The following is a 112,516-nucleotide window of genomic DNA, read 5'->3' as shown; positions in this document are numbered from 1 at the left end:
AAAAAAAGTCAAGAGTGGAATTTATCATCGTGAAATCCATAAAATTATATAAATTTCAATCAGTAATAAGCTACAATTCCATCTCAGCATCACTTTTTGTGCAAAAATGAAACCAGATATGTTATGATCGACTTGGACACACAGATTAACGTAAGAGGAATTAGAATTAACTCATATATGCAACACCACGATCAAAATGCAATGATATTACGAAGAAGGGGTTGGTGTCGTTTGAATGGGGAGAAGCTTCAATCCAACCACAATAACACAACACAATAGTTTGGAAAATTCTTTCACCCTAATCATTTATTAAGAGAAGAGATAAATGGAACAAATTCATCAGAATGGGTTAAAGGAGATGGGGGCACAAATCCAAACAAGGGGAAGAACATCAAAGTAATTAAGGAAAAGCTTTAAGTGGGAGTTAGTAATTTCATTTCTCAGTTCAGTAACGTGCACAAGCACAACTGTTGGTGCATTACCAAACAAAAAGGCTAGGCAAGAAAAATAAAACACATATTGCCTATTGGCCTATGATATACTTTTGATGCGGAACAGCATTCTTTAAATAATTGATCTAAAATTATTTATTAAAATACAATATTTTAAATTTTATCATATTTCATATTGTCCATACAAAACTGATAAAAAAATATTAGAACAATAATTGATATATACGCGCGAAAAAGAAAAGGTACTTGTTTAATATTTAGATAAAATTTAATATATACTTTTTTATTTTGTGTATTCGGTGAATAAATTAAAATAAATTAAATTTACAATCTTACATATTTTTAATTACTTTAAAGATCGTGCTCTAAATTTTCATGTTAAAACAGGGTATGGAATATTTATTCTAAAGTAACTAATAAGAGTAAAATTTATTAATTATACTATAATTACTAATACTCTCATATTTTAACTTATAATTTACTTGTGTTATTTTTTCATTATAACTATTCTTGTAACCTCAGTTTTATTATATTATTTAATAATAATATCTTCCGTCTTAAATTTAAAATTATATAACATAAAATTTATATTTTTAATTTAATTTTATCAGGCAATGCACAGGGATAATAATTAAATCTATTTTCTAATTATTGTACTACGTACGACAACCTTAAATGACACTTAAAAATATGATAATAAAAAATGACACTTAAAACATGGAAGTACTATAATCAATAGGTGAACATATCCCTGAGTGTAAATGAAGAGAATATTTTAAATAATTTTCAATAGTTACTTTACAAGAAATAAATCAACACCCATGCGAACATGATGTTCCGCTAGGTCATGATATCCAAGCAATTCGGCTCAACTTTAGGTTGCTTGTTCCTTCAAAACAACAACAACAACAACAACAACGCCTTATCCCACTAGGTGGGGTCAGCTACATGGATCAACTTCCGCCATAATGTTCTATCAAGTACCATACTTCTATCCAAATCATTAAGTTTGAGATCCTTTTTTATAACCTCTCTTATAGTCTTTTTGGGTCTTCCTCTGCCTCGAATTGTTTGTCTTCTCTCCATCTGGTCTACTCTCCTCACTGCAGAGTCTACCGGTTTTCTCTCTACATGCCCAAACCACCTAAGTCTATTTTCCACCATCTTCTCTACAATAGGCGCTACTCCAACCCTCTCTCTAATAGCTTCGTTTCTAATTTTATCCTGTCGAGTCTTACCACACATCCACCGCAACATTCTCATCTCCGCTGCACCTACTTTATTCTCATGTTGGCTCTTGACCGCCCAACATTTTGTTCCGTACAAAATCGCCGGTCTTACCGCAGTCCGATAAAACTTTTCCTTTAGCTTGATCGGTACCTTTGCATCACATAACACCCCCGATGCTTGTTCCTTCAAAACAAAAAAAAAAAAAAATAGGTTGCTTGTAAAGAAAAGATGAAAATGTAGCAACTAGTTTGTGTAAACGAAATGAGATCAATTAATCATTAGATAATTAGCTAAAACAGTAAAGTTGTAGCACCAGTAATGAACAGTAGATAATTAGCTACTTCTAGATTCGTATCGTAAATAGTTGAATTGAAACTGACTAAAATGCTTAATTATTATGAATATCTTCCCACGTCCCAGTCACAGCTGATAGCTCCTGTTACTTTGCCCTTCCTTTTCATGAAATCATGTAGAATTCGCTGCATCCTGAGCATAGAATTGCCCGCTAAATTAATTTGTAATCATTTTAATTTTTCTGGTTAATTAGTTGGACTAGGAAGTGATGCTCATTCAGTTGACATGCATTTACGATCACGAGACATATCATAAGCAGGTAATGCGGACTAAACAATTGAGACTAATTAAGAACTTTAATGATGCCTTTGAACACCTGTCAATGATGAATTCAATGCATACGAATTCTATTATTTGAATAAGAAATGAGTGAAAACTCTTATTTAAACTCGAAGGCGAATAGGATTCCGAATTATAGAAATTTCTGCATCAATGAAATTTGTGAAGCATCTCATTCACCACATGAATCTACAATTGCTTTACGTGTCTAAGCTGTTAGCTGTCTATTTAATTGATAGACTATCCCATGGCTTATAGATAGATATGACTGATAAACTATTGCAACGGTTTGGTGCTTGATGTGTGATTGGCAGGCATACTATGTCTAAATATCGTATCTATAGGAATTTATTTGTATTAAACTATTTATATAAATTTAAATTCTAAACAAAGGATATTTTGTTTTAAATATAAAAGGGTATAAAGTTGGTTCTAAACTAAAAAGAGAATAAATTAAAGGTAAGTAAAATCACAAATAATTGATAGGTGAGAGGAGTTAAATGCAAAAATAAATGAAATACTGGAGGTTTGATTACACCAAACTAACAATCTTAATAATTATAAAGATTTTCTTTATATAGTGTTTACTTTAATACTATCTTAACCCATTATGATATTATAACAATGATTTTTCCTGTGAAAGAGCTTAAGTAACATAACTTAATTCTTAATCTTTTAATAAGTCAAGTTAAACCACTTGAACTTAAGAACAATGATTTATCAAGGATAATAAGTGTTACTTCATCCCTAGACATAACACCTATTAAATACTACTTTAAGATCTTAGTAAAAAAAACATTTTTCAATGAAATTTTAACTATGTAACATGTTCATATGATTGATCACTAATGATATTAACAAACATCCCTCCATCCATAGATGAGGCATTCATTAGATGTTCTATTCAAAACTCAATTTTCAAGCATTTTTCAATGACGATAAAAATAATTAATTAAAACTATGATAATCAAACTATAAAACAAACAATCTAAGTTGGAAAGAAGCAATAACATATAAAAATAACATTAAATAATATAAGGATTACTTAAATGAGAGTAACTTAGTACATCAATCCCCTAACAATGGGTGAACTAGCTTCTCATTATCATGAAAAACTTCAAAATTATAAAATGGAAGGAAAAAGATGAAGGGAAATAGAAGATGGAAGCTCCTCAAATGTCATACACAACCCTTGGTCCATGCTACCTTCATCCCAATGAAAACAAGTTTTAAATAGGTTCACAAGAGTTGTATCGTTTATGCAAAATGGCTTGGGTTGAGCCCAACTTTCGTACTAAACGCACATACAAAAACAACACTTGATTAAGTGATTGTGTGTCAAGCCTGAGGTTTGTGTTTATTCCAAATAAATGACAGTGTAAACAATTAGCTCAACACATACCAAACTTCAGATTTAAATTTCCCCCAATAGTCTCTAGATGCTTGTCACGTGATCTTTCAAGTTGACTTTGACGTGCTAAGTGTGCTAAAGGGACTATTTCATCAAACTAAATTCTTCCTTGTTAATGTATCAAAACTCTATAAAACACAACTAAAACTAATGAATTCACTAAAGTTAACTTCATTAAGTTAAAAAACTAAAAAAATACTATTTTTTAACTTATTGGGATCAAACTAAGCAATAAATGAGAAGAATTAAGATAATTGTTGTAAAAATTAAGTGTAAAAATTAAACATGGACAACAATTATCATTTGACTTTTGCAAAGAATGTGATATTTATAAAGGAAAATAATTTTTTTTAACCCGTAACATGTCTTGAGATTCATTTAAAATATTGATTTCTCTTAATAAACATAAATATTTTTTCAAGAAACCTAAGATTAAACATTGACCACATATTTAAATAATAAGATTATTTGTCAACTGCGCTATATCATATTAGTTATAAAGGAAAATGATACATGACATTTCGTGTTATTTGATCCCTAAAGGAAAAAAGAGAAAGAAGTTAATATGGTATAACAATAATATAATATAATAAGAAAATAGAATAAAATAATGAATATTAATAAATTGTTTGTAATATTTTAATTTCCAAATATAATTATTTTTTTTATAAAATAAGTAGTTTTCTTTAATGAGACTAAAATATCAAGTTATAATCATTCAATCTTAATTCTTGAGGTTTGATCTAGATCACTCTTTTGGACCAAGATATACTCTCATTCTGACATTCATACCATGGGAGAGGATATAAATTCTAACCATCTATTTATAATATATATAAATTTTGAGCTACAAAATCATACATTGCCACATCAATTTGTTCCTATTTGCAACATCATCATTTTTTCTCACGTGTCAATGTCTCAGGAAGTCTACTTCCTACTATTTTTTCCTCCGCTGAAATAACTTTTCATTGTCCATTTAGACCTCTTCTCTCACTTCTCTGCTAGGGTATTTCTTTTCTTCTCTGCTCTCCTCTTCTCCGCTAGTATTCCTTTTGTGTCCTCTTGAGTGTATCTAACATATTAATATCTAAAAATGTTCTAAATTTCATTTTTCATCGGAAGTCACAATTCTCATACAAAAATCACTTTTCATAAAATTTCATTATTTTTCCACTCTCCCAAATGTTCTAAATAACATTTCGCTGCAATTCTCATTGAAAGTTCATATCTTATCACAAATCTTAGTAAGTTTCTTCTTCACCTGTAATTAGAAGATCCTTTTGTAAAAAAAAGTTTTTTTTTTACTTATTTGGGACACACTGGGAATTTTTTGCTAGTCCTTTTTTGCTATCCTAAAATGTTTTTTTTCTCTCACAATAATTGGCATGGCATGGGTTGTTATAATTTGATTAATAATATTAAATTTAAACTTCAATATGCAATTATATTTAATACTTAAAAGAAAAAATTTATCACTTATAATGATTTATCTGATTTTGAGTAGAATTATCTCATACAGAAGCTCATCTAATAGTGATAGACATTCCAAATCCTTGCCATCTAATCCTCCTTTAATTGATGAATAAAGATAAAATCATCAATTTGGTCGACTAATTGGATATAAAAAAGTTGGATGGAAGAAGCATAGAGACAACATAGCGGAATACTAGGCACTTCTCTCAAGTTATTTTATCACGTGATTCCTATGAAAACATGTATGTAGTAAAAAAGAAGATAGATTGACTTTATGAAGAAGAAAGCTTTGGTTTTTTAATGACAATTATGATGGTAGCTCGATCTATATATAGCGGACTTAGGTTTTAATAACAATTATGGTGGAGTCACTAGCTGATTTGAGAAAATTTCTTTGACAGGAACAGAGTACAAAGATCTACTTTGGCATAAAAAAATTAGGAGATTTGAACATATACATGTGGACTAATAATTTTTTAACCTAGGCGGCTACTGTGTTCCTAAAGAATCCATTGAGGTTTTAATGTAGAAGTCAGTATCAATAGTCGATATATATATATATGGCTAACTAATTTGTCTTTTTAATTTCTTTTATAGCGGACAAATCTAGTCCTCTTCATAAATTTATTTAAGGCTATATTCTGTCCATGGAACTTGCCGTTCTTAAATCACCCATCAATTAGACATCATTTGATAATATAATTTGAAAGCTTATAAAGAAGTGGGATGCCTTGAATCACGGTATATTTAAATGGATTTGGTGGAGAAAAGTGAAGACTACAAGTAATGTGGAAAAGATAACAGCAGGACTTATCATATGGCTTTCAAACTTTAGAACTTAAATGTTAGCAGTTAACCGTTCTAATTAAATTTCTTAGTTGTCACAACTTTTTGTTACAGCTTGCTTTCTTTTATAAAATAATATTCTTTTAATCTTTTATGCACTTGTTTTAGCTTTTCAAAATAATAAGAAGTTGGAAGGATTTAAAATTTGATTAAAATTAAAAGTTCTTTTTGAATAATTTCTTACAAAATCACACGTTTCTTTAAAAAAATTATTTTGTAATTATAAACAAACATAAATTAGTTTTTGTTTTTGTTTTTTTAAAATCTCTATTTTACTAGATAATTTTATATCAGAATCACTTTTTTTAATCTAGAACAAAGTAATTAAATGAAAAATTTTAATTGCTCTGAATTTGTTGCGATCCTTTGACATTCCAGGAAATTGTAAATAAATATGACCAACTGCAAAAAATCAAAATGATAAAAAAAAACTCAATAATAAAGGGCAATTTGTTTAAACTTAAAAACTTAATTTTTATATAAGTGTTTCTTTAAAAAGTATATAAGATTTGTTTCTTAAAAAAATAAAAATAATTTAAACAAATTAACACGTAAAAAAAATCATAAAATTACTTATTTTATTTAAAAAAAACTTATTTTAAAAAAAATTAAACAAATTAACTCAAAATCACGGTCATAGTTTCATTTGATCCTTCATTTTGTAAGAAATTATGAACTGGTCACAATTAGGGATAGCTGCAATTGCGATTACCCAAAAAAAAATCTGAAGTTTTGCATACTGTTTTTCAAAACCTTGAAACTAACAAACTCATCCAAACGGCCTATGTGAAATTGAAAATTTTCCAAATTGTAATCATTCCAAAAGAAAATCAGCAACTTTTCTGAGGGTACGATCGATGAAGGATATGTCATAATATGGGATGCACTAAGGGTCAAGATTCAAGAAATTATTCTCAATCCCTTCGATAATAGTCTCAAGAGTAACTAACTATAATGGCTTACATCGAGTTAATATTTCAAAGCACATAATGTACATTAGCACTCGCCTGCTTTGGAGTATCATACTGTATCAGTTGATTCAGTTTCACGGGTAAATAGTCGTAGATCTGGAAGTTTGGGGAGTATATATACCACGAGAAAATTCAACCTCACTTCTACATGAACTCAGAATGAAAGAACAATTAGTATATACTTAGATGAAGTAATCAGCAAAAAAAAAAAAAAAAAGATGAAGATTCTGGTCTTGTCCTCATTGACCAACTAACTCTAAATTTGTTTTAATTTAACCAATAATCTTAAGTTTGAGTCTTAAACATACAAATGTGTTAAATACTTGAAACAAAATTTTGCCGACATAATAGTTATGTCCCGCTCGAACAGTCTCTTGTAAAAAGTATCTGTGGTATGTATAACAAAAAAGAGAGAGAACTACACACCATAAAGGAGGATACTGTGGTTTTTTCATGAATAAGAACAGTGAAGATTCACTTTCCCCTTCATTATTCTGAAATCAGCGTAGTTTGACTCATAGGAAGAACACAGCCATATATATGCAGTGAAGTGTACTGGAGTGGTATTGATTCGGCTCGTCTTATTTAAAGGGATGTGATGAAATTCATATGCAAAGATGAGCAGAAGCAATACCACGCCAGTCCACTTCTGCAGAATCCATTTTCTGAAGATTTATATTTTTCAGTGCGAAGCAGATAATGTAACTAGTAAGCCTTCTTCCTATATATTCATAAAATAGAACTTCATGTTAGACCACCATATGTCATGTAAGGGATTCATCATTCATGGAGAAGGAAGAAAAACATAAACAAAGGGATAGTTGAATTTGGTTTCTAAAGGAAAAGCTGCAGCCTGCAAGTATATGCAATGAAGCAAACAAGAGTGATATTGATTCGGCTCGTCTCAATTGTTGATATAATGGTTGAATTAAGATGAGCCGTACCAATATCACGCCGTGTCTACTTTTGCAGAAGCCATTTGTATTTATAATATGGCCACTCAGCTATAACAAAGGTTCTATGTTGAGGAAAAGAATGGCAAGTTCTACCTCCTATAAATAGGACTAACAAAAACACTGTGGTACTCTGTCAGTATCGTATAATTATGGACGTCCAATATGGTATATGACACCTAGTGAAAGAGAGAGAGAGTAAAAAGAGAAAAAAATTATCAGTATTATAGATTATATAATGTGATTGGATAAGGAGAGAAATAGAAAAAAATGATGAATATTATTAATTAGATATTTAAAAACTATGGATGCTTATTTATCATTGTTTTATAGTATATATATATGACTTCTTTATACACTACTCTAGGACGTCCGCGACAACAAGTGAAAAAACATATAATGATTAAGCATCTAGAACACTTATCAGGATCAAGATTCACTAGGTCCACCATCAAACCCTGCATAATGGAGGACTAATTCTTTAGTTGTAGCGCGTGAAACTACTATAAAAGTCATGCCAAGGTGCAGAATTGCTAAGGTAGAAGCGATTCCCTTATTCCAACAAATAGCTATAATATAGAGCTTTTTTTTTTTTTTTAATGAGAAGACAGAAATAGCTATACTATTACTAGTAAAAGTGAACCATCCATTGATTCAACCCCCTTCGCCACAAGTTCCACTCGGATTGAGAAGGTAAAGATTAACTCGCTCGAAGTTAATTTAACTCGAATTACTTAGCCTGCACTTCAATCAGGTTAAACCTCATGGTGAGACATGTTGGCTCACGAATTAGGATTTTTTTTTTAATTCTGTACTTGTTTGGAATCTGGAATTTCAAAACTTATACTAAATTATTATATTTTTGAAAATTTTCACTTTTTTTTTATTTTTCAACAATTTTTTACTTACCATTTTTAATTTTCGATAAGCCAACAACCCAAATAAATCACCAATTCTGATGGGTCGTTGGCTATTTCTTAACTCACTGAAAACTTAATTAAATCAGATTGACTCACTTTTTAGCCTATCCAAATAAGCCAAGTTGACTTAGGTTGATTGTGAACTTGAATTCTCCTCCACACAACTCATTCCATCCTTTCTCCCTCTAACTTGTTTTTTTTTTTAAAATAAAAAAAAATCATTATCTCCTCTTCATTTCTCCGTTCTCCCTCTTTTCTTTTGATTTTTTTGGTTGTAGAAGCATCGACGCCAGAGAGGATCTATTTTGGTCAAGAGCTATATTTCAGGGTCTAAGGGTGTAAACATTAACCCATTTGGCAAAAAGAATTATTTGTTTACGCACTCCTTCAAACTAGGAAGTAAACGATGGTATAGCTTATTTCTCAATCCATTTTATAGTGATTTATTCTACAACCTATAAGTAAGAAGAGAAGGAATTTTAGAATCCTACCAATTTCAAGTTGACTTTCATAAAGTTCCAAACCTTCCGTTGCTTTGGATTCGAACCAATTAAAGCATAGCGGTCGCAAGCTAGAGACACAAGTCCCACAACTCCACAGAGTGCAAAGATTTTGATTCATATAGTTCTAGTAAAAATTAACAATGTATTTGGGCATTGCAATTTTTTTATATTTTTTTAGAAATCACTTGTATCTTTCATAGGAAAAAAACTTATAAGTCACGTGTTAAAACAATTATTTTGTAAAGATATATATGTCCTTAAATTTTGGGCTGAACTTTCTACTATCTCTATTTATGGAAAAAAATAATTTAAAAATAAAGCAAAATAATTACAACACATTTTAAATATTATATATATGAAATTTAAATGTATCCCGAAACAAACCGCGCAAAGTTAAGGAGTAACTAATTAAACTTCATATGATAGGAAAACATCAACCACAGAAACGACAAAAAGTTGAAGAAGGGATTTAGCATTTTTGGCAAAATTCCATCTCGCTACTCAATAAAGATATAATTTTAAAGATGCTATCTATTAACGAATATAATAAACATCAAAATATATTTTTGTAGTGATTTAAAACACACAAAACAAATTGGCCATTAATCAATTGTGAAGGTTTTGGTTGCTTTGATAAAACAAGGGACGGGGCATATAAACAACTCCATTTAAAATTTAACATAAGCTCTTTTAACTAGGCGAGAAGGTAATTCAGAAACCTCCTTAATTTTATCTCCTTACAGTGAACTCTAGGAAAATATATTTAATCTTATTAAATCATATATGTATCAAAGGGCCCTCTAGATTCTCGGAAATGAAAATAATATTATAGTAGTACTATTACTGTACAATTTAGCACGTGAAATTCCTTCATCAAGTAATAAGAATATTCTCATAGAATCTCATCAAAAACTTCTCCCCTTCCTTACTTTCGAGAAAGTGTTTAGTATTATACAGGCGACAGAAAAAAATTGAAGTGCTCAATTTTATAATCTTGCAGTGATGGGGTTGTGGAGCAAAGGAACCTACTGAAAATACAAGTTCCTCCAGCATTATAGATTTATACGGATATTTTTAATTGAAATCTAAAAAATAAAATAAATTATATAATTATTATTAAATAATAATAACAAAAATTATGTGTCTTATGAAAAATAAAATTTAGTAAGAGATTTATTTATTATTAACAATGGGTGCTTTATTTTATTAGATAAGAATAATTTAAAGTAGTAAAAAATTAAATTAAGAAGAAAATTATAAACATAATATGTTTTAAGTAAGCACGTCATTTTTATGTCCATTAATTTAATCGACTGTGTCAAACATCAAAGTTTAAAAATTAAATACAAATTAAAATTAACTAAGATTGTAATGATCTATCAATTCAATTTACTTTTAGAAGAAAAAGCAAATGTTTTCAGGTTCATGTGATGTAAAAACTGTACATTGAAATAAAAAGTTTATATATATATATATATATATATATATGAAAAAATATTTGTTGAAAGAAGTAAATTTTTATAATAAATCTTACCTCAATTGATTATTTATTAATTAATTATCAACTAGAGATACTGAGAGTTAAAATAAAATCCTAAGTAGCCGTAATAATTGTCTTCGATGGTGGAATTTTCCTCAACGTAAGTTAAAATAGATTCCTACGGTGAACGGAGACAAACTTTAATTATTATGCAACATATTTTTGTCCGAAACAAGCATCTTATAAGTGGCCATAGTTATGTTATGCACATGAGGTTCTTTCTCCAAGTTGCATATGTGGAGGAGACACTTGTTTTGGTTCAAAGGTATTATTGGAACGGTGAATGGTGTTTGGCATTGGTGAATGGTTTTTCAATATTCACTTTAGTCTTAATTATTTATTCAAACGCCATGTTCTCAGGATGAGGAGAGCTGAACACATGTAGGTCTCAGAATTGAAGATTCCATTCATAATTTTTAAACAACAAATGTAAAAGTGAATAATCTTATTTCTATATCATGTTATCACGTTATTTTATTTTATTTTTACAAAAACTTACTCATATTATTTCCTTCATAAATTGATGAGCAATACAATTGGATACTTCCTGAAAATCTTGAAGACCAACATGAATCTACAAGCCTTAGCCAAGTCATGAGCCACGATTCGTTTTTTTTTTTATAATGCAAATGTCACATCTAAGTGATGACATGATTTTTAATCCATTTATTCACCTAAAGATAATATAAGTGATGACAAAATACTAATGTATTTAGATGATGAATAACATAATAATTTGACACATAATTCTATGACATTAATTTTTTTATGGATAAATATTAGTTTTAAATTTGTTAATAGATGAATTCGAATCCATAATCTCTCGTCCTCTCCTTCTCATTTTAATCATTAAGTTAAATTTATAATTTTTATTGGCATGACATTACTAGTCCATATAATTTATTTTAAAAAATTTCTTAATTTGAAATTATAACATTATTTTATAAAAATTTGGTTGTAAGAGAAACATATTTAATTTTTATAAATTACTAGAAACTATTTTAAGTATGATACTTAAAATAATTATTAGAAAAGTTCACGATCTATATTGTATATGATAATTTACAATTAAATATAATAAAAAATTCATATTATCAATACAATTTAGTTAAATTAAACAAATATACATGCATATTCGTATCTGATGTCATTTAATTTTTTTTAATACAGATTATATTCGTGTTTATTCTGCCTTCTTACTATAAGTTATCTTTGTCCGTCTCTTTATTTATTTTCTATAAATGGTAAGGCTAATTTTTGCTTCTAGCTAGCCAGCCCTACTTCTGCTTTATTTACCATCAGGTTGGCACATCATTCAAAGGTTTTGATAAGCAGCATCATTTTAGTGCGTGTATATATTATTGTGAAATTTATAAATAACTAGAACACATCCCTGAAATATAAAATATTCAATTACACATTTTACCACTCAATTATAATTATTTTATAAATTTATTATTTAAGTTTGTTTTAAAATTATATCACTTAAGTTTTTAATTTTCGTATATTCAAATTTTACCATCTAATTTTTTAATTTTTGCATATTTTATTATCAACATAATGATCAAATATGTAAAAATTAAAAATATAGATAATAAATTTCACAAAATAATAAAATTTGATTAGTAAGATATACAATTAAGCTAAAATACAATTTTGATACTCCTATCAACTATATATATATATATATATGACAATTTTGATTCTATGGGTTATGTTTTGTGATAACCCCAAATCATTTCCTCCAATATTATTCATTATATTTTAAAAATTATTCTATTTTAACATTCATAATTTATTATTACCTATAATTAATAATGGATTGTTATAATTCAATCAAACTAAATTACTTAGAAAAAATAATGTTGCCCTACTTACTCTAAGTCATATATAGTATGTTATAATTTATTTTTTTAATATATAAAAAATATTATATGATTGATTTATTATCTCTTGATATTATTTTTAACTTAATTATTTAGAAACACTTATATATATTTTGTAACATGCTGAAGAGTACATAAAGCTATATATTTCTAATAAAGAGCTACAAATATTAAAAAAAGTACAAGTAAATTTTATTCCGCACAATTTAGTTTAACAAATATATTCTGCAAAATAAAATACACCCTATATAATTTTAATAAAGAATTTAACAAATATTAATTATTTAGAAACATTAATATATATTTGTTGTTGCATTGAAATAATTTTGTGTGACATTCTTTTATCAGAGTAATGTAAAATGTTATTTCTTCGTGAAACCAAATTCAAATTTAAGAATAAGTTATTGTTAAAAGTTTGGCATAAAAATATTTTTATTTTCATTTTTAAAGATATAAACTATCAATATAAATCTAAAATCAACCTTTTTAATTAATTAGTTAGCAAATAAATACTGCCCTATGTACAGTTGTCTTACGTACTCTAATATATATGTATTATAATTGATTTTTATAATATATAAAAATAGACAAAAGTAAATAATTGATCGATTACATCTAATTTTATTATTATTTCCACTTTTAAATATAAATTCTATAAAAATAAACTATCAATATAAATCTAAAATTAATCTTTTTAATTGATCAGTCAAAAGTATATAATTGATTGATTACCTCTAATATTATTATTATTTTCATTTTTAAAGATATGAATTATCAATGAGGACATGCATGTACTTTATATCAATTTTGCCTTTAGTACCAACTAAGTACTAAGTCTATCTATCTCCATATTATGTCTTTCAATTTCAAGTCAGTTGTAAATGTAAACCTAAAAAACGATAATATGGAAATTTTAAATTCTAGTTTTTTGTCTTTAGAGACTCTAATTTCAAGCAATCACATTTATCAAAATGTTTTATCATGGATGAAACGATATGTCTTAAGCCATTTATTTTTCCATGTCATTTTGTGAATTTAAAGTATTCATACATGCTAATTCCCTTTTATACAAATAGGAAATATTCAATGTACACTTTGGAGTAATCAGGTTGAAAATTTAGAAACACTCTTAAGGGAATAAATCTATTATAAGATTAGAAATCTATTTAACAATAATAAATACAAGGTCATCAATCATCAATATCAGTTATATCTTAAGACAATTACCTTAATAATATCTGATTGAAATTTAATAAAAAATATTTATTTATTTATATTAATAAAGTTTCATTTCTTATGACATTTAATATTTAATGAACAATTTATTTTTGAAACTAATTTAATTTAAAGTAGAACAAACTATAATAAAACTAAAAACAAAATTTATGTAGGTAAATGGCTTAATAATTTTTAAAAAATAATTCAAATTCAGAGGAAAGATATATATCATAATAAAAATATATTTGAAATTAAATTTTAAAATAATTTAATATGAAATTAATCAAATTATCAAGTATCGCTTCAAATAATTAATATTAATATCATTTTTTTCATTCTATTCCAACAAAAATTAGATGATGTTTTTAATAATAATTTTTACCATTTAAATATTTTTAGATGGCGTTTAAAACTTGAAAAGATAAATTAAATACAAAACAAGTTTTATTGTAATTAAACAATTTCACTCAATTTTTGTTATCTCATATCAAGCGTGTAAGTCAATGGGATTTAGCTCAGTTGATTACAGGTAATAGAAAAATCAAGTATACAAATAAACAAAAAGAATTAAATCAACTTTTTTTAAAAAATAAAATCAAAAGGGAATATGCAAGACATGATATCCTATCTAAAACAATGTATCCAATAATAACATTTTTTGGAATATATGTGTATATAAAAATATATTTAAATATTTATTAACATATTTACTAACATATATTTATTAAAATTTAAGTTAAATAATTAATAATATATCAAAAATTCAAAATAATATAAAAAGTACTGGTATAAATTATAAATTAAATATTCATGCAACGCAGGAGCCATTAAAATGATTTTTAAAAAATTCATGGTTTTAGTTTTTCTATTTCAAAATATAAACTATTTAGTCATAGTATTTTTCAAAATTTACAGTTTTAATCTTCCTATTTTAAAATAGGCACATTTAGTGTTTCAATTTTGTAAGTGATTTGAGTGGTTTCAAAATGTTGACCAGTAAAAGATTAATATGATGTAGTCCAAATTTAATTAAATGATATGAAATTATTTGTTGAATCCATGTCATCATAACACTTCCAGCTTGAAAAAAGACCAAAATGGCAAAGCAATGTGGCATAGAAGGGTAATGTGGAAATATCAAAATATATGGGGTGCATCAAGCAATTGCCGAGGGCCCAACTCGGAAAACAAAATCCATGATAATCGAGAAATGGGAATGAACCGAAACAGAAGTCATCTCTCTCAGGCTTTGTTGTTGTTGCTAGCTACGCACTCGAATGCGGTGCAGTTTTTGAGGTGTGGGGTTTTGCAGAAGATACAGTGACGGTTCACACATGGAGGAGTTGCTGCTTTACGAGACGCGTCATCACGCCTCCAATCACCCTCCTCAACACCACCAAAACCAACAACAACAGCAACAACAGGTCACACTCTCTTCTCTTTTCTCCTTTCTCTTCCGATTCGCGCTCTTATTCTCTCACCATTGTTCGATTTCAGGAAAACGAGAGTGCCAAGGGTTCCTTGCTGTCCCTGCTTTCTTCTCGAGGTACGTTTCCGTTTTCTTTTTCACTTCGTTGAATTCCGTCCGATCAACGCTTGTTTGGATCCATCTAATGTACGCTTCGCATCGCACTTCGAAGGCGTGAGCCAACTGAAGGAAAAATGGAGCGAATATAATCAACCGAAGAGACTTAGAAGATTGGTTTCGCTTTTTGTTTCCGCCACAGCCAAACACGTCGCAGTTGCCGCGGGAAATCGGATTACGTTTCTCAGTAAAGAGGATGACTATCAAAACCCATGCGCCATTTTCACCAGTGAGATTTATTTATTTAATTAATTCATTATTTACTCTCTGGAATTTTGTCTTTTATTGAAAAGTGGAAACGCAATTTGATTCTGATGAGCAATTGGTTCGTTAGGTTCTAGCTTTGGAACGTTTAGTGTAGGAGCTTGGTCTGAAAATGAGGACGTTCTTGGAGTTGCTGATGATTCTGATACACTCTATTTTATCAAATTCAGTGGCGAAGTTGTGGCCGAAATCTCGAAGAAACATTTGAAAGTCTATACTCCAATCGTTGCCCTATTTTCTGATATCGATTTGGATACACACGAGTCTTACTTGTAAGTTTTCTTTTCTCTTTCTGCGTTCTGATATTACAAGGAATGGAAAATGTGATTAGTCATTAGTGTGTCGAATTGTCGCTGATCTCGATAATATGGCCCTGCTGTAATTGTTTCAAAACATGATAATTGTTGAGAACTACTTGTCAAGGGAGATGGAGTGTGAGTTTGAAATGTTTTACTTTGAGGTGTAGGTTCTCTATTGTTACATCAGATGGCTCACTTCAACGAATTGAGATCAGTCATGGACAGAGTGGCTCTACTTTTCCCAATCACACGAGTCGTATTAGCAACAATATTTTCTGCTTTGACCGCCATAGTGAACTTAACCTTTTTGTGGCTGTTCACAAGAATTCCGGTATGCATGTTTTTGGTTATTTTCTCAATTATTTTCTACTTATACAAGTGTTGGTTCTGAATTTAAGCAGAGCATTATTCTATAATAGACAAATCTATGTATGCTCTCTTAGAATATGATTATAAATTATTGTATTATATAGAAAGTTGAGCCAACAATTATTGTTGAAAAAAATAGTAAAATCTTTCCTTAGTTGCTTTTTGAGTATGTGAAAAAGACTTATAGAAGCTTGCATAAGGAGAGTCGGTTATGTGGAGGGTAGTCCTATCATTAGAGCAAGAGGGAGAATAAGAAAAACTACAGGCAAAACTATTAAGGATTTAGAGTTAGAGGTCAATCTGTCGATGATTCACAGTAGAATGTTCTACCTAATGGGAAACGACTTGGTTGTTACTGTTGTTTAATTTTGATTAGAGATTATTTCATGTGGGTATCCATTCAAACCATGATATTTTTTATTGGTCATATTCACTGATTTCATGCTCTAGAATATGTATGGAAATCCATATTTTTTATCTGGATCATGAACATGGAGTAATTCATTACTGAACTTGTATTATGTGCTTGATTTGAATTTCAAAACATATATTTTATCTTATGCCCTTGTACTTCTTTCATTATGTTCTCTGATAGTATTTTTTCTTTTATCAAATAAATTATTCTTGGAACGTGGAGAATAAAATGTAGAATTTTTACAAGTCATTAATATACGCCAAACATTATTTGTTCAATTTCTTCACTGATTAGTTACACTTACACATATATTTTTAGGATCTTGCCATCTTTCTCTGTTGTGCAAAAATTCTAGTACAGAACTGGAGCAGTTGTTCTCTTTGCAGTTTGAGGGATTATATTTAAAGCCAAAAGGTTACAGTGGTCATCTGACATATCCAAAGGTGCTAATCTCACCAGAAGCTACATTCGTTGCTACTCTGGATTTGACAGGGTGCTTGCATATTTTTAAGCTAGACAAAGAAGGCTTTACACTCTCCCGGTTTGTCTTGGGAGAGAGAAATGATTCTCCAATGTCTGATAATTTATCAAAGGGAGGGAACAAATCTTTTGTGGGTTTTATGGATTTTACTTGGTGGTGTGACCATATCCTTGCCATTATAGATAGGGGTGGCGTGGTTATGTTGATTGACATCCTTAATGGTTCTAAAGTTCCGGAAGATGGTCCTGCATATTTTTTACCTGTTCTGGAAAGAGCACCGAAATACAAGGGCTATATTTTTCTTTTAGCGAGTCAATCATCCATAGAAAGATATAATCCGTCTGATATTGGATCGACAGAAGAGTTGCATCAGACAGAGTGGATAATTGAAGATAGACTTAATCAATTTCACCTTTCTAGATTGCTCTGGAATCTTGTTTCATTTACTGAGAAGTCTGTCCCTGAAATGTATGGTATACTGATTAGCAAGAAAAAATATCAGGCTGCTCTGGATTTTGCTGATAGTCATGGATTGGATAAAGACAAAGTTCTGAAGTCACAGTGGTTGAATTCTAGCCATGGAGTAAATGAAATAAATATTTTTTTATCAAATATTAAGGATAGAGATTTTGTACTTTCTGAATGTGTTGATAGAATTGGACCCACGGAAGATGCTGTGAAGGCTTTACTGGCTTATGGTCTACACATTACTGACCATCATAGATTCTCAGAAGTAGATGATGATATTTCTAGTCATGTATGGGATTGCCGATTAGCCAGACTTCAAATCTTGCAATTTAGAGACAGGCTGGAAACATATCTTGGAATAAACATGGGCAGGTATCCTAGAAGTTACAGTTGTCTATTTTGTTAAAATAAACTATATGTTCGTATGCTTTTGTTGCATTTAAAAGTTTTTTTATATACTTTTATTTTTCTATTTTTTTATTAAAATAGAAATATCATTAAGAAGAAAGGAAGAAATTAGAATGAGTTGAAGGATAGGGAATTGGGAATCCTCTTTAACAAGGAGCAAAACACAAGATAAAGAAAACATGAATAAAGTGAAGTTGCCCAATACATCTGCATATATGTTGGGGAGACCCTTCCAATAAATCTGTGTATTTTACATGCCAAATTGAAGCCAAGTATCTAATTTATCTCAAATCTTGTGCCAGAGACCTCCTTCCTTAAAGATGCAAGAGTTATTATCCAACCACATGTAATGAATTGTAGCATGGGTTGCATATTGCCACTAGACTTTAGCCATGATAATAAAGCATTGATCCAAGGCCCTACACAACCCAAGTAGCATTGAGCGAAAGCCAAAATTTCTGAAGAGTTCCAACGAGAAACAAAAGCAGAACAATGTAAGATGAGGAACTGATTTAAAACTAGAACCGCACTGTCCACACATAACACAGATCAGGCAAAATAGCTTATATAGAATTTAAAATTGGTTTTGATCAATCTTAGTTTCCATGCAGTACTCTAGCAATGATTTCCATAAAACCTGCACTGTAACTTCTGTAAGCCTTTGTATTTCCATGCAATACTCTAGCAATGATTTCTTCATTGTAATATGCACTTTAGACTTTTTTAAATTGGTCCATATAATCATCAGCAAGACAAGTAACCTTTATAACATAAGTTTTGGATTCCCAAATCCCAAGGTTATCCTTCCATATTGCCAATTTAGGGGAGGAATATTGAATAAATGGTCAATTAGGTTAAGTTCACTACCATCTATTTACTCAGTTTGTTTATAGTACACTGATGATGCACATGCACATGCAAAAGAAAACCCTCATTCTTTAAATTGAAATAGCTTCCTATCCTTATGTATTCTTAAATCTTAATGATAAGGTCTTTATGATAAACTTCCAGGTTGTGATTTTAGCAATTAAAACTATAACATGTTTTTGTCTATTTATTTTCTTTTGTTGACAATGTTACAAATATCCATCTCCTGGTACCATAGCACATTAGGCATACATATGTACATACATTCCAAGATATGGCCATATTAGTGATTTAGAATGATAGGATATTAATCATTGTGATTGTTCAATAATTCTGATGGTTTCCACTATACATTCCAAGATATGACCATATTCGTGATTTAGAATGATAGGATATTAATCATTTGTGATTGTTCAATAATTCTGATGGTTTCCACTGACTCAAAGTTCATTGACACAGTTTTCTGCAGGTTTTCTGTGCAGGAATATAGCAAATTCCGCATTATGCCTATTAATGAAGCTGCTGTAGCACTTGCTGAAAGTGGAAAAATTGGTGCGCTAAATTTGCTCTTCAAGCGTCATCCGTATTCTTTGTCTCCATATATGTTGGAAATTTTAACTGCCATCCCAGAAACAGTTCCCGTACAAATGTATGGGCAGCTTCTTCCTGGGAGGTCTCCTCCGTCTGGTGTTGCTGTGAGGCAAGATGATTGGGTTGAATGTGAGAAGATGGTTTACTTCATCAATGCATCAGTTGAAAAACATGACATGCTAATCCAAGTCAAAACTGAACCTCTTGTTAAGCATTTCCTTGGATTTCCTTGGCCATCAATTGATGAGCTCTCAAATTGGTATACAAATAGAGCTAAAGCTATGGATGATTTTAGTGGGCAGCTGGATAATTGCCTCAGTCTACTGGAGTTTGCTCTTCGCAAAGGCATATCTGAGTTACAGCCGTTCCATCGGGATGTCTTATACTTACATCAAATTATTTATTCCAATGACGATGATAGTGAAATGAGCTTCAACATGAGTCTTGCCATGTGGGGAGAATTTTCAAACTATGAAAAATTTAAATTTATGCTAAAGGGAGTCAAAGAGGAAAATGTAACTGAAAGATTACACAATAGAGCCATTCCTTTTATGCGTGAAAAGTTTCACAAGGTATCCTTAATTGGAGATGTCAATCTTACAAATCAAAATATAGAGGAATCATTTTTAGTCAGATGGTTGAAGGAAACTTCTTTGGAGAATAAATTGGACATATGCTTGGTGGTAATTGAAGAAGGGTGCAGAAACCTCCAAAGTAATGACTATTTCAAAACTGAGGTTGAAGCTGTTGATTGTGCTTTGCAATGCATATACTTGTCAACAGTTACCGATAGGTGGAGTATTATGGCTTCCATACTATCTAAACTTCCTCAACTACATGGTGGGTGATTTAATGTCTATACTAATTCCTTAATAACAATGAGATGTTGTAATTTTAATAATTTCTTGGTGGGTGATTTATTGCTTGCCAATGTTTCCTGAAGTTTCACTACAATAGTTGAAAGAATAAGAAGGAAATGAGTATACAGATCCCTTAAGTAGTCACCTTTTTGCAACTTGCAAGTAGTCACCTTTAAGTTGTATCCCTTTTGCATGTAGACACCTTGACTTTTAATTGATCCTCAAACTATATGTATTGTTCCAATAGGCCCTTTTGTTAACTAGGAGTTAAATGGATAACAGTGAAGTGATCCTGACCATTGATTTAGGTTAAATCTTAACCGTTTTTTTAATCATTTTCCCATATTTTTTTAAGTTGCTACCAAAAAAAAAAGAGAAACAAATCCCTGTCTTGTCTTGTCACATTAATTTTCCCAAACAAAATTAGATCCACTTGAATTCTGTTTGCTTCTTAGTTTTGAAACTGTCAGTAAAAAAAGAAACAGAGAAAGGATTTTAGAGCTCAAATTTGTTTTCTTTACTTAGATATGTCAGATGCTCCTTAGGGATCCCTACTACATGCTTTTCACCTTGGATCTTGTCTAGCAAATCAAAGAAGAAATGGAAACCCAAAACTGAAATTGGCAACCAAGTGAGTCCATTACCCATGTTCTGTGCAGAGCATTTCACCGTTACACCTGCTTACCAACAAACATTTAGCACTATTTCAGATTCTCCATAGTTTCTCTTGCTATTCTTACATAACAGCCTTGATAAAAATGTTAGTGCTCCTGATGGCATCTGGGTAAATTAAAGGTCATATTTTCTTCCTCACTCTCTTGAAAAGAAATTTCTTTTTCTGAAATCCAACCTGCCTCTTGTAGCCCTTTACATCAAGTTCCTGAATATTAAAACTGGAAAAAAGGTCATGTAATGAATGTAGCTTTGCGTTCCTAACTTTCTTCAAAGCTTGAAATGTGCATTGTGTATTTTACATAGACACATGGATTGCTAATCTTAAAAGAAAATTAGAAAAATAACCCAAACATCTTCTAATGGCTGTAACTTTCCATGCTAACCTTCCTCCAAAAATTTTGGAAATTTCACCATCCTTTGTATTATTGGGTTATTTTTTGGTCCTGTGTGTTACAAATCAGTGTCAATTTTCTTGTGTTAGATCCTGGAACACAAAATTATGCAAACTGTTTCTTGTGTAATCAGTTTCTTTCGCTATAGAGTATTGATTCCAGTCCTGAAAATGGCTTTTCTTGCTTTAGTCATTCAGTGTGGATGAGATTTCTGCTTGCAATCCTGTTATTCAATATTGTTTTTGTGCCCTTTTGTTTGATTGACATATACTTGTGTTGTTGAGTTTGGGGGTGCATATCATTTTAATCCCAAAACTTACCAATGAGACATGCTGCAAATCTATGTTGTTGAGTGAAGTGGTGTGTATTTCATTTGGTTAATTCTGTTGCTTTTAGTTCCAATTCCAATATATTTATGAGTACATTGTTGAACAGATGGTGCAATTCAAGTTGAGGATCTTGAGAGAAGACTTAGAATTGCTGAAGGTCACATTGAGGCAGGGAGGCTTTTGGCATTTTACCAGGTTGGTACTTTGTCCTCTATGAGCAACCAAACTTGTACAACAGATGTGTATGTCGCTATAGCTTGGATTGCATAATTTCTGTTTAGCATTCCCCTCCTTCACTATTTGGCAATATGATTCTACAATTCATGTTATTGTTTTGTCGCTATGTTGTGTTTACTATTTTATCTTATGGATTTATACAGGTCCCAAAGCCATTAAACTTTTTCCTAGGGGCTCAATTGGATGAAAAGGCTGTTAAACAGATTATACGTCTTATTCTTTCCAAATTTATTCGCCGTCAGCCTAGTCGGTCAGATAGTGAATGGGCCAGCATGTGGCGAGATATGCAGTACTTGAGGGAAAAGGCATTTCCTTTTCTGGACCCAGAGTATATTTTGACTGAATTTTGCAGAGGACTGCTTAAAGCTGGGAAGTTTTCTCTTGCACGAAACTACTTGAAGGGTACAAGTTCAGTTGCTTTGGCGTCTGAGAAGGCTGAAAACCTTGTCATTCAAGCAGCTAGGGAGTACTTTTTCTCAGCTTCAAGCCTTTCTTGCTCTGAAGTAAGATTGTCTGTAATATCTTTGTTACCTTTTCTCACAACAATGCACCCATCATGTAACACAAACATTAATTCAGATTTAAGAACTATTGTGCTGCATTTTCCATTTCTCTTTGGATTTGACAGTTTTTACTTACTTTACAGTAGTGACTGAAACCATATAGAGTTTAATATATATTATGCTCATGTCAACTGTCATCTAAATCACCTCAAAAGGCCATTGTTGCTTCTTGATAGTCTACTTTAAGCAGCTATGTTTATGCTAACCTATCCTCAACTACATGAATTGATTAATTAATTAATTATGTTGCTACAATTTGTTCCAGATCTGGAAGGCTAGAGAATGTCTTAATCTATATCCGAGTAGTGGAAATGTGAAGGCAGAGGCAGATATTATTGATGCACTTACAGTTAAACTTCCAAACCTTGGGGTGAATATTCTGCCCTTGCAATTCAGGCAAATAAAGGATCCTATGGAAATTATAAAAATAGCAATCACAAATCAAACTGGAGCATATTTTCATGTTGATGAACTTATTGAGGTTGCCAGACTTCTTGGCTTGAGATCTGCTGATGACATATCAGCTGTTGAGGAAGCTATTGCTAGAGAAGCAGCAGTTTCTGGTGATTTACAATTGGCATTTGATCTTTGTCTTGGTTTGGCCCGAAAAGGACATGGTAACATATGGGATTTATGTGCTGCTATTGCAAGAGGTCCCGCCCTTGATAACATGGATGTGGACTCTCGAAAGCAGCTATTAGGGTTTGCTTTAAGCCACTGTGATGAGGAATCTATTGGTGAGCTTCTCCATGCATGGAAAGATCTAGATATGCAAGGCCAGTGTGAAACATTGATGATATCAACAGGGACAAATCCTTCCAAATTTTCAGTTCAAGGCTCATCTGTAAACTCTCTTCCAAAGCAAAGTTTTCAAAATATATTAGATGAAAGTGGTTGCTTTCAGGAGTTTGATAGTATTAGTGCTGACAATGAAGATGTTCATCTTGAGAAAACTAGAGATATGCTTTCGATCGTTGCAAAAACCTTGGCTATTGGGGATCGAACTGATTGGGCATCGATCTTGACTGAAAATGGGAAAGTTCTGTCTTTTGCTGCTTTACAGCTCCCTTGGTTGCTTGAATTAAGTAGGAAAGGAGAACATCATAAGAAATTTAGTACCGGAAAGCTGTATCTAAACATCAGAACACAGGCTGTGGTAACCATTTTGTCCTGGTTGGCCAGAAATGGATTTGCTCCCAGAGACAATCTGATTGCCTCTCTAGCAAAATCAATTATGGAACCACCAGTCACTGAAGAGGAAGATATAATGGGCTGTTCCTATCTTCTGAATCTTGTGGATGCCTTTAATGGGGTAGAAATTATAGAAGAACAGCTCAAAATGAGAAAAGACTATCAAGAAATTTGTAGCATCATGAGTGTTGGGATGGCATACAGCTTGCTACACAATTCTAGAATAGGGACTGATCCTTCTCAACGGAAGGAGCTATTGAAGAGGAGGTTTAAGGAAAAACATGCATCACCCTGTTCTGGTGATTGGCCTTTCTGTTATTTGCTCTTCATTGTATTTGTATATTTGTTTAGTAGTTAGCTCTTAGTGTGCATATTTTTTTTTTACTTTCTGTATGCTGTCTCTATTTAAAATGTTAGTGGATCATGCTTGTATTGATTCTGGACTTCTTTCTTCCACCATTTCATTCGTATTTGGCATCCATAACTGACTTAGACACTGTTTTGACTATTTTTATTCAGATGATATAGATAAACTTGGCAAGGTACAGTCCTCATTTTGGAGAGAGTGGAAACTGAAGTTAGAGGAGCAAAAGCGTCTCACTGAGCATTCTAGAGCACTAGAGAAAATAATTCCTGGGGTTGAAACAGAGCGCTTTTTGTCCAGGGATTCCATCTATATTGAGAATGTTGTTATCTCTCTCATTGAGTCAGTAAAGTTAGAAAAAAAGCACATTTTGAAGGACATTTTAAAATTGGCTGACACTTATGACTTGAACTGTACAGAGGTATGAGAATTTGCAAGAATGCATTGAAACATAAACCTTAAAAAAATGTATTGCTTACAGCGAAGTTATTTGTCTTTTAGCTCCTTAGCTCATTGGTGATGTTGTGAAAGCTATATTCTTGGCTGTGCTAGTCTGTTGGTAAATTCAGTGTCAAGTAGCATTAACTTTCAGTATAAAGTAGGTGTAAACTTGTATTTTTGTCCATCAGTGGTTTCACTTGAAGGTGTGTTGAATCATAAAAGTTGCTTTCATCTCATCTTTAACTGCTTGAGCATTTAAGTGAACTAGTTCTATGAACAATAATAACATAATCCATTGATGGGACCTTATTACTTTGTTTTCATGCAGGTGTTATTGCGTTACCTAAGCGCTGTCCTTGTTTCTGATGTTTGGACCAATGATGATATTACAGCTGAAGTTGCAGGCTATAAAGGAGAAATAATTGGTAATAGTGTGAAAACCATTGAAACCATCTCAACAATTGTATACCCTGCAATTGATGGGTGCAACAAAATTCGCCTTGCTTATGTGTATGGGTTGTTATCGGAGTGCTACTTGCAGCTGGAAACTACCAAAGATTTGTCATCAATAGTGCAGGCTGATCATGTGAATGCCAATCTAAGCTTAGCTCAATATTACAAGGTCATTGAGCAAGAATGCAAAAACGTGTCCTTTATCAATAACCTGAACTTCAAAAATATTGCTGGGTTACATGGTTTGAACTTTGAGTGCATTAGTGATGAAGTTTATGCATGTATTGAGGAAAGTAGCTTGTCAGCTTTGTCAAAAATGGTACAGACTCTTGTCAATATGTATGGTGATTCATTGCCTATTGATTTCTTGTCATGGCAGGATATCTACAAGTATTACATCCTAAGTTTGCTTAGAGCTTTGGAGACTAAAGTTACTACTGATTCTGGCATTAGAACTCCTGAATACCTTCAAGGCTTTATAAATAAGCTTGAACAGAGTTATGATTTGTGCAGAGTGTATATTAGGCTTTTGAGCCAGTCTGATGCTTTGGAGATCATGAAGCAGTACTTTGCAGTAACCATGCCTCTCTATAGTTCATATGGACTCCTACCTGACAATTCAACGTGGCAAGAGTGCCTTATTGTTCTTCTGAACTTTTGGATGAGATTGGCAGATGATATGAAGGAAATTGCATTGGAGGAAAATTCAGCAGAAACAAGTAGCTTCAATCCACAATGTTTAATGAGTTGTCTGAAGGTTTTTATGAAATTGGTGATGGAAGATATCATCTCCCCTAATCAGGGCTGGGGCAGCATATATGGTTATGTCAATTGCGGCTTAAATGGTGATTCTTCTGCAGAAATTATAAATTTCTGCAAAGCTATGATTTTTTCTGGTTGTGGGTTTGGTGCTGTTGCAGAGGTTTTTTCTGTTGCATCATCAGAAACTGGTTCAGCTTCTGATCATGGCACTTGTTGTCAGGATCTCCCTCATTTCTATTTAGATATTCTAGAAGTTGTTTTGACAGAATTGATCAATGGATCCCATGAGAGCCAGAACCTGTATCATATACTGTCTTCTTTAAGCAAGCTAGAAGGTGACTTAAAAGTTATGCAATGTGTTAGACATGTAATTTGGGAAAGAATGGTCCAGTTCTCTGACAATTTGCAGTTGCCAAGTTCTGTCAGAGTTTTTGTGCTAGAGCTTATGCAATTTATCTCAGGTAAAAATATTAAGGGTTTCTCTACAGAAATACTAGCCAATGTTCAACCATGGGAAGAATGGAATGAATTGATTTATGCTAGTAGAAAGAGTGAGACTGATGTTGACAAGCAGTTGCCAGATCACAAAGACTCTTCTAGTAGAGTTACGAATACTTTGGTTGCTCTTAAATCATCTCAGCTTGTGGCGTCAATCTCTCCTAGCATAGAAATTACCCTTGATGATCTATTGAATGCAGACACGGCTGTGTCTTGCTTTATGAGGTTGTGTGGAGAAGCTACTGAAGATCTCCACCTTGATGCTCTGCTGGCTATTTTGGAAGAGTGGGATGGACTTTTCACTGCAGGGAAAGATGAAGAAACCACTGTTGAAACATCTGATGGAGGAAATGACTGGAACAATGATGATTGGGACGAGGGATGGGAAAGCCTTGAGGAAGTAGACAATCCTGAGAAAGAGAAGATAGAAGACCCTGTTTTTGTCCACCCTTTGCATCTGTGTTGGGCGGAGATTTTCAGAAAATTCATAAGCCTATCAAGGTTTACTGATGTGCTGAGACTGATTGATCAATCATCATTAAAGCCTAATGCTATGTTGCTTGATGAAAATGATGCCATTAGCTTAACCCGGATAGCACTTGGCATTGATTGCTTTCTGGCTTTAAAGATGGCATTATTGCTACCTTACAAAACATTACGATTGCAGTGCCTGGGTGCAGTTGAGGATAGCACAAGACAAGGCATCCCTCAAACAAGGAGCAAAGATTATGAGTTATTAATTCTCATTTTATCCTCTGGGATTCTGACTTCTATCATCACTGACTCTACCTATGGTACTATTTTCTCTTATATCTGCTATTTGGTTGGAAACTTATCCAATCAATGTCAACAAGCTCTGGTGTCAGGTAGAGGAACTAACAACAATGAAGATCATGAGAATCAGTTGCTTCTTTTCACAAGGATCCTTTTCCCTAATTTCATATTAGAACTTGTTAAGGCTGATCAACATATTCTAGCCGGATTTCTTGTCACAAAATTTATGCACAGTAATGAATCACTCAGTCTCGTTAACATTGCCGGGGCCAGTCTTAATAGGTATCTGGAAATGCAGCTGCACCTACTACAGGTCAAGGAGTTCCCTGTTGAGAAGACATGTAAAACATTGAAGAATACTGTTGGCAGGATGAGAGGCCAACTTAGCAGTTTGATTCAATCCATATTGCCATTGCTTTCTGCTAGTGTTAGTTGATAATCGTTTCAATTTGATTACCCCCGCTACTCCTTTTATCCATTTCAGCTGATTGTTTGTTTTAGGGTAGCATTTTGTATCAATTAGCATCCAAGGGTTTTTGGTGATTACTATTTACGTAGAGATATTTTCTATTGAATAGAGATAAATTGCTTGGCCAAAGGAAAGGCTAGTTAGAGATTTAAAAATTCGTTCATATATGTATGTGTATTCGAAGTTGTGGCTTTGAGACTTGTACTTATCTCAACAAAGAACTGGAAACTTGTGTATTGGTTAATAATTAATTAAATGTCTTCCGAGCTGACTTTGAGAACAGATTATTTTAGGAACTACCGAAAGTTCATAGGGTGGAAATGTTTCAAGTTTGAAGGAACTAGTGCTTGCCCCTTCACTTATCCCTACTACCATTTTTTCACTGATGAAGTCTCCGCGTGATGCAACATTTTCTTAAACATTAATGGCAAACTATTTTGAGATTTTTTCTTGCTTTAGCTCCAATTCATGTTTTATTTTTCAGTTTAATGCATTGTTTAACCAAAAAAAGTCCTTATTTAAATTGTACTTTTAAGTTGGTATACATACACTTAATTACTCTTCATGACGTAATAACTAATAACATCAAATTGTAAATAATTAAATTCGTTTTCTATACAGTATATACTGGATGAGGTTAATTAAGAAATTGTCAGAAATTCAAGAAACCAATGAAATTTATATAAAAGGAAAAAATATCGATGTCTAAAAAAATTTGCAAAGAGTGTGAACTAAATAAAAACAAAAAAATCTAACAATAAAGAGCGTTTTCCTTTTCTTTTTTCGGAAAAAGAGAAGAATTTATACAAAATTTAAGAGGAGAAATATAAATTAGGGTTGTGATTAGATAAAAAAAAAAAAAATATTGTCAATGCATGTATGATTTATTCTCAATTTTAAAAGTTTGATCTTTTTAACTTATTTTTATTTAACACAAGAAAATATTTATTATTTTCAAACCTATATTATGAATTTTACATAAACATATAAAGATCTGTATTAATAACAGCTTAATAAGCATGCATAAATTTTTTTACATTATCAATTAATTAAAATATTTTTAAAATAAAGTTTAAGATAATTATTGTAAAATAAAAAATGATCCTAAATAAAAAAGTACGATTAAAAAAAAGAATATTTTTAATATTAGTGTATATATTAGTATTGTTTTTCTTTAAAAATGTTGGTGCAGCGTAAAATACTTGTATAAATAATTTAAGACTAAACCATCAGTTTTGATAATTATTTTGAATGATTTAATTTGGTTTCCAAAATTTTAAAAAGTTTAATTTGATGATCAAAATTTTAAAAATAAATCAATTTAGTCTCAAAATTTTTAAAAGATTCGAGTTGGTTCTCAAATCTTTAAAAATAAATCAATTTAATCTTTGAATTATTTTAAATGATTTAAATTGGTTCTCAAGTTCTAAAAATTTGACACCAAATTATTTTATTTTTAAGAATTTGAGGATCAAATTAAACTTTTTAAAAATTTAAAAACAAAATTAATTTATTTTTAACAATTTGAAGACTAAATTAAACTTTTTAAAATCTGGAAATTTAATTGAACCATTTAAAATAATTTAAGTAAAAAATTGATAATTAAGCCATAATTAGCTGGTAGGAGTGTGATCTGATGAACGGATGATAGATAGAGCGAGTACCCAACACCAACATATACCAGCCAGCGCGCGAACATGACGTAATAATAATATTATAATGTACAATAGAATAAAGCGGTTGTTGACATAAAATGATGTGTATTATCGCTGAACAGTGTCCGAGGAAGAACCAACCGTTGAAACAAAACGTGTGACTGTTGTTGTTGTTGCACGAATTGTCCAAGTTAAGAAGATTGCCAAATCCTCAAAAATGGAGATGTTGCCTTTGGAAATCTGTATGAAGATATTCTGTCTCTTGGACTACCAGCATCTTGCTGTTGCTCAACAAGGTCAACCACGCACGCTTTCTTCTTTTTCCAATTGAATTAGCGTTGCAATTGATTTCTAAATTTCAAATCATGTTGAAACATTATTAATGTTAGATCTCAATTGACTTTCTTCAATTCGATTTATAGTACACTGATTGGCTTGGATAATCTGTTCTATTTAGTGTTTTCTATCTGTCTCGTTTGGATCTGAAATTGAAGTGATCGTGAGATGAATATGATTCTCTAATTTCGGTTGATTTGTTTGTTCAGTTTTTCCGCGAATCATGTCAATCACTGACTCTGTAATGAGTCATTTAATGTCTAAATTGAGGCATTTTTGTAATCAGAAACAGATTTGTGTAAGGCAATCCAGTGGCTAGTGTAGATCATATGGAGTTAAAAACGGGAATACGATTTTGTTTTATATAGTTCCGTTTTCGGGGGAAATAAGATAAACTTTTTCACATGTTGCTCAACCTGTATCTAGTAATCCTATCCTAGTTATCGTGTAAACTGTAAAGGTTTCAACCACTATTCATACAGCACCCCTCGTTAACATTTGGAGCTTGGCCAAATTTAGCCACATGGCACTGGTTGCTATTTCCTCTGTTTTTTCATATGCAACTTATATTTGTTGTTTTGATTAGTGATGAAAAGACAGTGCGATTTAAAGTTTCATCAGACATTTGATGTTCACCACTTCTTATCACAAATGCAATTAAGTCCAATCCAAAATTTCTAGATAATACATTTCCAATTAGTTGGTGGTAATGTATCTTGTCTTTTAGAAAGATATTAACAATGTGTCAATTTATTCCCAACAATGTGTCAATTTTTCTTTTGTCTTATCTCTACCGTTAGACATGATAATTCCTTCCAGTATAAGCATGAGTTAGGATCAGGGATTTGGTAATTGGCAACTGGGAGTGAATGCTGAATAATCCACACTGAAAAAATAGTAAAATTTGACAAGTTTTAATTCAAAATTTTTAGATTCAGAATTTTATCGCCTTGTTTTAGTAAGGTATGAATTTGAGTATCTGACGATTTGTTGCACTTGTGCAGTATGTAGAAAGTGGAAGCTCGTAGCGTCAGACAATACTCTATGGTCTAACCTTTTTAAGGAAAGATGGGGAGAAGATCATACTGCTTTTTATGCTCCTATGGGTTCAAAATCATGGAAAGATGTATATGAGGTGCAAGATCGTTGTGATCGAATTGGACTGTAAGTTGTTTAATTTAGTCTAGTGAGAATTTAAGAGCATGCACATGCTCACAGACCATTCATGTTTCAACTCGTCAATGCCATGACCATGATAGTCAGAGGAACTTTTGTTTTCTCCTTGCATAATCACCCACATGCATTGTTTATCTATTGAGATGACATGAACTGAACTGCTAATAACCTGTGTTTTGAAAAGTGGACTAGACTGGCCAGTCTAATCAGAAAATCTATGAATAGGTCTAGGTGTTTGGTCCAACTAAACCACAAAATTGACCTTGAGGAAAATCGGTCAAAGAACCAGGAAACCAGTAGAAAACTGGCAAAAAATTGGTTCATAGCAGATCAATAAAAAATACTTGATTATTACATTGTCTTGATTTTTTCTTAAAAATGAAAAAGCAACTTTAAGTATTTGCCATTTTTTTATTTGAGACGTAAACTTGTTATTGTTCATGAACATAGATATGCATATTTGAAACTTAAACCCAAGTATTATGAGATATTTGATTTGAACGAACCTTAAATATTGAGAATCTATGAAATAGTATTTTATTGTTAGTTTTTAGTGTTATAAAGTTACAATACTATGTTTCTTTTTATTATTATTATTATTATTATTATTATTATGTACTAGTTCAATCATTGTTCGACCATTAATCCTTAAACTAATAATTTGACCAGTTACTGGTCCAGTTTTAAAATTATCGCTAATAACTGCAGCAGCAGCTACAACATTGATGGTGGTTTCCTCCTACCTGGAACAAGTTTAGCTCTAACATGAACCATTATTATTCAACAAAACAAATTATTGTTTCGAATGTTTTTTTTAGAATTAGCAAATAAGTCAGCAATTCAGTTGGCACTCTACAATAAATAATTTAGTCTGTTGCAACAATGATAGTACTCTGATCTGAAGGAATTACTTTGTTTTCATCTTTGACAAAATAGGGGTATGAAGATTATTAGAGAAGGCATTGACTACTATCTTGTTCACCAAGGAGAGATACAACGACATCTGGGTTCAAGAAAAAATCATGAAAAAGAAACTGGTCACAACTCCCATACTTTGAATTCAGAAATTGACTTCAATGGAGAAGGCTCTCTAGCTGAAGAGAGATCATGTCGTGGAATTTTAGACAGAATCCTTTTTTTCATTGGGGATTTGGAAGTTGCTTCTGCAGAAGCAAAACGTAGCCGTGTGATATGATTGTCTCTAGTATTCAATCCAATAGTGAATTTCAGTGTAAAACTTCACTGTATCTAAGCATTATTTCATGTATATAATTATGTGTATCAAACAATGTATTCAGTTATTTTAATAATTTGGGAGTTGTAGCCTTTTCAGGTAAGTCATGAGAATCACACACATGACTGTTACACAAGTTTGTTTAAACCATTGTGTAAATATGCTGTATCTAATCTTATCAGATGATCCTTTTATCGTGAAGGTCTTGTGTAAGTGGTAGTGCTGTCATTTCCCTTTTCCTAAGTCCCAAGTGCTAAGGCTAGGATTGAAATTAAGTTCAATTTTATTGTATAAAAACAATATTTATAGTAATTCTCGTTGTTACCTTTGTGTATGTGGATAATCGATTTGGTAACTGGATCAACAAATTATTAAATTGACTTTTCAAAATATAAATGAAGTAAAGCAATGAAGGACAAGAGTATCTGAAGTTAGCTATTTTTTTTTTGCGAGTTCTAATGAGACATTAAGAGACCAAGAAAAGAAGAACAAGAACTATTTTACTGTCCTTCAGAATATCTTGTCCTCAAGCTTCTTTTCCTTCAAAAATTAAAATTGAAGTATTTCTCCTGAAGTCCTTTTACCTATACTCTTCATTTTTTTCCTTTCTGTTCTGGAACTTTGAAAAAGTATATTACTATACCAAAACTTACAGAAATATATATATATATATATATATATATATATATATATATATATATATATATATATCAGTCTAAAGACTCTGCATGTAAAAATTTAAAACAATGACATTCACATTTTTGGCATTTTTCTCGAGCCTCTGCACTAATGAAACGAATCGTCTCCGGTAGAAAAAAAAAAAAACTTAACCCCTATTTTATAATAATAAAAAGTTTTTAAAGCATTAGAGTGTTTTAGTTTGATGCTGAAAAAAATTGAGAATGTTATTATTAAGTAAAATTGATTTAGTCATTAAATCTCGATTTGATAAAAGTGATTAAAAAAGTAATCTTTATATTAATTTGAAAATTTTACACACTAAACATAAATCACTTAACTGAAAAAACATTAAATTTACAGGATCATTTTTATACAATATACACACTTGGAATTGCATACAATACAGTAATAAAGTGAGGCGGTTTGTGCCAAAGGAAAATGTAACTGATGCCGACAAAGACTGATGTAAGTTTGAACAAGAACCGCAACTTGTGATCCAGGGCTGAGCTAAATGGAATGAACACAGTTAGTTAAAGGCTCGTCCCACGCCATGACACGTAAACACTTCCCTTCTCTTCACTGCAATCCTTAACAAATTCCTCCCTGAACTGGTCGGCATAATTGTGCGGGACTATTGTCTCTATATAAGCTATATTGCCCTGATAGATTGGGCAAAACTTTTTAGAACCTCTCGAGTAAGTTATAAATTAATTCAATCAATTGAATATAATTTTAGCATCTTTCCACCCGAGAGAATAAAGCACCACCATAATAGCTGAGGGTAAATCACTGAAGATAAAATTAAAAAAAGGATGCTTTAATTGAAAGGAGTGCGATTTCATTACAATATTAAAAGACAGAAAGAAATAGTATGGTGGCATATATTAACTATTCCCAACGGGACAAACTTAGATAATGCCCCCACCTCCCCCCCCCCAAAAAAAAAAGAATACCATCAGAACTACCAAAACGGAGATTTCTCCTCAATAGAAATCTAATGCACTACAATATTTATACCAAAAACACTTAAAAAAATTGCTCCACTTGTCCTTTCTGCTTGTTCCTTCAATCCCTTCTCTCTTTGTGAGCATCAGGTTTACCTTCTCACTCAAATCGCATCGTACACAGTCGTAGACGGAAACTTCATTAGTAAGACTGAAGTAGCTAAAGTTCAGTGCCTCCTCCAAACTTAGGCAAAAGCCAGTTAAATGTTCAACGGTTCTGACTCGGCATCCCTATCCTTCATTTGCCAATCTTCTGTTTCTGTTTCAAACAAAAATAAGGTTTAAGCCCATTGCTGTCATATTTCTAAATCAACTTAAGCAACATATCATTAGCATGAGGTCTTACTTGGCTTATCCGAAATCACCATCAGTCGCCTTTGCAAGATACAAGCCACCAAAAGGAAAATTGAGCACATGCCAAACATAACAGTGATAGGGAATGCATCAACCTGCACCAAGAAAATACACAATTAGTCAAAGCACACGCATAAGAAAATACTACTAGACTGTTAAGATCGCGCATTGTATTGAAGTAGTAGATTGTGTAACATACATTGTACAGCACAACACACACAAAAATGTTCAGAGGAATGCGGAAAAAGTTCATGATGGTGCTCCTGGCCTCCTCAGGAATGTATTGAGATCTCATCTTCATAATGGATGGCCAGAATATGCCAACACAACTCTCAAAAGCACAGAAGCCAAGAAGCTGAATGCAACCAGAGAATGAGATGCTTCCACCTTTCACTCCGGAAGGAACTACCAAGAACTGTTCCACAACCAAGACAAGATACAGCAAAATGGTGTGAAATGTTAATCAGAATACTAGGGAGGAAAGAGAAGAGTACATTGGAAAAATAGCATACCGTGGTCAAAATGGGGAGCATCAGAGCAGCAGAAGAAACTGCGAAAACAATCTGCATATAGCTCTCTACTCGGAGTGAAGAGCGGGACATCAACCTCGATGCAAGCGAGCTTCCCAACATTGAAGCCAACATGAATGTTGCAAAAATAAAACCATGGGGAATCTCTTCATCATTTGGGCTCAATGCAGGAGTCCACAGAAACACAAAGGTGTACATTGAACCTTCAAAGAGAGACTGTATAGCACCCAGCAAGGCTATTTTTTCATCTGAAGCACAAAGAATGTAGTAAACAATGAACTTGGGAAGTACAATATGAACAAGAATACAAGACAAGAGATGAATAAAATAAAAGATCACAGAATAAGAAAAGCAAAAGCACAACTTTGATCAATCAGTTCCATTTAGGGTAACTTAAATAACAACTACTATTGGTTACAATAATGTTCATATTTTTTACATGTAAAATGTTAAAAAGATTAACATCATGTATAAAAAGTTTCAAAGTTCAAATTTACAGTATCAAAATGAGAAAAATAAATTTTAAGGTAAGAAATCTACCAGAAGCAATGGCCACAGCAGCACCCCTAAATTGGGTAAGCAAGTCCTTGTTCTCTGAAGGATCCCCAAAATTCTCTGTCCATGAAGATAGTATGATGGCCATACCAATAGCAAGAAAACATGAAGCAGCATCAAAGGGGGCCACAGGTCCAAGAGCCAATGTATCAACAAGTACATTTCCAAACAGCCCAGACAAAATAGCAACAAGACCATTTCCAAGAAATATAGCCTTAGAGAATGTTAATGACAGCCATTGTTGATCAAAGCCCCTCTGACAATGTTTAAAAAAAAAAACAGACAACTCAGAATCATAAATAGACAACATAACGGATATCAAGACCAAAAAAAAAAAAACATTGTAATAAGAAGCATACGCTGAAAACTGTCTCAGCTCTACACAGTGGACTCAATATCCATTTAATGAATCCAATAAATACCAAAATACAATTTTCTCAATTAATATATTTACATGATATACTAAACCTAGACACTTAACTAGACGACCTTGGCATAATGATACACTTTCTAACTATTTTTGAAATTTAGTCGCAAGATCTTAAGTAGTGGTTAGTTCTGTTTAGAGTGACATCTTAAGAAGTTTGTACAATATAATGTATGTACCACACACAAGACTAGCCCCATTTAGAATTTCAGTCCAAAATAAACAAGCTAAAATATCTTTTTGAGGACATAAACGCCACTTTTGAGCCTATGGCAGTTAAAGTTGCATTATATACCATATTTGCAAGTCTTAGTCAATCAATGACTGCCTCTAAAATCCAAATTATGAGGAACTTCCTGCATGTCTTATAATCAACATATCCAGAGAAAATATTCATAATAAACAGCAGATAACTTTTAAAAGCAAAAAAATATTCCTCACCTTGAAGTGCTCGGCAACAAGCCATGATTCAAATGCTGAAAACAGAAGTGAAGTGGCAATACCTCCCAAAATGCGGCCCAACATCAGGACTTTGTATTGAGGAGAATGCTTGGTGATGCAACTCAAAATGTAGGTTATGCAGTAAGTCACACAAGCCCTCTTCCGGCCTCTGATTTCACAGGGTAAGCAAGAAGCACCATTAGACACTGAAAAAAATTATACGACAGGTATGCAACAAGATGAAACAAGAAACCGAAAAAGACGTCTCACTGTTTGTCAGCTAGAGATCCGACAATTGTTCCAAAGAGCATGGAAGATCCAAAACCAGCAATGAAGAGTTGTCCTATGTCCCCTTTCCCGTATCCATATGTACTGTAAAGGTAGTAGACATATGGACCTTGTAGCCAATCTCCAGCTATAGCCATTGAAACATCAACCCGTTAGATTTCAAAAATACTAAAAACAGTAACTCCAGTCCCAACTTGACATTTTCAACAATAGCACGACCACACACACAACCATAGACAAACAGAGCTACCTCTGATTTAATTGCCCAATATATTCATTCGACAACAACATTATCCTCAGAATCGTAAATCAATGATGAAAAATGTAATTAAAATCAGATTAACACATCAAATAAAATGAATCGAACCCCTTGAAGACATAAATTGGCTGAAGGAAAACTTTCCTTTTAAATATGACGTCAGCGTACTTAGAAAGACGAGTATAACCAAAAGTTTAAATAAAATAATAATGAGTTGAGTAAAACACAGTGGATAACATAAACACGTAAAATGTAGTGCACACTGTGCACATCTACTATTAAACCAAAAAACAAAAAAGAGTGAAAATCACAGATTCCAGAACCATTAAGACACGTCACTGATAATAAAAAATGGACTAAGGAGGATCCGCCTGAAACGCTTTTGATTTCTCGCTACTGTCGATTTCACAAACAAACAGCACGTAAGGAAGGCAGCAAGAAACAACAAACAAACGGCTTCTTGGATTTTATTTTAATTGCGTTAATAATTGACATTCAGGCGCGAAAAAAAATGAAAAGGAGAAATAAATAAACTAATCGCATGAAAGAAAGACGGAAGCTGGCAATGGAAATGAGAAATGAAAGAAAGGAAGGTTAGATCAAGGAGAATGAGAGAAGATCTGAGTGGATCTAAGAGAGAAGAGACAGATCTGTACCCATCATGAGGGAATAGACGAGGAGGTAGTTGTTCTTGAAGGAATTGAATGCGGAAGAGGTGTTGATTCGATCCTTGTTGTTCTTGCTCAGCTCCATAACTGCCACAACCGCGGCCAAACCACCGAACACCGTGTAGAAGAACAACTCCATTTTCTTTTCCGACCTTCCTCAGCCAAGTGTGTATCTGTACGATTTCTGATCAGAGAACTACGAAGCCAGGGAGGCTTATATATATGCCTCCAAACGGTGCTCTGATCCTCTGAAGCGATTCTACCGTCATGTTTACTGGCTTAACCGGTTCTACTTTTGTCCTTCTACCACTCCCCCCGGTAAAACACCATACTATTCATGTGAAAATTTTAAATTTATTTCAAAAAATTGACAAATTACTTTACTAAATAATCACATTATTTATTATTAAAAATATAATTTATAGTTAAATTCATCTTTAAATATTATAATAAATTATTTAATAATAAAATAGTCTTCCAAATTTAATAATATGACTAATTTATTAACTTTTATATATTTAAAAATTAAATTTTTATTTTTTAAAAATTAATTTATGACTGTAACACATTTTTTATCCAAATTTTACTATTTAGCCTTTGTTTATTGTACCAGTTTTGGACTTTAATATTTTGTAATTAATGCCCTTTTTTTCTAATGACTTAATTCACGATATCAATGTCACAATATCTCTAATTCAATGAATAAGTATTCGTATAAATTCTATGGTTACAATTAATTGATGTGATTTGTCAAAAAAAAAATAATTGATGTTTGGCTACCAAAAAAAAACTTAACTAACCAATAAACTCTGTGATTGTTTATGATAACAGATTTTTTTTTCTTCATTTATGAAAACAAATTATAACTAATATAAAAAATAATTCAGTCTCATTTTCTCTTTATTTATAGAATAATTTAATAAAAAATTATTCAATTAGTTATTCTTGATTAGAATTTTTATTATTAAAATTACTTATGTCATTTAATTTTTCATTTATGTGTTTAAATTTTTTTTCTAAAAAAGAGAAATACGCATTTTCCTCATAAAAATAAATACGCATTTACATTATTAAATATCACCAAGAATAATTGTTAAATATATATATATATTGACATTCTTATAATTGACCAATTCATATCAAGAGGTTTTGTGCATTTAGTTTTGACTTATTGCAATTTTTACCTATAATTTTTATTTTTAATAATTTTTACTCCTTGATAAATTAATTAATTTGGCATATTTTATCTTTTACTTTTGAGAAATTTTGATATTTATCCTCCATTATTTGTATGTTAATTGGCTAACAGGATTGATGTGAAATATTACAATTGCACTTTTTATTTCAATTTATTTTTTTTATACTTTTGGATGGATTTTCTTTCTTTTTTAATAAATTTTACTCTCAACTTTTATTCTTATTAAGACAATAAAAGGACAAATCACAAAAGTTAAAATTTGTAAATTTTCCAAAAATTTGAATAAAATACACTAAATTAATTTATTAGAGATAAAATTTATCAAAAAAAGTAAAGAATTAAAGATAAAAATAAAAGGTGCAATTAAGCCTTTAGTTTTTTTATTAAATAAATCATTTATTCACGGTGCAAAATAATTTACTTTGTCATTAATAAAAAATTGTCATGTATTATAGTAATCAATAACTACTTTAAAAGTCACATAAATAATAATTTTTAAAAGTTGATAGTATAATTTTTTTACACGTGCATAGATTTTTTAGTATAACAGTTTACAAAAATGATTTAAACGATAAGACCAACAATGCACACTTATTATTGATTAAAATTATTATACATTATTGATCAGGGTATTATTTGACAGTTTGTTAAGCTAATTCTGATTAGATTAATAATAATTAAAAATAATACAATATATTAAATAATAAACTAAAACATTATAAAAAATAAGTAAATTTTAGATTGACATAAATAATCATATTATATGTTTTGTAAAATAACTATGATTTAGTGGTTGGAAAGAAAATATTTAATGGTGAAGAAAGAAGACGAGAGAAATTGCAGTTTTAATTTTTCTTACCGATTTTTTTAACAAAACTAAAAAATAATATTTATTGAAAATAAATGTTTTTTAAGATAAATACCAGTGACGATAAATTTAAAACAATAATAATCTATCATATATTAAAAATTGGGATCTAAGTGATGTAGTTTTTTGTGGAGTTTCTAGGTTTTGGATCTTCTTCATTAATGGAGTCATGTGTTTCTTGAAGTTTAATGGCAGCATGAAGAAAGATGAAAGATGATTGGAGACGTCATTTCAAGGAGAAGATGAGTCAAGAAGAAGTTCACCACCATAGGAAACCATGAATAAGAGCTTGAAGGTAGAAGAAGATAAATGGAGGTGGAGAGAAGAAACACGGAATTTTGTGTCTCAAATAAGGTCTGATTGAAGTGTAATTCTCAAATGATCAAAATTAAAAAAATGCACACACATGACATTTATTTATAGCCTAAATGTCATACAAAATTGGAGGAAAATTTAAATTTCTATTCAAATTTCACTTGAATTTAAAATTAAATTTGTGGAGCCAAAATTTCACTAATTATGATTAGTGGATTTTAGCTATAGTTCAGTCCGTTAATCCAAGTCCAAGATTTTCCACTAGGTGTGCTTAGGTGTCATAAGACATGTAAAGCATGAAGGACATCACAAAGTGTGACTATATGATATGACAATGGGTGTAGCAAGCAAATGTTCACCTCCCCCTCTAAAATTTAATTGAATTAGACTTCTCCATATTCAATTAATTTTATTTCCCAACACATACATCAAATACTCATTTAATGCATGTGAAATTACAAAACCACCCATAATACAAAAACTAGTCTAGGTGCCCTAAAATACAAGGGCTGAAAAATCTTACATTTTTAGGGTATCCTACCTACATTATGGAGCCATAAATATAAGACTAAAAAATAATGAAATCTTAATCTAATATGTACAAGTGAGTTCATACTTAGCCCATGAGTTTGAAATCTATCTTAAGGCTCATAAAAATCCTAAGACCTTCTCGTACATCTCTAATCTTCTAATAATCTTTTATCCAATGTCCTTGGAGGTATGATTACATCACTAAGTGACCCAAATTGAATTAAGTTTTGTCTATTTTTTAATCTAATATAATTAAATTTAATTGAATTGAATTTATCATCTAATTTTTTGCGGCCCAATCCAACCAATCAACTTTAATTGAATTGGATTGGGTTGCTAATTGAATTAGACCATTAAAAATTCTCACATCTTTAATTCTTGAAAAAAAAATCCTCAAACTTAAAAATAGTACAAGATATTTTTAAAAATTATTTTTACAATTACTCTTTGAATATAAAAAGATAAGCATAAATCATAAGGATATAATCAATTTAAGTAACTCATTCATAATAATAAAATATAAAATTCATAATCCATTTAACAACTCACAATATTCATAAAATATAATATTATTTTCCAACTTAAAATATTAAAGTGAATAATAATCATTACTAATTATAAAAATAACGAAGTCTTAAACAATATAATGAAGAAAAGATTAATATAAGTGCTTACTTTAAGGTTTTTTTATATTAGTATGCACTCTTAAACATATAATTAGTATTTTGTTATATGTTTGCTTATTATATGTGAGTTGAACGGAATTTTGATTAGTTTCAAAATTTTAAACCGTTGCTCAATTTAATTTAAATTAAATTAATTAAAATAAAATTAATTTAATCCATTAACTCAATTCAAACCATAAAAATATAATTAAATTATAATTATATTGAATAAATTTGCGGATTGAGTACTATAATAAGAACTTTTTATGGGGACTAGATTTTAAGTGTAAGAGGCGTGATGGAGGAGGAGGAATGGGTGAAGTTGAATTGTATATGGGATAATGAGGAGGACAACGCGGTTTGGTACTGATCTTCTTCATTATTATTTCTATTTTATTTATGACAAGTGTATAAAATATTTTAAAAAAATGTTTAATCACCCTTTTATCCTTGTAGTTATAGTAACTTTTTTTTTAAGTCTCTGCAATTTAAAATATCTAATTTTAATTCTTATAATTACATTTTTTAAAATTTTTTTAATCCCACGGTCTAAACTTGTTATATGAATATGTTTTAAAACTGCTACAAAATTGAGATTATCTAAATTTGTTGGCGATTTTTCATTGCCAAATTTGGTTTTGTAGTAGTATGAAATGATTTTGATGTAACTATGTTAGACCATTTTAGATAATAAGAACAAAAGGCTAATTTTTTATTAGAACTATAAGAATCAAACTGTGATATATTAAACTATAGAAATCAAAATAGAAAGTTATAGTAACTATAACAACTAAAAGAGTAATTAAATCTTTTTTAAAATATCTATTTTAGTGTTTACACTACTATCATTTTAATCTCTTTTAATTTTTATATATATCATTTTTAATTCTTTGTGTCTACATTTGTGGCTAATAATGGTTAAAAATAGTATGTTTAAAAACTAAAAGAAGTAATTTTTAAGTTTGGAGACTAAAAGGTAAAAATTTTATAATTATAAGGACAAGTATGTAATTATATCTTATTTAATCAAAATGACAACTTCTAATTAGAATAATAGAAGGAGGCTGGAATTTTTTTAATTTCATATTAATAATTCTAAAATATTTTTAAAAATGTTAACCAATGCTCTTAACAATTAATTATGAAAATAAGAATAGATTTTTATTTAAAATTAATAATTATTTTTAAGTAATTTTTTCCATAGAGTTTATTAGATATTATTTGACTAATATATTTAATACACTTTTAACAACAACTAATATTAAATACTACTATATTTATTTATTATTTAATACGTTCTTTATTGTGATTATTAAAAAATTCTTTTTCATATTGTTGTCGAACCAACAAAATATTGTTCCGACACGACTACGCGCCCACATTACATTGTGCATTAACGAATGAATAATCAGTTTCATAAATAAAGTATAACACAAAGTTGAAAAATATAATGTTGGTTACTTTAAAGTATCCATTATATTAATTAAAAGAATAAATACCAATTCAACTCCTGAAACTGTGATGGTCAATTAAAATGTTTTTTAAAATTAATAAAATAGTAAATCAATCTTTAAAACAATAAATTACTAATCAATTTAGCATCTAAAATTGTAAATTATTAATCAAATTAATTTATGAAATTAAAATGGTTAGTCAAATTGATCTCCAAAATAAATAAAAATAGCAAAATGATGCTCAAAATTATAAATCATTAATCAAATTAGTTATTTTGTTAATGGTTGGTGTTATCTTAGAGCATTTAAAAGGTTTAATTGGTATGTTAAATTCTTGAGTGAGAGTCAATCAAGCACACATGTGTGGTTGTCACGTCACATGGATGAATACGATCAAAAAATTGATAAATGAACAATAATTTTGTTCCATGCTTTCCTTCTTCCTTGGCTCATTAGTTTTACATTAATTTTTTTGTCTATCATTAAGAAAATCTTGCCACAATAATCCTTAAAATAAAAATTGTGTGAAACTTGCACATTTAGTTATGCATGTTTAATCAAGTGCTTAAAAATGTCGAGTCCATTTGTTTATTTATGCATGTTTTACACAAATTGATTTTAAGGGTTATTATGATTGCATTTTCTTAATGAATAGATAAAAATTAATATAAAACTAATGCGTGAATGAAAAATAAAGATGTAGAAAAGAAAATATCTATTATTCTACCAACATTTCAATCATTTTCACTCTTGTGACACACCAATCATGTATGTATTCATAGTTAGCTAGTGTTTTAGGGTGGTCTTAAACCTTATATACTTTGTTGTTATCGGAAGACTTTGCATATTCAGTCTTTGATCTTAGGCTACTTAGTCACCTCAAATAATTCATGCAACAAGTGATTAGGATTCTCATGCATCGATTCATACTAGGATCTCCTATCTCGATCGACTTCCTTAGGGTGGCTTCTTGATATCCAATTTGTACATTTTGCATGCTAGTCATATCCATCATGTTAATTATGTCAAACCCAACTATCTTGTCACATCATCCACACATTCTAACCGCCCAACGACTTTTCATACCTAAACTAAGATTTTACAAGGGTGATTTGTTCATTTGGTATGTTTCAAAATACTATTTTTTCACTAATGTATCTTCCCATCATGTCTTTCACCATACTCCACCTATCTCTACCAATCAAAAGTTGTTTGTGACACATTTGAATCCCCTTTGTATTTTTGGTTCAAGCAATTGTCATTTGAGGGCAATTCTACCTTTTCAAAGACATTAGATGACGTCAACTAATAACATAGAGATTAAATTGATTGATGATCATAATTTTAGATAATAAATTAACTAATCATTTATAATTCTAAGCATAATTTTGACATTTTATCAACTTCAGGTGTGAATTTGATTGATTATTATAATTTCAAAGACTAAATTAATGATTCACTCAAGTAAAAAAAATAACAATTAATAATATTAATATACTTTTATCCAATAAAAAATATTTGTTAATTTTAAACTAACATCTCTAGGATGTGTTATCAAGAATCTTATCTTTATAATAAATATTGTAATGAACCCACTAAAATACTTAATGGCGTGTGACAAATAGCTCGATAATTTGTTATAAAAATTATTTTTCAACATTATTGTTGCAACCCAAGGAGAATATTAAATATTATGAGTTAGGCTTTAACCTCATCCAAACAATTGTGAGAGGAAGGAACTAGTAAGAGAGCAGGCCGAATATTGATTTAAGTGGGACTGTGGGAGGAAAGAAAAGAATGCCAAATGGGGCTCAATGAATTAATGCTTTTTTGAAGACCTATAAACAAAATGATTACAAACTAGAAAAAACCTTATCAGCCAATGTCGGGTTAATTGTCTGCCTCTGGCCTCGTTGATGGGAAGAAGAAGAAGAAGAAACATTCAGTCAATCTCTCAGAGGTTGTAGCACTGTTGCACTAGGTTGAGTTGAGGTAAGGTTTGTTTGTACGATTTAATTAATGTATGAAAAGGCAAATGGAGTGGATCATGAGAGCTAGCTAGCAAGATGGCCACTTCCAACCCCAGCACATGTCGATCATTGCACTGGATTTCTAATTTGCCATGGTAGGACCTCTAGATTTTTTTCCATATGCAATTTCTTTAAAAAAAAGAAAAAAGAAAAAGTGGCTACAAAAACATTATCTCCATAATTTTACACATGCCCAGTTGTATCAATACCATTGTTCGAAGTGTTCATTTAAGATTTCTTTCTTACATGAAAATTACATCCAATAGCCAGAAAACATCTTAAGGTTTTAAATAGAGAGAAGAGGGACGGTGAAGTGATCTAAATAGAGTTAAATAATGCACTTTTTTTTTACCTATTAACCAATTTTAATTGAAATATTTTTGTTTTTTACACTCAATTTCATTTCAACCAAACAATTTTATTTTTCACTCTTTTTTTACTCTTTCATTTTTTTATTCCTCACTTTTATTCATTTCCACTCTTCACAATCAAACACAATGTAAGTTTACTTTTTTATCCTATTGCTCTCATTTTTCATTTGAACCTTATACAAATTGTGATACTTAAATATAATGCGTAAATACCTTACCCTATGGAAATCTGCCTACTTGGAAGAACTATTAGCAAAGAGGACTATGTTCGTAGTGTTTTTCAGTAATGAGCAAATAAACCAATCAATCGATATATGCTCGTTTAACAGAAGCATGTGCTAAACTTTAACTTCTGAGATTTGATGAAACATTTTCTATTGGTTCGATAAGGTCAACCGTCAACGAGTACAAGAAGCAAGAGTTCTGGTAAGTTGTAGGAAAACCAAGGCCAACTAGCATTTTCTTGGAGTTATAGCTTAAATTTCAACTTCCAAAATGTGAACAAAGTATATAATAAAAATAAAATTGTTAAGGTTAGTTCGTTAACTGCCAACTTATGAACTTAAAATTATTTTACTTACTTTAACAATAAAATTACGAGTAAATTATCCTAACTTAAAAACCTCTGATTTGACAATTGACATTATGGTGGTCTTTTTCATTTCTAATGTTATGTCTGAAAAAAGTTACAAATGAAGCAAGTATGTTAGAAAATGAGTAAATAAAAAAACTGAAGCTTTTTGTATAATTTCCTAAAATTATTTACATAAATTCGGTAAACTGTAAAAGGTTATTAGTATAATTTATTCTTAATTTTGTAAAAATCCGTGCAACGTACGAAACTTTTTTTTTACGGGACGAAACTTAAAATACTCACAACTGTTTTTTCATTTCCAAAACATAGATAATTAATTTGATAGAATATATATATATATATATAACCATATATTAGCTACTTAATCTAACCTTTATTATGGGTTAATTATAGATAGCACAAATACTTTTCATTGAACAATTATATTTATGAACAAAAATATTTAATGGACTCACATTACTTATTTCTTCCTAAAATAAGTGTTATTTTATGTTGTTTTGTATAGATTAAGAAAATTTAATAAATAAATGAAAGATAGTAGTAATTTTACAACGGATAAATGATTAATTTTGTTCCTATAGTTTTCACTTGATAACAATTTTATCTCTGGACTATGAAAATGAATAATTTAATCCATAAATGTATAAATGTATTAACAATTTAGTTTAACAGTTAACTTATCTCGGTTTCTGTTAACATTGGATGCATATATGACACGTGAAAGTCAATTTGACAGATCCACGTGTGCAGGGGATGTTCCATGTGAGCCAATAATATTATGGACTAAATGTTAGTAAACTTTTTTAAAAAAATATTGATTTTTCTATTTTCAAACCTAGAAGCTATTTTTAGAAGAAGTGTCTTATTCCTAATTTTGTGTTAATACGTTATTATGTAATGACACTTTGGTTCCCAGAATAAATATAACCTAATGATAAAATAGTCTACGACCCTGGCATGAATTAAAAATGTGCAAACAACAAATGAGACAATAGTATATTATTACTCAATATATCTAATGTTTATTTAGAATGTTGTTATTTGTTAATTTATATTAATTTCATTCACTCGCCGCATCAAAAAATTATTTGTTCTCAAAGTGCATCAGTCATTGAATCAACTGCAGTTGAAGTTTCACCGTAAAGTGCCCCTCATGTTAAAGTTGTAAATGTTCCAACATTTGTACCAACAACACCTACATTTAGACCACTTCCAATCCACTCCTATGAGTAAAGTTTTCTTTCTAAGTGGATCATCTCCAAGAATGAACCAACCAAATTTCATGGATTATATTCCTACACCACATTTTCAGCGTCCTCAACCTCCTTCTAAGTAATTCATGGAAACAATCTAATATTTTAGATGATTAGGCTCCGATGAATAAGTTGTCACCTCTTATGTTCTATTTTTTTTTTAAGAACTAATTGCTTTTTTAACTTATTCTTTTGAAATTTCTATTGTGACAATATTATGTTAGACTTGTGGTTAGAATGATGAATATTAATACATAATTTGGTGTATTTTTTTTAGTAATGTGATATTTGAAATTTTGCTACTATTTGACTGTGTTATGAACAAAATCTTAAGTTTAATTATGAATGTGTTTTTAATTCATAAGAACCATTTTGTCATTTAAGTATTGGGAACAAGAGTGCCATTGCGTAATCATGTATCAACAAGAAATCAAGAAGAAAAAACTTTTTCTCAAAATAATTGTTAGGTTTGAAAATAGAAAAATCAACTTTAAAAAAAATTCATTGTCATTTTAGTCTAAAATATTATTGGTTGACGTGGAATGTGAAATGTCCCTCTACACATGTAGATCTATCATCTGAATCCTCACATGTCACGATGCACTTAATGCTAATGAAAACGAAATAACTTAACAGTTGAACTGAATTGTCGATATATTTGTAAATTTTTAAACTAAACTGTTCATTTTCATAATAAATGGATAAAATTGTCCGAAACTACTAAGATAAAATTGACCATTTATTCTTTATAAAACCGATGAGAAAGAGTAATATTAATATTAAATTCAAAAACTAAATTGACATTTATTATGTGTATTGATGAAATAGAGTAACTAATAGTATTACATTAAAAGCTAAATACAACATTTATTTTGGGACCATTTTTTTTTCAACGACACTTGTTTTGGTAAGAAGGAATATTATTGTTTTTATATTCATTTACGCATGGTATTAAAATGTAAAGATCTCTTTGTTCTTCAATTCTTAACCAAGTGACTGGGTAGGTAATAGTAAGGTATATATTACCAAACAAATAAATGAATAAAATTATTATAGAATGTCGGTAATGCGGCAATTTGATCCCATTCTGTGTGCATTAGGGATCTCTCCATGACTGCTTAGCAAGTCATCGTCACGATTCATGGCAGACATTGACATTAGAAACCTACATAATTGAACCTTCCTAACTGTTGTTCCGCACAATGTGAACCTTTACTTGACACCACGTTTATGCACGACTAATGTTACTAATGTTAGCCACTTTTTTTTTAATAGCATTCGTGCCAACCTCTTCTTACACAATTTTATCTTGTCATATAAAGAAAATAAACTATTTTTTTTTTACTGAGGTTAAGAAAATGTCAATTATCCGTCCTAAACAATTTTATATTGGTACTGATGATATGTATTGAACCTGTGATCATATCCTTGATTAGAAGCAGAACGCAAGCAGGCAGATTGGTAGTTACATGATTTTTTTTTCACAATTGAATTGATGTTTTCTTGTAATATACTTCCGTATTTTTTTCTACAATCTAATTTATATACCTTGCCTTTGGGTTTTCCTTTTAAATTATCATTATTACAATTCATGTCGGAATCATAATATACCAACGGGCTAAGCTAAAAGCCCAATCTGTTGCAACAGAACAAGCAATACCCACCAGGTACTTTGTTCTGACTTCTGAGTTCCTTTTGCATATTATTGAAATGAAACCATTCCAGAAATAATAAGGTCAACATTCCTTGTTCAATAATCAATGTGCTTTTTGTTTGTTATTACTATTATCCATGTTTTGCGTTAATTGGCCTTTAAAATTTCAAGCCTGGATGTTTCACCTATATCTTTCAAATTGATGGAAAAACAATTTTTCTTTCTGAAGATGGAAAAACAAATTAAATGCTTTTAGAGTTTCAAATACCCAAACGGATTATTTTAAAACTAAACCATTATATAAATATGTACACACCCATGTCACACCTTGAGTCCCAACTGAATCACGCCTCTAAATTAAAAACAAATGTGTATTGTTATTAAAAAATAAAAATAGTTTATATATATATATATGGGAAAGTAACAAAAGAAACTTCACCACAATCATGCGGGGAAAAGAACAGCCTCTAGCATCAGCAGAGGCTAAATACAAAAACTCCGGAGGAGTTAATAAAACTAGTTTATAAATTGAAAAATTGAAAGTTTATAAACTAGTTGATTTTATTTCATAAAATTTTAACTAATAAATGAGGGAACTTCAATTCCCCTTCCAGGTAGGCAGACAAATTTTTTACGTCAAACAAGGCAGGTTTTTCATCGAGTCATTTTGGCAAAGCTAAAAGCTATTTAAGCGTATTTGCTCAGGCGTATATTTTGTTTGGATTCTCATTTGTAACGCACGTATAATAACGCGACTTTCTACCTCCAAAACGAAAAGTGTTTATTTGAAAATATTTTCCTATCATTTAAAATTTAGTCTTTAAGATTTGTTTTTATGTTTGTTACTAGTTTGTTGGTTGTAATACTTAGATTGCATATTGGTGATCATATATATATATAGTTTCCTCTCACAGTAAAATCAGAAAGAAAAAAAATATAAAGATACACACCCATAATAAAATATCATTTTCTCTTGACACGTACTTCAACTCAAATTCTTTTTAAACTCTCATTTATTATTATATTTATTTATTTTATTAAGTATTGTTATAAAAATTATTTGTATATTGATTATATATGAAATAATTCCACTGTTATCTTTTTGTTGTTTTTGTTTCCTAATTATTTTCTAATAGTGTTCCCTTGACATACCCAACTAGGACTTAAGGGGAATTATCAGGACGAGATATCTTGTATATATTGTATATTTGTTCATAGTATTCTCAAGATTCCAAGATTAATCAGATTAATTTTATCGTGTAGTTGTGACAGTGTTGACAAAATTGTATCAAGAAAAGAACAGATGGTGTGAAATCCATTATTGAATTGAATCCAGCACGTAAATTGTGCGTGTGATTTGGTAATCAAGTTGACATGTTAATTTGGGTAAATTTACTGCCTGCCTAAATGCCACAAAGCATTTAATAATCGACACCGCGTTTGGGAGATAGTGCGAGATCCACATATAATTTTAAAATTTTGTCTCTCTTTTTCCTTATTTCTTCACAGTCAAACACACATGATTATTGAAAAAGTATAAAATTGAAGTTACCCGAATATTTTAACTATATCACGACAAGTATATAACTAATAAAGTTTGACTATGTTTTAAATTAAGAATTAATCTTATATCCAACTCAAAAGACTAAAACTTATAAAAATATTTTAAAAACTTGTTCGAGAGTCAAAGACTTTAATTACTATTGTTAAAAAAAAAGAAAGCATTTTGGCTTTACTAATAAGTTTGTTTTTCTAGTGTCGGTATGTTGAGTTAAGACTAGGTTGTATATTTTGAATGACTGTATTTTGGCATTATTGATATGTATTTGCTTATATTTGCAAATACGTTAATTTCCCTTATGTATCAATTGTGTATAGAACCCTTATTTTGAATGCGTGTGTAATTTATGTTTATTCCCTCTCCTAGTATCCCTATTCAACTGTTATCGGACACTGGTGACATCTATATCAAGCCTAAGCCTTTATTTGAATTTGATATGATTATTGAAAGATTTTTTATGCATGTTCAAGCTGATTTATGATTTGAAAATATATAAATTATCTATAGTTATATGCTAATTCAGCCACTACAAGTGGCCAATCATTTATGTTTTTACCACTATGTGAATCCATGCATGTTAACTTGTTTTTCTTTTCATGGATTCAATATTTCATATATTGAAATATAGATTTATGATCATTGCCTAAAATATTCCCATATTTTATCAACTTAACATTATTAAGGTTTTATTTTCTTAGTTCCAAACCTAAACTAGCTAAAATTTAATCCCAACAAGTCAGACCCTTACGATACACATACTTTAATAATCATTTTATCTTATAAAAAATTAATAATATTTATAAAAAATTAAAAATAATATTAACTAAATTTATATATAACTATGCTGAATCATTATCAAAACAAAAGCTTCATATGAATGATTACATACAAGTTAGGTGAAAAATTACTATGAAAATAAGTGAAAATAGGGGGAGGGGGGAGACTATAAAAAATGAACAGAAAATATTAACGGCAATGTAAATAAGTTGGAAATGGGCAAATAAATAAATAATAGGTAGAACAAGTGGGTGAAAAAACCCCATACAAATAGGTATCAAAATGATGAAAGTGGGTGGAAAAATAATTTTAAAAAGAGAAAAAAAATTATATTATGTAAAATAGTTTTATATTATCATCTAACTAATCACATTATCATGGTAAGTTTTACATTGTCATCTAATCAATCATAAATCATCATGATAATGTTTTTTTTTTACTTTTATACTAATTACCTTAAATTTGAAAATTACATTAAAAGACTTACAAGAAAACAAACTAAGACAAAGTGATGACAACGAAGGATATCCACATAGTAAAGGACTCGTAAAACGTCAACCACAATCTCAGATTCTGACCCCTAAATATCTACAATAAGCAGATACTCATGTCACACAAATTGCCCAAAGTACACTATCCCAAGATCTTCCCACTAATTCAACCATCGAATACACTATTGACCATTAACTAGAAAATTTTGAAATCTCATCTGATTTTTTTCAATTGAAACTGAGCTTCAAAACATGGCAGCTTTTACATCAATTGTTGTGCAGTACTCATCCACATCATCTTTACAGTCTTTGGTACCTTCTTTAGAAGCTACACGCGATCATAATTCATGGTGGGGGAGAGTGAGATCATACAGATCCACAGGAAAAAATTCACTCCAACAGAATATCACAAGAGGCTTAACAATCCAAAATGCAGCCACAAAACCAGCTAAGTCACCAGGTACTTGTTCTGAGTTTCTCTTGCTAAATTAAATTGCCATGGCACCTTGAATACATTATAGAATCTTAAAAGCTCTTCCTTTTTTTAACTTCTCATGGAGTTATTAGCTGAAGAAGACTGGAAGGTTAAGCGAGAATATCTGCTGGAAAAAAGGGTAAAGCACTATAGCTCCCCATACTCTCCTGAATGCACAAACAAGCACATTTGCATCCTCAGCATTTCATGTTAAACTGAGTAACAAGAAATTGAAATAAAATGCAAAACGTTAGGGTAACATAAGGTTGAAATGTCCTTTGCATCATAATATAAATCTTGAGTTCACAAAGGGACAACCAGACTAGCTGGTCAGACAAATGCTATAATTAATAATAAATCCTAACTCTAAATCTGTGTTAAGTTAAGGGAATGTGATATCTTGTCTGTACTATATGCAGAGTAAATATTTAAAGGTGTATGATATGATTATGATATTGCAGGTAAGAAGTGTGGATGCAAAGGAAGCTTTCCGTCTTCAGAAAGAAAATAATTTTGTGATTCTCGACGTAAGGCCAGAAGCAGAGTTCAAAGAGGTTAGTAAAAAAATTTAGAATCCTTGTGTTCCAACTGCAACGTGCCTGCTCACTAGTGAAGCATTTTTGGGTCTATCTGGTGCTTCTGATTCCCATTAATCTATCTGGTACAAAGGATAAAACTGATGACTTTTGGCATTTAATGCAGGCTCATCCTCCAGATGCTATCAATGTGCAAATATATAGGCTTATAAAAGAGTGGACAGCATGGGACATTGCCAGACGTGCTGCATTTGCATTTTTTGGTATTTTTGCTGGGACTGAAGAGAATCCCGAGTTCATCCAGTGTACGATAATTTTATCTCATCATGCATTTTACTTGAAATTGTTTCATTTCTGACTTTCTAAATCAAAATATTTGGTTCATGATGGCAGCTGTTGAAGCAAAATTAGATAAAAATGCAAAGATAATAGTAGCTTGCTCAGCAGGGGGTACAATGAAACCATCACAAAATCTACCCGAAGGTCAACAATCAAGGTATTGATTATTTTGAATTTCTTGTGGCTAATTGCCTATTTGCTTCTTTGGATTTTTAATTTTGCACATAGAATTTCATACATGCAATAAGATTATGGTCCGAAATTGGTTGAAGAGATTTTATGAAATTTATTAATTTTGCATGGCAATTCTGAGGTAATCCTTTTAGATGTGTTTGCACTTTGCATCCAACCTCGGACTCAAGACATTGAAAAACAGTAGACAGGGTCAATGGGAACTGTTATCGTAAAACATCCTACCAAGCTATTGTTTAAAGTAATAATAACAACACGAATGGTTGATAAGGAAGTAAAATCCAACCACAATTAGCAATTAGCTCTCAAAATCAAACAAGTTCTTCAACGGTTAAAATACAAAAGGGAAAGTGCAGCTAATAACTTGGATTGCATGAATGTTTGATCAGGGAAGTTATATGATTGTCTGCAACATATCATCTTCTTACGGTTGCACTCTGTATGTTGCATACCTTCTTGTGTGATTATGAAAAGAATTACTATTGACTCTTCAAATGATTGCTATGTTGCTCTGTTTGTCACATTTTGATACTTTCACAGGTCTCTCATAGCAGCTTACTTGCTGGTCCTTGATGGTTATACCAATGTCTTCCATCTCGAAGGCGGCCTTTACTCATGGTTTAAAGAGGATCTGCCAAGTGTTTCAGAGGAATGAATCTAGTGCCAAGAATGTGTGTGTAGTGAAGCCTAGACCTAGTTTTGGCCATGATGAGAATGCTGATAAAAGCATATGAAGAATAGAACCAACGAATTGAAATGTCATTATTGAACTAGTGCAGAAAATTCTTAAGCAAGAATTGGCAACAAAAATGCCAGGTTACATTCTGTAAAGGTTGCATTCCTAGCTTAAACTGGAAAATGCCCATTTATTTATCAGCAGTGTGTGATCAGCATTTTTGTGATTTAGAACCATGCATAAACCACCATGTTTCTGAACAACTGAAGCATAATGCTTCAATGAAAAACCAAGTTTTGCATTCAAGCATTTCTGGTTCCATTGCTTTCGATTCCTTATTATTGCCCAAGGCCAAAAAGAAAGTTTGGAAAAAAGTTATGAAGTTAAACCTACCATTGCCTAAGCCTTTAAAGAAGCTCTTGCCATGGCTAGAGCCCCGCCATAACTTCTATTTCCTCCAATAAAACCACTCATGTGCACAAAAGTACAACCTGGGATTCCGGCAACCTCAGAGAGGTTGTCATTTTCTAAACCCCTCCAAAGATATGGTAACGGTTTTCTGCTCTCAAATTTAGCAGGTGAAATTGCCACTGCCTGCAGTCGCCAATTCTCACTCCTATCATCCTACGAACAATAATCATTTATTAATAAATCAAATAGTAAAACAAAGAATGAATCCTAAAATACAAGTAACAGGAACATGATGATCTGCAAAAATAAACCACAGTAAACTCAGTTTTCTTTTTGTTGGATGACAATGATTTATGCCTATACTCAATTCTAAAGACTCGTTGACTAATATACGTACCGGGTAAAGAACATACTTGATAGAAGGACTGATTTTCATTTCCTCCTCAAGCTCATGTATGTGAAGTTTCCACTGCAGAGCAAGTGAGAAAAGGTTTTAGTCAGGTAATAATAGCAACAATGAAACTAAAAACCTGCAAAGATTGTAATTTACCCTTCCACTGGTACAAATAGAAAATTCTCACAAAAATCACTAGTAACTCGTGAGATTAATTAAAATGCCCCGTGGGCTGTGTCTTACAGGACAAGATCGGTTGAGCTTTACGATTTCTCCACTCGAATCAACACTTTCCCTCGCAGCAAGACTGTCCATAACAATTGACCGTGCTGGTAACCATGACTTTGCATAATAATTCACATTCTCCAGAAATTCAGCACCCGCTAGCGCCATTGCTCGATGAAAAGCCTCGTTTTCTCTATCAGATGACTGGTCAGAATCCATCCAGTTCAAATTCAAGCGTTTTATTCTAGAGGCCAGGGTCGTGTTAATTTCATATTTTGGAGGGACATCAAGGTCATATAGATTGACTCCGTTATCCACAGCATCAATTGCCTCCACAAAGTTTCTGTATATAACTGGATACAACTGGTGTACATGAGGATGGTCTTCATGAAGCTTCAGCACATTTGCAATTATCTCTAATCCAAAATGCTAAAGAGGAATAGTAATGAGTTAGGTTATGAATAATGACATAAACAGAGAAAAAGGGGAGTTTTAAGGTTAACTTGGTGGTTAAAAAGAGAAGGGAGGAGGGAAAGTTCAGGACTTCAATTCCTTCCACTAACAAAAAAAATTAACAATTAATCACTAACATTTGCCGATAAAAAAAACAGCAAAAAAGGTAAAAAGAGTGATGAACAAAGATCAAACACCTTGTAGACAAGGCCAGCGCTGCTGAGTTTAGTGTGGAAGCCGTGTCCGAAGACTTGGTGAAAGTCCTTTTGGTGATGATCGAAACGGTGTCGTGTTGGGTCATACGCGCCTCCAACGTCGACGAGTGCGTGGAGGGATTGAAGAAGGTTGGGGTCCCTGGTTCGGACGATGTGAGCAGCGGAGAAGCGTTTGGAGAGGCGAAGCATGAAGCAGGCGAGGGCCTCGTCGCAGTGGAAGGTCCCGTTGTGTGTGCCCACGCGCGTGGAGAAACACGATGATGATGCTTCTACTACCATACGAGGTTGAGGTTTGGGGAACGTGAAAGGCTTGTGACAGTGCCACAGTCTAACGAGTCTGATCATTTTTGGAAATGCCTCTTGCTTTGTCTGTCTGATGCAACAAACACGATATTGAAGGCAATGCTGTCTCAAAATCTCCTACTCCACAAGCAAATGTACTTTATTTTCTAACATATTAATTTATAATTATTAAAAATCTTTAATTTAATTAATCACATTAAATTTATTAATTATTTATATTACTTTTTATGATTATTATTTTTTTATTTTACTATTCACTTAATTATTTTTTATTAATTTTTTGTAAAAAATAATTAAATAAAAATATGTAAGAAAAAAATAATTAATGTGTTTATAAATTAAAAATAATCTTATAAAACAGAGACAAAAAAATTATAAAAAGGATTATATAATTAAAAACAAAGAGAATATTTTATTATACTCTTACCTTGAGTTTTTTTTAATTATTATACATAATAGTGAATAGTACTATTTATTTTTATATTTTACATTGATATTTGTATATATTATACTAATATTCTCTTAATATTTCAAAACATTATAGTGACACAGACATGATATTACACTCTAACTTAAAATATTAAAACTCATATTTATAGGTCTTGTCTTTAATTATATGGTGTTCAACCTTTTCATTTTTACATGATGCGAGACTTCACCATACACTTGAACTCCAACAATCTTCTCCTCAAGTGTGAGTCTCTTTCACATGGTAATTTTTTTCTTCAGCAGAAGTTATTTTCAATCCACAAGTATTCAATGATTTCTCTTAGAGCTTAAATGTGGTTGCCCCAACTCATCTAATCATTGTCACCAACATGTTCTAGTACCTTGTACCGCTGTAACACTTGTAGGACCCACAACTTGTCCTATGTGCATGGACTCACCAACGGGAAGACTTTCAATACAAGGAATCTCTATGCCCATGTTTCATTCGCCCTCATCTTACTTGTTTTAGTCAGTCATCAATTCGAACCATCGACTCTAATAATAATTGTTGGAGAATCAAGAAGGATAAACACCGGAGAGATTTATACCGATGAGTTATAAACAATCATATAAGTGAACTCGAAACCACACTTTAACCCAAAACAAGGCTTAAGTTTAGAGGTCTTCTTCTCACTTATATGGTGCTCAACTTTCATATTTCTTACATGATGTACCTCACACTTGTACTCCAATATCCTCCCTCTGAAGTATGTGTCTCTTTCACATGGTAAGCGGAAGCAATTATCATCCACAAGTACTCTATGTTGACCATTAGAGCCCAAATGTGTTTATGTAATTTCACAAAACTTTAAGAGTGGTTTCTATGATTTATTTATTTTTTCTTTTATAATTAACGTAATTAGAGTTATTGGCTCCTAAAAGTTATAACTTATAACTATTAATTTCAAAATATCTAAAATGTGAAGTAAAATCCACTATATAACAATGTTCATCAAATAAATACACACACATACTTAAAATTAAACAACTATATATTTTTAAAAACTTTAAATTACAAATACAATAAATATTTACATCTTTGTGTTATAAAATACCTTGAGATTGCCTCAGGGTTTTTTCTACTCACTTTTTTCTTCTTTTCCCTTGTTAAAGAGAGATATACTTTGATTGTGGATGTCCATATTTTTTTTAGGAAGTTTCTATTGGCCCCTACAATCCCTTAAAATCCTAAGATTACCCTTCACAAACATGATAGTACTACGAAAGTGTAATTTTTGTACACAACCTGTACAACGGAATCATACTTCTGGTTAGTTTTTTTCCAGAGAAAATAATGTACAATGAAAGTGTATATTTCTTTTTTCTATGAACAAAATCTAAACGGAATCATACTTTTGTTTAATATTTTTTTCTTCGAAAAAAATATACAACAAGAGTGTGAATTTTTGCACAGTAGAATCATAATTTGTTTTGACCATGAAAACAAAACAAAAATACATGCAACATATGTACAAAGTGGGATGAAAAAGGATAGTTTTGGTAATTGCTGTTGACTAACAGGGGGTCAAGAGCAATTTTGTTGGGATAAATAGTAAGACTTTTTTTTTGTTGGGTTGGAAGGGGAAGGCCTGGCTTCACTAGTCAGTTTATAAAACAAGTTTGGATTGGAGTGATTGGACCGACTACCTTCATCCTCGCTTTTTTAATTAAAACATGCCGTGTTTGTATAACTTGGACCTGAAATACATTAAAAACCTTTTACTCTATTTTACATGAATTTAAAAGTCAATTAATAGCTAAAAATTTAGTCAGAAAAAAAACATAAAGAAATGTGGAATAATTAAGTATGCGCGTGTAAATCTAGAGCAAATTGCATTAACACAAATTGAGGTTTTTAGCAATTATACAAAATATCTCTCTTTATTTTAAACATTATGAAGTGTTAACATAATATATAAGGGGATGTCTTACCTCTATCTCTATATATATATATTAAGGGATGTCTTTAAACATTAACGGAGGTTAGTGTATGAATTAAAAAAAAAGTGATAACGTGTGTAATTCAAAAAAATTCAGGAAGTGTGAATATAATTTGTTCTATAATTTATTAAAAACAAGTATATTAGTTAGGAAAATTTGACATATTTTCATTCTTTAAAAAAAATGGAGACGGAATTAGTAAAAAAAGTGAAATTCTTGACATATAAATCATATGCTACTTTAATTAACTTACTAAAAAAAATAATAGTTAAAAAAACATAACCTATTTATAAAATACTTTAATCAAACACTAGTAATAACTTATTTTAAGTTAGATACATTAGTTAATTAACTTGTGAATTACTTAATTATCCTGCCAAACACGCGTAGATACCGCGTAAGTTATTAAGGTCATTAAATGTCGTAACAATGCTTCATTAGACAGTAGTTTGATTTCTTTTACAATAATTTATTATTTTTAAAATACTATTATGATTATTTCCAATCTAATGCTATTAAGGTCGTTAAATGACGAGGTAACATCCTTTTTCTTTTTTCTTGAAAATTTTAGGATTCATTTGATCACAATGATTTTTTTTTAAAATCTAGAATAAGTGTATGTTTGATTGAATTGAAAATAATCTCATTTGAGTTAAATATAATTATTATGAATGATAAAACTTTTTTTAAAATATTTAACATATATGGACATGTATAGTTAGGATTTAAATACGATCTGGTTAAATTAAAATAATCCAAGGTTAGTTCATCAATATACTTGGTGGTGTTTGTTGACAATGATATGATATAATTGGATAATTAGTCTTTCTGAAAAAATTAGTATTTTTTACTGCACAATAAATCAGTTATTTGGTGTATTAACTCATTAATTATTCTGTCTACAATATTTTAATTTTTGAAATATTAAAAGCTTATAGTTAGTTTTTTATTCTTTAACATGTTCTCTAAAAAATACACTATCAAAAAACCATTTTATTTTTATCCAAATATATGTGTCAATTTTCTTAGGTTATTTTGCATCAATTTCTTAAATACGAAATCATGCATGCCGTGTGTAATTTATCAAAGTAATCAAATTAAACACTACAAGTAATATCAACAATGATGAATCCGTGTTTTAGTAGTATTACATAATTATACAATTATTAATCTATTTCATTCCCTCCAAGTCAAAATTTCACTCTATAGGCAAAAATATACATATTTTTTTTATTCTGTTTTTCTTAAACAATGATGAAACTCGTTTGAGAAATATACTTATTGCATTGACTACTTACGCTTAGACCTCGGATCAGGACATAAAAAAATTGACTAACTATTGAAATACACTCGTACCAATATGAAGTATGGCCCTCATTTCACGGTTTGGATTTAGGTTTTGTTTGAATGTTTTGGTCAAATCCTAACATGCTGAATATAGTTCTTGGCTTCTTGCCTTGTTTTGGTTTTGGATGCTCCAATAGTCCAGCCTAAAGCCAGCCAGCTAATGGAATGAAATGGAGCAGTCAACAAGCAAACATTAGGGTTGCAAAACTTGTTTTGTTCCCGCCAGGTTATAGAAATATTTTTGGTCTATCTTCTTCTATGGTTACAATTAATATGAGTTCCGAGTAGGACCTATCCTCCTCAATTATCAGGATATGCTCCACCTTTGAAGCAAACGCAGCCCTAATTAATTTATGTTGTTGATTTAAATAATTCACACGAATTGGCCCATATCTAACCCCCATCCAAGTCGATCTCTCTATATTTTTGTGGTCAAAAGAGATCATGCTTGTTCTCCATCACCATAAGTCACAAATTTAATAATGTCGAATTAAGAACGCGTATCCCAAATTCCATGGTCTCCAATGGAATAGTCCCAGTTATTCCAGTCAATGAATCCTAATTCCTAAATGCTTCATCTCGCAAGAGGAATCTTGCTTTTGTGGTAGAAAAATCAACCTATTGACCCAAATGAAAGTAAATAAAAGAATGTTGACCGTAGAAAGAAATTTAAAGAATAAGTGATGCATTTAATATCTGTTCTTATCAACGGACTAAACAAGAATGTGAGGTGTAGTTGCATCGACCTTACCGACCTACCATTATCTTTCTGTGTAGTTACAATAATATAATTTCTAACGGAAAAACAAAAAATAAAACTCGGGCAAGCAACTTTACATTTAAAAAAATAATAAAAGGAAAGAAAACCCGATTAGTTATATCCGACCCGACTCTCAATACGTGGAGGCTCTTTCTCTATGGGCCCCGAATAAGACTCCTCCTTCCTCCTACTTCCCAAACGCAAAAGCCCATACAGCTTCCGGAACTCCCTCACCGTGTGAACACTCTCCCTACATATAACCGCACCCGGTTCGTTATCATCGCTATTCCGACCCGACCCGCTATGGCTCAACCTCTGTCCCTCTCTCGGGCCGTTGGATTGCACCTGCAGGGCCGAAATAACGGTTTTCAAGGCCCGCGTGGGCGAATTCCGGTTCGATATCATAATCTCACCAAGCTCGGCCGGGCTGAGCCGGGCCCCGGTCTGAAAAACCTCCTCAACCTGAGGGAAAAGCTTGTGCTCCTTCAACCCTAAGTAACTACTCGCGAGAATCTTAAAGGTGGAGAAATCACATAAGGGGAAGTGTATGTGCACGTCAATCCTCCCAGGCCTCAGAACCGCTTGATCAACCTCCTCTTTAGTTTCGTTCATCGTGAACACCATCACGCGCTCTTCTCCGCAGCACGATACGATTCCGTCCATGAAGTTCAACACGCTCGATAAGCTCGTTGTGTTTGACTTTGACTTCTCCGTCAGCAAGCGATCTAGGTCTTCGATCACGATCAGAGACTTCGCCGTCGTCTGCATCAGCATCACCTTCCAATCGGCGCCATCGGTGAACTTCGAAACGTCCACGTCGTAGACGTCGTAGCAGAGGAACTTCGCCATCGCGGCGACGAAGGAGGATTTTCCGGTGCCAGGCGCGCCGTAGAGGAGGTAGCTCCGCTTCCAAACGCGGCCTAGCCGGTGGTAGTACTGCTTCGACTTCAGGAACTGGTCCAGATCGGACTTCACCTTGTTCTTCAGCTCCGCGTCCATCGCCACCGTCTCAAAGCTCGCCGGATGCGTGAACGGCGCCGAGCGCCACTCGCCGGAGTCGGAGTTCACGTACAGCTTGACGTCCTTTTTTCTTCGTTGCTCGATCTCGTCCGCGACGGAGAGAATGTGCTGGAAGTACTGCCGGAAGACTCTGCGCTTGTCTTTCTTCTTTAGTCGAAGGACGAGCGCGTCGCCGGAGGCGTTGGTCCAGGAGAGCCTGGCGCCGAGGAAGGTGTCATGAACGGTGTGGTTAGGGTCGAGGTGGAGGAGGATGTCGGAGGGATTGGGGCCGGAGAAGAGGTTGGTGTAATCGGAATCTTCAACGGAGGGAAGAGAATCGAGGTAAGTGAGGATTTTCCGGTAGAGGCTATTGTCCAGAGAGTGAAGATTATAGCGAGGGATTTTGAAGGACTGGTGAAGGTGGAGACGGTTTTCGAAGGAAAGGAACCATTGGTTGAGGATGTGAAGTGCAGAGGTTTTGCGGAAGAAGAAAACGATTAGAAAAGAGGAGAAGAGGAAGAAGAAAAGGGAAAGCATGCTAATTTGAGAAATCATGGCATGAGTGTGTGTGTGTTGTTAATGAAGTGAATTTCTTGATATTGCAGGGGAAGGAACTTTGTACGAGAAAGAGGTTTGAAAGGGTCAGGTCTGTGCCGGCAAATTAATCAAAACATGTGTTCTTCTTTGGTGTGTTTTGATTTTCAAGGTTTTTGACTCTTGCTAGCACTGCGCCCACATTTCTCAATTATCCTTATTAGGATTTTTATAAGTTTTCTTTTATTTATTTTCTTGGCATATGTTAATATATGTGGGCGAATGATGATGACTTCTTCTAATGATAGGTTGCTCACATGATTTCATAAAGGGGCACTTTACAGAAAATGACACACTTACAGGTAAGTTGTCTTAAATCAACCGTGGCTACCAATTTGTGTCCTAATATGTGCTGTTATGCCAACTAAATGCATCCTAACATGTGTTACTTCACATACAAGTTATTTAAATTTCTTAAGGGAGTAATTTTGGGTTCCAAGTAAAGTGATTTAAATTTTTTAAGCATGTAGTTTTAAATGCCATATTATGGAAATATATTAAAAGGTTTCTACTTTAAAATATTGAAGAATATTTTTCTTCTTCTTATAATAAGTTCCGTTAAAAGTCACTATCATTTTATGTTAATCATTATCCATATGCATTAAATAATATTTTTATAGTTTACTTTTGATAAATTATTAATGTAATTTTTTCTGTGTAATTAAAAATTATTTTATATATGATTTTTAAAATAAGTATCACAAAAATTGATAATTTTAAAAGTTAAATTTTATGTATTCTTAGTGTAAAAAATTGCATACGACCAACCAATCAAAATTATATGATTTTTTTTTATATAAAAATCAACCAATTTACTGTACATAATATTTGTGATTGAATCACATAACTCTTTATATGAAAATTTTACAACACCAAATTATATGAAATTTAAAATGAGCAAAGTTATTTTCATTAGTATATAATCCTTTCAAGAAGTTAGTCACTAATTCATTTCAACATATAATTATATATCTAACATTTATTTTTTGTGTCCAACATGTATATTTTTTTAGAGACAATTTTATTTGAATCACAATCAGATGCTAATTACTTCCTCCAACAAAATTTGAATCTCCATTAGTTACGTTATAACGGAGTAACTCCTTAGGCTAGATTCAACACCCATTGATTATAGATCATTTAAAACTATGGACCATGTAAATGATTTTTAAAATTGTAAATGATTGTGTAAATGATATTTATTTTTCATCCAATTATAGATATTGATAACATAGTGAATAAATAATCATATATACTCACGACTAAAACAATTTGCACTATCATTCTATCTCAAATTGGTTAATAATGTATTTTTTTTGCACTGACAAAGCATATAAATTAAACTCATAAAAAAATTGTAGTTATTTGTGTTTTTCATAAATATATATAGATTTAATTGGCCCCTATTCATGCTATATTTGTGCTCTATAATAACTTTATAATTTATCAAAATATATCTACAGTAATGATTTTATAAATACGTGCGTGATTCATAATTTTCGTACGTGTCACGGATAATTAATCTAGTATTTGTAAAATGAAATAGAAACATAGGATTTTACGTAACTTAAACGCATGAAAATCTCATATTTGAATGTACATTTCTTTATATCAGCTAATTTTACGTCTATGATTGCGTGTAAAAATATAATTGTTCTTTTTTATTTAGTAAAGATCAATGTGTTAACTAATTCGTTTTGAACGGAAATTCAATTACCTGTTGTAATAGAATCGTTTATTTCATGATACCCATTGGACCATGATGATTTGCCACCACAATTAATAAACTCTTACAAGTATAGAATTCGTCCAGAATCAAAGGTAATGTGAGGAGAATAATTAAAGAAAAACATTATATAAAATTGCATTCAAAGGTAAGTTTAATTGTCTCCTTTGATTTTGAAGGTTGGCTAGTCAGGAAAAAATAGTTTTTAAACATTCAATCGCCAACAACTATAATTGATTATAGCAATAGCCCAATTCTATGGATGGCATATAACTAGTTGGTCGTTTACTTATCAATATCACTATTTTCCTTTCTCATTAACCAGTTAAAGGACATAGTAAATTCAAACAACATATTTATTAAATTATTATGACAACTAAAGCCATGCAGTGCATGTCTGTGTTAATTTTGAGTTGCCTCCAACAGCCCAACATACTTCTGTAAAAACATTTCCTTTATTATTATGTGTTGAAAATGTATTGGAATTCAAGCTACCACAGTGTCAACGAAGATACAAACATGGCCTTAGTCGTGCGGGGAAAACAAAAAGGAACAAGCAAACTACAAAATTTCTTCCTGACACAACCATAGGCAATCACTTTGCTCAGGAAGTTGCATAGTTGCAACTTGCAACCTACTGAAGTCTTCCCAGCCACTCAAAGCTTGTTGCAATACCGATGTGCTCCGTTCTTCACTGAACAAATAAAAAAATTACTACAAAATGTTAAATTGAAATGTAATTTTTGATGGAATCATTTGATCAAAGTTACGCTGTGGTTATAATAGCTCCACATCTTTTTAAAACCTAAAAAGATAAGAATTTTTTTTTGGTAGATAAATAAATTTGGTGCAACCTGGACGAATCCGCCAGGAGTTTTAACAAATGACTATCGCTGTAACGATTTGACGCCTTGAAAACCATTTAATTCATTTTTGTGGAACACTTACTTTTGTAAGACGAGGATATGGCATTAACAATAGGGACAACTGCATGTTTGGATCAATAACGACTCCATATATAATGGGTCAGCATCACGAGTTTTGTTACCTGAAAAATTAAAACCTATAAAATGGTTGTAGCCATTAAAAGATCGAAAATTCCCATAAACTAGAGTGTCATATCGGTGAAGAAATACAGAGTTGTCATGCCTCTTTCAGTACTATATTATTTTCCATTCGTGTCCAATAATCTGTAAGGGTGTTTCTCTCCACAAGACTCCCAGGTCTTCGACAAGGACGGGGATATTTCCAAACAGAATAGCCACTTTCATTTCCAAAAGCCTAAATCTGTGAAAAGAAAGAGAATTTTCCCTATCGGATTGTGACAAGTACAACACATTTAATTACTGTTTTCTTAAATTTATTCGGGTTTTTTTGGTAAATCTAGGTATCCCTTATCCGAAAGTTAAAAATTAATCTCCTAAGATACCTCGTTTGATATTTAATTACTCCGTTATCTTAAGTTTATTCGATATTTAACACTAGTTTTCCCCCCCTTCTAACCTTAAAAGTAGTCGGGGTAATGATGGAACCACGAGGCAGGCATCACCCCGAACAAGCTGAGGAAGATACGCCCCCCACGTAGTGGTCCTGCCTTCACTGTAGAAATTATGTTTTGAGAGGGGAAAAGTACAAATTTGTGGTCCTAACTACATAATGAATGAATGTAATGGGAAGAACTCGCAACTTTCAAGGGTTTGAGTTAATCATCAGCATATGCGGGTGGACCATAAAGACAACAAAAACACAAGGATGATAACTGACCCACTGCTTAAAATTATAACCCCGCCGAACCCACTCCAATGCCAGTTATTTCTCCGAGGCCTCAATAATTGATGGTTGTTGGCAACTCGACACACACTGCATCATCTTGATCTGTCTTAAGCTTACTCTGTTAAAGTTGTTGGGCATGTTAGTGTTAGATCCAATTAATCATAGATTAAATCACATAACAGAACACATGAATCTGAGCTTATGTTAGTATCAATAGGACTTGAAGTAAAAGTAATTTAGTGCTGATTCAAATAATGACATGTTTTTCCCTTTTCCTCAAGCTAAACAAAACAGAATAGAATGCGTAATTCGATCTTGAATCCACCTAACAAATTGGGGCAGAAGGATTTTATTAATCCCTTGTTTTGTATAAGTTCGGTTAGTATTATGCAATGTCAATGAATGTGGATGTATCTGACACCTGAAATAGACATTAGCTACCGTTTTGTCATTTTACAGCATTATATCACAGTACAATATAGAGGGTGGAACAACACAATTACAAAATTATCTCTGCATTACCCAAGTAGTAATCAGAGACAAAATTTGCCATAAATGGAATATCAGAAATGATGCATCGACTGAACATAATGCAATAGCCAACAATGACACTTTTATAACCAATGTATAATAAATATATGTTCCTATAATTAGTATAATAACTAAGCAATCACTGTTACAATCTGAACTAGGCTAAATGACAGTAGAATAATGGTCAAAAGAAAGCAAGCATTTTAAGGATCCTGAGAATCCGATTGGAGGTTAATCATGTGAGAAACCACAAGCTTAGAGACTTCATGGATTGCAGCTTGAAACTGAGAATCACCTGACTCACCAGGCACTGTCCATCTTGAAGGTGACTGAAGGCTGAATCCACTGTATTCACTAGCAGCAACGTTTGTCTTCTGTGAAGTAGCAAGGGCCTTCTCCAAATCTAACTGGGACAAAGGTCTAGGTGCCTGAAATGTGAAAGATAGACCAAACAGCATAGTAGCACTTACTATATGAGAAAGCCACGGAGAAGACTATTAATCAGTTTCTTTAAAAAGACTTAATAATGAAATCATATCTAACACAGCCACAAATTGATCTTGCACATTAAGTAATAGCTTTCATTGACCAAAGATGTCACTTTAAGGCATGCAAATATAACCTTGGGTGCATACAATGGTTTTATATAAAATAGACATGCTCAATTGATTTGTTCCTTTCTAGTTAACAGAAACTGAAATTGATATGGAATTCTAGTCAACTCAGCAGTAGGTAACATAGTTATTGGGAAAATGAAAAAATTGAGACAGAAGAAAATAGAAGAGAATGACTTAAATATACTAACAGGAGATCGTTTTCCTTTCTTTTCTTCATCCAGAAGTTCTCTAATAGGAAAATAGGCAGCTTTCTTGCATAGATCAAATAGATCTGAACCAGTGTAACCCTCACACAAGCCAGCTATATGACCAAAGTCTATGTTGTCTTCAACCCTCTCACCCTTTAAGACAACTTTCAATATTTCAGTCCTCTCCCTTTGGTCTGGAACTCCAATTTCAAAGGCTTGAGGAAGACGCCGAAGAATTGCTTCATCAAGTTCTGAAGGACGATTAGTTGCTGCAAGGACCATAACTTGAGCATTCTCTACACACAAACACACACAATAAGTCACCCCAATCAACAAATCTACTCAAATATAAATAAATTGAAAACATTATGTTACCAACCAAATCTCTATCAAAATTGTCATTATCTTATTTGCAACTTATTTTGAATATTTATGCAATGAAATAAAATAATATGATAACTGGTTTAAACTTACGATCTGTTGTAAATCCATCCCACAGAGCCATGAATTCAGTTTTCATGTTTAACAAAGCCTCGTGATCTGTTGTACGACGCTGACCCAAAAAACTGTCTACTTCATCAATGAATATGATGGCAGGCTGAAGCTTATAAGCCAAGCTAAATACAGCAGCAACTGCAGAACAGCAGAATATTAATAGTAGAATAAAAAAAAAAAAACACACTTCAAACAAAGAAAAAGAACATAAAACATAATTAAGCACATTCAAAATTAGATACAAATTTACATCATATAATTACATAGGCAGGGTTTGGAAAATGAAAGCATAGTTACATATACAGGGGTTGCCTATCACTAATCACTATCCACTCCCCAAGGGAAAGAGAATGCAAGGATGGAAAATTCACCCAGCAACAACATATAGGGTAATTAATTATTTCACTCATTCGAAAACTGAAAGTGATTAAGAACTAACCATTTTATTTAAAAAATCAGTTACTATATTAACTTTTTTCAGAATAACGGTTCATTCCTGACCAATCATAAGCATTTAGCAGATGCAAAACATTGTCAGATGGCCTTAAATAGGTGGAGGCAGGGGGCTTCCTTTCTACTTAAAAATGATATTTGATTTTCTATCAGCTACGGCTAATTATTCCAATGCAAGGCCACTATCAACAGACTGCCGTTAGATGAAGACAGAACCTTATCCATGAAAAAGGTTGAAACATCAGTTCAAAAGAACATCCACAGTCCACAGTATAAACTGCATGAATGTCAAACAAAGCTATTAGGAATAGGAAAGAAAGGAAAAAACTAATATCGGGCCACTATCAAAGATGCAGTCACATGTTTCACCGACATATTCTTCATAAGACACAACAGCCTTTTACTAGCAGCGTCGGCTACATGAAAATCAAATGATGCCATAGGGTCCTATTGGCCTGCAATTTTTCTACACCTAGCTCTAACTATTAGCTGAATTTTTTTTTCCTTTGTCGGTTCAATACATGCCAACACCCAACATTTAGTCCCATACAACATCACAAGTCCTATAACTACATGGTAAAATTTTATCGTAAGCTAGAGTGGTACTTTAGGTTTGGTGAATTATTTTAGCCAGATGAGAATGATTATGTACAAGGAGATATTGGTGTAGTGCCAATTGAGGAAACGATGACAGAATTAATTTTCTGTAATGTGAGTCTCTTGCCTTAATCTCCAGCCAAATACCATTCGTCGTAGCTTCATAGTATGGATCATGAACTTAATCACATGATTTCTGCAGCTTAATAAGCCAACTTGTTTTATAGATAGGGAAAAAATTACTGCTCCACTTGTTCAGCATAACTTTTTTTCAGTCCGAATCCAGGTCCAGCATGATCTTAGACCTCATAATTTCATTAAACAACTTTGTGAGCCACCCCTAATGCCTATCTCTCCTAAAGCCTTCCATACCTTAACAAGTATATTATCAAGTTCAAATGCTTATGTTCCAATACATAGCTAAATCTCAAGCCCATAAACTAGGACAGTTGTGTTATATTCATTCACAAGACACGTTCCAATTTAAATGGATTGAAAAGATAACTTTGCCGAACAGTATGTCTCATTGTTTAAAGACCATTCAATTTTATAGCAGAAAACATTAATACCAGTGTGGGACATGGGTAGAATACTGTATGAATACCACATTACAACAAATTCTGATAATTATAAGACATACACCACAATATTTGTCAAAGAATTTAATAAACATACACACAAAAATCTAGAGAAATTAATACCAAGTTTAAAATCAAAGTAGTTTTCAATTTAAAATGAAAATCATTGATGTTCAAATTCTCATAATTAAAAGACATACACCACAATATAGGTCAAATAATTTAATAAACACAAACATATATATATATATATACAGACATTAACAATCCACATATATTTGAATTCAAACAAATCAGATTACATATATCATCTTACAAGATATTCATAAAGCTTCATCCATAAAAACAACAAATCAATAAGATTCACCATGCTGAATTTGACAGCAAAAATCCATCATATTAATAAGTTCCATACATTGCACGGGTATTTTTAAATTTGTGGAATTTGAAACTATAAATAAAAACAAGAATATATAAGAATTAAAATATCAGACAAAGTGTACTTAGAAAGAAGGAAGTATGATAGGATGTGTCTTCATTGTCCAGGATTCTATCTTATTACATGAGAATAAATTAAAGAGATAAGACTTCTGAAATCAAGAAGGAAATTGTAGAACATAAAGTGTATTTGAATCGATCAACACACGTAACCTCTGTCAAAATTCAAAATTTAAAATTCAAACTGGGATTGACTAATATAAGTAATAGTGTTTGAGAAGAAGAAAAATGAGCCGTTTGGTTTAAGAAAATGCTTACTTCTAATTACAAAAATGTCACTAGTAAAATATGTTTTCAATTTGTTTCCTATTTTCAAATTGTATAAGAAACAATGAAAACAATAACAAGTTGTTTTATACATTTCTTTTAAAACAAAGACAAAGTGAAAATAAGGTGACATTTTTGTAATTAAAAGTGAAAAAGAATTAAAACAGAAAGCACTTCCTCAACATGAACAAGCCCTAAAATTTGAGTATAGAAGAAAACCATGTAATTTAATGAGAAAAAAGAGAAGATCCTAAAAGTCATGTTTAAGTGTGAGTAATCAAACTTACTATATACGGATTGATAACTTCATCCAATATAGGGTTTGCTGCCAAAAAGAGTACTTTCTAGATACTTTTACATCGGAATTCTCAAGAACCACGGGTAAAAAAGATTAACTTTTCAAAAAAATAACAGTGCTGGGAAAAGAGGAGGCCCATTTGAGTCTTTGACTTTTGTATTATTTAATTACTCTTGATTTGTTACTACTTTTTACTAGTAAAATAACTTACACTACTTCTTCACCAAAGATCCCCATCATTTATCGTCAAAGATTAGTTTACTAAAACAAGATGCTTAAACTTCAAGCTCTTCTAAGCTCTTCATTATCATCAATACTACTAACGAATTATGTACAATGATTTAAATAGTCAGATTGCCAAGCTTTTATGTATATGCAAAGTGATGATGAACAGATTATCGAATCTTTGTGTATACATGCTGACCTTGTGAAAAAGAAACGATCAAAACATGAGAATAAGATAATTTAATCTATTGAACCAAGATAATTATATAATCCATACTAAGTATTGTAGACAGTAGAGTATAGCTTTACAGTGTATTGTAAAAGTAGCCATAAATATATTGTGCTCTTACCAAGCTTTTGGGCATCCCCAAACCACTTGCTCATCAAGTTCGATATTCTCACGTTAATAAAAACTGCTCCTGACTCCTTGGCAATAGCTTTGGCAAGCATGGTTTTTCCAGTGCCGGGCGGTCCATACAACAGGACCCCCTTTTGTGGTCCAAGAAGCTTACCGTGCGAAAACAAGTCTGGTCTTTTTAGAGGCAGAATAACAAGCTCAAACAAAGCTTGCTTGATTGTCTCCAGTCCCCCGATAGAGTTGAACTCCACATCAATGTGATCAGGATTTATAATGTCACAGGCTATTACATCCTGGCACACAATAAAAGATAATACTTAACTATGGTCCAATATTTTTAACAGTTAAAATAAAGTAAGGCCATGTATATCTATAGAGGATATGTAAATGGATCTAGTCCTTCATTTGTATGATTATTTGGATAGAATTCTGGGTTTAAATTAATTTCATAATTAAACAAAGAAGTTGGCCAAAATTAGGAAATCATAATAGATTAATGCATAAGGAATTGAACAATCTCTTTCAAGAATACAACTGGCCAAAATTCCATTGATTACAGAATATAAGAGAAACATGATAAATTGAAGGTACACGATGTACATAAAAAAACAACCAAACTTTATCTTCCAGAAGTTAAATTGAAGGTCAACATTAGAGCTTAGCTACTCAAAAGCACATTATTCCACCGATTATAGAATCATTCGAATTCGAACCTAAAAATTAAAAAAGAACAGAGCAATGGATAAAAACCTCGTAAGGGTTAGTCTGAATGAGGGGGCGACCGAGACGCTTTGCAATCTCTTTCTTATGCTCGAGAGCCTTCTTCGACGATTCGCGATTAGGGTCCAGGTGTCTCAGTCCGGCGAACAACACCAAGCAACTTAGCGCCGCGCTCGCCGCGTACAACAACAGGTCTTGCATAAGCTTCGTTTCCGATGAACCTCCCATTCTTCTTTCCTTCTTTCGAATTCTGATATTAGAAATATTAGTTTACCATCAAAATTCCTTCTTTTTTTTTCTCGGTCTTTCCTCTGCAATGCAATTTCTGGAATGAGGATTCTTAAAGAAAGAAGGGTTAAGAATCCCAATGCTTGAGGATGACCAAAGAGTGACGGGTGATGTATTGCTAGCACCCAACATTTTAAGTAAATGGCGAAAATATCCTTCACTCAAGTTGATTCGTATGATTTATATGGATCATGTTGATCTGTATCATTCATGTTGATCCTTATGAATCATACGAATTAAGTTCATTCGTATGACTCATATGGATCAAGTTGATTCATATGACTGATACGGATCAATACTCATATGAATCATGTTGATTTGTATACAAATCATGTATGATTTGTACAAATGAATTTGATTCGTATGACTCATACAAATCAAGTGTTCGTCCAAATCATACAGATCAACTTGATACGTATGTTTAAATTATATTCACGAATCAAGTTCATCTGTATAAATTATACGATCAACCACGAACTCACATACCTTCAACGTAGGGTAATTTTGGAAATAAAAAAAATACTGGGTGCACAAGCAATGGAGCTGGTACACCTAGCGTCACCCAAGAGTGACTTAAGGTACCCATTTCTTCTTGGGCTCAACCCATCCCTCAACAGGCCCGATCTTATTTAAAGATTAATGTCAGTTCAAACGGGTGCTTCTCTCTTCTGTTTTTGGGATATTCAATTATTAATCCCTTTTAAAATAAGGATATTCATTTAAAAAATTAATCTCTTTCAATAAATTTTTTTCATACAAATAAATCAGAAATTAAACTACATAATTAAAGTAACAACGTTACACATGCCACACACACCATCTTGGTGGTGGATCATCTACACTGGCACACGAGTCCAAAAATGAATAGCTGAACTGAAATGAAACAAATTTTAACACACGAGTAAGATTTCAATGTATTTTACATGCTTTTTTAGTAAATTTTAAAATATAAACAAAAACACCACCATTATTAAATAATTAAGAATAACGTATGATAAAAAAATATTTGTATTGTCTAGAATAAAGTTTTATTTATTGTATTAAATTAAATTAATAAAGATATGACTTTTAAAATTGAAAAATAAGATTATATAAATAAATTGTGTGAATTAACTAACAAATAAATAAATAATAATTTCATATATTATTATATTAAAAAATATTTTTTTTTAAAAGGAGGAGACGGAACCTCCCTCATTTTCGTTTCTATACAGTTTTTTTTTAAACACTTTTTACGCTTTATAAATTATAGTGCATTTTTAATAGTGGAACAATTTTAATAGTCACTGAAAAGTGAAAAGTAAAACAAAATTTTGTAAGTGAACGTTATCATATATATATGGACACTACACAGAGAAGTGATAATTTTCAGACACTTTTGCAGTTTTTCTACTCTTTAGTGCAATTTTAATATTAATAGTGGGGCAATTATTTGCACAAAGTGTAGCGGGCAACTTTGATTTACAAATGCCCTCCAAAAAAAAAAAATAAACATACAAAGAAGTCTATCGCTGTGGAAACAAAGTTACTGACATAGCTCTATGATCACTTCTTCATTAGTGGAATCCTTTTGCTAGAGAATAAGCCTATTTTATTCGTTACTTACTTTTTAGGTTGATGTGAGATCTCGAGATTATCGTATATATTCAAATTATGATAGTTATCATCACAATCATTCAATCTAGATGCTGGATTTTGTGTCTTCGATTTTAGATTCTGCGATATTGGCCAATGGAAATGAGAGGATTTGTAAGAATACATACAAGTGATGTCAATTCAATAAAAAAATTAAGAATAATATTATCATTTCATCAAATCAAATCAATTAATTACGCTGTAAAACACATTTTTTGAGTACATGAGTTTGATCATCTCCCTCTCTCTCTCGTTTTTTCTTAGCAATACCTACTGTGAGTTTTTTCTTGGACAAAAAACTTATTAAACGGACAACATCTTCTCGTGATTAAGAGAGGTCACTCCACTTTTCCATAATAGTAAACGCCATTAACACAGTTTAATAAGTACCATTTTACATCTTTGGTTCCAATAAACCTTATCTTTCACTTTCTAAAGGAGAATAGGAAAAAGGACTCAAGGTAGGAGATTGTTGTCGCATGCGCTTTAAAACCTGCGAATGACCCTTGCCGATTCATCACCCTAACACACTAGCTGCTGTAACAGTCTAACAGAACTAATTTGATTAAATACTCTGATTCTGACGTTGAATCACATACAATGATCATTGGTGTGGCCACTTTGGTAACAGTTTCACTAATTAAATTCATTTTTTTAGGGGACTAATTAAATTCATAAAAATTACATCTTAGCCCATTCAACATGACCTCATCCTGATATTCAACAAGAAATCCACATTTTAAATGAAAAAAAAATCTAATAATATAATGCTAGACTTTCTTACAAAACTTTATTAGGACCCCAAAATATTGACTACCCTCACTGAGATCAATCAGCCCATTTAAACTTTTTCACTAAATAATACTAACATAATTTAAGTAATTAATCACCGACAAAGTTAATATTAAATCATATAACAAGCAAATTTAATCAATTAGATCAACAGTTTGCGAATAATTACGTTCTGATATTTCGTTAAATGTAAATAGATTATCAATTCACCTAGTTTGAAACTTAACTTTCTTGCCACTGCAAGAACTCCAGGACCCCTCCTAGTCTAATAACTTCTCAGGTACACAACCCAGACTGAATATCTCGTCAATAAGGATTTCTATATGTAAAAATACATTTACAACTGCTTTGAGAACAACCATTTTCAGTCTCCATATATTCTATAAGACTAAAATAAATATGGTCAACAATAAGGGGTAGCGGTTTACGTAAATTATTAAAACTCTTGAATTAAACTTTTGCCTTTGACCTCTGCCTTATTGTTCAAATTTTCAGATTTATTGCTCTGTTGAAATTCCATGGCTGATGTCTTTTCTGCTCTTACAATGGCCGCTAAAGAAAACCATGCTTCCTCTGGCTGCTCATGAACCCAACACGTGATGAAATATATCCTCCTTTCTGCCAGCTTAATAGCACTTCTAGTCCCATCTGTCCGCAACTTTCTCGGTCTTTCTGATTTGGCCTCCTTTTCCCCTTCTTGAATCAACCGATGCATATCACAAAGGGCACACACCAATGCAGGAGTTCCCAAACCAAGCAGACTGATCACATCATCAATGACACCCAAACCAAATTGCAATCCTCCCATGTGTCTGTAAACTGGACAGCATACCTGCTCCAAGCAATGAGAAAGTGCTTCTAGTACTGTCTCCGGCTGTGCACCTTGACCCAACACCAAGGACACGCTCAATACAACCATGACTGACCCTAAGGCATCTGACTTCCAATCTCCATTGTAGAGACGAAGAGTGAAGCAGTAGCTATACAGAATGTCAACTAGGTGAACTGTTAAAAGGGGTGATGGCTCCTTGGAACTAAGCCTACTTAGAGGAGGAAGCGGAATTTCAGGCCCAAGAGGAACTTCGCTGAGTTCATCACTTCCAATATCATCATCTAGCAATTCCTGATCTGGAAGAGGTTGAACAAGCTGAGTTCCTTCCTTACTGAGACAGATGTTTCTGGCAGAAGGCTTTGACCACCATGGATCCCATGGTTTGATCATCTTGCTCAGTTCCCCATAAGCAATTGCTCTGTGAAACCGTTTCTTTTCTTCAAGTGATAAATCATCAAAGCTGATTTCTTGTCCTGTAAAAAGATAAAAATCAAATCAGCCTTACCCAATGGTGAGATGGACATAAATCAGGTTTTACTGGTACAGGCAGAGCAATCAGAAGATACATGGTTGTAAGTTGTAACTTGTAACAAATAATAAGAAGCATTAAATAAGAATATACCAGACAAAATTTTTTCCATTGTCTCCTCAGATAAAGTTGAATCTGCAAAAGCTAAGGCAATAAGGATAGAAGTTTAGCTCCCTTCTCCAGCAGTACTTTGAATAACTCATGAATTAATAATTACTACATCAACAAATCTTCTAAAGCAATAAACACGAAACAATAAGAGTGAACTTCTGATATGAAAATTTATTAACATTGATTAAATGACTGGCCATGGTGAGCTTCAGTAATCACAGAATCCTATTAACTCAATACTCCATAGACTGTTCATCAATTTTGCACGTTCTTGCTCCTTTCTTTCTCTGGTGTTTTGGTTACATAGCAGGTGACCTAGGTGGGGAAGTGGGAATAGATTGGCATCTTCCTGTTTCCATTGCAACTTGCAAGAATTCTAACCCTCTACAGTTGTTCCTTCTTTTCCTAGCCAATTTTCTCATTCTATCTTCTATGAAAAAAGTGGCAGCCAGACTCCATTGTTGAAGATTCTTTTCATGCCGACTATTGGGCATTCTTTTCCTAATAAAACTACTTATTATATTTTCAAAACAGCCCAATGGCTTTGTTCGAAGCAAACCCTACCTATTGGGATAAATCTAGGTTGCTGTTTATATGTCATGACTACAAGAAATAAAAAAAGAATATATATATATATATATATATATATATATATATATATATATTCTTCAGAATTCATGCAAAGATAGATTCCAAACAAGGAAAACTGCAACAAATCAACTCAGGAACATCTGAAAGCAATGGAAAACATGGATTACTTACAATCCTCATCCATTTCCTCTTCTGAGTGAAATCTTTTCAGTATGTCCAGCATCTTATTTTTAGTTTGTTCATCAGGCTGCATTTGCTGAAGTTCCTGAACTACATTTTCTTTCATGAAGGATTCAGTGCAACGGAGACTATGAGACTGTCAAGATTACAACACAAAAAATGATCAAAATTCACAGCAGTATATAACAAACAAGGATCGAGATTCAACATACCAATAACAAAAGCAAAAGCATGTGGGCAACAGCCAATTTACAAAATCATACAAATCCAATAAAAACATAACAAATTGCCAAAATAAAAGTCTTGTCAGGTATTCAGAACACTTACTACCATAGTAAAGTAGGCACAGTAAATGCAAACACAGGAACAAGCCAACGACGCTACTAAAACAACATCCTAGAGGCCTAGACCGTCATCAAGTATGGCTTCTAAAACAACATACGGTGTCAAATTGAAATAATACCTTGTTCAAACCTTCTTAAACATAGATGTAAGGAAAAGAGAGATTATCCAAAAAAAAAAAGAAAAAAATCAATGGTAAGCCAAAGTAACATTTATCCTCTGAATCTCTGTAATAATTGTAAACCTAAAAATGATATCAAGAGAAATTCACAAATACTTAAACTGGAATAATGTTCCGCTCCAAATTCAAAATCATTTATAGCATAAACATTGAATCATGGCATGATAGGCAACTACTGCACTTACTTTGTAACATTGGAGGGAACAGTATCGCGAATTGCATCGAGGACACGTGTACTGGGAAAACTGCTTCTGACATACGTGGCAGATTATCCGAGTAGGGTTCAGCGAGGGCGTAGAAGAATTGGTGGAGGTAACTATATTATCAGCCATGTTCCAAAGTGATACTTGGGAATTTAAATTTGACGCATAGGCCTTCACTCAGTTGCGATCAGGGTCTGCAGGCAAAGCAGCAGAAGAATAAACGAATTGAGTTAATAATTCGACGAAGAGAGTTTTGGGCAAAAGAAAATAACCTTCTTCAATTAAGCAACGAACTGCTTCTGGTTGTACTGTGGCGCGGATGCTAGGAATTAAAATAGTGGAATGGAAGTCTTTCCCTTTATCCCTCACCGTCACCGAGCAACAACGCCTTCATCTTTCTCTTTTGTCGTCGTGCATTCTCCGGTGGTGGTAATGTCTTCCATGCACCGAGTGGCAACCTCCGACGAAGCGCAACGATGATGCTGAACTTTCTGTGATTTCGAAGCCACTGGTGGCCAACGGCTGAAGTTTCCGGTGATTTCGAAGCCGTTGGTGGCCAACGGAGGCGCCACCAAGTCGCACAATATGCCGGAGAGCTGCAAAGAGTTGGAGGGAGCTAGAAAGCTCGATTATAGAGACCTACCAAAAATGAAATTTTTAAAAGTTGTGAATAGTTTAATTTCAAAAAAGAAAAAAGAAATGCTAATTTTATTTTATGGGAAGTATTGGATTAAGATTTAAAGGGGTTTTAAAAGACATTTTTTATAAAAAAAAAACATAATATTCAATTAAAACTTTTAAAGGATAAAAAATAAGTTTTATAGTATTTAATTAGGATTATCATAATTTTTAAGCAATACAACAAATATTCAATTGATTTAATTAAGATTTTTATGACTTAAAAAAAGTCTTTTTAGTATTTAAATATATATATATAAATTTTGATGAATTCTTTTTAAGATAAATTTTAAAAGTTTTTTCAATAGCCATTAAACAATTTCATCAAAATGTTTGGATTTTCCTAAATTTTCTTTGATTTTATGATAGTTGTTAGTTTTTTTTCTCCATGTAATTTCTTTTTTCTTTTGTTGAAAGCCATATAAATATTTATGTGCAATACTTCATACACTTTTCGCAAAAAAATACATTAGGAAGAATTTCTAATAATAGACAACAAATAGTGTTCAATTCATGGAGGCTAGTACAACAGAGCGTAAAACTATGAAATTAGCTATTTAAAGAACAAAAAAATTGGAATAGCACATTTGATTTGACTTCATAGTTTTATGGACTTTCACGATAATTTGTATATAAGAGGATCCAATTCTATTTTCTTGCATGTTTGGAGCTTTGCGGGGCAGCGCACACTTGTGCTTTCTTTAGGGGTTTTATTACAAAATTTTATCAATAAAACTTTTTTTTTATGATTATGGTAATTGTTCTGTTTACTATTATTATTATTTTATAATAATTTGCTATAAATGTGTATCATATTGATAAAAATAATAATAAATTATTATGTCATATTAAATGCTAATGAAATTTTTTTATGAATAATAATAGAATTTAAGGTCAGTTGGTGGAGTGTCACAATTTTTATAAATTTTGTTGCAAATACAAACATTTTCTTTAATATTTAAATTGAATGACATGATATAAGTTTATTTTGGTAAAAAAAGACTTATTTCACTCACACTACGATTTTAGCATTTTGTATTCTGTTACACATTTCAGACGTTTTACTACATCTATAATCTAAAATGCACTTGCATTTGAATTTTAGGCTTTTCTTTTTTCACCATCTATTGCAACATTTCCTATATTATAATAATACTTCACTCCCGTTACGAATACTAAGCCTTGAGGTATAATGTTTGAATGGATTGTGAACTTGTGATTAAAAAAATAGAAAAACAAGTCATTCATATAGTTGAGTTGACAGGGAATAATTTTTTAAACATATGCTAAATCTAGGATTGATCGTAAGAATCCAACTGAATTGAATAATGGCATATTTAAAGGTGCATAAAAATTTAATCAAATGTTGAAATCTAAATTAATGAGTTTCGAGGAATGATTTTCTAAGACTAACAAAGATTCGGACTAAAACGAATTGTGACATATTCAAATGTGTATATAAATTAAACCATATATTAAGAGTATGCACAAAAGATAAACACCATTTGACGGACAACATATTTACTATATAGATTCACAAGGAAAATAAGAATGATATCCCATGATATATTACTTCCCAGAGATCAAATGAAATATACAAATATAGGTTAATAGGAGAAGATTATATAATTAAAGTCGATTGGAAATGTTTCACTAAAATTTACAACTATATAAGATATTGGCACAACAGTAAGTCGTTAAAGGAGCATGAAAACTAAGTGAAATATTGAGTGTTTGCTTCAATGATCTTAATATGAAAACATCTCCAATACAATTTCCAATAACCATTACTTGGAATTAACTATAAAAATAGAACAACTATTGTGAACAGCATATTAGGCTATTATTTAATAAAACAACAACACATGATCTAGCATGAAAGTATAACAAATGTAATATTAGTGCAATCCAATTAAAATATGCTAAAAATAAATGAATATTAAATGATATATTCATCTATTATGATTCATACTTATTCATGTGAAAGTGATTAGTCATGTTATCATTTATCTTCTAAGAGATTTAAATATTAATGTAATCCAATTAACATATACTAAAAATAAAAATAAGCACTAAGCGTGAAACTAAGGATTTGTCGTGCCACAAATTTAATGAAACTAACATAGATTTAGGTTAGAGCTATAAACAATCATAAATTTACACAAGTGGATATTAAAAACCAAAAACCCAAAGGAATGAATAATAAAAGAATAAAGAGCGCAAAGACCCTTACTACAATGACGAGATGGAGCAATGGAGCGAAGGCGTAATTTTGGTGACAAAGGCCATGGTTGTCAAGCATTTTTGTTAGGTTTATGAGCAGTATTAATATTCACACACTCTATCATTTTTGAAGGAACAATGTAAAGGATGCCGTCAAAGAAAAATAATGATTGTTTTATGTTATTTCTTCAAATTAGTCAATTTTTTTATATGATGAAAACATATTTTTTTTAAAAAACTAATAATTATAAAATTATATATCCAAATCTAAATTATATAAAAATAAAAATACAAATATATTTAAAAATATAATATATTTAAAAATATAATATTTTTGAAAACAAATATTTATATAAATCAAAATAATACAATGTATATATATATATATATATATATTAATTTTTTAAAATATTTATATGCATATATACTTATATATAATTAAAAAAACACCTTAAAAATATAAATTATAAACTTTCTTGCAAGACATGAATTATTACACAGAGATATTTGTATTCGAGTATAATTTTAGATTTCTTCATATAGATTAAAAATCATCAAATAAAATGTTAAAACTTCTTATTAAGTGTAGAAAAAGAGTTAAATAAATATAAGGAAGAGTATATCAAGAAATTCAATCTTTCTAGATGTGATTTTAATATCTCAAGTTAAGTTGATCTAAAAAAATAGGTTCATATCTTATGAGAATATGAGATCAAATTTTGAACCGGTAAGTGAGTAATATTTTTAAACCTTAAGACTTGTCTTAATTTTAATGAATATTATATTCAACTCACCTAAACTTAGCTTTTTCATAAAAAAGATAAACCAAAATAGCAATTAGCTGACACAATCACTCAGTAAACTTGACCATAATTTTAATTAGCAACAACGTGCTCGTAGCTGGACGCCTTATACATCTTTCTATTGTTTTCTGTCATGGGTTCTATTGTGTTGTGGCAGCTAGCATACTAGCTAGTGGATAACTAAATTACTAAAAAGTAAAAAACTAACATCTTCAAAGAACACAACCAAACAACAAAAGCCAAACCTAGTAAAAAACGAAGAAAAGACAATCAAATTAACTTCAGAACTCTATCCCTTGGACCACTGACTAGATCACGGAGTTTATTTAATATACCAACACTTCTACAGAAATGACTCACGATATCTATTAATGAATGAGTTATTTTTATAGAAGAATGTGAACGACAAAGCTTGACTAGAGAAATACTAGTAAATTCTGAGAAATTCTTTCCCTCAAGTTCTTTATAATTAAATTGAATAATGTTAGATTTATTACCCAAGGAATGAAACCTACTATGGTTGAAAATATTTTGTTTTTAGAACAATCACATAATTATTTTAAGTTGTCACATACTTTGCGTTTTAATTTTAATAATTCATATAAGATTATTGCATAGCGAATTCCTCCATTTTCTTTTTCTTTTTTACACATACTCCATTTTATTTCCCTTGTTTGAGTATTATTTTTTGTTATTATGTTGTGGTCATACCTAAATAGAGAGTGTGTTGAAAATTCAACATCAAATAAAGATAATGTCAAGATAAACTATATAAATAAAAAATATTTCTCATTTTATAAACCAGTTTTATATGATTAAGTTAAACTTAAATCTATATATGACGTTGGTACAAAATATTTTAAATATGAGATTTTATTTTAAAGGATCGAGTCTAAATCATCATTTAGATGAATGACTTGTTATAAGTATTTTAATTTTTTTATTTTAATTCATTACAATTTTGAAGTGGAATTGCATAAAAATAACAATTTTCAAGTAAAATGATTTATATTTGAAATTATTTTATCTTAAAACAAGTTTATATTAAAATTTATCATAAAATAATCAATTTAATGCAAAAGTTATATTTTTTGGTACTTGGTCTAACCGTCTAACATTTATTTAAGGAGAAAACAAGTTTAACTTGAAAAAAAAAGCTTTTTCACAAAATACCTTTCCAAATATAGGCTAAGCCTATCCATTACGCGTACTTTTTGTTGCTTACATTTGTGTTTGATTGGAGTAAAAATCGATGAAGAAAAATAAGAAATCACATATATACGCGTTTTACTATTAGGGGGAAAGGAGTGAAAAAAATTATATCAATTTTTTATTGGTATGGAGAGAAAATCAGCGTGAAGAAAAATTGTTAAAAATAATAAGTTTACCAATCTACTTAAGTATTTAGCTTTTATTACATTAAAAACAAAATCATTTAATATAATTGTACTTTTCATTTTTCTTTTTGATTAAACAAGAGAAAAAATAATTATTTTCCTCATTTACATAATAGAAAAATTATTTTAATTTTCTCTTGTCATCCAAATAAAGTATACAAATATGAAAATCTAAACTACGAGTTAGAATTTTTTTATTTTTTATTTTTTCTCCATCTATTTAATTAAGAAAACAATTTTTCTTTCTGTAGCAAAAACCCGCCTTTTCATTCTCTCTCTCCGCCCTGGCATTACGAAAAACGAAGTGCCCTTGAGTGGATCGAGAATGCAAAATCGTTCAGCATGGGCCCCACCTACCCTCAGGTCAACTTCCATCTCCATTTCCTTATCTCTGCAATGCAAGGCAATGAAGCCATCCCTCAATTGTTACTTATGAAATTATCATTCCTTTATTTACTAACATTACTTACTAGGGTCTTAACTCTTAAGTTTATTGGTTAATTTTTTTATAAAAAAAATCTATTTATTATAAATGATAGGATAAAAAAAAGTTATTAATGACATAATTTTGCAAATTTTAAAAACTTTTTTTCTTTTAATTCTTAATCAATACTCTTAACACAGGCAGAGTGATTAACATTTATCTTTTATTTGAGTTATGTCTGGTTCGTTGACCTTTTTTAAGGAGCGTGTCTCCCTCGCTCCACATGCCTACATTCAGAGAAAAAATCAACAGCACACAACACCATACTTTTTGTAAGTTTCAAGCCAGCAACTGAACAAAAACCAAGATCAGCCACCCATTTCAACAGCTCCCACTCTGCATCTTAGTCAAGGCCAATTATTTTTTATTTTGATTTCACAATTGTTTTTTTTCGTGGAGCTGACCAGCTTATTTGGAAAGTAGAAGCCTGTTAAGACTTTTAACAAAGTTTAGTACACAAAAAAAACATCATTCTTTCCCTATAAACCATCATTTGTAGTACAACACCACTACTACGTTGTACTACATGCAGCCAGGGACAGGGAAAGTGCCTTGTAAAGGTTTGCGTTTGGTCGCAATGCCAAATATAAATTCCCCCTTTCGCTGCTCTGCGTTTCTCCACTAGATTTCCGATACCACAATCTTTACCTCTCTTTTGCTTTCGTTTTTGTCGCTCGAACCTGCAAGCACACTTTTAGTCTATTCTCTTCTCTGCAGTGGAGAATTGAATTCTCCAATTGAAGCCTTGGTCCCTGACACCCAGATTCAATTCTTCTCCATTATAGAACTTTGAGACACCACTTAACTCGGGTAAAGATTTTTTACCAGGTTTCATCTTTTACTAATCACTCCTTTTTACCTTACGTGGCATAAAATCTCTGAAGTCTGAACCATAGAATCGGATTCTGATTCCTTTTCTTCTGTTTCTTTCTCATACAAACCGTCCACCTATCTTTCTATATTTTTTTCGGTATTATCTGTTTATTATTAGTTTTCTGATTCTATTCTATTTCTTTACTTAGAATTATGATCCTGTAATAGAATTGTTTTGTTTATATATTGTCTGTAACTTGGTTTATAAATTGGTTTATTTGGTCATCAAATATTGTTTTTATCTTCTCTCTCTGATTCAGTGTCGCTAGTATTATATTCATTTTTGAGATGATTGATCATTCACTCAGGGGCGAGGATTTGATGAATCCAATGGGTGCTAGTACTGTAAGCAACGAAGAACTCAAAGAGATCGAGAGTCTCGGGAGAGAGGACATTGAAGAGGCTCCAATTGTGCCCGAGGATGTGAGCAGAATAGCACCATGGATAAGACAGATTACACTTCGGGGACTAGTAGCTAGCTTCCTGATTGGGATAATTTATAGTGTGATTGTGATGAAGCTGAACCTCACAACTGGGTTAGTTCCCAATCTCAATGTTTCAGCTGCTCTCCTTGGCTTTGTGTTCATTAGAGCTTGGACTAAGGTTCTTGCAAAGGCCAAAATTGTTTCGACCCCATTCACTAGACAGGAGAACACCATAATCCAGACTTGTGCAGTCGCTTGCTATAGCATCTCGGTAGGAGGTGGGAGTCTTTTCTGAATTTAATTTTTTTAACTTGAGTTTGTGTAAATGACAGTGTGTTCATTGAGCTGAGCTTGTGTAATTGTAGGTGGTTTCGGGTCTTATCTCTTGGGTTTGAATAGGAGGACATATGAGCAAGCAGGAGTTGGTACAGAGGGGAATAATCCTGGTAGTACCAAGGAGCCTGGAATTGGATGGATGACAGCCTTTCTCTTTGTGACCAGCTTTGTTGGATTGTTGGCGTTGGTTCCCATTAGAAAGGTATTTCATTTTAGTAGTGAGTTATATCATGTAATTGGTTGTTCAAATTTTGCTATTATCTATGTTTAGTTGTTTAGTAATTTACTGTATAAGTGATGGTTTCATTTTTAAGGGTTTTGGTTCTTCTTGACTTGAGTGGTATTGCTGATGGAGTTTATGTTGTTTAACAGATTATGATAATAGACTACAAATTAACTTATCCAAGTGGAACTGCTACTGCTGTTCTTATTAACGGGTTCCATACTCCTAAAGGAGATGTTATGGCCAAGTATGAACATTTTCTGCTTTGCCTTGTTTCTGATTTTTTTTTTCCAAGTTAAACAAGGTAAATGCTTATAGGAGCTCAAACTAGTTCAACTTCTTTTGCAGGAAGCAGGTTCATGGTTTCTTGAAATTCTTCTCAGCCAGTTTCCTCTGGGCTTTCTTTCAATGGTTTTATTCGGGTGGTGATAACTGTGGATTTGTTAAGTTTCCCACTTTTGGATTGAAAGCATGGAAAAATTCGTATGTTCCTTTGTCTTTATTCAACTAGCAATAGTCTCTGAACCCTGAAATAATTGTCTATCTTTACTGACTAAAGTGTTTCAATTTGGCAGATTTTATTTTGATTTCAGCATGACTTATGTGGGAGCAGGAATGATTTGTTCCCATCTTGTAAATTTATCCTTGCTTCTTGGTGCTGTGATTTCATGGGGCATTATGTGGCCATTAATCAGGGGACTAAAAGGGGAATGGTTTCCTGCAAGCATAGCAGAGAGTAGCATGAAGAGTCTTAATGGTTATAAGGTCTAAATTTTGTTATAACTAAAGGATTCTATCACGGCTATATAGTATTTAGTTTAGTTCTTTCAATTTCATTCCTTGATTTTTTCTTTTGCTTGCTGCAGGTTTTTATTTCCATTGCTTTGATTCTTGGTGATGGGCTTTACAATTTTGTCAAAGTCCTCTATTTCACTGCCACGAATATTCATGCCACCGTGAAAAGGAAGAACCCCGAAACTTGTAAGTATAAATGGCCTCATATAACTTTTCCAGCTCACAAGGATGTCCGTCAAATCCTTAACATACTCTATAAAGTCTTACCTATCTCATCTTTCTTTTTCCCATGTAATAAAAATTGCTATCAATGTCTCAACAGACCACCAACAAAAGAAGAAAGAGAAACAAAATCAACAGTGTATAACTAAATGAACAAATATTTACACTTGTTCGGTGTCAATGCATGTAATATAGCCTTTCAGATTTGGTATTTAGCAAGCTAGAAATGTTCTAATATGGAGTTGGTTTATGATATCAGTGAGTTTTGCATTTGCCTGTAAAATCTAATTTTTTTGTCACTGTAGTTTCAGATAACCAGAAACCACTCCCTCTTGATGATCTTAGACGGAATGAAGTGTTTGCAAGAGAAAGCATTCCTATATGGCTGGCCTGTACTGGGTACATATTATTCTCCATCGTTTCTATCATTGTAATCCCTTTGATGTTCCCCCAGTTGAAGTGGTACTACGTGGTGTTTGCCTATCTTTTTGCGCCCTCTCTTGGCTTCTGCAATGCTTACGGCGCAGGCTTAACTGACATGAACATGGCCTATAACTACGGGAAAGTGGCTCTCTTTGTGCTAGCAGCCTTGGCCGGAAAAAATGATGGCGTAGTTGCTGGACTAGTGGGGTGTGGCCTGATAAAATCCATTGTTTCCATTTCATCTGATTTGATGCATGATTTCAAGACTGGCCATCTCACTTTCACTTCCCCTCGCTCGATGCTTCTAAGCCAAGCAATTGGGACAGCAATAGGTTGTGTAGTTGCTCCTCTCACATTCTTCCTTTTTTACAAGGCTTTTGATGTGGGGAACCCAGATGGGGACTACAAGGCTCCATATGCCATCATATATAGAAACATGGCAATTCTTGGTGTGGAAGGATTTTCTGCCCTTCCACATCATTGCTTGCAGCTTTGTTACGGATTTTTTGCATTTGCCATAGCAGCCAACTTGGTCAGAGATCTAGCCCCCAAAAACATTGGGAAATGGATTCCACTTCCAATGGCAATGGCTGTCCCTTTCCTAGTTGGTGGTTACTTTGCCATTGACATGTGCATGGGTAGTTTGGTTGTGTTTTTGTGGCACAAACTAAACAGAAATGAGGCTGGTTTAATGGTTCCTGCAGTTGCTTCTGGTTTGATTTGTGGAGATGGATTATGGATTCTCCCTTCATCTATTCTTGCTTTGTTCAAAATTCGTCCCCCAATCTGCATGAGCTTCCTGTCAGCCAGTGCCAGTTAGAAGTTCACAATAACATTCAAATATATGCAGTCAACAACTTAGTACCTACGGTCATTATGGGCATAATGTCGTAGGATGCTTGCTTATTAGCAATTTCATTCACAAAGATTCTGCTCTTGGAGAATCTTGAGCGATATGTAAATATTTTTACATACTTTATTAGAGAAACTAATCAATTCGAGCGGACCTTCCACCTCTTTACACAATAGGGTTAAAGACTGAACATCTTCAAATTTGTAGCATAGTGTGTGCACCGGTACGACCACGTTTACACATATAAATTGGTAAAATGTAGAATCTTTCTAATTTTCAGAAACATAAGCTTAAAATTAGTTTTTCATTAGTTAAAAAATATATAAAATTGTAATTGTAATAAAAACTTTTTAAATGTCAAAACAAATTAAATATTAAATGAAAAAACTCCCTACTTAAATAAGAAACCTACAAAATTTCATTATATGGATCATATAGGTAAACATTTTTCATCGTCGGGTTTCAAACACAGTAGGTCTAGGTTGGTTTTGTCAATGGGTTCTATTCAATTCTTTGAAACTCGAATCGTCTAATACAGGGGAGGAGAGAAAGGAAGATAAAATAAAATATCAACTTCTTGTGGGATAAAGTGCACTAATCATCTTCGTAAAGTTGCAATATTAAATTTAGTCGTCTGAATTTGATTTCTTTGTGATCTTTCAGACCTTTCATCATTGCAACTGTGCAACATCCAGAATTATGTTACATCTCTTCCGGATCAACAATTCCAAAATAATGTAAAGATGATTCTGGATTAAGTAATCCATAACACAACATGCATTTCAAATTATTCAATATAAAATTCTTCTTATTTAAGGAATAGGAAAATCTGGAAAGATAATAAAAAAAGGTTGTTGCTTTCTGCATTCCACTATTTCTTCAAGCACTTCATTTCACAATGAACTTTTCATAATGCATTAGGAATGGCAAGAAACAATAGTAGGAGTGCAAAAAAATCTCATCAAGTTACTTTAGGGAGTAGCTCTATGGTCTATGGTGTAGGAAATTTGAATCTTACACCTCTCATTTTGAATCTTACATCCTTCAAAGGAAATTGAATGGACAAAAATGTCCTGCACTTTTTCTTTTTTCTTCTTCTTCTAGTAACACGTGCTTACTCTCCACTCCACCCTGCACAAAACTCCACCATGTCACCCATCACTACACCACACACCACTCATCATCACAAATCAAAATAGCACCATCTCGTTATACTCCATCACACCATCAAAATAGCACCATCGCATGACACCTATAAAGAAAATTGTAGATGTGGAACTTTTATTATGAAATAGTTGTTCTAAAAGTATATATGTGTTGTGGAACAACTATTTCATAATAGAAAAAAATCTCATTCCGAAATAATTTTTTAGAAATTTTTTTTTCTATTATAAAATAGTTGTTTTAGAAGTATATATGTATTATGAAACAATTATTTTATAATGGAAAAAATCTCATTTCGAAATTGTTTTTTCAAAATTAATTTTTTCTATTACGAAATAATTATTATGAAAGTATATATTTATTATGGAAAAACTATTCCATAACAGAAAAATCTCATTTCATAATAGGTTTTTCAGAAATAATTTTTCTATTACCAAGTAGTTGTTACAAAAGTGTATATATGTTATGGAACAATTTTCATAATACATGTACACTTTTAGAACAACAATTTCTTAAGAAAAAATTATTTTCAGAAAAAATATTTTAGAATAAGATTTTTTTCTTATAAAATAGCTATTACATAATACATATACATGTTTGAAATAACTATTTCATAATAAAAAAAATCATTTAAAATAAATATTCAAGAATGAGATTTTTTCTGTCATGAATAATACATATAGATCTTTGAAACAACTATTAGGTAATAGAAAAAAAAATTGAAAAAGTTATTCTGAAGTGAGATTTTTCCATTATGGAATAGTTGTCCTATAATATATTACACTTTCGAATCAATTATTCTAAAAAAATATTAGAAAAACTATTCTTATTGTACATAGGAGCTAAGGTAATATTCTTATTAGAAAAACTATTCATGGATAGTCTAAGAATAAAATTAAAATTTATGATAAATTAATTAATGGAATCACTTTTATCATGTTGATGAAATATACAATTATTTCTTATTGTACATAGGAGCTAAGGTAATATCTTATTTTTGTATTTTTCTCACGAAGTATCCTATAATCCCATTGGCGAAATAGCTGCGAATGGGTTTTGCATCTATTCGTCTCATGTCTCGTGTTTCAGAAAACGTTACTCACGACGATTTTTGTGGGAAAGGTATTCCTTCGTCTTTTTTTTTTTTCTTTTTTTCGTTTAAATGATTAATAATATCATGAATCTGGCTGGCTGCTGATAACTCTCTTTAATTTGGTATCGTTCCAACATTGGTGGCTGCTGAGTAAATTGCATTTGATGTTGGTCGGTGTAGCCGACTTAACTGGTATAGGAAATATTTGAATTCAACTCGCTCAAAATGGTTGTTGAACTTCTATATAGTTAATTTGATCTCTTAGTTTTAGTTTATATATCTGGCACCCATCAATATATATATTATAGAATAAGAAAGATGTAATTATATAATTTTAATTTTTTTTATGACAGAGCAAGTAATAAAAACTGAATTATTGTATAAAAAAGCTATTAATCAGCTCTAAAAACAAAGCTAATATATAGGGTATAAACTTAAGTCTAAAGAGAAGCAGGACCAAAGATAAACAGTTTTTTTTTAGGAAAATTGTGTTGTCAACATTTCAATTGAATTGACTCCAGAATTCTTAATTAAAAGAAGTCATCAGGGAAACCAGGGGCCGTTTTGGTTTTCATCATTTTATATTTCTTTGTTCTATTATATTATGGTGCCAAATATGTGTGTGCACTTGGCTTTTCGTTTGCCGTTTGGAGTAATGGCTGTTGCATAATGGTCTAATATGATAAAACTCGCCATTTCATGTTTAATATTTATGTGATATGATAAAAAAATTTAGGGTTTAATAAGAAGGAGAAAAAAATTAAAGAATATTGACTAATAAAAAAATCAGGAATTAAAAATAAAAAATTTGAAAATTTTAGAAATTAAAAAGATAATGAAACCAAAATTTCGTAAGTATTTTTAATATGTTTTCTTAATTATTTAAATTAGAGTGGAGTTTAAGGTCTATGAATAAAATAGTTTTAAACTCTCATCCTATAATAAATTAATTTATCATATATATATGTATGATGAATTTTGATTGAATGACTATATATAAAATTTTACACTATCAATATATAACATTTTTTCTCTTTAAAAATTATTATTTAACGTTTGTAAATCTATTTTTTGAATGTATAATTTTATTAAGACTTTGTATTAATAAAAGTTTAAAGATGAAACACTTTACGCTCTTTAAAAATTGGGCGTTAATATAATTTAATTAAAATTAATAAAATTATTATAAATAATTAAATACATAATCCAAATTCTCTCCTAATTATATACTCCTATGTCAAAATAATAAACACAGTCTTCAAAGATGAATTCAATGAGTACTTCTTCTATAAGTAGCTGAATTCTTTGCTCGGAAATTCAACAGTCTTCAAACGTGAACACACACGCTCGCTTTTTCGTTCCTAACTTTGGAGTTCGACCACCATCGCTTTTTCGTTCCTAACTTTGGAGTTCAATTTGAATTCAATTTTCCTTTTCTTTTTCTCCTTCCTTACTCTTTTTTTAAGCCAAATTTTATTTTTCTTACACTCATATTTTGACTTTTATAAATGAGTGAAAATTGATTTTAGACTTTCAGAAGTGATTCAAATTCTCATTCTTATTTCTTGTTTGAAATGATTTTGTTAGTTGTGCTAAGAGATACGACTATGTGCATAATAATAATAATAATAATAATATTTTGATTATTACATTAGTAAAGAGAAAAAAAAAAGAAAAGAATTAATATCGCATGTAGGCTGTACCTAAAAAATAAAATTATTCAAGGTAATATTTATACATGTTTTTAAGCTAGAGTTATTAGTATTATCGTGAATAATTTTATTTTTTAGGTACAACCTACATGCGATATTAGTTCTTTTCTTTTTCTTTCTTTTTTTTTTTTACTAATATTCGCTTTGCCCACAGAAAATTACTACACGAAACATTGATCCGATCCAGAAATTCACATCAACTCTAGCTCACATGCATAAGATAAAGACTTTCTGTGCTATCCCTATATCAAGCTAGTAATCTTGGATAATTTCATTTTTTAAAAAACCTTACACATGTTTTTAAGTGAAATTTAAGAAAATTGTATGTCTCCCCTACAGTTTAAAGAAATTAGGTATGTACTTTGACAATTTTGGTTAAAAAATGCTAAAACATGTTTTTTTTCTTCTCAAAAATATGAAAAGTTCAAAATTAGTAATTATAAAATTTATTATTTATTTTTTGTCCTCACAAAATTTATGGAGTTAGGTTCATGCACATCCAAACATATACGTGTGTTGTGGTAAAAAGTGTTAGATTTCTTAACTTTTATATATCAATTATATATATATATATATATATATAAAGAAATCAAATTATACTGATATAACTTTGACAATTATTACATTATTATATAACTTTCAATCGAATAATATTTTTTTAAAACTTATCATTGGATTAAAAGTTTATTTCACATAAATTCCATATGCAAAATTTCATATTAACTTAATATCATTTGTTACTTCATTCATATAAATTAAAATCGATATAATATAACTTTTTAAAATATATTAAAATATGAATTATTTGATTACCTTTTATTATTGTTCAATTTTGACAAAATTTAGTACAAACTATCTTAATAATATGAAGATATAATTCAATGGTTGAATTAATAAAAATCACATTTTATATCAAATATTAAAAATAATATAATAATTATCAAAATTACATCAATATAATTTTATAATGCTCAGTATAAAAAATTTTATCTTTCTTCACACAAATATCACATATAAAACTAAAAACACATTATTTACATTAAATAAAATGTTTCTATAATTTCATTGAAAAATTTTGGTTGAAGAAATCTTTCCTATAAAATCTTCAATAAATATACGTTGTATTTAATTGTCATAAAAACTTTCTGGTTTTAGGTTTATTGAAAAATCAAATGTATCTTAAAGTGTGGATGACCGGCTTTTCTCTAAAAAGAAAATTAAAATCATCGTCATTTAATAGTATTTAATAGTATTTTTAATGTAAAAAATGTACCGTACAAATTCCGTTCCTGTACGACACAATCACAACCACAACCACAACACTTTCCGTTCCTGCATTTTGCCTGATTCATAATTTTTCTCTCTTTATTTTTAAATAAAAATATTTAATCTCTCAATTTTTAAAAAAATATAATTTTAGTTTAATTTCAATTTTACCTATATTTTTTATTATATTTTATTTACTTAAATAATTTTTTTATTGTATCTTGAATGGATATATTAAAACTATGATTTGATTGAACCAAAATAAATATAAAATTAAAAATTAAATAAAAATGACTCATTTTTCAAAATTGAATGTGTATATTTTAAAATAAAAAATTCCTTTAAAAAATGAAAAATCAAAAGTATAGATTAGACAAAACAATACAATTATTTAAGATATTTTTTAATCAGAAATTGAGTTTCTGTATATGTGTCAATTTCTGTAATTTCAAAATTCTATGAGGCTATTTTCGCTGCCACAAAAAAATAGTGGCATATATAAGAAGTAGTACATGGGTATGTAAGCAAAGCAGTGACCACGGAGAGAGAGAGAGAGGTTTTGACGCAACACACTTTCACTGAGAAAGGATCTCTATCTACCAAGGAGCAGAATAAAACCCTTCTCTCTGGTAAGGTAAGTGTTGTCGTCACCAACCACACCAAGAATCTCTTTTTATCGATTCATAAGAATCACGTTTTTTTGTTAATTCACTTTTGGGGGGGTTTGGTGGCTGTTCCCTTTCACGTTTCATTCTTTAGATCCTCTCTTGATTCTTTCTTCTCTACAAAATTGTGGGTTTGACTTTAAAATATCTGGGTTTCATGATTTCATGGCAGTGAATAAGAGAATGGCTTCAGATCGGAAACTTCACACTTTCGAGGAGGTGGCAAAGCACGACCAGACCAAGGATTGCTGGCTCATCATTTCTGGCAAGGTCTGCTTTTTCTTTCTTTTCGAGAATTTTGATTTTCTTTCAATGATTGATTGATTCTCTGAGAGAAACAATGACGGATTAAAGATCAAATCAAGGGTTTTAATGTATATGCTTTTTGACATTTAAGTAAATGCTTCATTTGATTCGTTTGTTGATGATGATGGCGTTTGATTTTGATCTCTTCATGCATTTCTTTTTTGTCCTGTTATATTGAATTATTCATTCTTTTTTTCGGCTTGCTGATCTTGTGCAGTTGTATCTGGCTGATAATTCCTTGTTGCATTAGCATCTTTAGAGGACTTTTACTATCTCTTTGGAGGTTTTAAATTGCGGCCGAGGGTTGTGGTTTTGTTGTATTTTTTTATATTGTGGGAAATTGCAGACAAATGCAATTGTAGCCGCCACAATTGCGGTTGTGGAACTCCATAAACTTTGACTTATCGCCTGTGAAATTGCAGTTGCAGACTGTTTTTTAAACCTTGATCTTTAGTGTTAATTCTATTAAGCGCAGCTGTTTGAATAAATGACCTTAGAGGGAACTTTAGGGGCCATTTGATTTGAACAGAATCTTTTGTATTTTCATTTTTAATTATAAAAATGTCACATTATTTTTACTGTTATTTGTTGTTTTTCCAAAGATTATATAGGAAAGAGTGAAAATAGTTTATTATCATTTCCACTATTGCTTATACAAACTTTTGAAAATGGGAAATGAAATGAAAACGAAATGGCTTCTCTATAATCAAAAAGAAAACAGGACATGAAAACACAAAATAGTTTCTCAAAGTAAATGGGCCCACAGATTTCTTAAGGGGTTTGTTTTGGTGGAATGTTCCTTTATTCAACAAGTAATGGAAATGAGTTGAGAATTGAAAAATTGATTTGTAAGAAAATGCCCCAGAAGGATCAAGAAATTTGGAATGGGGGATGAATGATTCTTCTGTTACAAAATAATAATCTATTTCAACTTAGGATAACAAAAAACCTCCCATTATGTATCTTTATGCAAAGAGGAAATAAAGAACACACAAAAGAAACACTAGCTCAAAAGTTCCCTTCAACAATGTGCATATATGTCACTACTGCTATCTTTGACTTCTGATGATCGCTCATTTGATTTGGATTTGCCATTTTTTTTAGTCTGTCACTGATTGATAATTTCTGTCTAAGGAGTTGATCATCCCTTATGTGCATTACTAGTTAGTCAGCACAGCTTTAATCATGTGTATTATTATTATAGGTAAGCTTTTTAAGTAAGCCTCCCCCTTGTTTGGGAGTTTCTTAAAATAGTGGGAGTAAGGCAGGGACTATCATGTAACCCCTCAAAATTGATCCTGCATTAATTTTCATGGTTATTTTAAAGTTTTCTCAATTTGGATGGCTTATGAGGATTTTAAACATCCAAACAATGGGAAGGAAATTCATTAACCTCACATACTCTTCCTCTATTCCATCAGTTTAAACATTTGTTTCCTTCTCCTTTTTGTTACCTTCCAACTCTCATTGTAACAGCATGATAACATCCTTCTTGTGTGCAACTTGTGTATGTTTCTAGTTGAAATAGTCATATATGCTTTAAGGGGTGTTCTTCCTTAAACACTAAAGTCTATGGTAGCCTCGATGCTCTTCTGATGCAATTTGATGTTGCCTTCCTATAATACATCCTTTATACAAGACATTGTCTCATATGGACATTTGGCAGGAGGAAACCCTCTTTCACTATTCTGAACATTAGTAGAATCAAGCCTACTTTTCACTATTTAAACTTTACCCGAGATTGTAATGCCTCATTTTGAGGCTATTCAAACACCCTGAAGCATGCAGAACCCCATGTACAGAGAAATTATTAACTACGTAACTTTTGAATTTCAGTTCTAGCTCGAGTTCTAGTTTTGTTATGATGTTAATTTCTGTCACTGAACAAAGTTATGTGCTTCAATGATATTAGGTGTATGATGTCACCCCTTTCATGGAGGATCATCCCGGAGGTGATGAGGTTTTGTTATCTGCAACAGGTATGCTTATATCATCTGAAGATTATTATTAATAAAAACACTAAAGGGTAGCCATATTGATATTTGATCATGCTCTGTGGATTACAGGGAAAGATGCAACCAATGATTTTGAAGATGTTGGACACAGTGATTCTGCTAGAGATATGATGGAAAAATACTACATTGGTGAGATTGATTCATCAACTGTACCACTAAAACGTACCTACATTCCACCTCAGCAAGCTCAGTACAATCCTGACAAGACTCCAGAATTTGTGATCAAGATTTTGCAGTTCCTGGTCCCTCTCCTGATCTTGGGCTTGGCCTTTGTTGTGCGACACTACACCAAGAAAGAGTAGAGCTTCTTTATCACATTGGACCCTGGTGAAGGGTCTGTTAAGACATTTTATACAGTGTCATTTGAAGGACAGTGTTTAGTTTATTTCTGGGGTCTTTAGAATTGAATCTGGATTTGACTGGAGAACCTAATGTTGGACGATAAGTTTCGTTTCTTTTTTATTAAGGACAGTGTCATTTTAAGGGTCTTTGCTGCTTCTTTTATAACTTGTTTCTTTTTTTATTCTTCTTTATTTATCACCCTATCTCCTGGCTTAATTTTGTCACTGTAAGGCTCTTCTATTTTACGAGCATGCATGTGCAAGATGCAACAAATTGACCTCAGGGGATTTCTTTTAGAAATTTATTCTTAAAAGGGGTCTGTTTTGAAATATATTACAGAGGCGGTCTGTTTTGTAAGCATTTCGTCATTGCAGTTGGCGAAACAGGACATGTGACAGCATTTTGTCATTGCTATTGGCGAAACACAGGATACGTGGCAGCAGGGACAGTGTATTTCGTCAACGATTATAACTTTTGATAAAAATGTCTGTTTGAGACTCATAATATGTCAAAATGCTCAAAATTGAAGGAGAAATCTCTTGACAAATTCCCGTCAACTGATTTTTTCAAAAAATGCTTTTAAGTAGCTGAAAAATAGACCCCTTTTGGGAATAAATTTCTAAAAGAAATCCCCTTCTCAATTTGCCACAAGATGCCAAGAGCAATTAACTCTTTACCACGCCGTTCATTGGTACAATTAAAGTCTACTGCGTGGTTGAGCGATTAACGAAGTCACCCTCCCTAAAGGGTGCTGCTACTCGTTGCTATTCATCAATGGGTTGGAACTTGGAACATAACATGCTTAAAATATGATGCGGGTGAATTACACGACTAAAAATGTATTTACAAAATACAAGCAATAGAGTGAACTAAAATCTCAAAGCTTTGAGGCTTTGAGGGAGATGGAGAAGGAAAAACGTTAAAATGCAACCAAAACAATGAACGTGGTGAATTTTTAAATTCTGATTCAATGGTGAACCTAGAAATGTTGTTTCTGTACAAATTGCAGCATAGAGGAAAGGCTAGCAGATCATGAAGCAAGGTTTAATCCTGCTATCATATAGCAAGTTCCGGTAAAAACAAGGCTTAGATGTTTTTTTTTCTTTAGATCAAGCTTGTATTTTTTTAATTTTGTTTCCTGTAAATTTGTAGAACTAAAATTACAAAGGTGCAAGTTAAAAATTAAAAAAACTCATTTATATGGACTAAAAATAAACAAATAAAAAACTTACCGAAACTAAAATTTAAAAAACATTAATTATAGTAACTAAAAATATATTTAAACTTAAACACAATGAACGATTAACTAATGATGTTGGATGATATTCATAGGATATCTGATGTACTCAGTATGACTTCTTGTTCTTGATGGGTCCAAATTTCAACACTTGAATATCTAATATAACAATATATGGTATTATTGAATATGATTCATTGATTTGCCCTATTTTATTATATAAATTATATAGCTAATTCTGATGCTGTTTCAGGTTGTGTACTAAATTGAAACTCTTAATTTGATGTCAAAGTTACACACGTCATCACAGTTCTAAATTTTTTTATAATCAAATTAGTCCACTCAAATTTCGTTTTTCACCGCGCTTTAGTTAATCAAAGATTTTGTAATTAAATTAGTCCTTTAAAATTTTAATTTTCTGTCAAATAACTTATTTTTAACAAATAGATTTTGTAATTAAATTAGTCCTTTAAAATTTTAATTTTCTGTCAAATCACTTATTTTTAACAAATCACACCAACAATCTCATATACGTTAATCCGTACACATTTTTCAAATAAATTTTTTATCGCATTTTTTCATCACTATATTAAAAGATTTTGTTATCCATAATATGGTGAATTTTAAATCTTTAAGATACTTATTAGATGGTAGATTGAATCTTTCATAAATTAATTTGATAATAAAATCTTTATAGGATAAATACGATAATAATTTAAATATTTGAAAGACTAATTTCGTAACTATTTTTTTTTAATGACTAACGCATCTAAAGGGTTTTTTTTTTCCTCAAAAAATGTAATGAAAATGTGTAGTGTCATTTACTGACTTCTCAAATAAAAAGTACTAACACTTCTGTACATGAAAAATGTAACAGATGAAAATTGGATAGCCAATAGGGGAAGGGGTTGCCTAAAAGCCACAACACGTATATCCATAGGCTGCACGTTGCTTATTGGTGTGGTTTCGGTGGTGGTAGAAAAAGTGATAAAGAAGCAATACATGTGATGGGAACTATATTTGTGAAAAACGTTAACAAAAATATAATGAAAATAAAAGGGCAAGAAAATGGTTTTGGGCAATAAAAATGAAAGAAACGAAAAGGGGACTGCACAAGGAAGATAACGATAGGAAACCAAAGAAAGGAGGAAGAAAGAAGACACTTGAGAGTGGAGAAAAGAACCTTCCAGTGAGTGTAAACGTTGAAAAAAATGAAGATTAAAACAAGATGCTATTAATATGGAGGATTTACTTGCATTTGAGACAAGAAGGATAAGAAAGAGAAAAATAAAATATAATGAGTGATTCAATGAGAAAAGAGAAAGAAAAGTTCAATGAATATTTTATTCACTTTATATTTTTTAGTGTGATAATGTAACCCTAGTATATGAAAAAGTGAAAAAGTGTTTTTGTTGTTGTGAAATAAAAAGCCTTCGTATCTTAATGCAACAATTGTTAAGAGTTCTTTCTTTTCTAGTTTTTCAATTCAAAAGTAACAAATTTAAATTTGAATTTATGATCATAGTTTTTTCATATTCTAATTTAATTTATGATATGGTTATTGGTTAAAAGTGCACAAAAAATTTCTTTAGAATACTGGGTGAAGGAATTTACTTGTAAGCTTTAACTCTGTATTAGTCCTGTAAAAGAAACTTTGTATTAGTTTGCATTAATGCAGCACATTAATATATATAAGCATTATACACTTAATTTATTTTTTTTACAAAAATCTATTCCAAAATAGCAATAATGAAATCTATCCAACTTATTTGAAAGGAGAAAAAAAAATAGAAGAACAAAATCATAATTAGGAGGAAATAGTGTGTCTACCTGAGACACATATAGACAAATGAGTTAGCCTAGTGCTATCATGCAAGAGTTTTTTGGTAAACAAACTTTGTATGACAAAATGGCACATGTGAGTTTTTTTTTTCTTGGGAAATTACTATAGCATGATTCAATAATTAGATTGATCAAATTTAACTTTTGCAAATAAAAAAAATGGAGATATCATTTTATCTAGTTTAACACTAAGTATAATTTAATCATATCTGATCGAATGAGAAATTAATTTTTATGTAAGTGATACAAAAAACATATTGATCATTTGATTATACTACGATTAATTGAGATTAAAACAAGGAAATCACATGACCTTAAGTAGTTTTATGACTTTAACGTATCATTTGACTTTAATGATTAAATTAATTTACTCAATCACTAAAGTTTTTTTTTTACAGAACTCAATCACTAAAGTTTAGAGTTTTTAGTTATATAAAAATATATTTTTAGATGAGTGTAAAAATAATTTACATCGATATATATGTCGCAATTAAATTATGTTTAGCACCAGTCCAGAAGAGGAGGAACAATCAAACGAAATTCTAGTCCACACGAGCCTAATCTTAGCAGGGTACATGCAAACTCCAAATGCTCAAATCATTATTGGCAATAAGAGAGTAACGGGGGATATTTGATTGGAGAAAAGTTTTTGATTTTTGGGGAAAACTTAATTTTTCATTTTTTATATGTATTTTTAAAAAAATAACATTTCTGATTTTTTAGGAATGTTTTTTAATTAGTTACCCATGAAATTTTTTTCCTGATGGAAGGTAAATCTTTTTTTTAAAGTAAATTTTTTATTTTATTACAATAAAATCATCATGTTATTTTTTATTAAATTATAATGTGATAAATAATTAAAGTAATCGTAAAAATACGTATAACTCTTTGATTTCTGTAAATCTTATCTAAAGACTATCAATGACTAATCAAATAAATTTTATTCATTAAAAAAACATGATTTTCAGAAATCTTCATTCTCATGCATGAAAAAAACTTCTTCCCCGTCAAACAGAGTAAAAGTTAGAGGGCATAGTTAGGTGCTCTATTACTTGTTTATATTATTCTCTGTAAGTTACAATAATTCTTCTTACATGACAAGGCATGAAAAATGCCTCTAGAATGAACCTTGTGATTTGAACATTGTATTGCTTAACAGATTTGTGTCTAATACTTTTATTTTTTTACGGTACCCCTACCTGAACCCATGTACAGATGGTAATCACAAAATCAGTTCACCCCAGTGAACAGGTAATTCAACATTTATAAAACAGAAAACATTATAAATGTGGAATAACCCGAGACTGCATGGGGATGAAAGAACCAGTATCCCTCTACTACATCACATTAAAAAAGCAAACTTAGAAAAGTTCCCCTGATAGCCTTCAAAGACTTCTGTAAACAAGGTTTAAAAATCTGCCAAATCCAACGTGTTGCTACACAAAACTTTGGCACTTACGGCTCCACGGCCAATAAGATTATCTATTCTTAAGGGCTTGAACTTAATAATGTTGAGATAGATCGGTGTCAAACTTCGTGACTGTAATGTAGTTTATGTAGGATCGTAAGATTCTCTATTTCTTAGATGTGTTGAATCCTAAGCCTGAACTTGACCAAGAAACTTGGATTCGATTCCACCTGAGAACCTTATTGATAGGCAATCTATAAGTACTTTTAAAATGAGTTTAATTTTTCTTTTATTTAAATGAGATTGCACGAAAGAGAGAAAAACAAAGAGCTGTTAGGCCTGATAAATAAGTAAAGGTACGTGGTCAATTTATGAGGCAATATGTATACCAGGGCCTAACTTAACCAGTGACCCTCAAACTCACATCACATAATGATATGCAACTCGGTCAGCAGCTAAAAGAGTCAAAAGGACTCATGAGTTGAGCCTTCAGTCAAAAAGGACAACATCATAATTGTCGACAATATCTCAGCCTCTTCATCAAACGGTTACATGCACCTACCACTCCTGCTTTTCGCAAAGGTGCTCCGAGATGTGTCCCAAATCAGAATTGAAAAAGAAATGAAAAGAAAAGAAAAGGATGGAGCCAGCGTGAAAAATAAAGAGGTAAAAAAAAGAAGATGCCATCTAAATCTAACCAGCTTCAATGCCCCAAATTAAGGCAACATAGTCGAAACTAAGCCTCGTAAATAAGCATTAAGCAGTGGCAAAATTCAGCAAGCAGCCATGCCATCTAAATCTAGCCATCTTCAATCCCCACATGAGCCAAAATTGTCGAAATCAGAGTCTCGTAAATAAGCAGTGGCAATTTTCAGCATGCAGCAGCAGAGGCTTCGTTGCAATATATACTTGACATTTGCAGAATTTTTTGATGCAGAGGAGAAATCTGGCAGCTTGAAAGCAAAGATCTTTTGGCCAATATTATAAACTAATAGTTTGTAAAAGTATCAACTGCAGGTCATCGGAATGATGTCTCTATTTTCATTTTGTCATGAAGGGTGACCACCAAGTTATGTGCATCATCCAGCAGCTTCCAAACATCAAGGTGTCCTGCCATGCCATTGCATTCCTTGAGGATCTCGTCCATGCTGCTATACTTCTCGATAATTAGTTTCCTCCTCTGTAAAACTGAAGCTGCTATTGCGTAAAGCAATAAATCATCTGTCGGTGGAGCTCGCTGCCTAATTCTGCTCCATGCAGATTTCCCAATACCAGCTCTGATTGCTGCTTGATCTGCCCACATTACTTCCCACAGGCAGAGAGTCTGTTCAAATGTCAACTCCCTTCTAAACAATACCACCACCATCCTGTACACAAAAAAGCAATCCTCAGCCTGGAGCTTCTGCAGATGCCTAAACAGATGGCCATCCTTGAACTTGATAATCTTTGCAACTATATCAAGTTGCCTCCTAATACCCACCTCATCAAGCCTGAAATTTTGCCGAGCCTTTTTCATGAATCCAACAAAACACCAGAAAGCCTCATGATCTTCGGGTATAACACTAACTATAGGAGATAGCAGATCACTCATACCCTGGCAGTAACCAATTTCAGGGTCGTACAAAGCATATGCTTCGAGAATAGCAACTAGTCGAGCAGCATGAAAGATTCTGCTGGCATCTAGGTGACTATAATCCTTCAACCCAACAGCCTCAGCAGAACGATATGCCCTACTGTCTGGTACAATTGCTTGAGAAGGGGAGTATGGCATCCATTCTGCGTTCGCACGTACAGCATCAAGTCGGATGATCCGTTGCCATGTGGCAAAATCTTCATTTGTCCATTGTTTTGATGGGACTTTCATCGGTGAGGGAGAAGAATTTTCCTTGGGAGTTGTCTTGGAACTGTTCTCTTCCTGACCATCATCAGAAGGAAATGTCTGAATTATCTCAGGACCTTCTGAGGAGTCTGAATCAGTGGAATCAGTATCCAGTGCAGAGGCATCAGCATTGCTGATATTTGGAGCATCATCTCCTTCCAACAGGGCACTAGATGGATCATCTGAATATTCAGCATCTGGGCTTCGTTCCTCACTAGAAAGAGATTCTCTGGCACTCGTTGCATCTTCAGAACTAGGAGAACCATAATCTTGAATAAAACTTGCACTATCTCCTTCATAGCTGATTTCACCTATTTCATTTAACTTAAAGTTCCCATTGCTGTGCTTTAGCAGTTGGCGGCATTGTCTGCGGAGTTTCTCATACTCCTTTCTGCATTTAAGGATTTAGCATAAAAGCAACATTATGTTAAACTCAACAAACAGAAGAGGGAAGTACACACAAAATTAAGTTTTAAATGCTGGAGGAATATGATGGATGGAGCATGAATTTGGGGATCCAATATATATGTTTACCTATTTTGAGTTCTTATAGCATCTCTTTCTTCTTTTGTACTGTCCAAGTCATAGCTGTATAATTTGAATATGTAATCAGTAACCATAATACATATAGAAAAGGTTGGGGAAAAAATTCTATTGACATAAATGAGAGAAGGAAATCAATATCCTTCCCAGTACCGAACATGAAGCAAAGAATCAAGTTTGTTGTATTATAATTTATAAATGATAGATGACTAAGGTTCTTCCCAACCAAGTAATGCAGCCTCATGCACTAAAATTTCAAAAGGAGAAAGGCACTTCAAATTGCCCCAAGTAACTGTATGTCCATTCCGTATCTCCTGTGTGTCTAAAGTTTCCATAATCCATATGTCCTAGATCCCAAGTATTTAAGAAAATAAATAGTAAACATTATTTAGAAATGAAAGATAAAGGATAACATGCTTACACTCCAAGTAGGAATGGCCAAACTTCAGCTCTGATACTAGGATCAACACCCTGCATCAGATATTTATAATGATATCAATTTCAAAGAGAAACACCAAAACCACAAATTTAAAATCTAGATGATCAGATTATTAAACTCACTCCACTGCGAACTCTTTTCAAGAACTTAATTCCACCATCCCGTATTCTCCCATCCTGGGTAAACACGCTTTTCCATTGCTGAGGTGTAAGGACATGTTTTCTTTTCCTGCGTGACCATGGTGATTTAAGACGACCCCTGAAATTTTGCCAAAAGTAATTATTCAATATTACTGCTTGTATGTCAATTTCAGAATAGAGAAAAGGCAGCAATCATTTAAGCAATTTAGGGGGAGTGAAAAAGTACACAGAAAAATATATTCTTCCAGATTAAAAGCAAATCACAGTGCTGCAGTATAACAGATACATTTTTTCAAGCCAATTGCGGCTTTCTTCTTTTCCCATGGAAAAAAAATTGAGCAAGCACATACAAGTTTTAGTAATTTAAAATTACAAAACTGTGCATGACATTCTGTCACAGATTTCATACATTTTCATTTCATTACTGCTAACTGCTTATGGATTCTGGAGTAAAAAGTAGAACTAACTTATTTGCTTACTGCCAAAACAATTAAATGCATTCGGTGCTAGAAGCCATAAACTTCATAGTTAATAACTTAATATTGCAATATGCAGCAATAAATTTACATATGAAAATGAATTAAATCAAGTTTGAGAAATCCGAGTTTGCGTTATGTTTTATATCAACAATGGAGTTCTTGTCCAATGTGAAGTTCAGCTCTGACTTCAATAATATCACATGTTTGTTGCTTTGTGTACTGCTAAATTTACACGACACAGTCTTGGAAAATTAAAGTAGTTGATTTCAAATTCCGATGAGATTACAGCATCACCATTATCAGTTTAAATTTTTAACTAACTGAAGAAGTACAATTTTATGGGCATGCAATTTAATAATTTAATAATTTAATAATAATAATAATAATGAAGACAGCACACAAAAAAACTGTCCTTGAAGACTGGAACACATCAACACCCCTCAGATAATATAACTAGTTTAAAGCTTCAAAATTGTAATCCTTGATGCAGCAGTTTGATTGACATACAACTACTGTAACATACTGTCTTAAATGTTCTTAAACACCAAAAATTTAATTAGGTTCAGAAAATATATTTTTTCAGTCTCCAAATGAACACACTCACTAAACATACTAGCACAGATCTCCCTCTATAGCACGGGAAGAAACAAAAAAGACAAACAGGGGTCTAGCTGTCCGATCAAGATCACCATTTAGTTAGGTTTTTTCACCCACTATTGATTTGACACGAGAAAAGGAACTTCAGATTAAAGAAATCTCCCACACAAAAAAACCAAAATTTTCCCCACCAAAATCAAAAGAGAGATCTGTCTCACTCCCACTACCTCGTCCTCCTCAACCCTCCTTTCTTCTTTCACAGACAAATCGGAATTTTTTATTTATTTTAATTTTGAAAAACATTGCAGTTTCCAACAAATCAACGATTCAACCAATCAGACCGAAATGCTGCCGAACAAAGAGACCCAAAACAGAAACGCAACACACACAAGCTGATCAACCTAAGCGGACACTGACACCAACACTGGGGATGCGCAGAAGTGGAGATCTGGCACGAAATAAACACAAAAAGTAATAGAAATCTCAGCTCTGAATAAAAAAAAAAGTTCAAAAAATTGAACAGAGAATGAGAAAGGAAGAACTCACCGATCAGAGGACGAACAAGAGGCTGGTGAGGAAGAAGTGACAACGAATAGAACCGATCGCAAATGGATCCACGAAGAGGAGGAAGACGACGAGGACGACGATTGCGACGACGACGACGAAGGAGAGGAATTCGAAGACGACGATTGCGAATTGTGACTTCGTCTAAGGGGATTCATCTATGTACACTTTTTTTCTTTCGGTTTTTTCCGTTTTTGTTTTCTCCTTTTAGTGTAACAAAATCGGAATCGAAAACAGTATCTCTCTCTAGCTAGGGTTTTTGCTATTGCGATTTCGACGATGCTCTCTCTAATTCGATCATTCGAGAGAGGTCTTAGGTTTTTTACCTACTGGCACCGCAGAAGACGACGGAGACGAAAGCAAGGCCGGCGAGGGCCGTGAAGAGCAGCGCCGGAGTAACCACCTCCGAAGCCATGGAGAACAACCCGGCACCGCCGGCGACGAAGTGAGGGTCGTTGGTGGTGTTCGAGTGAGTGGATGTGACCATGGAGGGTAAATTACAGAAATGCCCTTTCAATGATCCCTGGTTGGCTCCTCAATTCGTTGTTTCTGAGACCAGTTAGAGAGAGAAGAATGGAAAATAATAGAAGAGAGAGAGAGAGAGAGAGAGAGTGGAGTCTCTCTCACATCACACCGGAGAGTGTCAAGAGAGAGAGAGAAAGGACTGAGATGGAAATAAATAGAAAGGAAGAGTGGTAGAGTAGGGAAACCAAACTAAAACCAGAATCTAATCTAATATATGCTTTCGGGCTTTCTTTTTGCTTTCATAGCGGAACGGAAGAAGAGCAAAACGCTGTCGTATCACATCTTCAAACTTTCAAACTAACTCACTAGTCACTAATCTCAATAATAATGGCAAATTATGCCAACAAGATAATCTCTTTCTTTTTTTCCTCCATTAATAAATCGCCTTCTAATCTAATAATCATGGGGTCAATTGCTTTATTTCTAGTAAAGTGATTAAATGTTGTTGTCTTATAATTTAAGGAGGTGTTTGGTTTGACTGTTTTTTATTTTTATTTTCACTGAAAATAAAAAATAATGATAAAAATGTGTTTGGTTAGATTTTTTAAAATATTTTTATATTTTTTCAAACAAACCAAAAATTAGAAATAAACTTCGTTTTCAGTTTTATGTTAAAACCAGAAACCTCATCTTGGGTAAAATAAAAATGTGATGATTAAGTAAATCTAAAAATACATTTGTTTTAAAATATATTTTCAGTAGTATTTTTATTTCTTGAAAACAGAAAATAAGAAGTCAAATCAAACATATTTTCAGAATTCTAATTTTTTAAGAATAAAAACAGTTTTTAAAAAATAAAAACAAAAAATAAAAATGTAAACCAAATATATCCTAATTAATTTCTACCGTTTAGAAAAATTGTTCTCTTTCTTCTTCTTCTTTTTTCCTTTGTATTATTAATTAAAAGATTAGAAAGTTGGAATGATTATTCATAACAAATTTAGTGTAGTTTGAATGAGATTTTACTTCACATCCAACTCCATTCTCACTATTGTGAACAAATGAGAATGTGTTACTTATAAAATTAGTTTTCATATTAATTAGGTGAAAAAAAATTGTAATTTTTTTATGTAGCAAACAGAATCTCATGGCAATAATCTAATTGAGATTAATCGTGGTAATTCGAGTTTCTGTCACAAGGCACGTGTTCTTGATTTTTTTTTTTAAAAAAAAATTGCATACTATAAACCATTCTACTTAAAATATTACCATGGCATGTGATGTTAAATATTTTTTTTATACGATGAAGTTTTTACAAAATTAGAAATTAAATTGAATGTTCATATCTGTATTGTATATTATTGATTTTTAAGGCAATTAATGAAAAATTCATTTATGATTAAACTAAATTTTATGAAAATCAAAACTATTATATGAATTAAATTTATTTTTATTGGAAGTATTTAATTTTATCGTGCCTTATATGTATAATTTTCACACTTGCAAACTTCATCTAAAAATGTGCACTTAAATGGGTTAATTGATCTGTTGTAAAAAAAAATTGGGTTAATTGATCTATTGGGTTTCATCAATTATTTAAGTTTATTCAGATGAAATCAATTTTATTCTGTAAAATCTCTTTCTCAATAATTGGAAATGTAATTCTAAAAAATGAAAAATAAATAAATAAATAAATAAAACTTAATTGTAATTTTGGTCTACAAAAGGTTTCACATTAAGTATATTCACTTAAATTCTAATTGCACAAATTGAGTTATATAGATATTATAATTGTAAAATTTTAATTTAGATGATAATGTGATGATTGACATATATATTGGATCACTTAATTGTACTTTTGATCTAATTGGATAAATTAAATAATCTAGGTATCATAAATTTTCAATTTTGATTTCTTTATTCACATTTTATTAAATATTTAACTTATGATCGATTTACCTTAAGGCTTTTTTTTTTAATTATTTAAAGAGTTTTGATATATTATAAGCCTCAATTGAATATATGAGTTAAAAGTTATTTTGTTAACATTGTTACATAAGATAATAGTTAACATTGTTACATAATCTGTATAATATATTATTGATTTTTAAGGAAATTAATGAAAAATCACTTATAATAAATTAAAATTTACTAAAATCGCATGTATCGTATGGAATTCATTTATAGAAAATCATAACTATTATACGAATCTGATAAAAATTTATAGGAAATGTTTAATTTTATCGTGCATTACAGGTATATTTTTTAACTTGTAATCTTCATCTAAAATTATTTTCTTAAATGGGTTAATTCCTTTTATGGGGTGTTTTCCATTTCATTATTATTTTAGTTCAGATGAAGTCAATTTTTTCTTATAAAATCTCTTTCTCAATCATTAGAAATGTAATTCTAGAAAATGAGAAGAAAAAAACTCAAAGTATTGAAAGCCCTTTTTTTTTATATAAAAATGTATTCAACACCTTATACTTTGGTATAATCTTGGCTACTATGTATGTGTGATTTTCTTATTTGAACTTGGTTAACTTAAAACGAGTAACATTTGCATTTGTAAGTTACAGTCTTACATCATGTTTGAATCCAGAGAAAGAAAATAAAAATAAAAAACAATTATGTTTGCTTAGTCAACGAAAAAAACAGAAGAAATAAAGCCTAAAAAGCAATATTTTTTTTACTATATTGTTTTATGTTTTCAAATAATTTTTTTTTTTCTGTTATCTTATCCCATTAAAAAGTTATATATAGTTTTTAAAAAAAGCAGTTGAAACTGTAATTGTAGTTCAGCAATCGGCATCATCTTCTTCCAATTAATTAATCTATCCATGTTGGTACGAAATTTCATTAATTTTAACATGATTAAATGTAGGGATGTGTAAAAAAACCAAATCAACCAAATCATTCTAAAACCAAATCGAACAAAATCACTTTATAAAAATAGTTCGATTTATGAAAACAGTTCAATTCAAACAAAACTAATTTTATGAAATAGTTTGATTCACGTGGTCTAGACAAATATTTTTTTAAAACAATATAAACAGTATAAATTCATTCTTAAACTTGCTGGGGTTAATTGGAAATTATTTTAGATAATTTTCTCTAATAAATATTTATAAACAAAATAATAGAATGAAAAAAAGAATTATAATGAATGGAACTTTGTATATAAATTAAAATTGCCTAAAAAAATTATATAAACTAAAACTAACTTTTCTACTTTCATAATTTAATCGTCTGTTTCATTTTCATAGTCTCAATAGTAAAGTTTAGCAGTCAAAAAACCACTCACAGATACTATTCATACAATTTTTTTAGCAATGTGACTACTTTTATGATTTATTACCTGCTTTTTTTTTTTTTTAAACGAGGAATACATTTTATATGATAAAAGGAGCTCTTCTATGTATAAGCTACGAGTATCTTTTTCTATAAGGTATTTTGTTCAAATCGTGTGACACTATTATTATGGATGATAAGCTCCTTTTCTAAATATTTAAACTCAAAAGAATATTAATTAAATTAAAATAATTTCGTGTCAATTAATTTAAATATACTATAATAAACAGAAATATTTATTTAGACATTATTAAGTTCTATGAATAAAGCAAATTATACTGTGAACAAGACAAATACTCTTTGAAAGCAAAAAAAAATAATAGTGTTTATCTTATAATCATGTTGTTCACTAAAGTTGGATCAACATTAATTAACATGAAGTAATTGATAGATGATCATAATTTAGGGTTTGATCTCGAGATTTATATAAAAGAGCATTTTGTTAAGATATATTGGTCTCTTAAATAAATCATATAAGTAGAGTATTATTTTTTTTTCTTGACTCTCTAGTTCATAAGAGGAAACTGACTCTGATTAATCTATTGATCTGAAATTCGATAAAGAGATAAATAAAATCTAATTAAAAAATTATTTAGTTGATAACAAAGATATTGATTGAAAATTAATCTAATAAGTGTAATTTAGTTGGTAACATATGTTAAGTTTGTAAAAAATAATTAGATTAGATTTCTGCACAACACACCTTTGAAAATGGGTAAAGTAAATGTAACTAAATTTTCGACCAATGATTAATCTCATAGTTAATAAAAAAAATCAAAGTTTGTAAAAATAACTCAAGATTCATGGAACATCCAAAAATTCTAATTAAGGTGGTCATCAAATTTAAAGAATAAAAGTTTTGGATGTAAATGTTATTGTGTGTTTTTCTTAAACTTATTTTACTATTTCTTATAGAAAATTGGTGAAATACTTTTAAAAAAAGTTCTAAAAAATTCACAAATAAAACATATGAATAAATATTTAAAAAGGTATTACCAGAAATACAAAACTATATTGGAGTACTATGATAGTAAATTAAAATTAATAAATTAAATTTTAATAATTTGTAATTTATCATATCTGTATGCATATTATCATAATATAATTATTAATTTTTCAATCAATAATAATAAATTATACATTTCATCTTTCAAAATATGCTCTTACTTTCGTGGAAACGTTGATTAAGACAACACGATAATAGTAATTACTTGTTAGTAACACGACCCTTACATTTCATATCCGGTCAAAAGCAGGTTGAATTTGCGAACATAACACCACCGACTTGTGCGTAACTGAATTTCTGGTCACGTTTGTCTTTTGAAAATATGTTATGTAATCGATCCATAGATAGGCTAATAGTAATGGAACTGTGTCCACTAAAGCGAATAAAAGTAAACTGAAAATTTTCAATCGAAAAATTAACTGTTGATATAATAATACGTGCATAATTTCTTTCATTTTATTATCAATAAAGTGAATTGCTCGTTTTAGAAAAATCGAATCCAATAATAATACGTGCATAACTGTTGATATTTACTTATTTTCAGTATAATTTGAAAGCAGGCCAAAACTTACTAGGTGGCGTTCTTTGAACCGATGATTTTGCATTTTTTTTTCTTTAAAAAAGAAATAGAAAAGGACAGGTATAATTGTCAACTAAGTAACTAACAACTGACGTTGAATTGTGCATACGAAATAAAATGTAGAAATATCAGTCAACATAATCAGGCGCAGGGCTTTCCTTTTTTCCTTTTCATTATGTAGCCCAGTGATTTACTAATTTTAAACCATAAAAACGTTGAAAAAAGATAAGTATAAAAATAAACAAAATAATTGCATTTAAGCAAAGTTATTAACTCATGGGAGTTGTGGATACACTCATGAAAGGTTTTACTGTGTTCACAACTTCACATATTTAAAAATGATCTAAAATAAGGTATTATGAGCAAAATTAGTTTATGATTATGTGAGTTGAGGAATATTCATAATTTCAGACTGAAAAAATTAAGCAAAATTATTATTTTAGAAATCTCTAATAATTGATTAAGATGTCAGACATTGAAAACAGAGAGTTTGAGAAACTAGAAGTTATTATGATGTAAATTTTCAGAAAAAGAAGGGAAAACAATTTTCATAATCTCTAGATTTGTTTTTGTGCTTTTCTTGGACCCTTAATATTAAAGAGGGTGTGGTACGTGAGATGGTATGATATTTCCTATTTTTGTGGGCTCCATTGTTTTCCGAGTTTATTGTTTTCCCATCAATTGCCACATTGAGATCCAACAATGGCGTATATAAAAAGTCACCCAAAATGATATGTGTTTCCTTCCATAATTTTATCACACATCCATACTATTTACAATTCCATTGCTGCTATATAGGCCCTTTGTTTGTTGGCTAGAAGAGTCCAACATTATCATGATGAAGAAGCAGCTTTAAAAAATACCATGTATTTGCCTTTTAATACACAAAAAATATTAGGCCAATAATCCCTTGTTTTCTGCAGTAACAGCAACAGTGTCTATTAATTGGGTTATTGACGTGCAAGGTAGACACACAACTTTCTTAAAAAAATGAGAAGTAAAGAAAGAAAGGAAGGAACAATCTTCCAAGGCCCATACCTTTTGAATATTTCGTGTTTTATGGGTCCTTTTCATCATCTACCACAATGATGAAAGAGATTCCAATAGAATAAACAGTGAGTCCAATCCAAAGAGAGCTTTGTCTTCTGTGGGATAATGACAACACCACCATGCCAAGGGTGTCTCGTAAGTATTCCAACCCCTAATTACAACACTGCACTCGTTGTTATAACAAAGTATGGCCTTAATTATGTGCAGTGATTGCAGTCAAAAATGCTAATGATGAAGTGGTTGTTTTGGTTTTCAAGCAAGTCCTGGCCTTGATTGTGACTTTTGCATAGTGCCAAGGTAAAGATATTAATTCTACAGAAACAAAAAAAGGTAAACAATAAATAAATATGTTTTTCACCTAAGCCTAATTATTGGATTTCAATGGAACATCTGTTAACTGTAAAATCATGGAATTTAATTTCACAACCTTCTCAGTACAATTTTTCTACAGTTCTCTTTTATTCCCCGTTTACTTTTGAACCTTTTTCATTTATGAATATGCTCAAGTTACATGAACCTGACCAATTTGGTCTGATGTGAAATTAATAAAACTGTTGATGGTCTAATTACGTGGCAGATGAATAAGGCTGGGATGCATGGTACATGACTACGTCAAATTATAAATAGCATGTTTGTATACTCTTTAAAATTATAGTAGTTACCTCAAAATTATGTTATCACCCTAATTTTTCCAAAATAATTATATGTTGCTTCAGATTCACTTCACTGTGATTTTATAATTGATTTTGGCATAACTAACCTCATATTTACCCCCAAACATTCTATAACTGAAGGTCTGAATGTGCTATTACAATTTTGCAGAGTCCTTTACCACGCATGCACTAAAGTGACATTTAAAGCAAAAAAGTGTGGGTTTTGGGGGGTGTGGGAGGATGAGAGCAAAAGATAAACTACTACATCAAGCATAACACTATCTTCTTGGACTAAGCATCCAATTTGATTGCAATTTGCAATAAAAAGATTCTCTTTTGAGAAAATGGATGCGGGATTAGAGACCAAAGTATACTTTACATGGAAAAGAAAGGTGTACAAAAACCAATGACATATAAAACCACGAAAGAAACATAAAACGTTGTGTGAAAATTTTTAAAGTATGATATGCGAGTTAAGCAGTACATCGTTTGCTTCCCCCAAAATTGCATTGCCCATGTGCTTTGAGGTCGTTTCTTGCTTATATTAAGTGCCACTGACTGCTAAGGCAAATAAACATACTTAAGTTCCCCACCGTAACACGCATTTTAATATAAAATTTATAAATAAGATTAATTTAGAACGCATCAAGATTTAGAATTAATTTTATCAACATCAATTTTACCTAACTATAAACAAATGAGCCTTTATTCATCTTACAAGTCACAAGTTGTCATGTGTGGAATATTCTTGGAGTAACTGTTAAGTGCAAAGAAGTATGTGTGTATCCAAGGTTTTCTCATGATGTTCATGCACGATGACAATTCAAAAATCAAGTTTCCAGAAATGAGTCCATGGTTAAAACATCCCCTTCCAAAAGGAAAGCCAAAACTATTTATGAGGAAAGGAAATCCCTCGGTCGTACATATCAGGTAAATTCATTCACAATCAGTTGTGTTATTAACCGAGGAACCGATCAACTGCATACATAATATACCACAACCACACGTATCAAATACTACTTAAAAAACTGACAAAAATGGTTTGACAAGAGGGGAGAGACACCACTAGTAATTAGCAAGACTTTTTAAAGTAAATAAACTGTAATATACCATTTGTTTAATTTATGGTGCATCTTAATCTTGACATATTAAATTTATAGGGTTAATAAACCCTTGTTTACTCACCTTGGAAACAAATTCACTTCATAATTTCTTTTAAGCATTATATTAAGAGTTTAATCACAATATATTATCACTATACAAACTTTTACCTTATCAATCCATCATAAATCATTATTAATATAACTTTTATGGTAATTATTATAAAATCATATGATATATCATAATTAGTGATTAAATGACAATAAAAAACATTTTTATGACCAAGTGAATGAATAAAAGTGATTAATGTGTTGAAATTAAGATTGAATCGTTTAAATAGTACTTGGATTTAATCTTTGGCG

General features: G+C 31.4%; 11 protein-coding genes across 21 annotated transcripts; 5 read left to right on the top strand and 6 right to left on the bottom strand.

Annotated features, from left to right (window-relative positions):
• The first annotated feature begins 15,251 nt into the window (after nucleotides 1–15,251).
• On the top strand, nucleotides 15,252–28,076 carry LOC114410266 (MAG2-interacting protein 2-like). The gene is made up of 12 exons (XM_028374133.1): nucleotides 15,252–15,463; nucleotides 15,537–15,585; nucleotides 15,680–15,853; nucleotides 15,959–16,160; nucleotides 16,355–16,518; nucleotides 17,290–18,292; nucleotides 19,665–20,626; nucleotides 22,149–22,237; nucleotides 22,423–22,782; nucleotides 23,108–24,332; nucleotides 24,553–24,818; nucleotides 25,167–28,076. Exons 1-12 carry the CDS (start codon nucleotides 15,374–15,376, stop codon nucleotides 27,759–27,761), a joined length of 7,179 nt encoding a protein of 2,392 aa, XP_028229934.1. The 5' UTR covers nucleotides 15,252–15,373; the 3' UTR covers nucleotides 27,762–28,076.
• Nucleotides 28,077–29,549: 1,473 nt separating this feature from the next.
• On the top strand, nucleotides 29,550–32,479 carry LOC114410265. The gene is made up of 3 exons (XM_028374132.1): nucleotides 29,550–29,745; nucleotides 30,790–30,949; nucleotides 31,898–32,479. Exons 1-3 carry the CDS (start codon nucleotides 29,667–29,669, stop codon nucleotides 32,154–32,156), a joined length of 498 nt encoding a protein of 165 aa, XP_028229933.1. The 5' UTR covers nucleotides 29,550–29,666; the 3' UTR covers nucleotides 32,157–32,479.
• Nucleotides 32,480–33,666: 1,187 nt separating this feature from the next.
• LOC114410264 (molybdate-anion transporter-like) lies at nucleotides 33,667–37,602 on the bottom strand. Its single transcript, XM_028374131.1, has 8 exons — nucleotides 37,391–37,602; nucleotides 36,458–36,602; nucleotides 36,188–36,356; nucleotides 35,305–35,575; nucleotides 34,747–35,012; nucleotides 34,434–34,649; nucleotides 34,227–34,329; nucleotides 33,667–34,139 (listed from the first exon to the last, which is right to left on the bottom strand). The coding sequence occupies exons 1-8, from the start codon at nucleotides 37,539–37,541 to the stop codon at nucleotides 34,081–34,083; spliced, it is 1,380 nt and encodes a 459-aa protein (XP_028229932.1). The 5' UTR covers nucleotides 37,542–37,602; the 3' UTR covers nucleotides 33,667–34,080.
• A 13,584-nt stretch (nucleotides 37,603–51,186) lies between these two features.
• Nucleotides 51,187–55,499, bottom strand: LOC114410262 (UPF0160 protein MYG1, mitochondrial-like). Of its 5 annotated transcripts, none has more exons than XM_028374127.1 (5): nucleotides 55,064–55,499; nucleotides 54,432–54,842; nucleotides 54,192–54,263; nucleotides 53,777–54,007; nucleotides 51,187–51,855 (listed from the first exon to the last, which is right to left on the bottom strand). In XM_028374127.1, exons 1-4 carry the CDS (start codon nucleotides 55,424–55,426, stop codon nucleotides 53,783–53,785), a joined length of 1,071 nt encoding a protein of 356 aa, XP_028229928.1. In that variant the 5' UTR covers nucleotides 55,427–55,499; the 3' UTR covers nucleotides 51,187–51,855; nucleotides 53,777–53,782. The 5 variants fall into 5 exon arrangements, with proteins under 5 accessions (XP_028229928.1, XP_028229926.1, XP_028229925.1 ...); XM_028374125.1 differs by having other exon boundaries at nucleotides 51,187–51,807; XM_028374124.1 differs by lacking the exon at nucleotides 51,187–51,855 and having other exon boundaries at nucleotides 52,894–54,007.
• Nucleotides 51,303–53,689, top strand: LOC114410263 (rhodanese-like domain-containing protein 14, chloroplastic). The gene is made up of 6 exons (XM_028374130.1): nucleotides 51,303–51,625; nucleotides 51,733–51,779; nucleotides 52,102–52,194; nucleotides 52,343–52,481; nucleotides 52,570–52,672; nucleotides 53,248–53,689. The coding sequence occupies exons 1-6, from the start codon at nucleotides 51,418–51,420 to the stop codon at nucleotides 53,360–53,362; spliced, it is 705 nt and encodes a 234-aa protein (XP_028229931.1). The 5' UTR covers nucleotides 51,303–51,417; the 3' UTR covers nucleotides 53,363–53,689.
• Nucleotides 55,500–59,829: 4,330 nt separating the features above from the next.
• On the bottom strand, nucleotides 59,830–61,711 carry LOC114410259 (AAA-ATPase At2g46620-like). The gene has a single exon (XM_028374121.1). It carries the CDS (start codon nucleotides 61,473–61,475, stop codon nucleotides 60,033–60,035), a length of 1,443 nt encoding a protein of 480 aa, XP_028229922.1. The 5' UTR covers nucleotides 61,476–61,711; the 3' UTR covers nucleotides 59,830–60,032.
• Nucleotides 61,712–64,868: 3,157 nt separating this feature from the next.
• Nucleotides 64,869–71,201, bottom strand: LOC114410261 (ATPase family AAA domain-containing protein 1-A-like). Of its 2 annotated transcripts, XM_028374123.1 has the most exons (6): nucleotides 70,869–71,201; nucleotides 70,111–70,411; nucleotides 66,824–66,982; nucleotides 66,350–66,645; nucleotides 65,840–65,972; nucleotides 64,869–65,131 (listed from the first exon to the last, which is right to left on the bottom strand). In XM_028374123.1, the coding sequence occupies exons 1-6, from the start codon at nucleotides 71,064–71,066 to the stop codon at nucleotides 65,127–65,129; spliced, it is 1,092 nt and encodes a 363-aa protein (XP_028229924.1). In that variant the 5' UTR covers nucleotides 71,067–71,201; the 3' UTR covers nucleotides 64,869–65,126. The 2 variants fall into 2 exon arrangements, with proteins under 2 accessions (XP_028229924.1, XP_028229923.1); XM_028374122.1 differs by lacking the exon at nucleotides 64,869–65,131 and having other exon boundaries at nucleotides 65,513–65,972; nucleotides 70,869–71,153.
• A 2,506-nt stretch (nucleotides 71,202–73,707) lies between these two features.
• Nucleotides 73,708–77,166, bottom strand: LOC114410258 (zinc finger HIT domain-containing protein 2-like). 3 transcript variants are annotated; one of them, XM_028374118.1, is made up of 5 exons: nucleotides 76,795–77,166; nucleotides 76,505–76,716; nucleotides 75,788–75,932; nucleotides 75,008–75,058; nucleotides 73,708–74,858 (listed from the first exon to the last, which is right to left on the bottom strand). In XM_028374118.1, the coding sequence occupies exons 2-5, from the start codon at nucleotides 76,649–76,651 to the stop codon at nucleotides 73,990–73,992; spliced, it is 1,212 nt and encodes a 403-aa protein (XP_028229919.1). In that variant the 5' UTR covers nucleotides 76,652–76,716; nucleotides 76,795–77,166; the 3' UTR covers nucleotides 73,708–73,989. The 3 variants fall into 3 exon arrangements, with proteins under 3 accessions (XP_028229919.1, XP_028229921.1, XP_028229920.1); XM_028374120.1 differs by having other exon boundaries at nucleotides 75,008–75,049; XM_028374119.1 differs by having other exon boundaries at nucleotides 76,892–77,166.
• Nucleotides 77,167–82,291: 5,125 nt separating this feature from the next.
• LOC114410256 (metal-nicotianamine transporter YSL3-like) lies at nucleotides 82,292–86,430 on the top strand. Of its 3 annotated transcripts, none has more exons than XM_028374114.1 (8): nucleotides 82,292–82,917; nucleotides 83,289–83,683; nucleotides 83,771–83,943; nucleotides 84,114–84,211; nucleotides 84,313–84,447; nucleotides 84,540–84,729; nucleotides 84,831–84,945; nucleotides 85,287–86,430. In XM_028374114.1, exons 2-8 carry the CDS (start codon nucleotides 83,302–83,304, stop codon nucleotides 86,222–86,224), a joined length of 2,031 nt encoding a protein of 676 aa, XP_028229915.1. In that variant the 5' UTR covers nucleotides 82,292–82,917; nucleotides 83,289–83,301; the 3' UTR covers nucleotides 86,225–86,430. The 3 variants fall into 3 exon arrangements, with proteins under 3 accessions (XP_028229915.1, XP_028229916.1, XP_028229913.1); XM_028374115.1 differs by lacking the exon at nucleotides 82,292–82,917 and adding an exon at nucleotides 83,013–83,077; XM_028374112.1 differs by lacking the exon at nucleotides 82,292–82,917 and having other exon boundaries at nucleotides 83,155–83,683.
• Nucleotides 86,431–91,983: 5,553 nt separating this feature from the next.
• LOC114410257 (cytochrome b5-like) lies at nucleotides 91,984–94,985 on the top strand. 2 transcript variants are annotated; one of them, XM_028374116.1, is made up of 4 exons: nucleotides 91,984–92,126; nucleotides 92,330–92,427; nucleotides 94,376–94,442; nucleotides 94,530–94,985. In XM_028374116.1, exons 2-4 carry the CDS (start codon nucleotides 92,341–92,343, stop codon nucleotides 94,778–94,780), a joined length of 405 nt encoding a protein of 134 aa, XP_028229917.1. In that variant the 5' UTR covers nucleotides 91,984–92,126; nucleotides 92,330–92,340; the 3' UTR covers nucleotides 94,781–94,985. The 2 variants fall into 2 exon arrangements, with proteins under 2 accessions (XP_028229917.1, XP_028229918.1); XM_028374117.1 differs by having other exon boundaries at nucleotides 92,002–92,121.
• A 4,639-nt stretch (nucleotides 94,986–99,624) lies between these two features.
• LOC114410255 (GTPase-activating protein GYP7-like) lies at nucleotides 99,625–104,677 on the bottom strand. Its single transcript, XM_028374111.1, has 5 exons — nucleotides 103,931–104,677; nucleotides 102,291–102,426; nucleotides 102,151–102,200; nucleotides 101,721–101,774; nucleotides 99,625–101,577 (listed from the first exon to the last, which is right to left on the bottom strand). The coding sequence occupies exons 1-5, from the start codon at nucleotides 104,104–104,106 to the stop codon at nucleotides 100,326–100,328; spliced, it is 1,668 nt and encodes a 555-aa protein (XP_028229912.1). The 5' UTR covers nucleotides 104,107–104,677; the 3' UTR covers nucleotides 99,625–100,325.
• Nucleotides 104,678–112,516: the final 7,839 nt, after the last annotated feature.

The sequence above is a fragment of the Glycine soja genome, chromosome 4 (assembly GCF_004193775.1).
Source record: "Glycine soja cultivar W05 chromosome 4, ASM419377v2, whole genome shotgun sequence".
In the NCBI taxonomy this organism is placed as follows: Eukaryota; Viridiplantae; Streptophyta; class Magnoliopsida; order Fabales; family Fabaceae; genus Glycine; species Glycine soja.
The sequence above is the reverse complement of the archived record's forward strand: the minus strand, read 5'-3'. Positions and strand labels throughout refer to the sequence as shown.

What these genes read in the sequence shown, in the direction of transcription:
- LOC114410266 (XM_028374133.1), top strand. Translation starts at nt 15,374, where the DNA reads ATGGAGGAGTTGCTGCTTTACGAGACGCGTCATCACGCCTCCAATCAC. An exon ending in CCCATGCGCCATTTTCACCA is followed by an intron (nt 15,854 to 15,958) that starts GTGAGATTTATT and finishes TTGGTTCGTTAG; the next exon opens with GTTCTAGCTTTGGAACGTTT. An exon ending in CTTGGAATAAACATGGGCAG is followed by an intron (nt 18,293 to 19,664) that starts GTATCCTAGAAG and finishes AGTTTTCTGCAG; the next exon opens with GTTTTCTGTGCAGGAATATA.
- LOC114410265 (XM_028374132.1), top strand. Translation starts at nt 29,667, where the DNA reads ATGGAGATGTTGCCTTTGGAAATCTGTATGAAGATATTCTGTCTCTTG. An exon ending in TCTTGCTGTTGCTCAACAAG is followed by an intron (nt 29,746 to 30,789) that starts GTCAACCACGCA and finishes GCACTTGTGCAG; the next exon opens with TATGTAGAAAGTGGAAGCTC. An exon ending in CGTTGTGATCGAATTGGACT is followed by an intron (nt 30,950 to 31,897) that starts GTAAGTTGTTTA and finishes TTGACAAAATAG; the next exon opens with GGGTATGAAGATTATTAGAG.
- LOC114410264 (XM_028374131.1), bottom strand. Translation starts at nt 37,541, where the DNA reads ATGGAGTTGTTCTTCTACACGGTGTTCGGTGGTTTGGCCGCGGTTGTG. An exon ending in TGCTGTGGCCATTGCTTCTG is followed by an intron (nt 35,013 to 35,304) that starts GTAGATTTCTTA and finishes TTTGTGCTTCAG; the next exon opens with ATGAAAAAATAGCCTTGCTG. An exon ending in GGTGATTTCGGATAAGCCAA is followed by an intron (nt 34,140 to 34,226) that starts GTAAGACCTCAT and finishes TGTTTGAAACAG; the next exon opens with AAACAGAAGATTGGCAAATG.
- LOC114410263 (XM_028374130.1), top strand. Translation starts at nt 51,418, where the DNA reads ATGGCAGCTTTTACATCAATTGTTGTGCAGTACTCATCCACATCATCT. An exon ending in AATATCTGCTGGAAAAAAGG is followed by an intron (nt 51,780 to 52,101) that starts GTAAAGCACTAT and finishes ATGATATTGCAG; the next exon opens with GTAAGAAGTGTGGATGCAAA. An exon ending in CCCGAAGGTCAACAATCAAG is followed by an intron (nt 52,673 to 53,247) that starts GTATTGATTATT and finishes ATACTTTCACAG; the next exon opens with GTCTCTCATAGCAGCTTACT.
- LOC114410262 (XM_028374127.1), bottom strand. Translation starts at nt 55,426, where the DNA reads ATGATCAGACTCGTTAGACTGTGGCACTGTCACAAGCCTTTCACGTTC. An exon ending in GCGCTGGCCTTGTCTACAAG is followed by an intron (nt 54,843 to 55,063) that starts GTGTTTGATCTT and finishes ATTCCTCTTTAG; the next exon opens with CATTTTGGATTAGAGATAAT. An exon ending in AGCTCAACCGATCTTGTCCT is followed by an intron (nt 54,264 to 54,431) that starts GTAAGACACAGC and finishes CTTGCTCTGCAG; the next exon opens with TGGAAACTTCACATACATGA.
- LOC114410259 (XM_028374121.1), bottom strand. Translation starts at nt 61,475, where the DNA reads ATGATTTCTCAAATTAGCATGCTTTCCCTTTTCTTCTTCCTCTTCTCC.
- LOC114410261 (XM_028374122.1), bottom strand. Translation starts at nt 71,066, where the DNA reads ATGGGAGGTTCATCGGAAACGAAGCTTATGCAAGACCTGTTGTTGTAC. An exon ending in TGGGGATGCCCAAAAGCTTG is followed by an intron (nt 66,983 to 70,110) that starts GTAAGAGCACAA and finishes GCTGTTCTGCAG; the next exon opens with TTGCTGCTGTATTTAGCTTG. An exon ending in AGAAAGGAAAACGATCTCCT is followed by an intron (nt 65,973 to 66,349) that starts GTTAGTATATTT and finishes TTCACATTTCAG; the next exon opens with GCACCTAGACCTTTGTCCCA.
- LOC114410258 (XM_028374118.1), bottom strand. Translation starts at nt 76,651, where the DNA reads ATGGCTGATAATATAGTTACCTCCACCAATTCTTCTACGCCCTCGCTG. An exon ending in GTTCCCTCCAATGTTACAAA is followed by an intron (nt 75,933 to 76,504) that starts GTAAGTGCAGTA and finishes TAATCTTGACAG; the next exon opens with TCTCATAGTCTCCGTTGCAC. An exon ending in AATGGAAAAAATTTTGTCTG is followed by an intron (nt 74,859 to 75,007) that starts GTATATTCTTAT and finishes ATCTTTTTACAG; the next exon opens with GACAAGAAATCAGCTTTGAT.
- LOC114410256 (XM_028374112.1), top strand. Translation starts at nt 83,269, where the DNA reads ATGATTGATCATTCACTCAGGGGCGAGGATTTGATGAATCCAATGGGT. An exon ending in AAAGGAGATGTTATGGCCAA is followed by an intron (nt 84,212 to 84,312) that starts GTATGAACATTT and finishes CTTCTTTTGCAG; the next exon opens with GAAGCAGGTTCATGGTTTCT. An exon ending in TTGAAAGCATGGAAAAATTC is followed by an intron (nt 84,448 to 84,539) that starts GTATGTTCCTTT and finishes TCAATTTGGCAG; the next exon opens with ATTTTATTTTGATTTCAGCA.
- LOC114410257 (XM_028374116.1), top strand. Translation starts at nt 92,341, where the DNA reads ATGGCTTCAGATCGGAAACTTCACACTTTCGAGGAGGTGGCAAAGCAC. An exon ending in GGCTCATCATTTCTGGCAAG is followed by an intron (nt 92,428 to 94,375) that starts GTCTGCTTTTTC and finishes CAATGATATTAG; the next exon opens with GTGTATGATGTCACCCCTTT. An exon ending in GGTTTTGTTATCTGCAACAG is followed by an intron (nt 94,443 to 94,529) that starts GTATGCTTATAT and finishes TGTGGATTACAG; the next exon opens with GGAAAGATGCAACCAATGAT.
- LOC114410255 (XM_028374111.1), bottom strand. Translation starts at nt 104,106, where the DNA reads ATGAATCCCCTTAGACGAAGTCACAATTCGCAATCGTCGTCTTCGAAT. An exon ending in TCTTGTTCGTCCTCTGATCG is followed by an intron (nt 102,427 to 103,930) that starts GTGAGTTCTTCC and finishes GCAAAATTTCAG; the next exon opens with GGGTCGTCTTAAATCACCAT. An exon ending in TGAAAAGAGTTCGCAGTGGA is followed by an intron (nt 102,201 to 102,290) that starts GTGAGTTTAATA and finishes TATCTGATGCAG; the next exon opens with GGTGTTGATCCTAGTATCAG.